This window comes from Sus scrofa, chromosome 13, assembly GCF_000003025.6.
Source record: "Sus scrofa isolate TJ Tabasco breed Duroc chromosome 13, Sscrofa11.1, whole genome shotgun sequence".
NCBI classification, from domain to species: domain Eukaryota; kingdom Metazoa; phylum Chordata; class Mammalia; order Artiodactyla; family Suidae; genus Sus; species Sus scrofa.
Window position 1 is genome coordinate 159,687,905 of NC_010455.5, and position 144,179 is coordinate 159,832,083.

A 144,179-nucleotide genomic window follows, 5' to 3' on the forward strand; every position below is an offset into this window, starting at 1 on the left:
AGGAAGGGCTAAGGGGATTATTTAATTACTTTTTGGAACAGATTTGCTTTATTTCAGTTCCATTACATAAACAGTTCACAGATTGTAATTTTGTCTTCAATTTCTTTGGTCTGTTAATTAGAAGAAATTCTGCCCAGTTTGTGACTGCATTGCCAGGAGCATTTTCCTTTTTTGGTGTCTGCATACTCAATTCTCATAGGGTCTTGGAAGTGGTTATATTAGGGCTTATAGGCTAGATACCATTTTTAATCAGAAATTATGATAGATACATGAAAACGTTTGTATGTCTCAAAGTAGAATTGTAAAAAGTTCACCAATATTTCTGACAATGTACTTATAGTTAAAGGTCTTTTTAAAATACAGAAAATATAAAAATAATATACAAAAAGAATTATACTCACTAAATTATTTACTAACTTCTGCCATATTTATTTAATCAAATTTTTGAAGTTAGTAAAACAAGATGACGATGAAGCTGCTTTTGTTCCTTATACACATTTCCACTCCGCTCCTATCTCACCATATGCAACATCTTTAAATGTAGAATGTCATAATACATTTTAAAAATATTTTGTACATCTATAAACATATTTATAAGAATATGTAATATTATTTTATATAAACTTTTATTAACATGATTTATTACAGGCTTTGTATTCTACCAGTTGTATTTTTGTCTGCAAATTTATTATTTGAGATCAAGCTATGTTGATATATTGATATCTGTTTAATTTCTTTTTATGTTTATATATAAATAGTCATATATTAAAATATAATATCAAGAAGAAATTCCTTGTTTTTTAATTTAATTTTTATTTTACATTGGCATAAAATTGATTTTCCATGTTGTGCTAGTTTCAGGTATACAGCAAAGTGATTCAATTATATTTATACATACATATGTCCTTCTTTTTCAGATTCTTTTCCCCAATAGATTATTGTAGAATGTCGAGTAGAATTCCCTGTGCTATACAGTAGGACTTTGTTGATTATCTATTTTATATATATTAGTGCATATTTTTTAATCCCAAACTACTAATTTATCACTCTCACTCACTCTTCCCCTTGGTAAAAAAAAAATTTGTTTTCTATGTCTGTGAATCTCTGTTTTGTAAATAAGTTCACAGCATCATTTTTTAAATTCCCATATAAATGATATCATATGATATTTTTCTTTATCTTACTTCACTCAATATGATAATCTCTAGGTCCATCCATTTTGCTGCCAATGGCATTATTTCCTTATTTTTATGGTTGAGTAATATTCCATTGTATATATGTACCACATATTTTTTATCCATTCCCCTGTCCGTGGACATTTAGGTTGCTTCCATGTTTGGCTATTGTTAATAGTGCTGCAATGAACAGTGGGGTACATGTGTCTTTTAGAACTATGGTTTTCTCCAGATATATGCCCAAGAGTGGGATAGCTGGATCATGCGGTAGTTCTAAATTTAGTTTTTAAAGGAATCTCCGTACTGTTCTCCATAGTGGTTGCACCAGGTTACAATTCCCTCCAACAGTATAGGAAAGTTTCCTTTTCTCCAGGCACTCTCCAATATTTGTAGATTTTTTGATGATGCCCAGTGTGAGGTGGTACCTCACTGTAGTTTTGATTTGCATTTCTCTAATAACTAGTGATGGTGAGCATCTTTTCATGTGCTTCTTTTGGTTATCTGTCTGTCTGTGGACAAATGTCTATTTAGATCTTCTGCCCATTTTTTCGATTGTATTTATTATTTTTTAATAGTGAGCTGCATGAGCTGTTTGAATATTTTGGAGATTAATGCCTTATTATTGGGTTTGTTTGTGAATATTTTCTCCCATTCTATGGTTTACCTTTCTGTTTGTTGTTGTTCTTTTGTTGTTATTTTTGTTTTTAATGGTTTCCTTTGCTGTACAAAGCTTTTAAGTTTAATTAGGTCTCATTTGTTTAATTTAGTTTTTAATTTCATCACTCCAGGAGGTGGATCCAAAATTATAATTGCTATGATTTATGTCAAAAATGTTCTGCCTATGGTTTCCTGTAATAGTTTTATAGTATCTGGGTTTACATTTAAGTTTTAGTCCATTTTGAGGTTATTTTAGTATAAAGTGTTAAGAATTTTTTTTTTTTTTTTTTGGTCTTTTTGCCTTTTCTAGAGTCATTCACGTGGCATGTGGAGGTTCCAAGGCTAGGGGTCTAATCGGAGCTGCAGCCACCAGCCTACACCAGAGGCACAACAACACAGGATTCGAGCTGTGTCTGTGGCCTACACCACAGCTCATGGCAATGCCAGGTCCCCAACCCACTGAGTAAGGCCAGGGATCGAACCCGCAACCTCACGGTTCCTAGTCGGATTCGTTAACCACTGCGCCAGGATGAGAACTCCAAGAATGTTTTAATTTTTTTTTTTTTTACATGTAGCTCTCCAGTTTTCTCAGCACAAATTATTGAAGAGACTGACTTTTTGCCACTGTATATTGTTGTTTCCTTTGTCAAAGGTTAATTGAGCATAGGGATATGGGCTTGTTTTTAGGCTTTCTATCCTGCTCCATTGATCTATGTGTCCATTTTTGTGCCAGTACTGTAGTGTTTTGATTATTGTAAATTTGTAGGATAAGGTCAAGCCCTGATTCCTACAGCTTGCATTTTCTTTCTCAGGATTATTTTGGCTATTTGGGGGTCTTTAGTGTTTCCATACAAATATTTGTTCTAGTTCTATGAAAAATGCCATTGATAATTTGCTAGGAATTGCAATAAATTTGTAGATTCCCTTGGGTAGTATAGTCATTTTGACAGTATTGATTCTTCCAATCCAAGAACATGGTATATTTTTTCATCTGTCTGTGTCATCTTCGATTCCTTACAGTTTTTGCATTCAGGTCTTTTCTCCTGAGGCAGGTTTAGTCTCTGGCATTTTATTATTTTTGATGCAATGATAAATTGGATTGTTTCCTTAATTCTTCTATATTTTCTTTTTTTCCCAAGCTCCCAGTCCGTCCCAATCTCTCCCCCCTCCCACTTGGCAACCACTAGTCTATTCTTCAAGTCCATGATTTTCTTTTCTGTAGAAAGGTTCATTTGTGCCATATATAAGATTCCAGATACAAGTGTTTGTATTTCCAGATACAATGATTTCCAGATACAATACATTTGGTGTTTGTCTTTCTTTTTCTGACTTACTTCACTCAGTATGAGAGTCTCTAGTTCCATCTGTGTTTCTGCAAATGGCATTATTTTGTTCTTTATTATGGCTGAGTAGTATTCCATGGTGTATATATACCACATTTTCCTAATCCAATCATCTGTCAATGGGCATTTAGGTTGTTTCCATGTCTTGGCTATTGTGAATAATGCTGCAATGAACATGCGGGTGCATGTGTCTTTTTCAAGGAAAGTTTTGTCTGGATATATGCTGAAGAGTAGGATTGCTGGGTCATGTGGTAGTTCTATGTATACTTTTCTAAGGTACCTCCATACTGTTTTCCATAGTGGTTGTACCAGCTTATATTCCCACCAACAGTACAGGAGGGTTTCCTTTTCTCCACACCCCCTCCATCATTTATTTGGACTTCTTAATGATGGCCATTCTGACTGGTGTGAGGTGGTATGTCATGGTAGTTTTGATTTTCATTTCTCTAATAATCAGTGATGTTGAGCATTTTTTTCATGTGCTTGTTGGTCACCTGTACATCTTCCTTGGAGAAATGTCTGTTCAGGTCTTGTGCCCATTGTTCCATTGGGTTGTTGGTTTTTTTGCTATTGAATTGTACAAGTTGTTGTATATTTTAGAGATTGAGCCCTTGTCAGTTGCATTGTTTGAAACTATTTTCTCCCATTCTGTAAGTGGTATTTTTGTTTTCTTTTTGTTTTCTTTTGCTGTGCAAACATTTGTCAGGGAGTTCCCGTCTTGGCACAGTGGTTAACGAATCCGACCAGGAACCATGAGGTTGCGGGTTCGGTCCCTGCCCTTGCTCAGTGGGTTAACAATCTGGTGTTGCCGTGAGCTGTGGTGTAGGTTGCAGACTCGGCTCGGATCCCGTGTTGCTGTGGCTCTGGCGTAGGCCAGTGGCTACAGCTCCAATTTGACCCCTAGCCTGGGAATCTCCATATGCCATAGGAGCGGCCCAAGAAATAGCAAAAAGACAAAAAAAAAAAATTTGTCAGTTTGATGAGGTCACATTGGTTTATTTTTGCTTTTATTTCTGTTGCCTTGGGAGACTGATCTGAGAAAACATTTAGATGGTTGATGTCAGAGAATGTTTTGCTTATGTTCTCTGCTATGAGTTTCATGGTGTCTTGTCTTATATTTAAGTCTTTAAGCCATTTGAGTTTACTTTTGTGCATGGTGTGAGGGTGTGTTCTAGTTTCATTGATTGGCATACATCTGTACAGGTTTCCCAGCAATACTTGCTGAAAAGACTGTCCTTTTCCCATTTTATGTTCCTACCTCCTTTGTCAAAGATTAATTGCCCGTAGTTGTCTGGGTTTATTTCAGGATTCTCTATTCTGTTCTATTGGTCTGTCTGTATGTTTTGGTACCAGTACCACACTGTCTTGATGACTGTGGATTTGTAATATTGCCTGAAGTCTGGGAGAGTTATACCCCTGCATGGTTTTCATACTTCAGGATTGCTTTGACAATTCTGGGTCTTTTGTTGTTCCATATAAATTTTTGGATTGCTTGTTCTAGTTCTGTGAAAAAAGTCATGGGTAATTGGAAAGAGATTGCATTGAGTCTGTAGATTGCTTTGGGTAGTATGGCCCTTCTTACAATATAATTTTTTCCAACCCAGGAGCATGAAATATATTTCCATTTCTTTACATCTTCTTTAATTTCCTTGATACTCTGGTTTTTCTTTGGATCGTATAAATCATTCCCCTTTAATTCCTCTTTCTAATATTTCATTGTCAGTGTATAGGAATACAAGCTATTTCTGTGTATTAGTTTTATATCTGCAATTTTACTGAATTCATTGATGAGGTCTGATAGTTTTCTTATAGCAACTTTAGGATTTTCTAGGTATATGTAGAATAATGTCATCTGCAAACAATGACAGTTTTACTTTATTATTCCAATTAAAATTCCCTTAATTTCTTTTTCTTCTCTGATTGCCACGTCTAGGACTTCCAAAATTATGTTGAATAAAATTGTCAAGAGTGGAATTCTTGTCTTGTTCTTGATCCTAGTGGAAATTCTTTCAGTTTTTCACTTTTGATAATGAAGTTAGTTATGGGTTTGTCATATATGGCTTTTATTATGTTGAAGAAGTTTCCCTCTATGCTGACTTTCTGGAGAGTTTTTATCATATATTGGTGTTGAATTGTGTCAAAACTTTTTCTGCATTTATTGAAAAGGTAATATGGTTTTTATTTCACAAACTTTTGATGTGGTATATCACACTATTGATTTGGAGATATTGAAGGATCCTGGCATCCCAAGGATAAATCTCAGTTGATCATGGTGTATAATCCTTTCAGTGTATTTTTGGATTTGAATTGCTGGTATTCTTTTGAGTATTTTTGCATCTATGTTCATCAGTGATATTGCCCTGTGATTTTCTTTTCTTTTTTTTTTTTTTTTTTTTTGGTGGTATCTTTGTCTGATTTTTGTACCAGGGTGATGGTGGCCTCATAGAATGAGTTTGAGAGCATTTTTTTCTCTGCAGATTTTTTGAAGAGTATCAGAAGGATAGGTATTACTCCTCTAAATAGTTGGCTGATTTAGCCTGTGAAGCCCTCTGATCCAGAACTTTTGTTTGTTGAAAGATTTTATATCACGGTTTGATTTTCAGTACCTGTAATTTGTCCGTTAATATTTTCTATTTCTTCCTAATTCAGTCTTGGAAGCTTGTATATTTGCAGAGAATTTGTGCATTTCTTCTAGTTGTCCATTTTATTGGCATATATTTGCTTGTAGTAATCTCTTATGATCCTTTGTCTTTCTGTGGTGTCAGTTGTAACTTCTCTTTTATTTATAATTTTATTAATTTGAGGCTTCTCCCTTATTTTTGACAAGTCTAAATAAAGATTTATCAATTCTGATGATCTTTTCAAACTTCCAACTTTTAGTTTCACTTATCTTTTCTATTATTTTCTTTATCTCTATTTCATTTATTTCTCCTCTTGTCTTCATGATTTCTTTCCTTCTACTAGCTTTGGGTTTTCTTTGTTCTTCTTTCTCTAGCTGCCTTAGGTGTAAAGTTAGGTTGTTTATTCAAGATTTTTCTTTTACTGAGGTAAGATTGTATTGTTATAAACTTCCTTCTTAAAACTGCTTTTTCTGTGTTTCAGGTTTTGGATCATTGGGTTTTCATTTTCACTTCTCTCTAGATATTTTTTGATTTCCCCTTTGATTTCTTCAGTGATCCCTTTGTTATTTAGTAATATATTGTTTAGCCTCCATGTGTTTGTGTTTTTTGCATTTTTTTGTATGTGATTTCTTATTTCATGGCCTTGTGATTGGAGAAAAATACTTGATATGATTTTAATTTTCTCAAATTTGTTGAAATTGGCTTTATGTCCTAGCATGTGATCTATCCTGGGAAATGTTCCAAGTGCATTTGAGAAGAAAGTCAGTCCTGCTGCCTTGGGATGGAGTATTCTAAAAATATCAATTAAGTCAATATAGTCTAATGTGTAATTTAAGACCTGTGTTTCCTTTGATTTTCTGACTGGGTTATCTGTCCATTGTTATAAATGGGGAGATAAAGTTCCCCACTATTATTGTGCTATTCTTGATTTATCCTTTTATGCCTATTAGCAGCTGCCTTATATATTGAGGTGCTTCTATGTTGGGTGCATATATGTTTACAATTGTTATATCTTCTTCTTTGATTGATTCCTTGATCATTATGTAGTGTTCTACTTTGTCTCTTATAGCAGTCTTTTTTTTAATCTATTTTGTCTGATATGAGTTTTACTATTCCAGCTCTCTTTTGATTTTCATTTTGGGATATCTTCTTCCATCCACTCACTTTCAGTATCTATGTGTTCCTAGATCTGAAGTGGGTCTCTTATAGACAGCATATATATGGGTCTTATTTTTGTATCCATTCAGCCAGTCTGTGTATTTTGATTGAAGCATTTAATCCCTTGACATCTAGGATAATTATTGATATATATGTTTTTCTGGCCATTTTCTTAATTGTTTTGGATTTGGTTGTGTAGGACTTTTGTCTTCTCTTACTTTTTGCTGTCTTCTCTTGTGATTTGATGGCTGTCTTCAGTGTCGTGTCTGGATTGCTTTTAATTTTTTTGTGTGTGATCTATTGTCTATTTTTGGTTCATGGTTACCATGAGATTTTGATAAATACACACATACACATGCACACAATTATTTTAAGTTCTGCTCACATGATTTCAATTCTATTTCCTGTATCCTGCATTTGTACTCTCCTTAAAATGGCTGGTTTTGATATCATATTTATGTTTGGATGATTTCCTACCTTTACTGTATTACAATTTGTAATTTTCTTGTTTCTAGTTGTGGTCTTTTCTTTTCCACCTAGATAAATTCCTTTAGCATTTGTTGTAAATATGGTTTTGTGGTACTGAATGCTTTTAGCTATTACTTGTCTGTAAAGCTTTTGATTTCTCCATTAAATCTGAATGAGAGCCTGACTGGGTAGTTTTGTTGTAAGTTTTCCCCTTTCATCACTCTAAATATGTCATGCCACTCCCTTCTGACCTGTAGAACTTCTGCTTAAAATCAGCTAATAACTTTATGAGGATTCATTTTTTTTTTAGTTATTTGTTACTTTCCCCTTGTTGCTTTTAGTGTTTTCTCTTTGTCTTAATTTTTGTCAGTTTGACTAATATGTGTCTCAGTAAGTTCCTCCTTGGGTTTATATTTTATGGAACTCTCTGCACTTCCTGGACTTGAGTGTTTCCTTTCCCATATTAGGGTTTTTTTGGCTATTATCTCTTCAAATATTTTCTCAGATCCTTTCTCTCTTCTCCTTCTGGGACCTATATAATATGAAAATTGGTGAGGTTAATGTTATCCTATAGGTCTCTTAGATTGTCCTCATTTCTTTTCATTCTTTTCATTTTATTTTTTTCCGCAGTAGTGAGTTCCACCAATCTGTCTTTCAGCTTATTTACTGGTTCTTCTCCCTCTTTTATTCTCCTATTAATTCACTTAATATAGCTTTCATTTCACTTATTGTTTTGTTCATCTCTCTCTCTCTTTTAATCTTCTAGCTCTTTACTAAAAATTTCTTGTATCTTCTTGGCCTATGCCTCAATTCTTTTTTTTTGAGATCTTTGATCATCCTTAGTATCATTACTCTGAGTTATTTTTCAGGTAGATTGCCCATCTCTTCTTCAATTATTCATTCTTCAGGGGTTATATCTCATTTTTTCATCTAAAATTGCTGAGACCAGCTCAGCAGGATGGGACTGAAGAACAGGTGCTGTGAAACTTAAGGAAAAAAGTTAACATAAAACAAGACACAGAGACATTTATCTTAAGTAAAGGTAGGAACCAGAGGACTCAAGGTCTCAGGGACCAAGAGCACCACCTCAAGAAACCACACTGCTTTTATTGTGCTCTTTAGGATGACATCAAGAGAGGAGGGGCTATGGGTGGAGGATATAGGATTTGTTTACTATTTTATAAGTTCTTTTAATATTTTAAAATCCACTTAGCTGGTAAAAGGTTAAGCTTTTACTCTGACCTTAGGCACATAACAATCATTAGCATTTGAGTTAGATATCTATGCATAGCATTCCAGAGACTCCTCACTGTGCTTCCGCAAATGGCATGCCTATTTTCATGCCTATTTGTGGCAACCTGGCGTGCCTAGGTTTGCACCTTGGTTCTCTTTGCTAATGCATATTCTGCTAACGACTGCTCATAAACCACTTGGCCATGAGGTTCCTCTTTCTCTTATTCTGTAGAGGACATATCATGCTTGTGCAAATGGCATGCCAATCTGCACAGGTCCAGCATGTCTAGACCAATGCATTATATCCTCATTCAGCTGACCACATGAATAACTTATGCCTTCAGGTCTTTGTTGTTAAGCTTAAGTCATTTGCCAGCACTGCCACTGTTTCTCAAGCAGGAATATGGGGTAAAGTAAAGCAGGAAAGGATGGAGTTTTCAGCATAGAAAATAGAAGCAAAGAGGCTAAGAAAATATTGTAGAAACATGTCTCCTGACACACATGCACACCTCAAATGCAAGCCTGACTATAGAATCCCTTAGGGCTAGATGTCTATAAAAGAAGAGGAAACTACATCCCCTGAAGAGTTCCTGGTATTTTTACTGCAAATCCCCCACACCGTTTGGATGTGATAGTGACCTGGTAGTTATCTTCTCTATCAGTTAAAAACCACACAGTTTAACCCAAAATTCAATAAAAAGCCAATTTCCCACTCATACGGTATGTAAACCCACTAGCAATAGGGAATCTGAAATAGGGAGAGAAGCTCTGCTCTCTCCTTTGATCTCAGGAAAGTGAAGTACACTTGATGAGCTTATTGGATCTTAGAGGGTAGCAAACTGCATGATGAAAGGAAGATAGCTCCCCTGTCTCTACCCTACATCTTCTGATATTTCCCATCACTTTATAAGTTAGAATTGTAAAATTAAAATGCTTGATATGGCTTAGTATCTTCCTAGCCATTACTATAGCTATTTGAAATACAATGTATTTTTTTATTCATTTGAATTTTTAAAAAATAAATATTGCTAAAAACAATAGCACACATGTAACTAGAATTGAAATAACCTGTGCTAATTGCACAATATTATACTTCACTATTGTTCCAGAAATCATATTCTTTAAAGCCTCTTGACATCTATGAAAAAACAGCAGCCATAAAGAGATGCTATAACTTTCCTTAAGGTCACCCAGCTATGTCTTAATTACTGGACTTCAACCAGTTCATTTGAGTTTCAGACCAATGTTCTCTTTTTAAAAAGGTGATGAGATTTTGGGTGGGATTGAAATAAATACCAATAATTTAATATGTTAGAAGACTATTAAAATAATTTAGGGCCATAAATTAGAAATGATACACTTTCTGTTCAGAGAGGTATGTGGATAAATATAGTTGATTGAGGTTAGAAATGCTATTGGTGTGTAGCCAAAGGAAAAGTACTATAAAATGTAGACTAGTGTAAGTTGAACAAGTGATATCTAGATATTAAGATATCTAGATCTTGAAATGGCTCAGTGCCAGCTATCATTTTAAAAATCATTTTTATTAACCCATTAATTGTTGAGTAACAGAGAGAGATATGGCCAAGATTAAAAATAGATGAAAGTAATATTCTCATAAAGAGATTAATTTTTTCCCCCAGGGATTAATTATTCTTTCAAACACACACACACACACACACACACACACACACACACACACACACACACACAAACTCTTCTCATGTTCCTCCCTACACTAGGGTTTTAAAATCCTAGACTACTATACAGATAATTGTAATTTAGGATTGTGAGTTTTTATTTCCTTGCCTTACACACTTAGAGAATTTTATCCTAAATTTACCAGCCAAGTCAGATAGTAATGTGTTGTCTTAGCAATAGGTCTTATAGCCAAGAGCTGATTCTGTTCCTAACAGCTGGATTCACCACATGAAAAGTGACCAAAGGAAATAGTTCATGTCTAAAAAATGTATACAAAAATATTAAATTTATTAATTTCTTTTAGAAATATGTGTAAACTAGACATCAGTTAAAATCATCAATGAGATTTTCTTTTTATGCTGGGCCAGTCTGAGGAAAAATTAATGACCAGCAGTCTTTTGTCTGCCTTCTTGTACTCTTCCACATCTCAAACACCTCAGACCACCGTAGGATTTCTAGAAACCTTAATTATGAAAACTTACCAGAGCTTAATTTGCTACACTGATCCTTATCAAGACATCTACATCTCACATCAAAATATACTTCCCTATATCTCACTTGCTCAAAGCTCTGATAGTACAATAAAAATTGTAAATTAATGTATTATTTTTTCATGTAACTCATATATAAGTTCACATTTAACCAAAGTTTCATGGAGGTACAATCCCTTTATCCAAAGCAGTATTATCATTGCCAGTGATTTCTTATAGGCTGGAGGGGATGAGATATATTTGGAATGTCTTAAATTGCTCTTAATTCTTTATACATGGGAAAATCCCTACCTGAGGGATGTATTAATCAGGGTTATCCAGAGAAACAGAACCAATAGAATAAATATTTATAACAAAATTTATTAGAAGAAATTGTCTTACATGATTATGGAGGCTGAGAAGACCCCAGATCTGCAGATAGTAAGTTGGAGACCCTGAAGCGGTATAGTTCCAATCCAAAGCCTGCAGCCTCAAGACCCAAGAAGAGATGATTTTTCACTTTGAATGTGAAGGCAAAAAACCCCCAATGTTCCAGCTCAAGTAGTCAGACAGGAAGAATACCCTCTTACTCAGACTTTCTGTTCAATTCCATTTTCAGCTGATTGAATTAGGCCCATCCATATTAGGGAAGTGAATAGGCTTTACTCAGTCTATTGAGTCAAATATTAATCTCATAGAAACAGCCTCACAGATTATTGAGAAATCAAGATGGCAGAGGAGTGAGACATGGTATTCACCTTCTCCCACAACACACACACAAGAAAAAACTACATGTAGAATAATTAACACAGAACATCTACTGAATGCTTGCATAAGACCTTAAACCTCCAAAAAGGGCAATAAACCCTCCATATAACTGGGTAGAACAAAAAAAAAAAAAAAAAAAAAAAAAGAGAGAGAGAGAGAGAGAGAGGGAGGGAGAAAAGGAATCAGGACGGGACTAGCACTTCTGAGAGGGGGCTGTTAAAGAAGAAAGGAACCCACACCCTGGGAAGCCACCTAACCAACGAGGTGATCAGCTGAGATGGAGGGACCTCAAAGTCTCCAAGAAAAGCACAGCAACCAGACTGAGGAGGATAAAGCAGAGTGAGAGCCACACACCATCTGCACCACTGTCCTGGACACCACATCCTGAGATTCTTGGACTGGATGCAGAGACTCAGGCTCTGGAGGTCAATTCTGGGGAGAGGACTGGGGTTGGCTGTGTGGAGACAGCCTGAGGGGCTAGGGAGTGGTGTGCCACTGGCTGGGAAACTGAATGCCACAGGCCAGGAAGTGGAATGACACAGCAGAGGGAACCCAGGAGGAGGTCTGTACCTGTGGGAGAAGCAAGGTGCCATTGTTGAGGAGGGCAAGTGCAGGAGGGGCAGACTGCAATAGGAATCTCTTCCATATGCACGTGTGGACTCTCAGAGGGAGGGGCACCTCTGTCGTAGGCTATAGAGGCTGAAGCACCACTGCTCAGGCTACAGGAGATTGGGCGCCTTTTGTGTTGGCTACACATGGCTGGGGACCTCTTGTGTGGGATAAGGGCAATGAGGGGCTAAGTACCACATGATGCTTCTTGCATGATCCAGAGGCAGAAGAGACAAACCACAGAAGTCATCTCAGAAACCAGAGGGGGGCATGGCCCACCACCACTAGAAGTCCGTGAACAGATTCCACCTGTGATCTCAGTCACATCAGAGGTCAGCAAAGAAGAGGGCACTACAACCAAGCACCACCCATTGTTGCTCTCACTCCCCTGGGAACACACCCACCCTGCTGCTGCCACCGTCAAACATTCGAGGAACTGACTACACATGCCTGATCACTGTCACTTCCCAGGACCCTGAAACTAGGAGCAGACTGCAGCAGCAACTCCTGAGTGAGCTAAGCAGGACAGGGTGCTTCTTAGTGGTCTACAGGTGGCAGGGCAAAACACTGAAGTTATCTCTGATTCCAGAGGGGGCATGGCCCACCACCACTAGGGGTCCATGAATAGGCACCACTTATGATCCCAATCACCTCAGAGGGCACCACAGAGGAGAGCACCATACCCATTGTAGCTCTCACTCCCCTGGGAACTCACACATCCAGCCACTACCACTGCCAAATGCTCAAGGCAATGTCTAAATCTGCCTGAGGCTCATTACCACTTCCCAGGGCCTTGCAACTAGGAGTAGCCTAAACCACCTCCTAGTTTGTCCTTGCTACTATCAAGAGCCCAGCAGCTATGCACTGACTACTAGTCCTGCCCATAACCTCCTTCTCCCTGGAAACACACACAGCACCCTGTCAAAGGGATAAAAGCTTGCTCATACTGAGGAAAGAGACAGCAAATATCCAAACTCCCATGCCCAAAATAAATAGTAACCCCATACAAAATATAAAGGGGCACTCTTGCATAGACAAAGCCTCCAAGACTACAGTAATTGGTTTCCCTAAACTCATAGAATAAGAAAAATGTAAGCAAAATTAAGAAACTCAGTTAAAAGAATAGGAGAATTCACCTGAAACAGCAATGAAACAGACCTCTTCAGTCTAATAGAAATTGAGTTCAAAAAGGAGATAGAGAAAATACTGAAGGAATTAAGAGTGAATATGAAGGGATTAAGAGTGGATATAAACAGTAATGTGGATTACTTTAGAAAGGAACTAGAAAGTATAAAAGGAGCCAAGAAAAATTAGAAAATTCATTTGCAGAGATGCAAACTGGAAAGGCAATAAAGAGCAAAATGAATAATGCAGAGGAACACATTAGTGACTCAGAAGACAGAATAATGGAAATCACCCAATCAGGACAGCAGAAAGGAAACCAAATGAAAAAAGATGAAATCAATATAAGAGATCTATGGGACAATATAAAGCATGCCAATCTATGCACAATAGGGGTTCCAGAAGGAAAAGAAAAAGAAAAGGGGATTGAAAATATACTTGAAGAAATTATGTCTGAAAACTTTCCAAATCTAAAGGAAACAGATTTCAAGATATGGGACAAACAGAGGTCCCCAAACAAGTTGAACCCAAACAGGCCCACATGAAGACATCTTATAATAAAAAATGGCAAAAGTTAAAGAGATGACTCTTAAGGTAGCAAGAGAAACAAAACTCAAAGAATTAATTGTAAGGGAACCTCCATTAGGCTATTAGCTGATTTCTCTACAGAAACACCAAAGGCCAGAAGAGAGTGGCAAGACGTATTGAAAGCTCTAAAAAGGAAAAAATTGCAGCCTAGAATATTCTACTCAGCAAGAATATCATTTAAAATAGAAGGAGAAATAAAGAATGTCTTCAACAAAAATTAAAAGAGTACAGCAATACTAAAACCATTCCAAAAGAAATACTGAAAGGGCTTCCCTAAACAAAAAAAGAAGTAAGAAGAAATAGGATGGAGGAAACCATGATTGGAAAACAATCACTTAAATAAGCCAGTATACGGATTTATAAGGCAACCCCCCCCAAAAAAAAACAAACCAACAAAAAACTATTGTAAAAGTAGTAATAAACACAAGGAACAGCAAAAGGACAAACATGAAGATGTTAAAAAAGACTTCAAAATCATAAAATGTAGGGAAGGAAAGTAAGTAAATCCAGACCATTTTTTAAAATAATGTCCTTAAGCCTACATAACCATCAGGCTAAAGCAAGTAGATGTAGGAAGGGCTTGACATACTTGAAAAACAGGGCAACCACAAACCAAATCCAAACATTACATTCACAACAAATAAAAAGAAAAGGACACAAGCATAAAATAAAGGGAAATCATCCAACCAAAAAAGAAAGTAACAATGGAGAAACACAGAATTAACTGGAAAACAAGGTTTAATGGCAATAAATACATATTTATCAATAATTACTTTAAGTGTCAATGGACTAAATGCTCCAATCAAAAGACATAGAGTGGCAGATTGGATAAAAAAGCAAGAGCCTACAATACAATCTCTACAAGAGACTCACCTTAGGGCAAGGAAACATATAAACTGAAAGTAAGGGGATGAAAAATGATATTTCATGGAAATAGAAAAGACAGAAAGCAGAAGTTGCAATACTCACATCAGACAACATAGACTTTAAAATGAAGGCTATGAAGAAAGGACACTATTGAATGGTAAAAGGATCCATTCAAGAAGATATTAATTTTCAATATATATGCCCCTAGTATAGGAGCACCCAGATACATAAAACAAATACTAACAGACATAAAAGGAGAAATTGATAGGAATACAATAATGTTAGGAGACTTTAACACCCCACTCACATCAATGGACAGATCCTCTAGACAAAAAAATCAATAAGGCAACAGAGATCCTAAATGACACAATAGAAACGTTAGACCTCCTTGATATTTTCAGGACATTACATCCAAAAAATAAGAATATACATTCTTTTCAAGTGCACATGGAAATTGTGCACTTGAAAATGATTGACCACATACTGGGGCACAAAACTACCTCAACAATTTGAAGAGTATAGAAAGTATTTCAAATATCTTCTCTGACCACAATGGTATGAAACTAGAGATCAACCACAGGGAAAAAAAAATGATTAAAAAAAAGTGACTACTTTGAGACTAAACAACATGCTACTAAAAAAAAAAATGTGCTAATGAGGAAATAAAAAAGGAAATTAAAAAATACCTTGAGACAGATTATAATGAAGACACAACCATTCAAAAATCTATGGGATGCCACAAAAGCACTGCTTAGAAGGAAGTTCATAGTGATATAGGCCTTCCTCATAAAAGAAGGAAAAGCTCAAATAAACAACTTAACCTACCACCTAAGTGAATTAGAAAAACAAACAAGACCTAAATTCAGTAGATGGATGGAAATTATAAAGATCAGAGAGGAAATCAATAAAATAGAGATTCAAAAAACATTAGAAAAAAAATCACTAAAACCAAGAGCAGGTTCTTTGAAAAGGTAAACCATATTTACAAACCTCTGGCAAGACTCTCTGAGAACAGGAGAGACAAAAACTAAATAAGCAAAATAAGAAATGAAAAAGAAGAAATCTCAACAGATACTGCAGAAATACAAAGAACCATAAGAGAATACTATGAACAATTATAGGCCAACAAATATGACATCCTAGAAGAAATGGACAACTTTCTAGAGATTTACAGGCCACCTTCTTGAATCAAGAAGTAGATAAATTGACCAGACCAATCACTAGAAACAAATTGTATATATAATAAAAATGCTCCCTACAAACAAAAATCCAAGACCAGATGGCTTCACAGGCAAATTCTACCAAACATATAAAGAAGAAATTAAACCCATCCTTCTTAAAATTTTCCAAAAGGTTGAAGAAGAAGGAGCACTCCCAAAGACATTCATTCTACGAAGCCACCAAACCAAAGATACTACTGAAAAATAAAATTATAGACCAATATCTTTGATGAATATAGACACAAACATTCTCAATAAAATTTTAGCCAACTGAATCCAACAACATATAAAAAAATCATACACCATGACCAAGTGAGATTCATCTCAGGATCACAAGGATGGTTCAGCATATACAAATCAATCACATCATACACCACATTAACAAAAGAAAAGTCAGAAACCATGTGATCATCTCAATAGAGTCTGAAAAAGTATTGAACAAAGTCCAACATCCGTTCATGATAAAAACTCTTACCAAAGTGGGTACAGATGGAACATATCTTAACATAATCAAAGCCATTTATGAGAAACCCATAGCAAATATAACACTCAATGGAGAAAAGCTGAAAGCCTTCCCAATAAAATCTGGAACAAGACAAGAATGCCCACTCTCACCACTGTTATTCAACATAGAATTGGAAGTCTCAGCCACAGCAATCAGACAAACAAAAGAAATAAAAAATATCCAAATTGGAAGAGATGAGGTAAAATTGTGACTGTATGCAAATGACATGATACTGTGTATAGAAAACCCTAAGGACTCAACCCAAAAGCGCTCAAACTGATCAACAAATTCAGCAAAGTAGCAGGATCCAAGATTAATATTCAGAAATCAGTTGCATTTCTGTATACTGACAATGAAATATTAGAAAATGAATATAAAAATACAATACCTTTTAAAATCACACCCCCCCCAAAATTAAATACCTACGAATAAATTTGACCAAGGAGTTGAAAGACATATTCTGAGAACTATAAAATATTAATCAAGGAAATTGAAAAGGATTCAAAGAAATGGAAAAATATTCCATTCTCTTTGGTTGGAAGACTTAATATTGTAAAAATGGCCACACTACCCAAAGCAATCTACAGATTCAATGCAATCCCTATCACATTACTCATGACATTTTTTTTTTTTTTTTTTTTTTTTTTTTGTCTTTTGTTGTTGTTGTTGTTGCTATCTCTTGGGCCGCTCCCGCGGCATATGGAAGTTCCCAGGCTAGGGGTTGAATCGGAGCTGTAGCCACCGGCCTACGCCAGAGCCACAGCAACGCGGGATCCGAGCCGCGTCTGCAACCTACACCACAGCTCACGGCAACGCCGGATCATTAACCCACTGAGCAAGGGCAGGGACCGAACCCACGACCTCATGGTTCCTAGTGGGATTCGTTAACCACTGCGCCACGACGGGAACTCCACTCATGACATTTTTCACGGAACTAGAACAAACAATCCAAAAATTTATATGGAACCCCAAAGGACCCAGAATTGACAAAGCAATCCTGAGGAACAAAAACCAAGCAGGAACCAAAACTCTCCCAGACTTCACACAGTATTACAAAGCTACAGTAATCAAGACAATGCAGTACTGGTATCAATCAGAAATATGGACCAGTGGATTAGAATAGAGAACCCAGAAATAAATCCAGACACCTAAGGTCAATTAATCTTTGACAAAGGAGGCAAGAATATGAAATGGGAAAAAAGGCAGTCTTTTCAGCAAGTGGTGTGGGAAAATTGGACAGCTGCATGTAAATCAATGAAACGGGATTATGTCCTCACACCATGCACAAAAATAAACTCAAAATGGCTGAAAGACTTAACTATAAGACAAGACACCATCAAACTCATAGCAAAGAACATAAACAAAATATTCTGTACAAATGTTTCCTCAGGTCAGTCTTCCAAGACAACAGAAATAAAAACAAAAATAGACCAATTGGACCTAATCAAATTTACAAGCTTTTGAACATCAAAAGAAACCATAAAAAACAAACAAACAAAAAAACAAAACAAAAAGGTAACCTACAGAATGGGAGAAAATAGTTTCAAACAATGCAACTGACAAGGGCTTAATCTCTAAAATATATAAACAATTTATACAACTCAACAGTAAGAAAACCAATAACTCAATTGAAAAATGGGCAGAAGACCTGAATAGACATTTCTCCAAGGAAGATTATAGATGGCCAACAAACACATGAAAAAATGCTCAACATCACTGACTATTAGAGAAATGAAAGTCAAACCTACTATGAGGTACCACCACACATGCGTCAGAATGGCCATCATTAACAAATAACAAATGTTGGAGAGGGTGTTGATAAAAGGGAACCCTCATTCACTGTTAGCGGGAATGTAAATTGGTACAACCACTATGGAAAACAGTATGCAGGTACCTTAGAAAACTAAATATAGAACTACCATATGGCCCAGCTGCTCACACTCAGACTTGGGGCTGAAACCACAGCTGAACCCCAGGAGCTGTGAGACTAAGGAAGAAGAGATGAAGTCATTCCCTGTGGCTGCATAAACTGCAGATTTATATCTCTACTGCTCACTTTGTAAATTCAGCACCTGCTGAAAAATCTGAAGGGACAATGAGTTCTCTTGTAGCTGAGAGTAGTCTGGTCTTACAGCTTTGGCCTTTGTGGGTTTTACATGTAGGGACTGGGCCAGGCAGGAATGTGAGTTACCTCCTTAGTTCCCACAGTGGATCCCTGTGCATGACAACTGCAGTCTTGGGACCTGACTTCAGGGGTTTTGTGTGAGTAGCCTTGGGAAAAAAATGCCTGAGAGATACCAGGGATGACTGTTGGCATTCCTATGGTTAACGTGAGGCTGAGGGACAGTGCCATCATCAGTGTGCTCTGTTAGCTCACACAGCAGGTACAAAGTAGTACAACAATGCCACAGAACAGAATAAAGAAAGAAGTGAACAAAGTTTAAGAGACATCTTGGACAATGTTAAATGCACCAACTTTCACATTATAGAGGTCCCAGAAGTAGAAGAGAGAGAGAGAGAAAATGGGCCTGATAAAATATTTCAAGAGATAATAGGTGAAAATTTCATTAACATGGGAAAAGAAATATTCACCCTGGTCTAGGAAGTTCAGAGTCCATATAGGCTTAAACCAAAGAGAGTTAAAGTGGGCATAGAGGGAATCTATTTCAACATAATAAAGGTCATATATGACAAACCCTCAGCTTACCTCATTCTCAACATTGAAAAACTGTAAAGCATTTCCTCCAAGATAAGGAACAAGCCTAGGATGTCCACTCTCACTGCTTTTATTCAGCGTGATTTTGGAAGTCCTAGCCACAGCAATCAGAGAAGATAAAGAAATAAAAGGAATGCAAATTGGAAAAGTAGAAGAAAAACTGTCACTCTTTACAGATGATATCATAATGTACATGGAAAACTCTTAAGACACTACTGGAAAACTACTGCAGCTCATCAAAGAATTTGGTAAGCTTGCAGGATATAAAATTAATACACAGAAATCTCTTGTATTTTTATACACTAACAATGAAAGATCAGAAAAAATATTAAGGAAACAATCTCACTTACCATCACATCCAAAATAATAAAATACCAAGGAATAAACCTATCTATGGAGGCAAAAGACCTATACTCACAGCAAATATAAGATGCTGATGAAAGAAAACAGAGATGACATAGATACCATGCTCTTGGATTAGAAGAATCAATATTGTCAAAATGAATATGCTACCCAAGTCAATCTACTCAATGAAATCTTGATCATAATACAAATGGCAGTTATCATAGAATGAGAAAAAAAATTTTTTAATTTGTGTGGAAACATAAAATACCCCAAAAAGCTGAAGCAATTCTGAGAAAGAAAAATAGAGGTGGAGAAATCAGGGAATCTACATATAAAAGTGAAATTAGAACATCTTAACACCATACAAACCCCCCCCTCAAAATGGATTAAAACCTAAATGTAAACCTGGATACTATAAACTCTTAGAGGAAAGCATAGGTAGAACACTCTCTGATATAAATCGCAGCAATTATCTTTTTGGATCCACCTCCTAGAGTAATAAATATAAAAACAAAGCTCAGTTTGATGGCATCTTGTCTTAGTAGGTAACTAACAAGGACCTCCTTTATAGCCATGGAACTCTGCTAAATATTCTGTAATAACCTAGAGGGTAAAGAATCTGAAAAATAGTGTGTGTGTGTGTGTGTGTGTGTGTGTGTGTGTAATAAATATAAATATAAATATAAATATAAATATATATATATATAGCTATTTCACATTGCTCTGTGCCTGAAACTAACATAATATTTTGAATAAACCATACTCATAAAATTTTTAAAAATTAACCACACATGAACAAAAGATTAATTTTAACCTCTTAGATTCTAGAGAATAGAACTGTGAACAATGGGCAAAATTCATGGGGGGCCCATTTGATTTCATTATAGGAAGATGTTTATAACAGTTGCAATCCTAAGAAAAAGATTAGAATGTTTTGTAAGAGAATAGGCTTCTAGATCTTCCAGCCAAAGCTGATCTGTTATAAATGTTTAGAAGAAATTCCTGCTTTAAGTGAAGTTTAGATTACATGCTCCCCTGAGATGTTTCTACTCCAGAGAACTGAGATATGTTCAATATTTAGGAGGCCAGTCTTAATTCTACTTGATCTCAGCCAGTCCTGTGGTCTCCATATCACAGCCAAAGGAATCTCTTTAAAATGATTATCTGATTGTTGTAGGTGATTTGTTAAGAAATTTCTTCCAGGAGAAGTTGACTAGGGAATAGGGAGAAGAGGAGTCAAGTCAAAGTCCAATCTCAGCCTATCTCCAGGGCAGGCTAAAACAAAATTATATCCCAGTGCTAATCGTATAACCTATGGGCTACTCTGATGCCCAGTATCTCCCAGGCACCCCAGCTCTCTGAATCTAGGGCAGAGCAGCTCCACTTACCCAAAAACAGTCCCTTGATGCAACATGCAAGAGTAAGCCTTTGGGAATACAATACAGAGTTGCTGAGGAATGGATGTAGAAGAAGAAAACATAATTAGATTCATAGGTAATCTAAACAGATAACTGACAATTTTTTTTTCTCCAAATAATCTGATAGTTGAAAACACTTGGGAGGTGGGGAAATGGATTCCATTCAGTTCTATGTTTTTCTGGAACAAAGCAATAAGAGTAAGTTTAACATCTTGCTGAATGTTTAACTGCTAGCATTGCCACTGGCTATCTTGAGGCAACAAGCAACCTTGTTGGCACCCTTGTGCTTGGTGAGAAAACCAAGAGATGATGAATAGCCAGTCCCCAAAATCAAACACGGTGCACAGCAGCGGCTGGCACAAGATGAAGTGCTTGCTAAGGAAATAAAATGGCAGGTTGAAGCTCCCAGATCATTGATCAAATTTGTTTGTAGCCAACAATCAGTATTTGGCTTTTGGCTGCTAGAAACTCACTACCCTTTCTGGTTCAAAAAGAAGCCAAGGACCCTTCATCTGTTTATACAGACCATGTGTAACTACAAACAGAGCTGTACAAAGTCATTCCTTTGGAACCCAGGCATTCATGCATTTCCCCCGTCTATAAGCCATGAAATGAATGTGTTCACTGTTTTTTTTTTTTTTTTTTTTATTGCCTTGTGGGATCTTGCTTCAGATTTACTAGTGGTATGACTTAACCTACATTTCCAACCTGCAGGTGGAAGAAAGTTTAAAACCAGTAGTTCCTGTTATTGTTAATAGAAACTGGGACTTTTCTTGCCCCAGTCATGAATGTAGAACTACCTCTCCATAGACTCATCAATTTTACTTTACAGACTTAACTGAACAGTTGATTAAGTCATAGAGTGAGTAGTCACACATTTTAAGGTATGCCTTAGTAGATGAGAAAACTCAGCATTCACAGTTCTTAAAGAGAAAAAGGCTACTCTCAGTAAAGGAGAATTATGCCTCTATTGTTAACTCCTATGAAAGTCTCTAGATAAAAACTATTTATTCAGAAGAGTTTGAATCCACCTATTAGTATGATATATATTACATCATTTTTACAATGCCATAATGGCCCTTCTAGATGATTGATCAATTCTTCTGTGCCAAATCTGCACATCTACATACTTCTTGTATTGCAGTTATTATACTGTTTTATTATTACCATTATTCATTGAACTGTCTTTCTTTTTTCTTTTTTTTGTTTTTAGACCCTTGAAGGCAATGACTTTTGTCTTCTAGCTTACTTAGCTGTAACTGCTAGCATAGCACACACATAATAAACGATCAGTAACCATGTACTAGATGAGTGAATTAATGAATGAGAAAAACAAGGCAAAAGGCTGAAATTAATCAGCAAACTCTTTTACTGCCTGAGAGAGACAGAATTCTAAGACGACCCCCGTTTAATCTCTTTCTCTTGAGTGTGGATGGGACCTATGAATATGGTGAGGTATAAGTCCTGTGATTATGTTGTGTTATATAACAAAAGATATTTCTGAAGACTAATTAAGATTAGTAATTTTAATTACAGATGTAAATACTGCAGATCTTGATTTTAATTACTGAAAATTTTACGGATGTAAAGTTACTGAGCATCCGACTCTGATTTAATCAAAACAGAGGCTATATTAATCCTATAAATGTAAATGGAGAGGTCAAAAACAGAAGTCAGAAAATTATGTGTAAGCAAAAATGAATACAAAAGTGACATAAACCCATTAAACCCCTTGTATTCATTTTTGGTTATACACTGTTTATTCTATCTTTTGTACATGTCTTAAGATATGATCTCATCCAAGAGATCTGTGCTTCAGAAGCAGCAGAGACATTCTTTTGCTGGCCTTGAATGAGCAACTGCCCTGCATAGAGAGGACCATAAATCAGGGCATTGTGAACATCCTCCAGAAGCTGAAATTGGCCTTCCTTGACAACAATCAAGAACATGAGGACTTTAGTTTTACAATATCAAGAATCTGAATTCTGTTTGAGAGCTGGCAATGCACATGTTTTGTACTGGTCATAAAACATTTGGAAGTGGAGTTAGCACTGAGTTAGTACTGAAGACAGTGGAGTTAGGAATGCTCCTGTCTGGGTGCTTTTTCATCTGTGAAAACACTCCAGCATAACAGTTTCTCTGTATTCTTTTTGCATACCAGGGCAACATACTGTTGACTCATATTGCGTTTGTAGTCAAGAAAATCCTCTACATTTTGTTCATAGAATTGTCATTAAGCCAACTGTCTCTAATCCTGTGAGATGATCTTGGAGCCCAATAATATCTTGTTGGGTTTATCCCAGTATTTCAACCTGTCATAATATTTTAAAAACTTGATTTAGTCATCCGTCATATTAACTGTCTTCCCAACTTTGTGTTGGCTGTAGATGAAGCAGGCCCTCTTGACTTTATTGAAATTATTAGTAAAAGTGGTGATTGAACACAAAAGGAACCTAAATATAAAACCTTGCAACATGCCACCAGAACACTGTTTTTTCCAAATTATGTTCAACCAGATTCTAGTTCTATGAGATGATAAGAGAGAAAGAGGAAAAAATTTTCATGATCAGATAAATTCGAGAAACAACGTATACGATATGCCCATTCTTGGGATGTCCTAGTGCATATTACAGACTGTAAAGTGCAATAATGAAAAGTCCTGTTTAACTTTAATTAACCCAACATTTCCCAAGCTTATTTGTGTGAGGAAACCTGGTTGGTAGTTGTTGTTTTGGTTGGTCGTTTGAACATCCTGTCATATTCCTGGATGGTTCATGGAAAATTCTTTAAAATACACTCTTACAACCCCAGTAACATGCTTTATAATTTTGCTATGGAGGACACAAATTATTAGGTATGTAATTTCAAAAATTTATTTTACCCTATGTGAGCTTTAGGATGAGGCTTTTTCTCCTCTGTTCTAGTCAAGATGATTCTTTAAAGATTGTATGATCGCAAATTGTTTTAATACCTCAGGCTACCTAGATTGCCCTATTAATGTATTAGTCTATCTTGTGCTTCGTATTTATTATTCATGTTTCTTATTTTTACAGCTTGAAAATAATTAATCTTGGTATAAAAGTTGGAAGCAAAACAATAACCAACAGATTAATCTTTTACTAACATTACTCTGTCTCACTCACATGGATTTGACTCTCTGTATCCTTCTCAATCTGGGAAGAGCAAATTGTAATTTTGTAAAAAGTCATTTAAGCTCTATATTCTATTTTTTATATCCCACAGCCAAATTTGGACTTCAACGCACAGTTTTAATGGGTTTATGGCTCACTTGTATTCATTTTTGATTATACACTGTTTATTCTATCTTTTGTACATGTCTTCTTAAGATATTATCTCATCCCAGACAGTACCTAAACCATTTTTTGTTTAAAAAATATAATCAATGACTGTATTATCACAATGTCATTATTATTCTTCCATCTCTCTGAAGCAATCTTCCTTTAAGATCCTTTGGCCATGGGGTCATACCTAATTTGTCTTATACTTTTTGAGATGTGCTTTCTTGAAGTCCTGGGTAGATGTCTGGCTGCCTCCCAGCATTCCTTTCCACAGTGTTATTATTAATTCCAAGAACATTGTTCACATTCTCCAAAGTTATTATCACTCCCATTGACTCAGTCAGCCTGTCCTTATGGCGAAGAATTAAGTTCAAAATAGTATTCCTCTTGTTTATTTCTGGATTGATTGAGAGCTGAAATTATTGTAAAAGCGATATCAAGTAAGACAGATTTCCTTATTAAATATATAATTGCCTACTACGTGCTATACAAAGTTCTTGCTGGAGGGAATATGGCAGAGAACAGGACAGAGGGGGGAGGCATGAGACCTAGCAAACAAAAATTTATCAAAATAAGTTCACCTAATCATTGGTTATATAAATAAAATATCATAGCACAATACAAAGTTATGGGTCAGGAGTGTACCAGTTTAAGTTAGATGTACATGAAAAGCCTCACTGACTGCCGAAAGGAGTCCAGACATAAAATATTTCTGATAGAATATTCCACACAGAAATAGCAAGTGCACTATTCCTAAAGTATGGATATTGTAGGAAGAGGAAGAAGGCCAAAGGACTGAGCATCAGGAATAAGGCATGGAGTGGTATGAAACAAGGTGCAAGAAGTCAGCAGGAGATGGAGAGGCAAGTAAAAGTCAAATCACATCCTCTTGAGGACAAGGTAAATCATATAAGAAAGACCATGTGAAGTTTCGACCATGGTGGCAACATGATCTAGTTTACATTTAAATAATAACTGAGTCCAGGAAGAGGAGCAGATTTGGGTATGACTGAGTACGATGGAAGTAAAGAGCCCACAGGGGAACAAATGGAGACTTCAAGAACAGGAAACCGAGGTTCCCTTCATAGCTGTAACTCAACCGTCATTTTGAGATCTTAAATATAAATATGATAAATGTCCCCCCCCCGAGTGACTGAATAATGTTCCCCAAACTAGATTAATTTTTTTCACAGCTCTCATATTTTTTCTCCTTAATATTCTTTTCTTCATGTCTCTCTCATCTGAGTCAAGACTTTGCACATGCTATCCTGACCTCTGTTACTATCCCATTATTCTTCTCTCAGAATTATTATTTTTTCCTTGAACAAGACTAATAGTCTGAATGCTCCATTTGTGTTAAGAAAATTTTATAAATGATACCCTTGGAGTTATGCCATTCAGAGGCCCTGAACATTGGCTAAAACATACTTCAACCATGAGTCATGTACTATGTCCTACTCATATTTTATACTTTGAAGGATTTCTCTTGAGTTTCTCAAAATTATGAAGATGTTTCCATTTTAATAATTGTGTTTTGGATATGAAGAAGGAAAGAAGCTAACTGTTATTTAGAGAAGTCTTGGGAAGAAATAACTTATCTGGGTTCCTTATTCAAACTAGCTAACCAATTTGGTATGGCAAAATACTTCAAATGAATCATACAACTTCAATAAAGGAAACTCTGGTCACTAGGCAATAAACACTTGTTTCAAGTCAGATACTGCTTTGAACTAGCCAAAGCTAATCAGATTTTCTATGAACACATTACTTAAGCACAAGATTTCCAGGCTAATGCTCTCTTGAAGCATTGACTCACTGTCCATAGGATAATACTGAACCTGAACAAGAGCCACAGACTGCTTATGCATATTTGACTCCAGAAGACAGCTCAAGCAAAATTGGGGTTAAATTCATTTGCTTTTTTCTCCTATGTCTGGCTCCAGGATCATAGTATCAGTGAGTCTTGCCTGCTAAACATTTGCATTAATTTCTCACCAGAAATTACTGTTTTTATTGCTAGGTGAGTATAACAGTAATCCTCCAAACTGCCTGGGATGGTATTACTGAATGGAATTTCACTGCTGTAATGGGAAAGAGAAGAAAGTGTTTTCTGCTTTTGCCAATAACATGTCTGTAAAATAAGCAATCCTAAGACATCCCCACGGTGTATCAATAAAAGAATTAATAGCATTACACCACAACATACATCTTTTTATGTACAAAACAGAGAGATTATGAACTCTTAGGATACAAGCCAAAAGTTTTCTCTGAGTCACATCATTCCACTAACATTATAACTCAAGAAATAAGAATGTTGATTTACTGTGAAATTTTCTGGATGTTTGATCCTGATTCAACTATAATACAAAAATAGCAGCATTGAGACTTGGGTTCCACTTCAAGTTCTGTCACCAGAAACTGTGAAGACTTGCACAGGTAACATTATCTCTTTAGGCTTCACTTTTCTCATTTAGAAGGAAATCTTGCCATTTGTGACAGCATGGGCCTTGATATCATTATGCTAAGTGAAATGTCAGGAAAAGACAAATGTGGTGTAATCTCACTTATATGTGGTTACAAGGAGATGGGGGAAACGAGATGTGGTCAGAGGGTATAATCTGTCAGTTATAAGATGAACAAGTTCTGGAGATCTGATGTACAGCAGGGTGACTGTGTAGTTAACAATACTATATTGTATACTTGAAAGTTGCAAAGAGAGTAGATCTTAAGTGTTCTTATCTACACACACCCAGAATGATAACCACGTGAGATGATGAATTGTTAACTACCTTATTGTGATAGTCCTTTCACAAATCTTATTGTAAACCTTAAACTTATACATTATCTGTCAATCATATTTCAATAAAGCTGAACAATATTAAAAGTAAATAAGAGGTGTTCCATCAGAAAATAAACTCATTCAATCCACTCCCTCTGGGGAGTTTATGGTTTTTGGATGCATACTGTTACATTTGGGCTGGATAGTAATGGGGCCCTACTGTTCAGCGCAGGGAACTCTGTGTGGTGGGGTCACTTTTTTATACAACAGAAACTGAAGAAACATTATAAATTAAGTATCCTTTAATAAAAGAAAGAAAGAAAATAAGCCCCAATATCATTTCCATTCTAAAGTTACATTTTTGTTTATCAAGATTTTTCACTAAGACAAAATATAATACATTGTTTTGCATATATTTTCTCCTTTTTGCCTGGTACAATGGAGATTCAACAGTGTGAAATGAAAACCTTGGATTGCACCAAGCTTATTTCTTTAAAATTAGAATTTTGTCCCTTTTTCCATGGTTAGCTGTATTTCCTTGTTTGACCAAAAAGTACACTTCTCCTCCAGAATTCTAGCATGTCATACATCAAACGATTTGGGAGGTGTGTGGGGGAGAGAGTGGGAGATCAGGAACATCTGGAAGAGGGAGCGAAGAACAGATAATTACTCACAGCTCATACAGGAAAAGTTAGATTTAGATATGCCTCTGTGTCCAAACTTCAGGTATTGTGAGCAACTCTAAACTAGAAAAAGAAAGAATGTTACTTTTGAGTCTAGACTTAAGGAATGAAGTAAATGTTAACACTTGGGGCTGTGGATTTTCCATCATGCAAGTCATCACATGTTTAGAAGAAATCATCTGAGAATGGACCAATGAAGTTTATCAGTGAGAAGAAAAGAGCAAATGAGTGGTAGATAAAAGCTGTGTTCACACCTGAGTTTGGGGATTTAATCAGTCTATTTGCAGTATCCAGTAGTAATCCACCAGTCATCTTTGCATTGTATTTGTCTAATCATATACATTTTAAGTGTGCATAGCTGTCATAAAATTCATATTATATGTAGAAAAATCATGATTTCCTCTCACTTAGCTGGAAAGCAATGCCTTATTTAAAAGATGAAATGTGGATAAAATAATTTGTGAGTGATATGGACAGTTGGAAAACAGATTATTTGGGTGTGAAATTAGAAGTTCTGTCCATAAAATGGCACATAAAATAGTTTTTCACATATTTAAATTAATTTTATTCTTCAGTAAGACAAATAAAAGCCAGGCTGATGCTTCAAGGATTATGTGGGTGATTTTCTATACTATCAAAATATATACTTTACGGTTTTATATGTAAATGTGTGTGTGTGTGTATACACATATATATCTGAAAGTTAGGCAAAATCATTGAGATATTAGGTATTGAGATATTGAGATACAATTGATCTCATTATTCATGATAGCCACATATTCTATACCCACAAACCCTGAATTTGTGATTGCTGAACCACTGTTCCTAGAAGAAATATCAGATGAGTTTCCTGTGATCCTCTGGTCACAGTTTTGCTAACTGATCAATCCATAAACTTATCTAACATGTATTTCTGTTAAAAGACATCTTATTTAACATGTATTGTCATTTCATTAACGTTGAGTTCATGCCAACAGCACTAGGATTCATGCCTGAGCAGAGCTTATCTAACACACCTATTTTCTCTACAGTGCACATCACAGCCTTCTTGCCCTTGGGGACGCTAAGGAACACTTCAACTTGATGCTCAAGGGTCATTTCTAAACAGCAAAATCACCAACCAAAAGCACAAAATAATGAAAAATGTGACAATAAATAGACCATGAAAGGGGTAACTCCTTTACAGTAGGAAAATTGAAACAAGAAGGAAGCAATGCTTTATTCAGTCTCGCCTGGGAATGTATATGCTGAGTGACTCAAATTTTTAATCAGTATGTGTGCCCATTAATGGCAAAGTGATTTGAGTGTTGGCTTAAGGTTGACAAACAAATTTTAGTGAGCAGGCAAGTTTGCAAATGAAGAATCCATGAATAACAATGTTAGGCTGTGTAGGTAGGCATACACACACACACACACACACACACACACACACACACACACACACACACAAATTTGAATATAAGAAGCATAGAGGACGCAGACCCCAACTGGTGGTATTCACTCCTTCAACCTTAGTCAAGCAATACTGATGCCCTTTTGAATGTATGCCTATTCCATTATCTATTGATGCCTAACAAATCATCCAAAACCTAATAGCTCAAATAACATTAATAGATTATTTTGCAAACAAATGTAGAATTTTGTGGGGTTTGTTGGGGACAACTCATCTTCACTCCACAAGCATCTGTTGAGCCTGAAAACTCCACCATTAAAATGACTCACTCTTATGACTGGAAAGTCGTTCTTACTTTCAGCTTGGAACCCCATAAGAGTGTAAGCCAGAGCCTTTGGTTTATCTCCCTTTGGGTTCCTGTGAACGGATTGGGCTTCCTCACTGCATGGTGGCTGGGTGCCAAGAATGAGTGTTCTAAGAAACAAAAACTGGAAGTTACCATTTTTTTTTCTGTGGCCTGGGCCTAGAAAATTGTACTGTGTGACTTTTGACATATTTTATTTTTTAAGTAGTCACAGAGACCCTTTGATGAGAGAATGTCAAAAGAATTTGGGGACCATGTTTTAAAGCTACCATAATTTCATTGATAACACCATTTAGCCTAAGCAACAAGCCATACTACTTCACTGACTATGATAATATTTATTCCTGATGACCATCTCTGAGTATTACCTTTCCCTTAAATATTTTCCTAGGTCTGCTTGTTATAATTTACATAACATACACCCAAATATCAGGAAGACTGGAAGTGAGCCTTAAAGCAAACCACCTCATCTCTCAAAAGTTGTAGCTCCACCTTGGCTAGAGACAGGAACATTGGATTCTAATTCAAGGCAGATATGCTACTTTTTCTATAGGAATGTTGAAAGGGAAGTACCCATATTCTACAATCTCACTTCAGGTGTGCATTTAATAAAGGTTTTTGACATGTTAAATTTCCAGATGTTACATAATCAAAACCTATCCATTTAAAAAATTTAATCTTTGCTATAAAGTTCCAGTTTACTCTAGAGGTTGATAGAGACTCCAGTTAGGAGAGACCTTGAAGTTTGAGAAAAGTTAACTCAGAATAAGCAAATCAATAATATAGGTTACTAGTGAAGAAATAAATTATAGAAGGAAAGAGAATCAGGGAAACATCAAGAGCCTCTGAGAATTTAGAATATACTAGAAAGAGAAGAAGAAAAGAAAAACACAGAACTTTCTCTAAACCGTGTCTGTTTTAAATATATTATGTAATCATTGATATCTCATTATGTATTACTACATTTTTATGGCAGAGTCCACTAAAGCGAAGTTAAATAATTTACTGAAGACTGTGTAGATTAAATTGGTGAGTGTTAGAATCTCATGAGAATGTGCAGATAAGAAAGAGCTTGGTCTTTGGAAGGAAAATTTTTCTTCAGTTTTATTTAGTAAGGAAATAGTACACACAGGTATCAAATAGGAGAGATCTATTTTGGAATAGCTTGTTGATTTTTCCTTTTATCATGGCAAACTCCTGATGAGAGGAATGTTTTGTTGGCTTAATTAGAAAACATGAAAGTCAATTTGACATAAAAAAGGATTCTTAAATAAGCTAGAGCTTCATCATAAATATGGACACGATAGAGTGTCATTTATTATACTATTCTTTCCATTCCTCACATGTAAAACTTTCTGTATGCATGGTAAATGCTTCCTCAAGACATTCTGTGACCAATGAGAGGAAAAGAGAGTGAGATGCAAAGTAGAAATCATTCTCGTTACTCTCTTGTTAGATGAGCAAGGGGTCAAGTTTCTGATGTCTATCACAGTAATTTCGATGAAAGTGTTCAAAATTTACAAAGGCAAATTGGTGGGAGAAGGAAAACTTTAAGGAGAGTTCTGGAGATACAGTAATAGGCTGAGAAAGACTGGAATTTAAAGAGAGGAGGAATCCTTTAAGGCAAGCTTGAGGGGAAACATGAAGACTTACACTTGGGTTCAAGCCCTACCAGACTGTTACCTAACTCTACCTACTTCAGTTGATTAACTGACTCTCAGTTTCTTCTGCTGTAAAAGTTGACATTTTTGTATACCTCACAGGACTTAAGGGGAGGATTAAGTGACATAATATTTGTAAAGCACCTGGCGCATAAGCCCTGATCTGATTTTATCTTATTTTGAAAGCACATCTAAGCTGATTGGCAGTTATTTTGAATAACAAATATCCTGCTTCTGAGGCTTCCCCTCCATGGCTAGACGAGTTTCAATGAGAAACATTGATCTTCCTCTGAAATTTACAACTTCCATGTGTTCTAGTCATTATTGAGTGTGTGTGCATTGAATATACCATTTATACTTTTTTTCTTGAGGTTTTCTTTAGGCTAGTTGGAATGCCACAGAATTAAAAAACAGATGTTGTATACTTGAAAAATGTAGCAACAGTCTCATTCTTCTCTTATGTCTTATGTCGACTATCTTCACTTTTATTTACATAAGGAAATGCGTTAGCAAGTTTTAAAAGGGAATGTTTTGGAATTAGATTTTGCACAATGAATCTTTGCTTACATGGACAGCTGTGATGTAAAATGTCCTGGCTTTGTGTCAGAAAAAACATTATTCTTTAAAGTTGTCATTTGGAATGCAACTTAATTTTTTTTTCCCCCAGCAGCTACAGAGTTATATACAGATTCTGAACAGAGAAATATAAAATAGATGTGTGATACTCATCTTTTTCACACATTTATAATTATTTAATAGTTAAATCTAGAAGTAAAGTGTTGTCTGTTTCTTGATTTGTTTCATGTTTTTTCCCTTTTGAACATAATTTCTGTCTCTGACTCATAGTCTGTTTATTATTTTTATTCTAAATTTCCTTCTACAAAGCTCTCATTTTTAAATTATGAAAGCTGGTGTTCAATATTTTCCTTAAATGAAGAATTCTTACCTTTAATCATTTGTTTAACAGGTAATTACTGAGGGCCAATTATGAGGGCCTGCCACCTGGGCATCAAGTTCTTTGAATACAATGATGAGCTCAAGGTATTGGTCATTCTCTTTTCATTTTTGTAACAGTAATTTTGAAGAGCAGACCTTTTTACTTTTGATGATGTTCAGTGTGTCATTTTTTTCTTAATGCTCCATATTTTCTGTGTACTAAGAAAAGAAATTGCCTAAGTTCACAAACATTTTCTTATTCAAGTTCTTAAAATTTTGACAACTTTACCTATTTTATTTAGATCCATTTTATGTAAATTCTTGTTTTTGTTGTGATTAGTGTAAAGATTTTTTTTAATGTAGATATCCCACTGATCCAGAACCATTTCTTTTTAATTTTTAATTTTAATTTTAATTTTTTGCTTTTAGGGCTGCACTCATGTCATATGGAGGTTCCCAGGCTAGGGGTCAAATCGGAGCTGTCGAATCGGAGCTGTAGTTGCCAGCCTACACCACAGCCACAGCAACGTCAGATCAGAGCTGAGTTTGTGACCTACGCCACAGCTCACGACAATGCTGGATCATTAACCCAGTGAGCAAGGCTAGGGATCTGATCTGTGTCCTCATGGATGCTATTCAGATTTGTTTCCGCCAAGCCAGGACAAAGACTCCCCATTTCTTTTAAGAGAGTGTCCTTTCACCATTGAGTTACATTGGAATCTTTGTCAAAAAATAAATGAATGGGAATTCCTATCTTGGCGCAGCGGAAAGGAATCCGACTAGGAACCATGAGGTTTCAGGTTTGATTCCTGGACTCACTCAGTGGGTTAAGGATCCGGCATTGCCATGAGCTGTGGCATAGGTCACAGATACGGCTCGGATCTGGCTTTGCTGTGGCTGTGGTGTAGGCCAGCAGCTACGGCTTGGATTAGACTCCTAGCCTGGGAACCTCCATATGCCATGGGTGAGGTCCTAAAATGACAAAAGACCAAAAAAATATATAAATAAATAAAAATAAATGAATGTATGCACGCATCAATTTCTGGACTCTGTATTCTATTCCATTGATCTTATTATGCCAGCACCACTTGTTTTAATTGGGAAAATTAAAACAGATCATTGAAGCCAGATAATTTTTTCAAAATTATTTTGGCCCTTGTAAGTCCTTTGCATTTAGGCATATTTTTGAGAATTTGCTTCTCTGTTTCTAAAAAACATGCTTTTGGCTGGGATTGCATTTTAATCTATAAATTAATTGGGAAAGCGAAATATTAAACAATTCAAATATTCAGATGCATGGTCACAGAATACCTCCCCATTTGTTTAGATATCCTTTAACTTCTCCTCAGTAATATTTTCCAAGTTTTGTTCTATAGGTTTTACACTAGTTTGACAATGATATGCCTAGGTTGTTTTCCTTTGTATTTATCATAATCGAGTGTCTATGAGCTTGATGCATTTGTGGTCTGTTGTTTTTGTTACTTTCGGAATATTCTGAGCCATTATATATTCAAATATTTTTTCTTCTCTGTCCTTGCTGTCTCTTTTTCTGAGATTGTGTTAGAAAATTTCATATTTGCCCTACTGCTTTTTTATATTTTACTCTGCTTTGTCACGCTTTCATTTTTGCCATTCACTTTAGGTAATTTCTATATATCTGTCTTCAAATTCATTGATCTAATGTATTGTCTACTGATTAATTCATCAAAAATTATTTACAGTTTGCATTGTGCTTTTCATTTCTACTATTTCCATTCATCCTTTTTGTTAATTTTTATCTCTCTTCTGGTATTCTCCACCTGTTTAGACATATTATCCACCTTTTCCACAATATCCTTTAACATACTAAATAATTATTTTTTATTTTCATTATAGTTGATTTATAATTTTCTGCCAATTTCACTATATAGCAAAGTAACCCAGTTATACTTTTATATACATTCTTTCTTTTTTCACATTATCCTCCATCATGTTCTATCATAAGTGGTTAGATATAGTTCTGTGTTATACAGCAGGATCTCCTGGCTTATCCATTTCAAATGCAATAGTTTGCATCTACTAACCCCAAACTACTAGTCCATCCCCTCCTCTCCCCCTCCCCTTGGCAACCACAAGACTATTCTCCAAGTCCGTGAGTTTGTTTCTTTTCTGTAGATAGGTTCGTTGGTGCCATATATTAGATTCCAGATATTAATGATATCATATGGTATGTGTCTTTCTCTGACTTACTTCACTTAGCATGAGTGTCTCTAGTTCCATCTATGTTTCTGCAAAGGGCATTATTTTGTTCGTTTTAATGGCTGAGTAGTATTCCACTGTATATGTGTCCCATGTCTTCTTAATCCATTCATCTGTCAATGAACATTTAGGTTTCCATGTCTTGGCTATTGAGAATAGTGCTGCAATGAACATAGGAGTGAATGTATCTTTTTGAATGAAAATTTTGTCTGGCTATATGCCCAGGAGTAGGATTGCTGGATCATATGGTATTTCCATATTTAGTTTTCTGTGGTGCCACCATACTGTTTTCCATTGTGGTTTTATAAAGAAATTTTTTAAAAGTCCTTGTCTACAAGTTCCAACATCCAAACCATCTCTGTGTCTGCTTCTGCTCACCATTTTTTTTGCTTAAAAACAGAACTAATTTTCATGCTGTTTATGTATCTCATGATTTTCTTTTTTGTCTTTTTTTTTTTAGGGATGCACCTGTGGCTTATGGAAGTTCCTAAGCTAGGGGGTCAAATCAGAGCTGTAGCTGCTGTCCTACACCACAGTCACAGCAATGCCAGATCCAAGCTGTGACCTATACCACAGCTCATGGAGATGCCAGATCCTTAACCGACTGAGTAAGGCCAGAGATCAAACCTGTGTCCTTATGGATACTAGTTGGGTTCATTACCACTGAGCCACAATAGGAACTCCCTGTACGTCATGATTTTTAATTGAATACTGAGCATTGTTAAAATAAAGAAAAAAAATTAGAAGTAGAAGTAGAGATAAATAGTATTTACACCAGGAAGTAGGAAAATATACTCTCTTTCAGGCCATAGGTTTGGGATTGAATAATGCTAAAACGTAATTCAGTTAGGTCTGGGTTTTATAATTGTTATAGTCACCTTTAGTGCACCACAGCTTTCAAATTCCTCTCGTAGTCAACCTCTCTCTTGTGTTCAGTATGGAGCTGGAGTACTGAAGGATCTTTCCCAGGGTTCCTCTTCCAACCTCAGCTTTCAGTAAGCCTTACAGTCTGTGCAATAGAGGGTCACTCTCCATGCTTTTATTGCTTCTGACTTGGTGCTAAGTTCATGGTGTGTTTTCCTGATTTTCCTGCTCTAGTTTTAGTCTTAGGCAGGAGCCTTATGCCTGGGCTCCAAAGGTTATATTCATCAGTCTTTCTATTTATTTCTCACTGTCACATAGCCTCTGCCTCTTGCTCTTTGTAGGAGCTAGAGCACAGGCAATATTATCTATCCTCAGATTGGCATTCAAACCATGCCTTTTTTTCATGAGGGATCTTGGATGCAAATGGATTTCCTGCTTTTTCCTGGATAGCAGACCTGTGTTTTATATCAGTGAAGGATTCTGGGCAGAACTGGATATCTTCTCCTCTACCAAAAGAGGATCTGTTTTGTTTATTAACAATGCAGGGTGTTGTGGGCAAATTTTTGACCCTTACCCCAGCGGCAGTTGACATTTCCTGGGATAGGGTAAATGGGGAGGGTTATTTGCCCTCCATGGAGGCCAACAGCTTTTCTATCATTTTAAAGTGAAATATAGTTGGGGGATTAACTGAGGGTTTTGCTCATACCCATTTTGCAAAGAACTTTTGCTGTTAGAAGTGAAAGGTCTAGGGCATTCTTTGAGTTGTGTGCCTGTCTCCTTGTGGAAGCTCATTACAACTTTGTACAGGGCCTGGAAAGTAGACAGTTTTCTCCAAGGGCTCCTGCCATATCCTCAAATTTTAACAAATTTATGAATGCCTACGCCTTGAAGTGCAGCTCTATTAAATTTCTTAACCTGCTTTAAACTTTGTTTTTCCCTGAGCTGTACAATATATCTTTGTTTTTTGTGTAGTTTATGCATAGTAGTTTGTTTCTCTTTCCCCTATATTGTCCCTTCCCCTTTTGCTCTCCCTATGGTAACAATTTTTTCCCATATATGTGAGTCCATTTCATTTTGCTCTATACATTCATTTTTAAAAAATCTTTTAGATTCCACATATAAGTGATATCATACAGTATTTGTCTTCTTTCACAAAGCATAATGTTCTCTAGGTCCATCCACATTGCTACAAATGGCAGAATTCATTCTTTTTTATGGCTGGATAATCTTCTATTTTATATGTACCGCATTTTCTTTATATGTTAATTTATTGATGGAAACATGGGTTACTTTCGTATCTTGGCTATTGTAAATAGTACTGCTATGAATATTGTGGTGCATGTACTTTTTCAAATTAGTTTTTTCATTTTTTCCAGATATACACCCAGGAAAGGGATTGCTGGATCATATGGTAGTTTCATTTTTAGTTTTAGGGTTTCTTTGCTTTTTTTTTAGGGCCACACCTATAACATATGAAGATTCCCAGGCTAGGGGTAGAATCGGAGCTACAGCTGCTAGCCTACTCCACAGCCATGAGAGGTCTGAGCCAAACCTGTAACCTACACCATGGCTCACGGCAATGCTGGATCGTTAACTCACTGAGCAAGGCCAGGGACTGAACCTGCATCCTCATAAATACTAGTCAGGTTTGTTACCACTAAGCCACAGTGGCAACTCCTATTTTTAGTTTTTTTAGAAAAACCTCCTTTCTGTTTTCCATAGCAAATTACATTTTCACCAAAAACCTATAAGGGTTTCCTTTTCTTCACATCCTTGCTAAGATTTGTTATTTGTAGACTTTTTTCTGTCTTTTTAGGGCCATACCTACAGCATATGGAGGTTCCCGGGGCAGGGGGTGGGGGGAAAACTGGAACTGCATTGCAGGCCTATACCACAGCCACAGTAAGACCAGATCCAAGCTGTGCCTGTGACTTACACCACAGCTCATGGCAATGCCAGGTCCTTAACTCCCTGAGCGAGACCAGGGATCAAGCCTGTGTCCTCACATCAGATTTGTTTCCACTGAGCCACGACAGGAACTCCGTTATTTATAGACTTTTTAATGTTAGCAACTCTGATGGGTGTGAGGAGATTTCATATTGTGGATTTGATTTGCATTTCTCTGATAATTAGCAATGTTGTGCATCTTTTCCTGTGCCTATTAGCCATCTACATGTCTTCTTTCTTATTTATTTTATGGCTGCAGCATATGGAAATTCCTGGGCCAGGGACTGAATCACTGCAGCTACAGAAATGCCAGATCCTTGAACCCTCTGCCCTGGGCTTTGGATTGAACCTGTGCCTCCACAGCAACCCAAGCTGCTGTAGTTGGACTTCTAACCAAATATACAACAGCGGGAACTCCTATATGTCTTCTTTAGAAAAATGTTTATTTAGGTCTTCTGCCAATTTTTAATTTTTTTTTTTTTTTGGTCTTTTTGCTATTTCTTTGGGCCGCTCCCGCGGCATATGGAGGTTCCCAGGCTAGGGGTCGAATCGGAGCTGTAGCCCCCGGCCTATGCCAGAGCCACAGCAATGCAGGATCAGAGCCGCTTCTGCAACCTACACCACAGCTCAAGGCAACGCCGGATTGTGAACCCACTGAGCAAGGGCAGGGACCAAACCCGCAACCTCATGGTTCCTAGTCGGATTCCTTAACCACTGAGCCACGATGGGAACTCCTTTTTTTTTTTTTAATATCTGGTTGTATGAGCTGTTTATATAGTTTGGATGTTAATCCCTCATTGGTTATATCATTTGCAAATATTTTCTCATATTTTTAGGTGGTTTTTTCCCATTTCATTAATTATTTCATTTGCTGTGCAGAAGCTTTTAAGTTTAACTATGTACGATTTTTTTTCTTTTGTTTCTTTTGCATTAGGAGACAGATCTAAAAAAAATATTGCTATTATTTATGTCAAAGGGTGTTCTGCCTGTGTTCTAGTTTTATAGTTTCTGGTCTTACATTAAGATCTTCAGTCCATTTTGAGTTTATTTTTGTCTTTTCACCACTGTATATTCTTTCCTCCTTTGTTGTAGATTTATTCACCTTAGGGGTGTGGGTTTATCTCTGGGCTCTTTTTTCTGTTCCATTGATCTCTGTGTCTGTTTTTGTGCCAGTACCATAATAATTTGATTACTCGAACTTTGCAGTATAGTCTGAAGTCTGGGAGGGTTTTACCTCTAGCTCTCTTCTTTTTTTCTTAAGATTACTTTAGCAATTCAGGGTCTTTCGTGGTTATATATTATTTTAGAATTATTTGTTCTAGTTCTGTGAAAAAATCATAGGTATTTTGATAAGGATTACATCAAATCTGTAGATTGCTTTGGGTAGTATTGTCATTTTAATGTTAGTTCTTACAATCCAAAAGCATAGGATAGCTTTCCATTTCTTTCTATCAATTTCCTTCATCAGTGTTTTCTATTTTTCAGGGTATGTCTTTTACCTCCTTGGTTACATTTATGCCTAGGGTTTTTATTCTTTTTGACATGATTTTAAATGGGGCTTTTTGTTTTCTTTTTATTATAGTTAAGAACTATAATAAAAAATAAAGTATTAGTGTATAGAAACACAGCAGATTTCTGTACATTAATCTTGAGTCCTACGGTTTCCTGAATTCATGTACTAGATCTAAGTTTTTTGGTGGTGACTTATGGGTTTTCTAAATAAAGTATCTTGTCATCTGCAAATAATGACAGTTTTACTTCTTCCTTTCCAATTGGATGCCTTTTTTTTTTTTTTCTTTTTCTTGCCTGATTGCTGTGGTTAGGGATTCCAATACTATATTAAATAAAAGTGGCGATAGTGGACCTCCTTGTCTTCTTCCGGCATCTAGAGAAGAGGTTTTCAGCTTCTCACTATTGAATATTGTATTGAGTGTGGGTTTGTTATAAATGGGCTTTTGTATGTATGTCGAGATATGTTCCCTCTTTATCTACTTTCTGGAGAGTTTTTATCATGAACGGATGTTGAATTTTGTCAAATGCTTTTTCTGCATCCATTAAGATGACCATGTGATGTTTCTCTCTCCTTTTATTAATGTGGCTTATCACATTTACTGATTTGTGAATGCTGAACCATCCTTGTGTCCCTGGAATAAATTCAACTTTACTATGGTGTATAACTCCTTTTATATATCATTAAATTCATTTCACTAATATTTTATTAAAGATGTTTTCATCTATATCAACATACTGGCTTGAATTTTTTTAATTTTGCAGTATCTTCATTATAGTAACAGAGTAATGGTAGCATCTTAGAATTAGTTAATGTTCCATCCTTTTTGATTTTTTTGGAGTAGTTTGATAAGGATGGTTATTAGCTCTTTATATAGTGGGTTGAATTGTCCTATGAAGCTGTCCAGTCCTAACTTTTTTTCCTTGGATTTTTAAAATTATAGATTCAATTTCACTGCTAGTAATCTCTCTGTTCAAATAGTTTATTCTTGATTCAGTCTTGTCAGATTTTATGTTTCCAGAAAATTGTCCATTCCTCTAAGTTGTCCAATTTGTTGGCATATAACTCTTTGTAATGTGTTTTTTTTTCTTTCTCTTTAGCATCAGTTGTCATTTCTCCATTTCATTTCTTATTTTTATAATTTGTGTCCTTTCTCTTTTTTTCCCTTTGCGCCTTGTGAAAAGTTTATCACCTTTGTTTGACATTTCTAAAATTCATCTCTTCGTTTCATTGATCTTTTCTATTGTTTTTTTTTATCTGAATTTTATTTATTTCCTCTCTGATCTTTTTATTTCCTCCCTAGTACTGATTTGGGCATTGATTTTTCTTCTTTTTCTAATTCTTTTAGGTTGTAGGTTGGATAGTTCATTAAAGATTTTTTTCTGTTCCTTGAAGAAGGCTTATATCACTGTAAGGTTCTCTCTTAGCACTGCTTTCACTTCATCTCAAAATTTTGGAGTGTTGTATTCCCATTTACATTTATCTGAGGTACATTCTGATTCCTTCTCTGATTTCTTCATTGACCCATTGCTTTCTCAATAACATGTTATACGGTATCCACATGTTTGTCCATTTTCATTTTACTCTCTGTTAATTGATTTTCAGTTTCACACTGTTATGGTTAAAAAAAATTCAATATAATTTCTCTCACTTAAATTTGTTGAGTCTTATTTTGTGGCCCAGCATGTGGTCAATCCTGGAGAACATTGCATGTGCACTTGAAAGCATGTGTATTCTGCTTTTTGGGGATGTAAATAATATCAATTAAATCCAATGGTCTATTGTATCATTTAAGACCATGGTTGCCCTATTGATTTTCTGTCTGGATGATTTGCCCTTTGATGTCATTGGGGTGTTAAAATCCTCTACCATTATTTTATTTGTCAGTTTCTTCTTTTAGTCTGTTAGTGTTTGCTTTAATATTTACAAGCTCCTGTATTAGGTACATATATGTTAATGAGTATAATTTCTTCTTGTATTAATCCTTTTATCATTATGTAATGTCCTTCTTTTGTTATAGCCTCTGTCTTAATGTATATTTTGTCTGACATGATATTGCCGTACCTTTATTCTTTTTGTTTCTGTTTGCAATGACATTTAATTTTCCATCCTCTCACTTTCAGTCTTTGTGTGTTTTGAGCTCTAAAGTGTGTCTCTTGTAGGCAGCACACCAAAGACTCTTGTTTTTTTTTAATCCAATCAGCCACCATATGTCTTTTGACTGGATCAGTTAGCTCCTTTTTATTTAAAGTAATTGTTGCTTGGTGTGTGCTTATTACCATTTTATTACTTGTTTTCCAATTATTTTTATAGTTCTATATTCAGTTCTCATTTTTGTTTCTTCTCTTGCTGTTTGCTCCATTTTTAAAGTTATTTTTTACACAGAATGTTAAGTTGTAGTTATTTTCCTACAGTACTTTAAACGTCTCTTTTATCAGCTTCTGACTTCTTTTGTTTCTGTAAAGAAGTCTTCTACCACAAAAAACTGAAAAATAAAAACCATATAATCATCTCAATAGATGCAGAAAAAGCTTTTGACAAAATTAAACAATGATTTTTGATAAAAACTCTCCAGAAAGTGGGAATAAATGGAAACTACCTCAACATAATAAAAGCCATATATGGTAAACCCACAGCTAACATCATTCTCATTGGTGAAAAACTGAAAGCATTTCTGCTAAGATCAGGAATAAGACAAGGATGTCCACTTTCACCACTGTCATTCAACACAGTTTTGGAAATCCTAGACATGGCAATCAGAGAAGATAAAGAAATAAAAACAACCCAAATTGGAAAAGAGGAAGTAAAACTATCACTGTTTGCAGATGACATGATAGTACACCTAGAAAATCCTAAAGACACCACCAGAAAACTGTTAGTCATCATCAATGATTTTGGTAAATTTGCAGGATACAAAATTAATACACAGAAATTGATTGCATTTCTTTTTTATTTATTTATTTATTTGTCTTTTTGTCTTTTGTTGTTGTTGTTGCTATTTCTTGGGCCGCTCCCGCGGCATATGGAGGTTCCCAGGCTAGGGGTCGAATCGGAGCTGTAGCCACCGGCCTACGCCAGAGCCACAGCAACGCGGGATCTGAGCCACGTCTGCAACCTACACCACAGCTCACGGCAACGCCAGATCGTGAACCCACTGAGCAAGGGCAGGGACCGAACCCGCAACCTCATGGTTCCTAGTCGGATTCGTTAACCACTGCGCCACGATGGGAACTCCTGATTGCATTTCTATTTAGTAACAAAGAAAGATCAGAAAGTGAAATTTGGGAAACCATCCCATTTATCATAACATCAAAAAAAAAAAAAATACGTAGGAATAAACCTACCTATGGAGGCAAAAGACCTGTACTCTGGAAACTGTAGACACTGATGAAAGATTAAAAGATGGCACAAACAGATGGAAAGATATAACATGCTCTTGAATTGGAAGTATCAATATTGTAAAAATGACTAAACTACCCAAGGCAGTCTACAGATTGAATGCAATCCCTATCAAATTACCAATGCCATTCTTCACAGAACTAGAACAAAAAATGTTTTAAAATTTGTATGGAAACACAAAAGACTTCAAATAAAGTAATGTTGAGAAAGAAAAATGGAACTGGAGGAATCAGGCCTCCTGACTTCAGACTATACTACAAAGCTACAGTAATCAAAATGGTATTGTGCCGCCACAAAAACAGAAATATAGATCAATGGAACAGGATAGAAAGTCCAGAAATAAACCCAAGAACCTATGGTCAACTAATCTATGACAAAGTAGGCAAGAACACACAGTGGAAGAAAGATAGTCTCTTTAATAAGTGGTGCTTGGAAAACTGGACAGCTACCTGTAAAAGACAGAAATTAGAACATTCTCTAACACAGTACACAAAAATAAACTCAAAACAGATTAAAGACCTAAATGTAAGGCCACAGAGTGTAAAATGCCTAGAGGAAAACATAGGTAAAATGTTCTTTGACATAAATCACAGCAACATCTTGTTTGATCCACCTCCTAGAACAATGAAAATAAAAACAAAAATAAACCAATGGGATGTAATTAAACTTAAAAGCTTTTGCACAGTGAAGGAAACCATTAAAAAAAAACAAAACAAAAAGATAACCCACAGAATGGGACAAAATCTTTGTAAACAATGCAACTGACAAGGGCCCAAACTCCAAAATATATAAACCTTTCATACAGCCCAACAACAACACTGACAACAGCAACAAAGAAGACCCGATCAAAAACTGGGCAGAAGATCTAGACATTTCTCCAAAGAAGACATATGGATAGCCAATAGGCACATGAAAATATGCTCAAGATCACTATTAGAGAAACGCAAATCAAAACTACAATGAGGACATTCTTACACTGCTAAGAATGGCCGTCATTAACAAGTCTACAAATAACAAAAGCTAGAGAGGATGTGGAAAAAAGGGAACCCTCCTTCACTATTGGTGGGAATATAAATTGGTACAACCACTGTGGAGGACAATATGGAGTTGCCTTAAAAAACTTAATATAGAAGTACCATACAATCCAGGAGTACCCACTCTTGGCCATATATCTGGAAAAAACTTTCATTGAAAAAGATACATGTACACCTATGTTCATTGCAGTACTATTCACAATAGCCAAGACATAGAAACAATCTAAATGTCCATCAACAGATAAATGGATTAAGGGGATGCAGTACATATATACAATGGGATACTACTCAGCCATAAAAAATATAAAATAATGCCATTTGTAGCAATATGGATGAATCTAGAGAGTCTCATACCAAGTGAAGTAAGTCAGAAAGAGAAAGACAAATACCATGTGATATCACTTATTTGTGGAATCTATGGCACAAATGAACCTATTTACAGAGCCCAAACAGACAGACAATGAATTTGCCAAAATCTCTGGTTTGCTTTTCAAAGGTGTTTTTTGCTTTAGTGTCTTTGCCTCCAACTCCACGAAGCTGCAGAAATTAATAAATGTCTTCAGGGAAAAACTGTCTAAGTGCAAGATATTTAACATTGTCATTATAGTGTGTAAGACTCTAAAAGCCATGCAAGTTTCTCTTTTCTAACAGCATATATTTACCAGGGCAAAGCTCAAATTCTTTATCTCTTACATGCAGATTGACATAAACTTTCCTGAAAAATGGCTGCTAAGACTGTTGATTCATCTCTATAGTTCTCTCCTCTTTCAAATTTTCATAACTCTTGTCTTCAATGATTCAGCAGTTCTCAAAGCTTTAAAATAGTTACTTTTTTCATCCAACTTTTCTTTTTGTCCTCAGTGGAAACACATAAATTTTGAGATGCTCCATTATACTCTATATATTATAATTAAATTAATGCTAGATTATTCTTAAATATTCCACATTTTAAATAGCATTTAAGAAACCAAACTTGAGTGGATATTTAACTATGCAGGATACTACCAATACAAAATACTTAAAATTATCTAATGAAGTATTACATTCTACACATGCTAAATTCACATAAGCATGAGTAATGACAATTCATTAAAGTCTATTTTTATAAATATTATCAACCAAATTTCTTTCAAAATCTATCATACATAAATAACATACTTATTAAGACTTATTTTAATAGAATATTATTTCTAATAACAGAAAATATGTAATATTAAAATGTATGTTTTATTTCTCAATAGAGAAAATATGCTTTTATTGGGATGAAGATACATCATTTTCTGTTCTTGTTTTACTATTTTTGAAATGTCAATAAATCACAATGTTCTCTTATAAAATAACATTTGAGTAGGGTTTGTTCTTTATGGAATTCTGTCTGGCTTGATTCCCTTCCCCTCTACAACTCATCCCTAAACCTTTTACTTTCAGTTTATATTATCTCTCTATTTTTACAGATAATTCTTCAAATGTCCTAAAATGAATTAGAATATGATCCAGCATTTACTCAGACCCTACTCCACATTCTTTTTTTTTTTTTTTTGTCTTTTTGTCTTTTGTTGTTGCTATTTCTTGGGCCGCTCCCGCGGCATATGGAGGTTCCCAGGCTAGGGGTCGAATCGGAGCTGTAGCCACCGGCCTAGCCAGAGCCACAGCAACGCGGGATCCGAGCCACGTCTGCAACCTACACCACAGCTCACGGCAACGCCGGATCGTGAACCCACTGAGCAAGGGCAGGGACCGAACCCGCAACCTCATGGTTCCTAGTCGGATTCGTTAACCACTGCGCCACGACAGGAACTCCCTACTCCACATTCTTATTTGTGATAACATAATTACTACATATCTTTTATTTAAGCCAGGGATGACAAATGAATTTCATCTTATATGGCAATTCTAATCAAATGGAAGAAATTTCTTAAGCTGTCTGTAAAGACTGTCAAGGCATATCCAAGCCCAATCTAAAAATATAACAATGTAATTTAATAAGGTTTGTTATGCATTGGAAGGAGGAATAGTATAGACAATTTCACTGGATCTTGAGTACTTAAAATCGGTTACAAAGCTAAAAATTTTTTAAAGATTCATTGATTGACTAGTTGAACTTTACTGAAAACTCATGAATGCAATTACTGAAACAATGATTTCTAGTTTTATTAATGACTATTCTATTTTAGAAGGGATTGTTTCCTCAAATAAGTAGAGTATTTCATTTGACCCCTCTCTTGACCTCCTGTCTTATGTTTCTTGATATCCCACTGTAGGACTTCCTAATGTGTCTTTTGGGAAATACTAAATAATTTTTACTGAATTTAATTGATTTTATTTTAAACTATAAATAACCTATATCTGAAATGCTTGTTATTAACATTTCACAACAACCTTATATTTGACAAAGAATATAAGTAATGACTTAGCTACAGAGAAAAACTTTTCATTGATGAAAATATAGATGAAAGTGGTTAAGTGCAAGTAGATGTAGAACACCTATTGTTTAAACTATTTTTGAATGATTATTAAGTTCTTCCCAACCTATTGGGGAAAATAAATTGCTAATTGAAATTCTTAAAAAAGGGCTTTGAAATATAAAGAAGCTACGAGTGGCACTCTTAGATGATCCTCTATTAAGAATTATCTTTTTTTTTTTCAGAGAACTAGAACAAACAATCCAAAAATTTATATGGAACCATAAAAGACACAGAATTGCCAAAGAAATCCTGAGGAACAGAAACCAAGCAGGAAGCATAAATCTCCCAGACTTCACACTATATTACAAAGCTTCAGTAATCAAGACAGTGTGCTACTGGTACAAAAACAGACATAGGGAACATGGAACAGAATAGAAAACCCAGAAATAAACGCAGACACCTATGGTCAATTAATCTTCAACAAAGGAGGCAAGACCTGTGAAATCAGATTATTATGATCATTATACAACTACAGATGTGATAAATTCATTTGAGTAATAAAAAAAATAAAAAAATTTAAAAAACAAAAAAATAAATTAATTAAAAAAAAACAAAGGAGGCAAGAATATAAAATCATAAAAAGACAGTCTTTTCAGCAAGTGGTTGCTGCGAAAACTAGATAGCCACGTGTAAATCAAGGAAACTGGAACACACCCTCACACCATGCACAAAAATAAACTCAAAATGGCTGAAAGACAAATATAAAACAAGACACCATCAAAGTCCTAGGAGAGAACATAGGCACAACATTCTCTGACATCAACTGTACAAATGTTTTCTTAGGTCAGTCACACAAAGCAACAGAAATGAAAACCAATAATAGACCAATGGGGCCTAATGAAACTTACAAGCTTTTGCACAGCAAAGGAAACCATAAAAAAACAAACAAAAATAACATATAAATTGGGAGAAAATAATTTCAAACAATGCAACTGACAAGGGCTTAATCTCTAAAATATACAAGCAGCTCATACAACTTAGCTGCCAAAAAACCAACAACCCAATAGAAAAATGGGCAAAAGACCTGAATAGACATTTCTCTAAAGAAGATATATAGATGGCCAACAGGCACATGAAAAAATGTGCAACATCACTAATTATTGGAGAAATGAAAATCAAAACTATATAAGTACCACCTCGCATTGGTCAGAATGGCCATCATTAACAAGTCAATAAATTACAAATGCTGGAGAGGGTGTGGAGAAGAGAGTACCCCCCTGCACTGTTGGTGGGAATGTAAATTGGTACACCCACTATGGAAAGCAGTATGGAGGTACTTCAGAAAACTAAATATAGAACTACCATATGACCCAATAATCCCACTCTTGGGCATATATCCGGACAAAACTTTTCTTGAAAAAGACACATGCACCTGCATGTTCATTGCAGCACTATTCACAATAGCCAGGACATGTAAACACCCTGAATGTCCACTGACATATGAATGAATTATGAAGATGTGGTATATATACATAATGGAATACTACTCAGCCATAAAAATTAAAAATAATCCCATTTGCAGCAACATGGATGGAACTAGAGACTCTCATACTAAGTGAAGTAAGTCAGAAAGAGAAAGAAAAATGTCATATGATATCACTTATTTCTGAAATCTAATGTACAGCACATAATACAGGTACCTTATAATAAAGTTTGCTCAGTTCCTCCTTCTCATCTTTCATTATATTGCTGTCATTCATTTCACTTGTCCATGTTCTATAATCACCCAATACATTGTGACTATTATTATTTTAAAGTTACCTTTTAGATCATTATGAATAAAAAAATAGATTTATTTTGCTTCATTTTTTCTCTAATGTTCTTCCTTCCTTTATACAGATCTGCCTTATTATTTTCCTTTTCCCTGAAGAATTTCTTTTTTATTTTTTTATATATAATGATTTTTATTTTTTTCCATTATAGCTGGTTTACAGTGTTCTGTCAATTTTCTACTGTACAATATGCTTTTTCTTTTTAACATTTCTTACAGATTTCATATAATGGTGGTGAATTCTATAGTTTTTTTTTTCTAATCTGAGGAATTCTATTTCTCTTTCATTTTTGAAAGATAATTTCACCAGATATATTATCCAAGGTTGATTTTTTTCCTTAAGCCCCTTAAATATTTCTATGACTTGAGAGCATGTATCCTGAATCTTAGTAAATGCTATTAACCAATATTTCCAAGAAAAGAAACTCTAATTGGAGCTGTTGCTGCTTGCCTATGCCACAGACACAGAAATGCCAGATTCGAGCCACATCTGCAACCTACACCACACCTCACAGCAACGCTGGATCCTTAACTCACTGAGTGAGGCCAGGGATCAAACCTGCGTCCTCATGGTTCCTAGTTGGATTTGTTTCCACTGTGCCACGATGGGAACTCCTGTTTTCTGCAGTTTATATATGATATGACAAAGTCTAATTGTTTTATCTTTTTTCCTTGGGTATCCTGTTCTATTTTTGTCATTATCTTTTCTCTTTGCATTTTAGTTTGGGAAGTTGCTATTCACCTGTATTTAAACTCACTCTTTCCTAGACTGTATTCAGCCTATTGATGAGCCCAAAGACATTCTTCAGTTCTTTTGACTCTTCTGATTCTTTCTTAGATTTTTCCATCTCTCTTCTTACATTACTTACCTATTGTTGCTCATTGTCTACTTTTCTCATTAGAGTCCTATTCTAACATTTGTGTCATATATGAGTCTAGTTCTGATCCTTGCTTTGTCTCTGGAGAATGTGGTTTTCCCTCATAGAATGACTTATCAATTTTTTGGAAAGCTGAATACTAGGGGAACTGAGGCAAAGAAACCTTTAGTGTGAACTTTATACTGATGTGGCTAGGAGTTGGGCTCTATGCAATATTTGCTGTAGGTATGTGTGCCAGAGGCTTCAGGTTCCTCTGATGTCCTTTTCTCCCCTCTTTCTATTTGAACTTCCTTAACTACTCTTCCTCAGAGAGAGTCTGTGACTTGGAGTTCTGTTATCTGTAATTCTGTGACTATAATGAGCCTTATTGTCAGGGTAATCATGTGTGGGAGTGGAAGTATGCTTTAATCTTATGATTAAATCTCAGATTTTTAGTGACTCTTTGTCCTTCACTGTGGTGACTCTGACCTTCATGATGTTCTTAACTTTCTCTCTGCTTAAGTGAGATGGTAAAACTAGCAGGGGCTAGAGTGGGAGCAGTGCTCTTACTTCAGATGGGACAAAGTTCTAGTAAAATATTTTCCCCTGAAAATAGACCTTTGTATGGAAACCCTCTGAATGTATTACACAACGATCACTCTTTCAGTACTTCTGCCAAAGCTATGATATTTTTCTTGGCTCTTCGTTGAAAGAACATTGCGGGATTTCTGGAGGTAAAGCCCCCCAAACTGTGTCTCTATACTCACCTGAGACTGCAGCCCCCAGGAGTTTCTCACTCTTGTGCTAATCCATGCTCAGCCTCTAGCAACTCATCAAAGCCACCATAGAAATGTACCTACCAGTTTACAGCTTCAGTGGCTTTTACTCCAGATAAGCAGGTCTTGGCTGTGACTCTATTCATTTATCTTTTTAGATGTTAGGGTGGAGGTTTACTTTGTGGCACAGTTGTATGATGGGTCCAAGAAAAGCCATTATTTTCAGATTCATTTTTTTTTCTTGTTTTAAGGACAGGCGTGACAACATCCAAGCTCTTTTCATCTTTTCATGTAGGAGCCAAAACCAAAAGTCTTGGGAAAATTTTTTTCTTTAACATAAGCATTCCTGAAAAATAAGGTAAGTGAAGTTCTTCTTGGCCTGGAGATAATAGGAATAGAAATAAAAGTGAATTTAGAATGATTTTCATTTTTTCATTCTGTGTATATATGATTGCAATATGCATTATGACTTAAAATATTAATATGTATCATATGCTATCTCAAGCAGATGTGAAATTGACTGGTACAAGAAAACTTACCTGCCTTTTTTGGTATTATTAGGAAAAGAAAAAAAATAAACCAAGAAAATAGCTCTTTTTTCATAAACTCAAACTCTAGATGTAAGTTCAAAGAAAGATTCTTACACTTATATGTACTTGGCTTATAAAACAGGATTTTGCTTTAAGTGTGAGTAGCATAGAGTGCGACTTTCCAAAAGACATACATCCCGGAGTTCCCATTGTGGTGCAGTGGAAATGAGCCCAACTAGTATCCATGAGGATGCGGGTTCGATCCCTGACCTAACTCAGTGGGTTAAGGATCTGACATTGGCATGAACTGTGGTGTAGGTCACAGATGCAGCTTGAATTCCACCTTGCTGTGGCTGTGGCATAGGCCGGCAGCTGCAGCTCCTATTTGAACCCTAGCCTGGGAATTAACACATGCTGTACTTGTGGCCTTAAAAAAAAAAAAAAAAAAAAAGGGCAAAAAGACATGCACCCAATGTCATGTTAGGCTATTTTATATACAAAGACTTAGCTGTCATCTATATCCACTTTTAACATGATCTTTAAACACAAACACCAAAACCCACTGTGTTCTTTTAGCAGTTATCTCTATCTAGATTAACAGAGTTATACCTAGCACACAGTAGGTACTCAATATATGTCTGATGAATTGATTATTTTGATATTATATGAGTGTTCCAATGTTAGATTCAACTGTCTTCCTAAAAAAGTGAGGAACCAGTCCACATTTTACCTGAAAAATGTAGGTCTCTTCTGACCCCAAGTACTTAATAGCCGATCATGTAATAGCTGATGTCCTCTGCTTGTCCTCTTCTGAATGTATATTTTCCTCACAGTCTGATTTTATAAAGAACAGACTTTTGGTGAAGGAAAGGACTTGCTTCCTTTATTCAGAATGGTGGGTTGAAAATTATTCAACAGGAATTGATCTAGTTATGATTGTTAAGCTGATCAGATTTATCTTGGGCAACATTTCAGAAATCTTTCTCTATTATTTCCTATGGGCTGTATCTCTTCTTTCTAACATCTAAAGACCACAGACCTTTATTTGGCCCAATAATTTAGGTTGATCTGAAATTATTAGTCATATCTTCTTTTTCTCTCCAGCAAATAAATTTATTTTGTTTTGTTTATCCATGTGACTCATCTCAATTAGGTGTTGGGTGGAAAGGAAACAGCTCTAATTGACACAGACATAGAAAGGACTGACAGTTTTCCAAGGTTCATTTATTTGCTATAGAGAAGTAGGTGGTTATAACAAAATGGATCTGTGATTGAGTTTTAAGGGGCCATTTGTCTAGTGAAAATGGGATCATTAAAATTCCATCCAAAGCTGAGGCCAGAGATGGGATAGGGATCACAACTGGGATTGGAATTAGGATTAGTCTCAGTTCTGGTCTCTGCTCTGCCCTAGAATGGGAGAGCACTGACGTGGATAGATAAAGATAGTTCATGCTGAGAGGGTGTTATAACCAGGAATAGAGTAGATGAGGTTATAGGTCAGACAAATTTTGGGACAGAGAGCGGCAATGTCTAGAAAGCCAGGTATACTACCAGTACCAGGTGCTGAATATAGGTTAACACTTCAGCAGAAGCTCTTGAAGAAACAAATATTCTTTTAAGTGATTCAGATGCCAAATTCCTGTCTTAGATTTGGCAAAAGAGAAATAAAATCAATACTGATTGATAATTATCTTATTTTATGATGATTTGATGAAGCTCTACCAACTATATGGGTGTAAATCTGCTAGTAGTTGAAGAATTCTTGGTAAAGATAGTCATGATTTCAAAATCATAGTCTCCGACTCCAGTGCAATAGCAGAACATGCCTTTAGTAAAACCCATATATTACATGTCCTATTGGATTCAAAACATAAGAATTCTTCGTGTCAATGCCATGAAACAACCATTCAAGAAAAATTTGTATTATGGAACAGAAGAAAGCAATGCCTGTGTGTTTTTTTTAAAAAATAAATAATTTCATTAAGAAGGAAAACAAAAACAAAAACAAAAAGTAGAAATAATCTTAAGATTGTTGGAAACATATTTTTAAGAAAATCCTAAAACTCCTTTGTCCTTTCATGACTCTGTGGTGGGTCCATATTTATTTCCCCATGCATTTTGAGAACCAAATTCACTATATTCCTTCATTAGGAAAAAAAAAAAATGGTTTTGCAAGAAAAATGGTTTTGCAAGAAAAAGACAAACTTCCAGTAAAAACCTGTTAATATTAACTAACTAAGCAAAGAAATTGACCTAACCATAAAAATATGGAACCAAGAAATTATAGCTTTGAGTTACTGGGATTGGGAGGAAATTGAGAAGATTTTTGAAATTTCGGTACCGGTCATCACTTCAAATCAGAGTTAGCAAAGATTAACTGCTAAAGGAAAGCTGAATCTAATATTTTCTAAGGTTCAAAATAGAGAAACCAAAAAGAAACAATAGTATATTATTTACATTGTATAATAAAATTTTCCCTTAAAAAACTTTCTTTATATAATGCACATTCTGGTTGAGAATGAATTTGTTCTTTTTGAATAAAGGAAGTTCTCTGCTATATTTATTGAAAACCAAAAAAAAGTTTTACTTAGCTAACACTTTAGCAAATTGATTAAGCTACAAAATCATAGTATTTCAAAGCCCATCAGAGAGTTGAGAATGCAAATATAAAATGGGTGTATATAACTGTATGTGTGTGTATAAATGTTATTTCATATTTACTCTCATTAAATTATTCTTTTTTTTTTTCTTTGTCTTTTATGCATCTGTGGTATACGGAAGTTCCCATATGTGGCCTATACTGCAACCACAGCAACACGGGATCCAAAAACTGCGTTGGCAACTTAAATCACAGCTCATGGCAACACCAGATCCTTAACCCACTGAGCAAAACCAGGGATTGAACCAGAATTCTCTTGGGTACTAGTCAGGTTCATTATCACTGAGTCATGATAGGAACTCCCTCACTAACTTATTCTTCAGTGCTTTTTATTGCTTCTCATAAATTTGGGCTTCCTATGGTACTATTTTCTTTAACCTGAATTATTTATTCTGTAGTGCAGAACTGTTGGAGAAACATTTTTTAGCTTTTTAACTTTGATGTCTCTAAAATTTCTTTAATTTGCCTTTGTTTATGAAGCATATTTGCATTGAAGATAGAATTCTAGTTTAACAGGTTTTTTTTGTTGTTGTTGTTTTCTTTCAGTACTTTCAGAACACATATTTTTCCTGCAATAAGCCATCAATCTTCTTGTTTCCCTGGGTGTAAATGAATTGTCAGTCTTTTTTTCTGACTGCTTTTATGAATTTCACTTAATCCTTAGTGTTCAGAATTTTAACTAAGATCTTCTTAAGTATGACTTACTTTGTGTTTATCCTATGTGGTTTGCTGAGGTTCTAGAATGTATATATATAGGTTACTATCTTTTATCAATTTTGGAAAAATCTAGGTATAATCTCTCCAAATATTTCTTCTACGCCATTTACTTTCCTTCTTCTGGGATCAGTTACATGTTGTTAAACTGCTCAGTTTTATTGCCACAGATTTTAAATGTTCTTTTCCATTTCTCTTTTTTTTCCTCTTTGTATTTTTATTTGAATAATTTATATTTTTATTTACTTTGATAATAAAATATAATGTTTATTCTTGAAATATGTAAAAGAAGAACCAAATAAATGAAAACTTTATAGCATGTTTATGGCAATGAATCAATAATATTTAAAAAGTCAATTAACCCAAAATTAATCTATAAATTCAGTGCAATTCTTAAAAAAATAAAAATTTCTCATGAGTTTACAAATTGATAGCTAAAATTCAAATCAAAACACAAGTAGCCAACAAAAGTAAAAGAGAGTTTTGAGAAAGATATAGTGGAAGAAAACATCCTATGTGATATCAAGATATATAAAAAAGCTATAACAATATAATAATAAAATTGGTGTGATATTGATGCCTGAATTGGAAATCAATCCATGGTACAGAAAATAAGGGGCAGAAGTAGATACAAATATTTAGATCTGGTAGATGATAAGGTTTCTTTTTCAAACTTCTGGATGAAGTTGGGTAGTTGAATAAATATTACTTGGATAATTGTCTGTAATAAAAAATAAAATTTGGTTCTTAGTTTACACTACACCCTTGAAAAAAATCCATGTGAATTAAAGATGTAATATAAAATATAAAACTGAATTTTCTAGAAGAAAATATTGAAATATATTTCATTGTCTCAGCAGAGTTTTATAAAAGATAAAAATGCATAAACCACAAAAGAAAATCATGTTAAATTTGATAACAGTAAAGTGAAAACTTCTATATGACAAAAACAAATCTAAAAGGCAAGCTACAAACCAAGAACACTTAGTGCAGTATTTAGCTGGCAAAGTGTTTATATCTGGAATCCACAAATGAATCCTACAAATCAGTAAGGAAGGGATGATTCCATAGAAAGTAAGTAAAGTAACTATATGAATATAACTTTCACAGAGAAGGAAATTCAAATGAATAAATATATATTTTGGAACTTACTAAAATGCAGAGTGATTGAAAGACTAGGCCATGGTGATGAGAAAGATCTTATGTAAAGTGAAAGATTGGTGATTCAAGGGAAAGTAGAGGAAGTAAATGTTCCAGAGTAATCAGGAGCACATAGGTGCCCAGAGTCCAGATTGAAGAAGCACTTCATGCTGCATGGCCCCTCCTCCTATGATAGCATACATGGAAGGAAAAGATGCAAGAGATACAGGGGAGTTTGTATGTTAGATTATCAGAATTTAGTTGATTCTTTTAGGGTGGATTTTTCTCTCCCTCTGTGAAGTAAATGGTAATATCATTAGTTAAATTAAGTAGATAAGATTTGAGGTTGAGAGAGAAGTAGATATTTGATGGTAGAAAAGAAAGTTTGAAATAATTTTTGGAGAAAGTAGAAAAGCAAGTTGATCAGAGAAAACGACAAGGTTTATTATTCCAATTTTTTAGTGAGACCTATCATCCAAAGCAGATGGTTGAGTTTATATAGATCAGTTTTTCTGAGAAAAGCAAAGCAAAAAAAAAAAAAAAAAAATCAATGGTTTTTATCAGAATAATTACTGATATTCTGGAGGATGCAATATGACCTGTAAAGGGAGATAAAATGTCATTAAGAAGATAAAAATGGAAGAGTGAATGAACTTGTGAACCCAAAAAAGGGTAGTATAATGTTCACATATGAGTAAACTAAAAAGATTAGGGATTGTGAAGGAAGTGAGTAATTTGTGTGGCGGCATGTTCTAGAATGTAACAGATGGAGAAAGTTATTGTTAAAGATATCAGGGTGTAGTAACTTGTCCACATGAATAGTCAATGAGCTGGAGAAGAAAACCATGAGCCTGAGGTCAAATTCTTAAGGCATGTGGGGAAATGACTGGAAATAGAATGCAGTGACAAGAAAGTGGAGAGGGCCATACAACATCTGGAATACTCTCTCCTGAAACAGAGAATTGTGATATAAACACAAAGCAGTTACTTCTGTGGGTCTTCAGGAATACATATATGATTGCAAATTGTGTTCTGATACATCATCATATGAATAGAAGCAATAAAACAAGCAGAAACTTTAAATCAAAATATAAAAATTCCACATAGGGATGTCTTATAAGAATGTGGCCTCAGCACTATAGAGAATGAAAGCAAAAAATCTAATATGTTCTTCTTTTGGTTATTAAAGTTACTTGACAGGTCCAATATCCGGCTGGAGTCTTCTACTGGCTTGAAGCAAGCAAGAGTTCTGAGTGTTTTTGTCCAGAAAAACTTGGCTTGAGATAACTTTTGGCAGTGCTCAAAGTTGAGTAACTAGGACATAAAAGCAGGGCTGCTCAAAAGACAGCCAATGAGCCCAGCCTCCTGCCTTGGGCAATGTATGTCCTAGTCAGAGTCCTTCTCAAGAATTCATGTCATCAGAAGTAAGTGGTTTTTTCTTATTGAAGAAGACATTGCTTGCAAACATATGCCAAATAGTGTCCGAAGAAATGAATCAAGGTATAAAATCTGGGCGGTCTTTTGAGTTGATTTTGTACATAGGACAAAAGAAGCATTTGTGAGGTGGCTGACCATCTGTGAAGGGAATTCTTTTTTCAGTCCGGGGGCCATTCTGGAATAGGCAAGGAGATCACTCAGCAATACTGGGATTTGAATAACCATATTTTATTTTTTTTCCAGGAAAGACTTATCCCATAGTCTAACACTGTCTGTTTCTAAATTAGGACAGGCAGTTACTATAACTCTATGGCATTAATAGGTTTCTTTTGGGAAATCGTGTCCTAGAGATGTACTGTTTGATAGCTTACCACTGAGCATGTTCCCTAAGGAGATTATATGAATGAAAAACTAAGCTTGCTTCTGTGAGGGCCACAAATGAGAGGGCTCCAAGTTCAATCCCATCTCAATGGTTTATCCCTCCTTGGGTTTAATAGCTACTCTCTTCTATCCCAGCTCTGGAGCCATCTTTTAACCCCAAAAGACTGGCAGGGAGTGGTTTTAAGTCAAATCAAACATTATGAAGTGTCTATACTTCTGTGTGTGTGTTCAAGTTCTGTAGACATGATCACCAATTTCAAGAAGATGTACTTTGTCAAACCACCCACATGTTAATATCCGAAATATCTTATTGTACATAAAAGTCATTGGATACTATCCTGTGGTTACATCAGACCTAGAATGTTTTGATTCTATGTCCTCACTTTATGTGGATAACCAAAATCTGATTGTGTTTAGTATTTGCTTAGCCATAGAGCTAGATAGTGATAGAGCCGACTAACACTCAAGTCTCTTGATTTTCAGTCTAGTGTATTTTAGCAGTATCAACTAATCTTGACTTGTGTTTTCCTCTTCTTAGTCTTTGCGTCTTCCATGGGATGCCTTCGACAGTGCCATTAGACCAAAACCTACAAATTCTTACTGTGAAACACTTTAAAGCATAAACAACTCCAGAGACTATTTTAAGGAAAACACATACACCTACCTAGGTTTAACATATAAACATTATGCTTTTGCTTGTCTTTCTCTTCCCCTCAATTCTCAGAGATAACCATTGTGCCAAATTTTGAGTTTATTATGCCAATTCAAGTTATCTTCTCTATCATCTATCAATTTATTAATCTATCATCCTTCTATTTATCCATATACATCCACACATATACTCACACATATATAATTCTGTATCTTTATGTTGTTCAATATAATGTCTTTAATATTGTCTTAGCCTTATCCAGTATTCCATTGTATGGATGCACCAATAGTATTTCTTCATTCTCCTATTAATAAGTACAATTTTAAAAATCCTTCATAATATACGTAATGTTCCAATGAATGTATTTTTGAATATCTCTTTGAGCTCATTTGCAGCAGTCTTCTTAATCCTCTGAGGTAAAATTGCTTGTTCAAGACCTGTGGTTGCCAAGGGGCAGGGGGAGGGAGGGGGATTGTCTGGGAATCTGGGGTTAATAGATGCAAACTCCTGCCTTTGGAATGAATAAGCAGTGAGATTATGCTCTATAGCACTGGGGAACTATATCTATTCAGTTATGATGGAGCATGATGGAGAATAATGTGAGAAAAAGAATGTATATATGTATGTGTGACTGGGTCACATACAGTAGAAATTTGACAGAACACAGTAAACAAACTATAATGGAAAAAATAAAAATTTAAAATTAAAAAAAAAAAAAGCTTGTTCAAGGAGTACATGTACATGTGATGGGTAGGATAATGGCTACCCTAAAGATACCCTCGGAACCCAGGAATACGTTACCTTACACAGCAAAAGGGACTTCACAAGTGTGATTAAGGTTGAGGATCTTCAGAAGGGGAGATTGTCTTGGCTTACTCAGGAGGGCCTAATCTAATCACATGAATCCTTGAAATCAGAAGAGGAGGCAAAAGAGAGTGTCGAAGGCTACCACCTGAAAAGAATTCAACCAGCCATTGCTGGTTTTGAAGAAGGGGGAAGGGAGCCATGAGCTGAGGTATGGATGCCTCCAGAAGCTGGAAAATGAATTCTCTCCTAAAGCCTCTGGAGAGAAAGGCAGGCCAGCAGAGAGATACCTTGACTTTAGCCCTGTGAGACCCAGTACAGACTTCTGACCTCCAGAACTGTAAGCTAACAAATTTACATTGTTTTAAGCTGCGAAGTTTAGTAATTTGTTACAGAGCAATAGAAAAAATAATACAGCATATTAAACTTTGCTAAATCTTGCTAAATTTCCCTCCAAAATAGCCATGCGAATTTCTGTGCTCACTGTCAATGTATGAGAATCCCTGCGACGCCTTAACTTTTATAAGCCTAAAGTATCGCCAGACTAAAATTTTTGTCTGCTGAGTTTAAAAAGTTAGGTAGCTGTAATTTGAACATGGTTTTAACTTTCATTTCTCTAATTATTTGTGGTTTGGGGCATTTTTAACCTGTGTTATTGACCATTTGAATATTCCTTTACTTGAATATCTTGCTCATGTATATTGCTCTTTGTTCATATTGGGTTATTTTTTATCTTATTTATTTGTAAATATTTATATATTCTAAATATAAAATCTTTATTGGTAAAATCCTATGCAAATATAAATTCCTACTCTGGCTTCCTTTAACTCTGTTTGTGGTATTTCATTAAATAGAAAGTTTTCATTGTAATGTAGACAAATATATCATAATTTTTACTTAATAAATTTTGCATTTTCAGTCTTATATCTCCTTCAACCTCAAGATCAGAAACATATTCTGTATTTTCTTTTAAAAGTTTTAAAGTTTTGCTTTTCATAATTTAGGGCATTCAAATATTTAGAATTGATTGTTTTTTATTTGGATACCCAGTTCTAAAACTGTTTTAGAAAAATTCACTCTTTTCTCTGATTTATAATATCACTTCTCTCATACATCAATGTATATGAATCTGTTTCTGGCCTCTCTTTTCTAGCACTTTGTTATTTTGGTTCTTGCTCTACACTATTTTAATTACTCCAGCATTAAAACATCATGATATTCTCTTTTTTTCTTATTTTTCTTCTAAATTTCTTACTTGGTCTTGAATTTTTACTCATTTATAAGAATTTCAGAATAAGCTTGGCAAGTTCCATTAAACATGCACATAAATTCTTTCCAGGATTATAGTTGAAATTGGATTAAAAAATTTAGGGTGAATTAGAGTTACTAGCATCTTTTGGATATTAGGTCTTTCATCTATTATCATAGCATAATTTTCTGTTTATTTAGTGCTATAAAATATTCAAATTGATTGTTTTCTCCATCAAAAGCTTACTATGCAATTTTGCTAGGTTTATTAGAAGGTGCTTTAATGTTTTTTAATTATTCAGAGTTTTATTCCCATTGTTTTACTCATTAGTGATTGTTCATATGTAGGGATACTATTGATTTTTTTATACGTTGATCCATATTTAGTAATTTTGCTGAGATTCTCATTAGTCCCAATTTTAAATGTTCTTGAAATTTATAATACCAGTATTTTCTCAAAAAAGATAATTTTACTGGTTTTTGTACTTGTTATACCTCTTACTTTTTAAAAACTTATTGTTTGCCTTGTATTTCCAGTGCAATGCTGGTTAGAGGGAGTCTTGGGCATCCTTATTTTGTCCCTGAGTTTAATTGGAACACTTCTGAAATTTCACATATAAGTGTGGTTTACTGTAGATAAATGGTCAGGAATAACTCCTGAAATTTACTGAATTTTTTTTATTATTCCCTCTGCTTTGGGTATAAAGATGTATTTGCATCATAAAACTGGCTGGGTAGCTTCCCTTCATTAGCTATTCTCTGGAACATTTAATATAGTTTGCATTATTTGTTTCTAGAAGCTTTAGTATTTTTTAGATAAGTTTGTATAACATTAAATTTACTTGATGATTATTATATCTTCCTCAGGCAATATTGTTAACTTATCTTTGGAAAGTTGTAAATTTCATCAAAATCTACAAATTTACTGGCATAAATGTCTTCATAATGTTTTTATGATAGTGAAAAAAAAACTCCCTTGAAATATAATTGTTTCCCTTTTTACCATTCCCATTCCCTTTTTCCATTATTATTTTTGATGTTCTTTCTCTCACATTGATCACGTCAGTCTACTTTCTTTTGTTAAAATAAATAGTCTTTGTTTTGTCGATTTTATTTATTTTTCTATTACTATCTTTACCTTTTTAATATATTAATTAAATATCACTTTTTCTAACAAAGATGATTATTTTAGCTTCCTATCCAATATATGGACCTTAAATCACTTTAAGTATCGATGAAAAATTCCACTATATTTTAATTTTTGCAAAGCCTTTGTGTTATCCTTTTAAAACTGAAGAAGGTAATTCAATATTTTAAAAATAATTATATTAATCAATACATTTAGTAGAATCTAAGGTAAACCTTTGATTTTGCTACTTCTTTCCTTCCTTGTAAGTTTATTGTTTTCCTTGCTGAAGAAGCTTTTTAAGCATTGTCTTTTGAATTATGGATTTGTTTGTGGTAAACTTTGAAAACTCTTGAATATTTCAATATGCGTTTGTTTTGTTCTCACTATTGAAAAAAACGTCAAGCTGATCATTTAGTTTTGAAGTAAGCTATTATCTCTCAGCATTTTGAAGATGTTTCTTTGAATTGTACTGGCCTCTACTGTTTCTGCTGAGAAATATGAAGTCAGTCTAATGATTACTCCAGTTGTAGACAATCTTTTCTCCATGGTCACTTTTAAGATTTTCTCTTTATCCTTGAAGTTTTGAAGTTTTATTAAAATATATCCAGGTATGTCTAGGTCTGTGATTTTAAAAAATCCTGCTTTCTATTCAGACACACTTTGATTTGGTGACCCATGTCTTTCTTCAATTTGGAAACTTCTGGAGAAAGTTTAATAAAATGAAAGAAACCTGAAGTCAGAAGACAAAAGTAAAGGGCTATACGATTCTAGAAGCTCCAGGCTATGTGATTCTGGAAAAGCTCCTACTCTCTCTGAAGCTCAGAGTTCTCCTCTCATTCCCAGAGTGGAGGTAATAGTCAAATGAAGAAATAAATGACAATTAATAATGGTCAATATTAGCCAAGAGTTTTCAGCAAGCCAGGCATTGTGGTAATCTATGAACACACATGGACATGCCTACACATGCACATCTCTTCACTTAAGCAAGACAACAATACTATTAATGACAAAACTGAAGTGAAGCAAAATTAAATATTTCCCCCAAGGAAATGTGAAAATATAATTTAAAGTAGAAAGTTTTGAACAAAAAGTTATTGATATTTTATCTTTCCTACTCCATTGACAGCTATATGAGAAAAAAGTCTTTGATTTTATGTAACAGAAACTGAGCAAATGTTCCCATGAATGACTGACCTAACGTGTCTGCAAATGATTATATAATAAACAGGAAAACATAACTTAAGGTTTTTAGGTTTTTAGGGATCATTTTTTTCCTAACAATGAATTTATATTCTTCTCCTCACTGCTAAATACTCAAAAAGAGATCTCGTTTGGTTTTGTATCTTTAGTTTTTGTATCATTTGTTTTTGTATCTTTTATCTTTTATGTCTTATGCAGTGCAAAATGTGATGTAATTTTGGTGAAAGTACTTCATATATAATTTAAAAAATACATATCTAAATTGTACATAAAAACTTAGGTTTCACTCCCAATCATGCTACGATTCATAATGATTAACATATTTTGATTTTTTGTCATTTTTCTTAATTGTGCTATGAAACACATAGCACAAAACTTGCCACTTGCCACCTTAAGCATTTTTAAGTGTACAGTTCAGTAGTATTGAGTATATTCATGCTGTTGTGCAATGGAACTTCCAGAACTTTTTCATCTTACAAAGCTGAAACCCTATTTATACCCATTAAATAAAAATTCCTCATTTCCCACTCCCTTCTGTCTCTGGAAAATACCATTTTGTGTTCTTTTTTTAATGAATTTGAGTACTTTCAATGCCTCATTCTCATTTTAAGTGCTCAACATATATTAAATGTTTCAGGTAATGTCAGGGGAAAAGTACATCAGAGGACATGTGCTTTATGATGAAAACATTCAAATCTCACTTCACCCCACCCTGTGTGTGCCCTCCTACCTCCATATATGAGAAAGAGAGAGAGCGATAATAATTTCTGGTAGAAATCTGCCACCTAATTTCAAACCAAGAGGAACCCCTCCTTGAATAACAATTAAAAAGTAGAGGCCTTCTCTTTGAAATAGGAATTACTGCCTAAAGGACCATGTGAGAGGATGTCTATATTTTCTCCCTACTTTTAAATTTCTATTTGGAGGGAGTTGAAAACAGAAAGTATTATTGAAATTCTAAGTCTTTCTCTCTTGGGGATCTTTTTAAAACCACTTCTGGAAAGCTTCAAAATTTTCTCCAATAGCTGAGCGAAGGCCAAATTAAATGTAAATTAATTAGTTTTATTCTCTTTTTGGATTGTTCCATTTGAAGTTTTTGAGGTCAAAATATCTTTCCTTAGTCATAAACAAGGTCTACTTTGTAAACCTTAATTTAAATCTCTAAGTGCTCTAAAAAGCCTCACACTATGGATTAAGAAAATACCCAGGTGTCCCAGAGGGGCCATAAAAGTATTTAAGAGTCACAATAACTTTTGGGAGTCCCTACATGGCACCTAGGAAGGAAAAAAAAAAAAAGCCTTCTGGTTTGGCTCAATCCCTCCAGAGAATCTTAGGCCTTCTAGAAATCTTCATGTATTATCTTGGGATGCAGCTTCAGACAGGAATGTAATAATGTAGCTATAAAGGCTCTGCGGGGCCTTCTGCCACTGGGTCCATATTTGAAAGCAAACGCTTGCTCAAGTTTTCCTTTATTTCGAATTTTTGGCATAACAGATTTCTACTGTGATCAACACCTCTATGACATAGTATTCCAGACACTGAGAAAACGCATAACATCCCTGCCTTCATGAAGCTTCAGTGAGCTTATTATTTGATCATCATTTGATATAGAGACTCAAAAATATGAGGCTGAATGAGATTCCCAGAGGCCACCTAGGTCATCCCCTTACCTCAAGAAAGGATTTAATGAAATATTTTCTGACAGATTTGGTATTTGTCATGCCTGGTAATCTTTAGAGAGGGGATTTCTCCATACTTGAAACAAGAGTCAACGTTCTTGTATGTAGTAAAATATGTATGTAGTATGTTATTCACACAAGCCATGGTAGAGAGGCAGCTTGTGGTGGTAGCTTGCTAGACAAAATACTGGATGCCCAGTTCATTTTAAATTTTAATATAAGTATGACCCAGATATTGCATGGGACATGCTTATTCTAAAAAACATATTTGCTGTTTATTTGAAATTCAAATTGAACTGGGCATCCTTTAACTTTATTTGCTCAATCTGGTAACTCTATGTGGTAGAGAAAGACAGAAGGTCAGACAAAAACTATTTAAGGTATTTAGTTAATTATATAACAAAATAATTCAGTAGCAGTCAAACACTGATGACTTAGATTATGCCACCAACAGCAATGTACTACTCTTTTTGGAGCTCTTTCCTGGCCAATTCTCTTTGTACAGACATTGGGATAAGCTATGCATTATTGGTCCTTCCAGTTTTGTAAAATGATACAAATAATTCAGACTATTTACTTGTAGAAGAGCCATATGTTTTAACAGGGACCCCGTTGGGGACTCCTGCATCTCCATGTATCTCCACTAAACCACCCCTGTGAGACCAGGTGACAGCACAATGGAGTCCACATGTTGTACTACTGGACTTGAATTTTTATTAAGACATTTCATAAGCTTACTTTGGAGCATGTAGAAACTTTCCTAATATCTCTGTGGTTTATGTTCTGTGTCTTTGAGTTCTACCAAAAAGTAAGGTAGTGGATGTGCAGAGAATAGAAATGACTGTACCGTAAGCTCTGTGGCAGCGGGGACCATGCCTGTTGTGCTCATTACCATCAACTAAGCTCCCAACAAAATATGCTCTAAGCATCGTTGCATATATTGAAAGAATTATATCTCCCAAATACCTTATATCCTTTACTTCAATGAAAAAAGTACAAATTCTATGACTTGCATAAAGGGCCTCCATTTATTTTTATAGATAAGTCTGGCAAAAAGTAAGTCTGGCAAAAATATTTATAATATGCTTTGCTCATTTGAGCTCTTTTATTATTCAAAGCAAGAAAGTCAGTAATTATTCTGTATTAATTTCCCACAAGAAATGCAAATCAAAAATTAAATTTGTAATATCTCTAGTTCATATCATTGTAGTATTTGCTTACAATACTTTTCAAGACAACACAGAATCCAAATTGGCCTTGAATATTGTTAAAAGATAAACTGATGTATGCAAAAAATTTCAAGAGTTTATTTGAACAAAAACCGGTTCCAATAAGGAAGTACCAAACCAGAGGTTGTTAGAAGTGCTTTGCTGACAGGAGCCAGGGGAAAGACCTATAGAGAATGTACAGAAGCAAAGAAAGATGATTGGATTGGCTATAGCTTAAAGTCTAGTTTATAGTTTGTGATTGCTTGTCCTTAGGTTATGATTTTGTAACCTTTAAGCATTTACAGGCTTAGTTTTTTTGGCTTACATAGGCCACCATGGCATTAGAACCACCTCAGTCTAGTCTCCTTGTTTAATAAATTTAACAATATCTTGCTTCTCCATTAAAAAAAAAAAAGCTTATTATTCACTACCAGATCTAGTATATAAAAAGGATAACTCTCAGCTATTAATCCTAAATAGAATCAATGAGTATCCTAAATAGAAGTTCTTCTAGATCAAACATTGTTACTTTTTTAAATGAAGGAATGGGCACCCAGAGATTAAGTAGCTAGTCCCAGATGACATAGGTAGAATTCAAACTTGACCTCTTTATCTTCATTGTGAGTCCTTTCTTCACCACATCTTCAAGTTTTATTTGGAATCCAAGACGTTTTTGTCTAAAATATTAAAATAGGTAAATATGTTAAGAAATGACAGCAAAGGTGAAAATTCTGACATTCTTTGTTTTTATTTTTTTCATTTTTTAAAGTTTTGTTGAAGTACAGTTGGTTTACAATGTTGCATAATTTCTACTGTACAACAAAGTGATTGTTATATGTGTACATATATCCATTCTCTTTCAGATTCAGATTCACATGGATTATCACTGAATATTGGGTAGAGTTCTCTGTGCCCTATTTTTTATATTATTTATTTTTTAATATAAAAAATATCTTTTTTTTTTTTTTTGTCTTTTTGTTTTTTAGGGCCACACCCACGGCATGTAGAGGTTCCCGGGCTAGGGATCTAATTGGAGCTATAGCCGCTGGCCTACACCACAGCCACAGCAATGCCAGATCCATGCTGAGTTTGTGACCTACACCACAGCTCATGGCAATGCTGGATCCTTAACTATCTGAGCGAGGCCGGAGATAGAACCCGCAACCTCATGGTTCCTAGTCGGATTCGTTTCCGCTGCACCATGATGGGAACTCCATATATTAGCATTTAAATAAGAAGTTAAAAGTTTGTATTAAAGTTCTCTTTTTTCTTTTTAACAACTTAAAAGTAATGGACTTTCGGGGAGTATTTACTTTCTTACAAAGTGGAGATAGTTCCTTATTCCTTTGAATTGTCTTGGACTTTGACTAAATGTCTGTTATGAGGTGAGAGCAATGTAGGTTCTCGAGTTGATATGCTGGTTGTGTTACCAAGTAAGTTTCCTCTGGAAAGTCTGAGAATAAAATGTCTAGACTGATTTTCAAACAAGAAGCTCAAACTTCAAGAAATTTGGGGCAGTCACAGCAGCCTCAGGAGATGGAATGAAACCAGCTGGGACATTCATAGCCACGCTGTGTCCATCATATTACACAGCAATGCCAGCCTTTTCTCTATCCTGCCAGAATAAGGATCAACTCATTTTTCCCATGCCACCTTCCCACCAAAACCTCTTTCAATTTCTTTCTCATCCTGTCTTGGTTCTATTTTCAAGCAAATTTCTTCCCTTTTCCTTTGTTGCTGAATTTTTCATTCGATTTTGTAATATAATTTTTCTTTACAATTTTAGTTTATATTTAACTCTAAATGGGCAAATCAGACTAGATACTTATTTTTGATTATTTCATGCCATAGACAAGTACGAAGCACTTGTTGAACATAATACATCAAAACAAATATAAGATGAAGGTCATGCTGTTGCACAACCTCAGCCAGCATCATAGAGTGGTCCTGAGAGAAGTCAGAGGTAAGAATGTAGGCAACTATTTTGTTCAAATTGATCTTCCTTCTCTCCAAGTTCTAAATCAAAGAGCCCTGATATCATTAAATAGAGAATGAATAAGAAACACTGGTAGTTAGGTGAACAAAGCTGAGCCTTTACATTTTATTTTATTTTATTTTTAATTTTTTATTGCCATTTTCCCTATAAAATTTTTTCTACTGTACAGCATGGTGAACCAGTTACACATATATGTATACATTCTTTTTTCTCACATTGTCATACTCCGTCATAAGTGACTAGACATAGTTCTCAGTGCTACACAGCAGGATCTCATTGCTAATCCATTCCAAAAGCAATAGTTTGCATCTATTAACCACAAGCTCCCAATCCATCCCACTCCCTTGCCTTTCCCCAGGGAACCACAGTCTATTCTCCAAGTCCATGATTTTCTTTTATGTGGAAAGGTTCATTTGTGCTATATATTACATTCCAGATATAAGTAATATAATATGGTATTTGTCTTTATCTTTCTGACTTCACTTAGTACGAGAGTCTCTAGTTCCATCCACGTTGCTGCAAATGACATTATTTTGTTCTGTTTTTTATGGCTGATTAGTATTCCATTGTGTATATATACCATATCATACCATACCAGAAAGTTTTGTCTGGATATATGCTGAAGAGTGGGATTGCTGGGTCATATGGTAGTTCTATGTATACTTTTCTAAGGTATCTCCATACTGTTCTCCATAGTGGTTGTACCAGCTTACATTCCCACCAGCGGTGCAGGGGGCTTCCCTTTTCTCCATACCCCCTCCAGCATTTGCTATTTGTGGACTTATTGATGATAGCCATTCTGACTGGTGTGAAGTGGTATCTTTGATTTGCAGTGGTGTCTTTGATTTGAAGTGGTATCTTTGATTTGAAGAGGTAGTTTTGATTTGCATTTCTCTAATAATCAGGAATGTTGAGCATTTTTTTTCATGTGCTTTTTGGCCATTTGTATATCTTCCTTGGAGAACAGTCTATTCAGGTCTTTTGCCCATTTTTCCATTGTGTTTTTTTGTTTGTTTGTTTGTTTGTTTGTTTGTTTTGCTGTTGAGTTGTATAAGATTCTTATATATTTTAGAGATTAAGCCCTTGTCAGTTGAATCATGGCTTTCCATTTTATAACAGCTTCCATGTCTAAGGACCAGACTGGCATGGAAGAAGATAACTACTGTTGGCATTAGAGCTATACTCATCATGCTCATGGTGGCAGTTTGTAGGCTGTTCCTAGAAAGCAGTAGCTCAGGCTAACTTAATAATAAAGCAAGTAGCCCATATCAGGGACCATGAAGCATAAACCGCAGTGAAAGACAGATATATCACGTGAAGGTAGGATCCACCTTGAGGCTGAGAGTTCCTCTCGTGGAAAATGGGAAACTAAGAAGAATCTCCTGGGAGACATGCAAAGATTATACAAAGTGAAGGATAACTGAGGATACCTAAAAGTTTGTGGGAAATTCTTAAATTTCTTGATTTTTCCTATTTCCATTTTTTATTAACTCTGTAAGAGGCCCATCCACCATGATCCCTGAACTATACATAGAATCCTATTTGGTTCCTCTTTTCCACCTCTGGTCTTTTCTCCATCTTGTAGCTAAAGTGATATTTAAAAAAACCAACACACAGGTTTGATCATGTAACATGTACTACTCACCCTCCTTCAATATTTTCCCATTTTAAGGTAAAGCAAAATTCCAAAGAGGTCTTTCATGGTGGAACTTTGAACATTACATTTTCAGTCTCAATTCCCACTTTCCATGGTCTCTCTAGTCTTGCCACCAAATTGACTACTTTATAGTCCTACTATTTACTGAACTTCCTTCTGAAGATTTAAATAAATGATTACTAGAATGAATCTTCCTCCCATCTTGACTAGTCAACTCCTACTCAGCTATGAGTTTCAGCTCAAGTTCATCTTCCTTGGGGAAGCTTTTCACAACCCCCTGGCTAGTTCAAATTCCCTAGACAAGGTTTCATGCTCAGCTCTTTGATAACATTTACCATTATCGTAATTTTACTTCTGTGTAATCATTTGATAAATGTCTGTCACCACTGCTAGACTGCAATGTCCATGAGGACAAGAATGATCTTTTGGGGAACGTCCACACAGAGCCTGGTGGTTAATATATATCTGTTGAATAAATGTGACTCTAAGAAATGAGAATGGCCCATTTCTAATTGCCTCTTTTAATAAACTTTTGTGGTGCTCTTAGTACTTGGTGTGCAGAAGCTCTTAGGTCTCTGTATTTCTGGGTAAGGGAACAAGAAAGATAAAGTTGGAATTCTGTGAAGGAGTGGGCTCTCCTATGAGGTGATTATGACACCAAAATGAAGACAGGAGTAGCCCACAGACTTCAGGTTTGAAAAGATTTCTGTTTGCCACCAAACTCACCACATGTATTAAGTAATAATTCATCTGTTTGCTTTTTTTCCCAAAGACCCCTGAAACAGTCAGTTGGAGCTGTTAGTATAAAATTACAGTGTCTCTGTACTATGCTGAGTTTCTTGCAAACCAAAACAATGATGTGAATATATCTGATTCATCTGAGATTTCAAATTTTATTAGTAATAACTCTGGGTTTTATTTTTGTGTTTTAAGGACGTCTCGAAATCTAGGGCCCAGAGGTTGGGAACCACTGCATGAAATCCCATAAAGATGGGACAATAGAACTGGAGTAGAGGGAGTTGCCAATGTTACTGGGTTGGTTAAGAACTCAAAATAGTGGCCCTGGGGATGCAGGTTTGACCTCTGGCCTCACACAGTGGGTTAAGGATTCAGTGTTGCCACAAGCTTCAGTGTATATCACAGATGCAGCTTGGATCTGGCATTGCTGTGGCTGTGGCAAAGGCCAGCAGCTGCAGCTCTGATTTGACCCCTAACCCAGGAACTTCATACCACAGGTGTGACCCTAGAAAAGAATAAAAGAAGAATTGGAGTGGGGAGACCCTTCCTCTCTGTTCTGCTGTCGCTGTGTCCCTCATAAAAGATTGTGACCTGAACTATTTGCGATTTTTTAAATCTAAAATGTGTTTATTGAGATCGTTTCCCATTCATCTTGATGCAGGATGCTTTTAGTGCTGTTTCTGTTTGAAGGAGCATCCTTCTGTAAGCCTTGCTTTTTCTCCTGTAGGCTGGCAGAGGAGAGCAGAGCAGCTAACACACAAAACTACTCTGTGCATGGCTAAGGACAGTGATGATTTTATAGCATTCTGGGCATTTCATATCCATGAAAAAGGAACTGGGGCCCTTCACCAGGCACTTCTTGTGTTTCCTCTTCTCTTCTGGAGAGGGATGAAGGAGATCCTTTGAGAGAGGCATGTTCTTGTGGGGAGGTCTTTATTGCTAGAAAGTGGAATACTTGTTAATAAAGACTACAATTAGCCAAAACATTAATGTAAGGCTATAGACTGACATGCTATTTAAGGCAGAAGCACCCAGCAGAGGATGAAGCAGACAGTGGTCCATGCCTTCACTAAGAAACCATTTTTCAAAACCTCAGCATGGCCAAGCTTAGCCTTTTCTTAGTTATAAACTGGTATTGCAATCTGAGGGTTACATTCAATAATTCCAGACATGCATGGCTTATTTCTTAAAGCCAAATAAGTATTTAGATAATAGAAGGAACAAAAGGTCAGACACAGGCCTGCCAAAGCTTGATGGCAATGCATGTTTTCAGGAAAAGAAACAGTGATTTCCTTTCTTCTGCTTTGAGACAATATCTTCGAAGTCTTCACTTAGTATAAAATAATAGCATATCATCTGCATGGAACATGAGGAAATAATTAAAACTTAACTTATTTTACAGTAGTTGGGTAAAGACAAATGAAATTTTATATATGAAGTGCTTTGAGCTTCCAGGAGGAAGGTTCTGCTACAAAACCTAAAGAATGCTCACTCTAGGTGTTTCTATAAGTAAAAATGACATTTAAATCACATATACTTCCTTTTATGAAATGTGAAGAAAATTCTAGTTGAAAATTGAACATATTCAAAGCAATCACGGAAACACTGGGCTTGCTATAGGTACTCTTTAAAACACTGGTATGATAGGTAGACATAAAAATCTTGTGCTGACTACAGTGAAAACTGAGACTGAAGCTAAGAGGTTCATTTAAGGTGAGTCAACAGTAGAATTCCTCTGCTCAGATCCTTTTCGAATTAAGTGAAAAATAGCACTGTTATACTCGTCTCCAAAACGACCTTTAATACTATCCTCCTGCTCCATTCAAGCTACACCCACCACTAAATTGCTCTCTAAAACCACTAAACTGTGGTCCTGTCTAAAGGTTAATGATGCAAACCCATAACGTAACATTCATAAACAAATAGTTTCAGAAAAAGATGGATAAGTCTTAAGCAGCAAGCTTAAGACTTAAATAATATTTATGATATTATTGTAAGTGCCTGGAGTGCAAGTAATAAAAGATACCCTTTCATTTTATAGTAAGACCAATTGAGGAAGAGCTGTGTTATGGCTCAAAACTGACTTTCCTTTAATATGATATTTAGACATTGGAGATAGTGTCAACAATTTTTTTTAACTTTTATTTGCATTTATTGCTGTGAAATTTATTCCCGGGCTGTAAGTTTTTGTTTCTTCAGTTTCTTCTGAGATATCTTTTTCTTCTGTGCACCCTCTTCTGACTTAGAAACAGTCTGCTCTTTTTCAGTAAGGATCATTTCAACGTGGCAGGAAGAACACTGAGTGACAATATTTATAATGAAGTTTGCTGATAGCTTTAGATAGAGTGTTTAGAAATAGCCCTTCCCTGGTCTTTGGGAAATAAAAATGAGAGGGGGTGGGAGGACACTCCCCCACTTAGATCCTGTCAAACCTGGACTTCTAGCACAGGATCCAATACAGGATCTACTTATGGCCATGGATTAATGAGCTGGTAGTGAAATGAGAAGCCCAAGGGAGACTGCAGCTTCTGGGATCTGTGCCAACTCACTCCAACAACAGTGTTTCCAAGGCTTAAGGGGCACTTGGGCACCATGTCTCTGGAATGCAAAATGAAGAGTTACCAGCCTAGTTGCAGATGTTGGGAAATATCTTTGGTTGGACTTTCTGAATATCAATGACAGAAAATAATCAGCCAGAAGCCCCTTTTTAAGACCTGCGCCACTTTCCGAACATTGTGGGGCTTTAATGGCCAAAATAAAAGATATTTTTCTTCTCGGTCCCTACCAATCCCCTAGAAAGAGGGACACTGAGGTTCATGGGCAAGAGGTTATGTGAATCCCTTTTTTTTTCTAATTTGTGTAGAAGCCCTTTATACAATAGGTATGACGACAGAAGGGGACCTCCTTGACAGTTTTTCGTGGGAAGTCAAAATGTATACAAATGCAAATGCCCAGATAAGAAAGGAAAAACTGGGACTATGTTTATGACCGGCTGGAATATATTTCCCAGAGCTTAAGCAGGGGGCCTGACTACATACAACCTTTCAGGGTGTGGACAGAAGCAGGGGTTACTTTAGGAAGGAAACAGAAGCTTACCTGTTCCCCAATGATTTACATGAATGAATAACCCAAAACAAACTAGCAATTCAAAAAAAAGCCAAAAGCCACATTCACATTTGTCTGGGAATTCATGTTGGAGAATGGCCTTTTGGAATTGTAACAATGAAAGGATAACATTTTGATCATTTTAATCATCATTCATAAATCTTGAACAGTTTTGCCAAAGTAAATATATTTGCTTCAGGTTAAAATGTACCAATTTTGTACTTTGAAATACTGTTTTCCTTTTTGTCCAAAAAGCCAGATAATCAACACAGAGGAATTTGAACACAACAAAGAGTACCCTGGGCTTCGGGTCTGAAACTATTTGATATTTAAAAGAACAGATTTTATTTTGCCTCCCAGATTTAACAAAAGTTAACATATTGCCATCTTTTTTTCTTTATTAATAGAAAGAAAATGTGTAGCTGAGGCTGATGTCTCCCTCCCATGTCATTCCATTCCCTCTTTTCCTAAAGAAAACCATAAGGCCACAGAATCTGGCACACTGCTGAGGGATGTAAGTTGTGCATTGTAGAACTCATCTGTGCAACAGGACAACCAGATAGCCACTCTACAGAGTGCCTGCCTTTGCTTTTGACAATTCACTATCTTTACACAATATTTAATATGCGTTCAGAGCTTTAAAAATGTTTCAAAAGACAAAAAACTGTGCATCTCTTTCTACATCTTGCTTTTTTTTTGGCCTTTTGTCTTTTTTTTAGGGCTGCACTCATGGCATATGGAGGTTTCCAGGCTAGGGGTCAAATCAGAGCTGTAGCTGCAGGCCTACGCCACAGCCACAACAGCGTGGAATCTGAGCCACATCTGTGACCTACACCACAGCTCACCACAAGGCCTGATTCTTAACCCACTGAGTGATGCGAGAGATTGAACCCGAGTCCTCATGGTTGCTAGTAGGGTTCATTAACTACTGAGCCATGACAGGAACTCCTACATCTTACATTTTAAAAAGTCATTTTTGAGGTGGTGATTGACTACCCATTAACTATCTCCTCTCGATTCCTTGCTAACAGAGCCCCAGTTTTGTTGAGGTTCCATTCCTTGGGAAAACAGAACCAATCTCCATGTAGATACCAATTAGTATAAGCAGTCATGATGAATTTATCCTTCCTAGTGAGTAGACTCTGCAGGCCAATGTGACATAATTCTCGTGAATGAAGCAAGCAGAACACAGACAGCTAGGATATGCCTAGGCAAGATTTTCTGTTCTTGAAAGCACAGAAATAAATGGCTTCATCTTGTCCTGAATACTACCATACCTGAGTAAGACATGCTGTCCTGGGCAGCCATCTGGCTACTTTTAGGAAGCTAGTCTGAAGATATGCCCATATAATGATGATGGCAGAGCAGAAACAAGGGTAAAACAGATGCTATATTAAGCAGTGCTCAGGCTATTTTTTAAAACATGAGCTTCTTTTTATATGAGCACATACATTTCATTTTTATAAGCCATATTGATTACATTTTTATTACTTTAGGAAAAGACATCTGCTTTTCTCTACATTGGGAAATACAGATTTTCTTTCATCTTTTAAATCATTGAATAGTTTCACTGTATAAATATTTATCCACTCCCCTATTAATTTTTGCAATTACTAACAATGTTGCAGCAAACATCCTAGCTCAGGTCTCTTTATGAGTTTGTGTAAGTGGAATTGTTGAGCCATGTATATGGACTATGTACATCTTTACCTGTGTTATATATTTCCAAATTGTTCTGCAAAGAACTTGAAACAATTCATACCTCTTCAGCAGTGTATAGGAGCATCTCTTGCCCAACATCATTGTCCTTTCAGACTCTAAAGTTTGGACATTTTCAGATTTTCAGACTTTGTTTTCATGATGCAGTGATGTCTTCCTGCTGCTTTTATTTGCATTTCCATGTTTACAGATGAGGTTGAGGAACTTTCAATACATTTGTTAGCCATTGAGTCTTCTCCTTTTAAGATTTATTTATTTAAGTTATTTATGTGTTTTTCCATTGGACTGTTTTGTTTTATGTTGGTTTTTACAATTTTTAATAGTCTGGACTTCAATGCTTTATTAGTTAGATGATCTATAAATATCTTCTCCCAAAGTGTTGCTTGCCTTTTATTTCTGGTGGTTCTTTACAGCACAGGCATTTTGCGCTTGAATGTAGTCAGATTTATCAGTTTTTTTTAATATGGCTTGTAATTTTTCTGTTGTCTTTAGCAATTCTTTCCTAACTGAGGTCATGATGTTATAATCCTAAATGTTTTTAAAAATTGTAAGTTTTTGCTTTTTGCCTTGGATTTGTAATATATCTAGCCATCTTTGTTTTTTGTTTTTTGGGGTATTTTTGTCTTTAATGAGATGGAGGCTTTTAAAGTCTGGTCTAAATGAATTGTATCACTCAAGTTACAATCAGAAAAAAGACACCATGTTAGATATTTCAAGAAAAGGAATTTAATATAGAGAATTGGTTACACAAGTGTTGAAGGAGTGAAACAAAATAATTTTTTTAACCCAGAGATAAAGAAGCAGATGCTACCCTTAGTTCTGACAGAACACAAGGGAAGTGTTGGGACAACCAGGTCCTAGAAACTCAGAGGAATCCCCAGAATGTGGGCACTCAGACTTTTTCAAAAGATATCTGAGCTGTTTCCTACTGAGACCTTTGATGGATATAATGCTGCTGGCTCTGGGAGTGCTAAAAGAACTAGAAAGAGTGAATTACCCCTGCCAGGCTGAAGTGCTGCTGCCTGGGTGAATTGCTACTGCTAGGGCAGTGTTAATAGAAAACAAACAAACAAAAAGATCAAATTTCTCTCCTCTTCCCGCATTCCACTCTGCCTCTATTATCTCCCTGTGGCAGAACCTAAGGGGAAGCCAGGTAGCAAAGAAATCTGGAAAATGCAGCTTATTTTTTCTTAGTTACAGCTTTATTTAACAGAATATAGTAGAGTGGATTTGAATCCAAGAGACAACATAAGTAAATAAATAGCCTGTTAGTGGTGTCCACAGTGGCTCTAGGCACCCAAGGGAACATTCAATTCGAGGCATTGGAGTGGGGGAGGAAGAGAAATTTAATTTTGCTGATACTTAACAAGACTATTTAATTTAGAGTTTTCACACTGACGTCCCCACTCAACCTACAGAAACATTGTAGAATTCAAAGATAAGCTAAAACACTTTTACTGAAAGACCTGTACCCCAAAGTTAACCTTTGATAACAAGTAATTGTGGTAATATGCTACCTAGTGATATTTTCTTAAAAATAAATAACATTAATTTAACCTTTCAAAATAAAGGCGACATTTTAGCAACAAATGAGAAATAGTTTTTCAAAAGAAGCCTCTTATATAAAGAAAATTTGGGGGGAGATGTTCATATTATTATGGTACTTTGTTGGCAAAATTGATGTCTATCAAAAGTGTCATCTACACAAATAATAATGTTGAAATTAGAATACTTTAGTCAAAACATTTTCCAAAGGAAAGATTATAGTGTATTTTGATTCAAATTTCTAAAAATATAAAAATAGGCTAAGTTCTTATTATATTTTAGGAACAGTGGGTTATAAAACTTTAGTAGCTGAAGTTTGTCAAAAACCATTCATAATTGAAGGATGAAACTGAAAAATGAATCTCAAGACAAATACAACCAATGAAACAATTTTTCCATTTGGACCTATGGGTTATTCTTAGCAATCTTTTCAAAACTAAAGCAGATATCAGCACCAAATGTAAAATAAGCTGAACCTAAAACCAGATATTTGAATCAATATAGCCTAACATATTAAATCAAAATTTTAAAATAAGAATATTTGCATTCAGCAAAAAATTAAGTGAAAGCAAACATTTATTATTTTTAGTAAATAAAATATTATAAAGTACTAATTTCACTTTTGTTTTATTTTTATCTTACTAATAATTTAAATTTAAACTTAATATATAGATATAATTAATGAACAAATAAATACACAATAGTGGGTTTGTACGAGTAAATCTGGTTAGTTTCAGTATAATGAGGATGTAGTGGGATGTCAACCAAAACTGGAGAAAATTGTTAAAAGATAATCAGGCATATTAGACACATTGAGTTAATTCGTGTAAAAAATGATTGGAATCAGGCAGCATCCAGTCTAGAAGACAGAAAGGAGCTCTGAGGAGCTGTACGAAATGGAAGAATTTTATAGCCAAAAGGGAATGGGAACAAGAAGTTAAAATTAGGCAAAAAAGCAAGTTGGTTTTGCTGCAAGGTAACTTCCTTTAGGGGATAATAGAGGTCTCTCAGGCAAATGACCTCGCTAGTGCAGATCAGACAATTCCTGATTAACTAATTTAAGATTTCATTTCTGAAAGAGCCAAAACTGTAAGTCTCAGTTTGGTAACATAGGACTAAGAATAAGCAACTCCATTTTGGATCTGTTATCTTGTTTTTAACACTACTTATCTAAGCAGTTGTGATATTATACTTCTTTTAACTCCTAAATCTAAATTACATAATATCCTAAAGGATACTCCAAAGTATGTATACTGAGAGTTTGAGAACTTTTATTTCCTAGAAATTTGCAGCATGTAAAATCTGTTTCAATTATTTTAGGACTAAATACTCTAGAAGTTTTTTCTTTCTTTCTTTCTCTTTCTTTCTTTCTTTGGCCATACCTGCAGCACATGAAAGTGCCCAGGCTAGGGGTCAGATCAGAGCTATAGCTGCTGGCCTACACCACAGCCATGGCCACAACAATGTGGAATCCGAATCTGTAACCTATACCACAGCTTGAGGCAATGCTGGATCCTTAACCCACTGAGTGAGGCCAGGGATTGAACTTTCATTCTTACAGACACTAGGTTGGGTTCTTAACCTGCTAAGCCACAATGGAAACTCCTAGAAGTTTCTTATATCATGAAGTGCTTTGATGAATGAGATGAGTGACTAATGTCCAACCACTAGCTGATCATCCTTTATAAAATCTGTCATAGTCTAAATGGGTTTCTGGATTTCTCATATGTTATATATATAACATGAAACGTATATATATATAGACATGTCTCATATATATGTCATATACATGTCTATATATATATATATATATATATAATTTAGTTCACAGAGATCATGTAACTTTCTAAAAGCCAAACTCCAATCTATTAGCAGAATGTGTATTTAACTTCATATTATTTTTATGTTTCCCATTGAATTTCATATTTGCTCTTAAGTAGCTATCCAGGTGTGAGCCACTTACTCTACCTATTTAGGCTTCAGTCTCCTTATTTGTGCAACAAAAGATTTGGCAGAGATATCAAAGGACCCTTTCAAACTTCAAATTTGTGATACTGTATAGACCACTAGTATAGAGCTTTTGGAACTATTTCATTAAATTTCAGAATTCCAGTGAGCTACCTCTCAGTGTTTTAGTGCCTGGCAGTGTTCCCACAGGCTGCAATAGATGCACAGATATTCCCCTGGTCCAGGAGAAAAGACACTCCAAAGTAAGACTCTACCACTGTTGTATGATTCTGGGGGCCAGGACATGACTTTTAAGGATTGATCTCTGAGTCTCGAGGAATTGTTTCACAGTGCCCTAAGGTGCCATCTGGGGCAGGCAGCATGAAGACCTACTTGGTGGGTTGAAATCTGTGCTTGCTTCCATCTGCTTCATCTTCAGATACTTTGTTAGTCAGCTAGCCTCTTTCTTCCACCATCCTGGCATTGTCTCTGGCTTTAAGGCTTGTACACTTGAAGGGTATAGATCTAGTCTTCCTTCCTGAATTTCTCCTCAGACTTACAATACCCCTAAGAGTTCTTTGAAAGAAAAATAACATAACCTTTGGGATATGTTTGTTTTGTGTCTGCTCCACTAGCAGCCGGCATTGCCCCAATCCTGCAATGAGACTTTGGAGTCTAAGGCATGAAAAACAGCCCATAAGAATTTCAGAGACTCATAAAGTTTGTAAACTAATGATCTAGGCCTTTCATTTTCTTTGGAAAGGTGGCAACCCAAAGTTGCATGGAGCCAAAAGGAATTTTTAAGACACACAAAAATGCCTTTATTTAGGCTTCATTCCTTGAAATGTTAGACAACTTGTCACTCTCCAGTAAAACAATAAAAAATCAAAAATATCTCTGGATATGGGATGAAATGGCCTTTACAGGAGTAAAAATAAAACATTCTGATCCAGAGTGAGGAAGAATGACATGGCTAGAAAGCAATGGTAGACAACAACTCGCCAACTGTTGTGAGGGGAGACAGAATTGAATGGAGAAAGGGCCAAAAAGACAAAAGAGAAACAACTCACTGGGGAGTTGGAAGTCTTTTCCTTTCCTGTGGAATACAGTGGAAAATCCCAGAAGCACCAAGAGCTCAGAAGACAGATTTAGGTCGAGAAATCTATAAAAGATATGAAGAAGAGCCAAGAAGAACCAAGCTCTGGGACAGTGTAGGTGATAAACCATGGTCTGCTCCCAAATATGTCACCCCATTGCTTTGGAACTTGAAATGTCTGCTGTGAGTCACTCATTTGGATGTTGGCATTATCTCTAAATTGCAAACATTAGAAATTGCATTAATTAAAAAGGAAAAAAAGATAGGAATTCTTAAGCAGAAAAAAGAAATGGATTACTCTTTCAAGTTATTTGCTACTTTGGAGATCTAAGAGTGAAGTCCTGAGAGAAGCTAGTACAGGAAGGTGTATTTTAATGGAGCCATCTGGTCACCTACTAAAATATGACATTATTTAATTCTCTTAGTGTCACTTACCACTCTCCAATAGTTTTCCTTTTTTCCCTTTGTATTCTTTTCCTTTATTCTTGACTTCTCCCATTAGTGTCCACAAACACAGAAGCATGTCTTGTTACCCACTTTATACCCCATGCCTGGCACATTGCTAAGCACACCTTAAGCTCTGAAGAAGTATCTGTGAAATGAATGATGAGTGCATAAACAAAAGAAGGAATGATGCAAGGAAAGAGTAATGTAGGAAAAGGTCTAGAGATGTGTGTTTGTGTATGTTTAAAAAGTTAAGAAGAGGAATTAAGGTGCTGGGGACATAGGCAAGAGAAAAGTGAGGAGTTTGAATCAATGGGAACCTAAAGTCACAAGAGAAAGAGGTTAGCAAAAATAAACCTCTCATTTTCCCCAGTATCCACCCCAGAAATAAATTTACTTACTGTGCTCTAATCTAGGGGTGGAGGGACTATTACTTTATTTCAGAACGATTGGAAAACCCTTTGAAAGAGACATGAGCAGAGCTGCTTCTGTATTTGGCCTGGGCCTCTACCAAAAACATCCTGGTTGCTTCGTAAGAAATGTTACAGAACTGGGTGCTCTGAAGTGCCTGTTTTTAATTTACAGAAATAACAAGCATTGTGCTTAACTCCATGGTGGTCCTTATTAAGCAAGTGCAAACGTTAAACTCCAGTGAAGCGCTGTCTACAAGCTGTGGCAGTGCTATTCATGACTAACTCCAAAGTTCCTGTAAAGAAAATAGGCAAAAAGAGAATTTTGAGAATTTAAAACTTCAGTAAGCATTTAATCATGTACTTCTTTCTGTCAAATAAGGAAGCAGAAAGAAACTGGTTTGGGAACAGTTTGATTTACCTATCTTATCTCTTTGGAGTTTGAGTCTGATGAAGGGGTACAGATAATGTAAATGGCTCAAAATGTTCGCAGTCTTCTACACCTATAAATTTGTTTGCTTAGTTGCTATATTTTCTTTCTCTCTTCCCCCCTTTTGTTGTTGATGTTGTTTTGTTTGTATATTAGAAGGAAGAAATCTACGATTACTCCAAAGCAAGATGAAAACCCAACACATACCCTTCATTTTACTTTTAAGGAAAATTATTTGTTTCTCCTTATACTTTTTCCTCTTCAGAATTTAATTTTTTCTCTTTTTGTGTTTCGAGGCTAATCAGTCTCCACCTAACTTTAAATGGCATTATCATCTAGGAATATTACCTAATGTTTTGTGGAGAAAAAGTTAAGAAAGGAGGAAATATTGTTCATAGGGTGGGGACCTACTTAAGGGCAAAGTCTTTTTCATGTGTGTATTGTCATCACATTTTCCAGGGTTATCAGAAGAGTATTGAGATTACCACAGTTTGGAAAAGTGAAGGGTCTCCAACTATGTATATTGCTCACTATTGAGATAGATGTTTGTTCTTGGAAGACAGAAGGTCTTTCTTCTTCAAAGGCTCATGACTGGTTCTAGTATTTCAAAAGGCACTTCACCAGAAAGACTTCACTGGAATGGGCCAAGTTCTAGAAAGTAAAATAGGAAGAACTATGTTTATTTTTATTCATACTTCTGACTATGTATTTATATATAACTAGAAGGAATATAAATTTTAGAGTATAACTGTCAAGTGAGTAATTTTCTGGAATGGATTTAATTCTATTCAAAATGTTTTGTTCATTCCATGGCAGTACCATGAGACACTGTATCTAGTAATGTCTCTGTTGCTCAGTCTAATGGGACTGGGTCCATCCATACCATATTTGGCCTAGTTAATAACCTCTGTTGACACAGTTATTTATTGCCTAAGTCCTGATACCTCCGTTTCCTGAGCTTCAGAGCCACCATTTTTACCATTTTTTATTCTTCCTCACTTTATTTTGCTGGCTCCTTCTTTGCTGGAGATGAGTCTCCTTTGCTTGGTCTTCCCCATCTCAATGGCCACTAGGACATGAATAGCTCGGGGCTCAGTCTTGAAACATGCTTTCTTCACTCTCTTTTCACCTAAGTGTTGTCTATAGTCTCATGGTTTGGAATACAACATTGTCTCCTAAATTTTTATCTACCTTCCTGATCTCTCCTCTGAGTTCCAGATTCTAATATCCAGCTGACCCTTTGAAAGATCCCCTCAAATGTCTAATATGCATCTCAAACGTACCGTGTCTAAAATGGAACTTGTGTTTTTCCATAATACACTTCCCCAAATCTGTCACTTCCCCCATCTTCCTTACCTCAATAATAAACTATTCCATCCTTCCTCTGATGTAAGGCAAAAACCTTTGAGTCCTCTCAGCTCTCCTCTTAATCTCATGCCCCATGTTGAATCCATCAGCATGTTCTGTCAGTGCACCCTTTTGAGTCCTCTCACCCTGATTTAAGACTTTGTCATGGCTAACTTGTATTCTGCTAGTAGCATTCATATGGGGTCCCTTCTCCCATATTTATTTCAATACTGGATTTGACAGAGTGCCTGAATGATACTTTTTAAAAACTAAGTCGGATTGTATTTTCCTCTTTTCAGACTTTATTAATGGCTTCTACTTTATACATGAAATCCTAATCCCTGGTCATGGCCATGACCATGAAAGCACAGCATGATCTGGCTCTCTACTATCTCTCCTGCCCTCCTTCAATGATATCTTCTTTCCATCTTTCCCTCCCTCCAAGCTTCCAAGCTCCTCTCTCCTGTGTTTCTTTGCTGCTTTTGAAATATATCAAGATAGTTCCATATTAACACCTTTGTGCGTGGAGCTCCCTGGAATGCTCTTCTACCAGATATCCACATGGTTCATTCTATCATTGCCTTCAATTTTTTTCCCTTGTTGTCTTATCAGAAAGGTGATCCTTCCTACCGTGTTTGAAAGTAGCATAAATCTCCTTGCCATCTCTTTTATTATCTATCCCCCTTAGTTTGCTTTATTTTTTGATTAAATTTATCATCACCTGTGTGCTGATTTTTAAAAATTTATTTATTTCATGTCTCCCCTCACTAAGAGACAAAAATAAACTGTGTAACATCATGATATCAGAAACTGAATTTTGTTTGGCCCATCACTGTAACCCCAATGTTAAAACCTAAACCTGGTACATCCCTGGCTCTCCAAAAAAAACATTTGATCAGTTGAATTGTAATGGACCATATATTAAATGTATATTTACCTGGGAGTTCCCGTTGTGGCTCAGCAGTAATGAATCCAACTAGTATTCATGAACGTACGGGTTAAATCCTTAGCCTCACTCAATGGGTTAAGTATCTGGCATTGTTGTGAGCTGTAGTGTAGGTTGCAGATGTAGCTGGATCCTGCTTTGCTGTGGCTGTGCTGTAGGCTGGCAACTATAGCTCTGATTTGAACCCTAGTCTGGGAACTTCAAATGCGGTACAGCCCTAAAAAAAAAAAAAGAGTACATTTACTTACGAAATTTCAATTTATGAAAAGATAAAATTTTGAGTTCCTATTGTGGCTCATTGGGTTAAAAACCCAATATAGTGTGGGTGAGGATGTGGGTTAGACCCCTGGCCTTGCTCAGTGGGTTAAGGATTGAAGCGAAGTTTGCAGACACAGCTAAAATCCTGTTTTGCTCTGGCTGTGGCATAGGCTGGCAACTGCAGCTCCAATTTGACCTCTGGCCTAGTAGCTTCCATATGCCGCAGGTATGCCCCCCCCCAAATTTTTTTTAAATTCTAAATGAGCTTATAATTAAACTCTGCTAATAATTCATCTATTGAATTATCTATAACTAGAGAAAAAATACTGATATCAATTTTAAGCATGGAAAAAACAGGGTTCTTTTTTTTTTTTTTGGTCTTTTTGCTTTTTCTTGAGCTGTTCCCGTGGCATATGGAGGTTCTCAGGCTAGGGGTCTAATTGGAACTGTAGCTGCCTGCCTACACCAGAGCCACAGCAATGCGGGATCCAAGCCACATCTGTGACCCATACCACAGCTCACGGCAATGCCAGATCCTTAACCCACTGAGCAAGGGCAGGGATCAAACCTGCAACCTCATGGTTCCTAGTTGGATTCGTTAACCACTGCACCACAACGGGAACTCCCAGGGTTCAATTTTGATTCTACCTCTTACCAGCACTTTGGCAAGTTAATTATTTTCTTAGAGCCTCAGTTTTCTAATGTGTTAAAACATAAGAACATTGATCTTGGTTGTGACGCTTATTCATTTTTATTTAAAGCTGGCATAGAATAGATGGTATTAGCAAGCAGCAGTAGTAGTGATAGTAAGAGTTTCTCCCTGGTCACAGAGTAAGCAAGTGCCTCTCCTCTAGAAATTAAGCATTGCAAGAGTTTCAGTCAGACATTTAAATGGGATGGGCTGAATCCCTCCCTAGACTGAACCCTAAAATAGAGATGATGAGAGTGGCATGGTGTGGAGACCACTGGGGCCCCTGCAATCCTGGAACCCTCTGCATCCATGAGCCTAATTCCAGAGTAACATAGTATCCCACTTTAGACCACTCATTCCTATTCAGAGACCACTCAGGAGATGAGTTCATTCTCACACTATGCCAGATTTGACTGAGATGAATTTGGAAATCTACCACAGAGAGGATTTAAATCTTAGGGAAGAACAAGACCTGACCCAGTCCTCAGAGCCTCTCTGGATTATACTCAGTGAACAATAACTGACTGATCAAGTAAATTAAATATAGCACCTACACATGTGAAATAGTGCCTCTGCCATACATACCCAGAGTGGTCAGGAAATGCTCCTTTCCAATAACTATATAAAAACAAAATATGCACAATTCTTCTTAACATTATTGTTTACTATTCCTTTATTTCATTTATCATTATTGCCTCTGTCTTGGCCCCTATTCCTCTTCCTTTACATTCCCACTCCACCAATAAAGAGCAGAAGGCCATGCACCAATACATCACCAATGTACACCTTTTAGAATGTCTTTCTCTTTTGTTAAACAGGTAGACATACTGGAAAGTAACATGAAGTGGTGAAAAATAGAGATCTTTGGCTTATAGTCAAAAAAGAAAATACTCCTCACTTCTTTTGACCTTTTCTTCCCCCTGGAACAAAGTCCTGGCTTTAGACAATAGTGCTGATCTGTTCTAAGGGAAAGGCCAGATGAGTTCCAAGATAACCATATAAAACCCAACTGTTCAGGGAAAGAGGGCAGAGACATAGGTGTTGTGGTTTGATTTGATTTTAGATGAGGCTTGGGTGTATTGGTGGGGAATCATTCATTTAGCAGAGCTCAAGGAACCATTTCATCGAGTATAAATAACCCTGGCAATGGTCATAAAAACTCCCTGGAAGGGCTAACCACTGCTGCAACCACTGCCGCCTGCCACCCCAAAGCCAAATACTTTTAAACACACACACACATACACACACAACTGTGATTATAGAATTATAACTTACACAGCAATGCTTCATCCAGTCATTTTACCTTCCTGAGCCAGTCATGGAGGGCCAAAATGTTCCGACTCCAAGGCGATGTGTAATTCTGCTTTAGCTTCTCAGGACTGCCCAGGATCACCCTTGTCCAGGAGCCAGACCAAACTTCACCTGGCCAGAATCTCACAAGAATTAATGGTTTTTAAGAGAAGGTCACTGGCAGGACCTTAAGAAATGAGATCCCAAGACATGGAACGAATTGTCCAACAGAAGAGATTTCACATAGGGAAAGAGGTACTTCCTTGTCTGGCTAGTAGGATATGTGGAGGGAACAGAGCCCAGGAATGCTCAAATGTTTTTGAAAGTCCTTTATGTGGTTTGAGTTAGGTGAAAGAGTTTTTTGTCTCTGATCGTTTAGGATTAAATAAATTTCTACATAAATTTCATTTTTTTTTCTTCAAAGAGGTTTTGTATGTTTACTGGAACTTTGTACCAAGAGAAAATAAAAGAAGCACATATGGAAAATTCACTGCAATTTTTTTTGGTTAAAAAGGGTAGCAGGAGCCTCTTTTACTAATGAATAGCATAAGTATTTATTTGCTTGGTCGTACCATATTGTATTTGGTTCCTAAATGATAAATAGAAAGATGTTTTTTCATTTACGATATCAAAGTTACTAATTAGATGACAAACTCCTTGAAAATAGGACACTCTTCTTGTTTTCTATAATTCTTCTGTTGCCCATTACAATACATGAATGTACTAGATACCCAGTGTATTGCTATGAAGTAGATTGACTAGTAGGTACATTATATCACTGAATACAACATCTTAAGTTCTGTTGACATGCTGATACACAAATGAAGAAAGAAAAGTCTTCTTGTTTTTTTTTTTTTCTCCAACAAAGATGTCTGGAGTACCCACTCCATGCCAGGCATCGAGGTTGGAGTAGAGGCTGGGTTATAAGCAAGGATGACACATTTTTTTGCCTTGAAGCGTGCAGTCAGATGTGGGGGGAAGAGGGTATAGTGAAGTGGAAAAGTAATATATATTCACCTAAAATTAGAATTCAATAATAAGGACTAGCTTAGCAATATCAAGAAAATGTTGAGGACTTCGTAATGCTTTTGCCTGAATAAAACAGGAAAGTATTTATAAAGAGGTTACTTGAGCTCTTGAAAGAGTATTGAAAGTGTGTACAAGATTATGAATATTATTATTGAGTATTTTCAATACTTAAACTAACCTTTTAATGCAAAAATACTACGTAATATAATTGCAATACTCATAAGAAAATTGTAAAAGTTACTATAAATATTTATTCATAGTATGATACAGAAAGTGAGGACCAATACTGAGCACAAGTTCAACATTTAATGATGAGTGTATTTATAATTTCATTTGAAGTTCACCTAAAAGTTTAAATTTCAGATATCTTTATGAATATCAGTTATCCTATCCATTATTGTGATAATCCCAAGATTCACAGAAGAGACTTAATGTACAGTTTGAAGAAAATTGCTTTAAGGCAGGGATTCAAGTATAAATATAATGCCAAAAAATTCCAATAGAAAAGTGAAATTTACAAAGCTTTGGGGATTCAATCTTAACAACAAATGACTTTGGCCAGGAAGATGATATCAAAGCAGAGGAGGCATAGTGAACAGAACATAACTGATTAGCATACAGTATACAAGATTGGTAGCACAACAGATTTTTAACATTAGCAAAAAGAGTTCGAGTACATACAAATAATATGTACAACATCAGCAATTTGTATACACTATCATGCTTGCATAGTCAATTAGTTAAAACAATGGGGAAGGAATAGATAATAAATGGCACAGCATATACTATTCCCAGTAATCCTACAAGACTCCTAATGATTATATTTCTCCAGGAGATAGACTAGACCTCCCCAAACTGTTTACCACAGGGAGTATCATCTACTCTATAAAGAAAAAGATCCCTATCACTGAACTTATTTCTCATTTTAGGTAGAGTCTTTACAAATCCTTGTTATTCTTGAGATAAGACAGGTGGTCTTCCAGAAGCATAGCTAACTTGGAAAAAAATCTCTTTCTGGAGTTCCCATTGTGTCTCAGTGGGTTAAGAATCCAACATAGTATCTGTGAGGATGCAGGTTGGATCCCTGGCCTCACTCAGTTGGTTAAGGATCCAGTGTTGCTGTAAGCTGCAACATAGGTCACAGATGCCACTCAGATCCCATATTGCTGTTCCTGTGATATAGGCCAGCAGCTGTAGCTCCAGTTTGACCCCTAGCATTGGAACTTCCATATGCTGTAGGTGTGGCCATAAAGAGAAAAAAGGATCTCTTTCTAACTTACTGCTTGTCAGTTCATAAGTCTTTTGCAATAAGAAAATATATTAGTTTTTATTTCTGTGTAAAAAAGTATCCCAAACCTTAGTGGTTTGAAATAATACATATTTTCTATATCACAGTTTCTGTGGACCAGGTCTCCAGGCATGATTGAACTGGGTGCCTCTGGGTCAAGGCCTCCAACGAGGCTGCAGTCAAGGTGTCAGCAGTGGCTACCATCATTTCAGGGCTCCACTGGGGAAGGCTCAGCTTCCAGTCTCACTTCATGGCTGTGTTGGAAGGCATCAGGTTCTCCCTGGCTGTTGGCTAAAGACACTGCCACATAGGCCTCTGCCTTGGACAGCTCACAATATGGCAGAGACGTCCTTGAGAGAGGGCTGGCGGCGGGGGGGAGGGGGTGGGGGGTGGAGGGGGTGGTGGCAGTGTGCCCAAGACTGAAGTCACAGTCTTTCACAGTCACCTAATCATTCATCACTTATGCAATATTCTATATCTTAGGCATGGTAGGCAGCCTACCCTCAAGGAGACACACACACATGACCATGTGGCATGACATGACATACAAGTCATGAATACCAGGAGGTAAGGATCATTGGAGGCCTTCTTAGAGGCTGCCTATCTACTACAAAGAGGTAGAAGTAAAATATGAATGATATCTAACCCCTTAGATTAACACATAAACAGTCTTTGTGAATCTCTCAATAATTCTCCATCTGGATGGGCTGTTCCCCCTTCCCTCTGAGTTATGTGAACTGGTGACATACACAGTAATTTGAAAAGGAGGCTGGTCTCTTCATCATGTCTTCTGTGAAAGACAGTGCCTTTCAAATTAAATCCATGTACTCACACACTGACCTAAAGACACATGTGTACAAACAAATTACACTTCTAAAGGCAATTACAAAAAAGTCAAAAAGTGCTAGACTTGTGCTTCTGGTGTTTACACAATTTTCTAAAGACTATTAAATGAACTGCTGAAGAATGAGCCCCATGGTGAAAAGGAAACTTAAACCTCATTTTTCACAGTTCTTGGCCTCCAGTGTGTATGTCTGAAACCTAAACACTGAATAATTTCAAGTTGTTACCTCTGATTTTCTCTTTAATTAACATAGAGAGGTGTAAAACAAAAGAATATGTTTTCTCAGTTTTCACATTTTCTTATTCATGTCCCTTCTCTAACTCCTCCCTGTCTGCCGATCCATTTACCTCAGTAAAGTTCTATTGCTTCACTTGAGGCAGTTTTCTAAAAGTGACCTTACCTTCTCTGCAAGATTGTTTTCAATGGTAACAATGATTTTATTAATAAGTAATAAATTCCTCAGTGATAACTTGACACCTGTGAAGTTTCAACTTTTAAACTCTCACTATAAGCAATTCACGGAAAAGAATTTTAAATCCTTTAACAATAGTAAAAGATACTTTTTCACCTGCATCTAACTCAAACATAGTTTAACACATTTGTATCATTTTTTTCCAAAAGAAATACATTTTTGGATACAATTCAGATATGCACAATTTCTGCCAAAAGGATAGTTTTCCACAATATTTTCCACAAATTAAAATAGGATCTGAATTGTCTTGAACACATTTTAAGTAATCTTACACTCCCATATTTTCTAATTCCAAATTCTAAGTTTTATCTGAACACTAGACATCTCTGATGGATACTTCACAAGTATCTCAAACACAAGATACTTCAAATGAATTCATCCTCCTTCCCTAAAATATCAATTTATAGATCTATATGGATTATGATCAATTACTTCATAATCCCAACTCTCTTTATTTAAAGAAGTTCAAGGAGACCCAGGGAGTTTAAATGATTTGCTCAGTGTATCCAGTATTAGAGACCAGCTATTGTCTTCTACTTCCTGGTCCTTCATTCTTTTAGTTCCTCTGTTTTCACCAGTGGTACCATTAAATACTCCAATTTACCTCAAGACACCAAAGTCAAACTTAATTCCTTCCCTTTGTTATACCCATTCTCTTGACAGGTCTTGCTACTCACATTTGAGTGCTGTTTTTATTCTTCTGTCACCATGTCAGTCAAGTCTTTGTATCTTCTATGTTGCTATTGAAACTGTCTCCTAGTTAGTTACCTTGACCCTCTGTCTTTACCCACTCTAGGCTTCTCCAGATAATGAATAGAGTGAGGTCTTCCTTATACAGAGTTTTGATCATGTCATGGAAGAGTTCTAAAACCTTGAACACATTTTCTACCTCTAGCATTTTAGGCTCTGCATAGTCTAAATCCTAAGAACATTCTCAACCATATCTCCCATAGTTCAGTAGCACACTCTTCTCTGCCACACTGGTGCATTCTATTTACATAAAATAATTTAGGGAGGTCCTGTTGTGGCTCAGCAGTTAGTGAACCCAACTAGCATCCAAGAGGATGTGGGCTCAATCCCTGGCCTCGCTCAGTGGGTTAAGGATCTGGCATTGCTGTGAGCTGTGGTGTAGGTGGCAGATGTGGCTTGGATCCTGCGTTGCTGTGGCTCTGGCATAGGCTGGCGGCTATAGCTGTGGTTGGACCCCCGAGCCTGGGAACCTCCATATGCCACGGGTGTGGCCTTAAAGAGACAAAAAAAAAAAAAAACCACACAAAATAATAATAATAATAATTTATACTTCTTCATTTGTGTTCAAATCATTTCTTCTGCCTTAAGTATGACCTCTTCTTAATGTGGTAAAATCCTGTCCAACAACCCAACTAATGTGAGAATTGCTTTATCTGAAACTTCTGGCATTATTCCTCCTTTACTTGTAGCTCTGTTCTTTTTTCTTTAGAAGTCTAACTATACATCTATTTATTTATTTGTCTATACGGCTAAATGGCTATATGGCCATTATTTTGTAACAACTTTAAATGTAGTATAATCCATAAATTATTGAATCACTATGCTATATGCCTGAAACTAATATAGTATTTTACATCAATTATGCTTCAACAAGTCTCTTAATCTCCCACCCTTATTGCCTCCCTCTTCCCCCTCTCCTCACTGGTAAGCACCAGTCTGTTTCTGTTTTGTTATATTCATTCACTTGTTTTATGTTTCAGATTCCACATATAAGTGACAACAGTATTTATCTTTCTTTGACTGACTTATTTCACTAAGTATAATTCTCTCTAAGTTCATCCATGTTGTTGCAAATAGCAGAATTTTTTATGGCTGATTAATACTTGCATTTTCTTTGCACATTCTTCTGTTGTTGAACACTTAAGTTGCTTCCATATCTTGGCAATTGTAAATAATGCTGCAATGAACATTGAGGTGCACGTATCTTTAAGAATTCGTGTTCTGGAGTTCCTGTCATGGCGCAGTGGTTAACGAATCCAACTAGGAACCATGAGGTTGAGGGTTCGATCCCTGGCCTTGCTCAGTGGGTTAAGGATCCGGCGTTGCCGTGAGCTGTGGTGTAGGTCACAGACGCGGCTTGGATCCTGTGTTGCTGTGGCTCTGGCATAGGCCGGCAGCTCCAGCTCCGATTGGACCCCTAGCCTGGGAACCTCCATATGCCACAGGGCAGCCCAAGAAATGGCAAAAAAAGACAAAAAAAAAAAAAAAAGAATTCATGTTCTAATTTTTTTCCCAGATATAGTCCCAGGAGTAGAATTGATGGATTATATGTTAGTTCTATTTTTAGTTTTTTGAGAAAACTTCATACTGTTTACCATAGTGGCTACATCAGATTACCTCAACGGTGGAAAATCATCTGCATTTCTCCACATCTTTGCCAACATTTGCTCATTGTAGATTTTGATGATAGTCATCTTGACAGATGTGAGGTGATATCTCTTTGTTGTTCTTATTTGCTCTGATTTGCATTTTCTGATATTTGCAGTATTGAGCATCTTTTCATGTAGCCTGTCCATCATCTGTATACCTTCTTTGTAAAAATGTCTATTCAGGGATAATGTCCATTTTGTATTAGGTTTTACTTATTTTAATGTTTAGTTGTGTCAGCTGTTTATATATTCTGGATATGAACCCCTTATATAATTTTAATTATTTTTTCCTATTCAGTAGTTGTCACCTTTATTGTACAAAAGATTTTAAGTTTAACTACATCCCATTTGTTTATTTTTTTTCTTTTGCCTTAGAAGACCACTCCAAAAAATATTTCTGTGATTTATGTCAAAGAATATACTGCCTATATTTTCGTCCAGGAGTTTCATGGTTTAAGGTTTAATCCATTTTGATTTTATTTTTGTATATGGCATGAGAAAATGCTCTAATTTTATCCTTTCACAGGTAGCGCTCCAATTTTCCCAGTACCATTTATTGAAGAGACTGTCTTTTCACCATTGTATATTTTTACCTTCTTTGTAGTAGATTTATTAACTATAGGTTCACAGGTTTATTTCTGGGCTCTCTTTCCTATTCCATTGATCTATGTATCTTTTTTGGTGCATGCACTATGCTATTTTGATTACTGTAGCTTTGTAAGTATAGTTGGAAGTCAGGGAGCATGATATCTCCAGCTTTGTTCTTTTATCTCAAGATTGTTTTGGCAATTCAGGGTCTTTTGTGGTTCCATATAAACTTTAGAATTATTTGTTCTAGTTCTATGAAGAATTTCATGGGTATTTTGATAGGGATTGCATTAAATCCATAGATTGCTTTGGGTACTATGGATATTTTAACAATATTATTTCTTCCAGTCAATGAACACGGCATATCTTTCCATTTCTTTGTATCATCTTCTTCACCATCATCTTCTCTTTATCAATATTTTACAGTTTTCAGAGTAAAGGTCTTCCACCTCCTTCATTAAGTTTATTCCTACATATTTTATTGTCTTTGATATGATTTTAAATAGGATTGTTTTCATGCCTCCTCATCTGATAGTTCATTGTTAATACATATAAAAGCAATGGATTTCTGTGTATTAACTTTGTATCCTACAGCTTTACTGAATTTATTTATTCTAATCATTTATTTCAGGGTTTTCTATGTATTAGTATCATGCCATCTACAAATAAGGCAGTTTTACTTGTGATTTGAATGCTTTTTATTTCTTGTTCTTGTCTATTGCTGTCAGTAGAAATCCCAGTAGTACATGAAATATAAGTGGCAAGAGTGATATCCCTTTTCTTTCTTTTTTTTTTTTTTTTTTTTTTTGTGAGAGTGTGTATCCTTGTCTCATTCCTGAATTTAGAGAGAAGACTTTCAGGTTTTCACTATTGAGAATTATGTTGGCTGTGGATTTGTCATACATGGCCTTATGCTGAGGTACGTTCCTTCTATACCCACTTTGATGAGAGGTTTTATAGTGAATGGATATTGTCTATTGATCAATAGACACAGAAAAGGCATTTGACAAAATTCAATATCCATTCACTATACTGACTTTTCTTTTGTTAATGTGGTGTATCACATTCATTGATGTGTAGGTACTGAACCATATTTGCATCCCTGGAATAAATCCCTCTTGATCATGATGTATTAATTCTTTTTATATATTGTTGGATTTGGTTCGCTGGTGTGTTGTTGAAGATTTTGGCATCTATATTCATCGGAGATATTGGCCTGCAATTTCTTTTCTTTTTTCTTTTTTTTTTTTTTGAGTGTCTTTTTATGGTTTTGGTGTCGGGTAATGGCAGCTTGTAGAACGAATTTTGAAGTGTCTCCTCCTCCTCAATTTTTTGGAATGGTTTGAGGAAGATAGGTAGGTATTAGCACTTCATATGCTTGGTATTCTATATATTTGGTAGAATTTCACTGTGAAATTTCCCTGCAAAGCCATCTAGTCCTGGGCTTTTGTTTGCTGGAAATTTTTTTTTAATTGTAAATTCAGTTTCACTGTTAGTGATTAGAATGTTCAAATTTTTTATTTTGTCCTGATTCAGCCTTCATAGGTTGCATGTTTCTAGAAATTTCTCCATTTCTTCTAGATTGTCTAATTTGTGTGTGTATATCTGTTTGCAGAATTTTTATATGATTTTTTATTTCTATGATGTTGATTATTATTTCTCCTATTTAATTTCTTATTTCGTTTATTCAGGTCCTCTCTTTTTCTTGATAAACTTGACTAAAGGTTTATCAGTTTTATTCATCTTTTCAAAAAAAGCTTAATTTATTTGATCTTTTGTGTTGTTTTTTTAATCTCAATTTTATTTATTTCCTCTCTGATCTTTATTTTTCCTTCCCTCTGCTGACTTTGGAATTTGTTTGTTGTTGTTTTTCCAATTCCTTTAAATGGTATCTTAGGTTGTTTATTTGAGATTTTTCCTGTTTCTTGAGGTAAGCCTGTACCACTATAAATTTCCCTCTTAGAACTGCATCCCATAAATTTTGCAGGGCTGTGTTTCCATTTTCATTTGTTGAGGTATTTTCTGATTTCCTCATTTTTTGAAATTTCTTCATTGACCCATTGGTTTAGTAATATGTTGTTTAGTCTCCACATATTTGTGTTTTTTCCATTTTTCATCCTGTAGTTGATTTCCGGTTTCATGCCATTGTGGTCAGAAAAAATGCTTGATGTAATTTCTGTCCATTTATTTTTGGTATTCTTAACATGTGATCTGCCCTAGAGAACATTCTATGTTCACTCGAAAAGAATGCGTATTTTCAGTTTTTGTATGGAATGTCCTATAAATATCTATTAAGTCAAATTGGTCTAATGTGTCATATAAGACCACTGATGCCTTGTAGATTTTCTGTCTGGATGATCTGTCCATTGATCTCAGTGGGGTGTTAAAGTCCCCCACTATTATTTTCTTATTGTCAGTTTCTCTCTATGTCTGTTAATGTTTGCTTTATATATTTAGGTGCTCTTGGATTAGGTGAGTATATGTTATTGGATATAATATTCTTTTTTGTATTGATCTATTTATCATTATATAATTTTCTTCATTGTCCTTCATTATAGCCTTTGTTTTAAAGTCTATTTTGACTAATATGAGTATTGCTATACCTGCTTTCTTTTCCGTTCTGTTTTCCATCCACTCATTTTAAGTCTGTATGTGTCTTTAGCTCCAAAGTGACTCTCTTGTAAGCAGCATATAGAAGGATTTTGTTTCTTTATCCAATCAGTCACCCTGTGTCTTTTGATTGGAGGATTTAATCTATTGACATTTAAAGAAATTACTGATAGATAGGTACTTCTTGTCATTTTGTTACTTGTTTTCTGGTTATTTTTCTTCTCTGTTCTTTTCCTATTTTAGTTTCTTCCCTGGTGTTTTGATTATTTTCTTTAGTGATATGTTCATCTTTCTAGTTTTAGTGAATCTGTTTTTGTTTTTGATTTGTGGTTACAATGGCATTCCTATAGGTTGACTTATAATATCTACTTATTTTAAATTAGTAGTCACTTAGTTCAAATATATTCTTTAAAAAATCTACATTTTTACTTCTTTCCCCCATATTTTGTATTTTTGATGTCATATTTTACATTTCATGTTTATCCCTTCACTGTTTATTGTAGTTATAGTAGGCTTTACATTTTTTTTTTTTGTCTTTTAATTTTCATACTTGCTTACCTAAGTGGTTGATTCTCAGCCTTTACTATATATTTGCCCTTACTAGGAGGATTTCTCCTTTTCTATAGATATTTACCCCTTGTAAATTTTTCCACTTACTAAAGACTCTAACATTTCTTTTATGGTGGATTTAATATTGAAAAACTCTTAATTTTTGCTTGTCTGATAAATTCTTTTTTAATTTAATTTTTTTTGGTAATTTAATTTTTATTTTTTTCCATTATACCTGGTTTACAGTGTTCTGTCAATTTTCTACTGTACAGCAAGATGACTCAGTCACACATACATATATTCCTTCTTTTTTCTCACATTATCATGCTCCATCATAAGTGACAAGATATAGTTCCCAGTGCTGTACAGCAGGATCTCATTGCCCATCTATCCCAAAGGCAATAGTTTACATCTATTGAACACCAAATTCCATGTCTATCCCACTCCCTTCCCCTACCCCTTGGCAACTACAAGTCTATTCTCCATGTCCATGAATTGATTTTCTTTTCTGTGGAAACCTTCATTTGTACCATATATTAGATTCCAGATATGTGATATCATGTGGCATTTGTTGTTCTGACTTCACTTAGCATGAGAGTCTTAAGTTCCATCCATGTTGCTGCAAATGGCATTATTTTATTCTTTTTTATGGCTGAGTAGAATTCCATGGTGTATTTATACCACACTTCTTAATCCATTCATCTGTTTATGGGCATGTAGGTTGTTTTCATGTCTTGGCAATTGTGAATAGTGTTGCAATCAACATCTAGGTGTCTGTGTCTTTTTCAAGGAAAGTTTTGTCCAGATATAGGCCCAAGAGTGGGATTGCTGTGTCATATGGTAGTTCTATATATAGTTTTCTAAGGTACCTCCATACTGTTTTCCATAGTGGTTGTACCAGTTTACATTCCCACCAACAGTGCAGGAGGGTTTCCTTTTCTCTATGCCCTCTCCAGTATTTTTTATTTGTGGACCTATTAATGATGGCCATTCTGACTGGTTAAGTTCTTTATCTCTTCTTCAAATCTTAATTATAATCTTGCTGGGAACAGTTATCCTGGGTTGCATCTTTTTTCCTTTCTGCACTTTTAATACATCATACCACTCTATCTTGCCTGTGAAGTTTCTGCAGAAAAATTAGTGGATAGCCTTATGTGCTTTCCATTGTGTATGACTCTTTGTTTTTATTTGCTGCATTTAAAGTTCTCTTTAACTTAAACTTTTGTCATTTTAATTATGGTAAGTCTTTGTGTGATGCTTTTTGGGTTCATCTTATTTGGGACCCTTGTGTTTCCTGTACCTGGATATTTCCTGGTTCAGGTTCAGAAAGTTTTCAGCCCTAATTTCATCAAAAGCATTTTAAACCCTTTTCTCTCTCTTCTTGTTCTGGGACCCCTATAATGCAAATGTTGGTATGCTTAGACTGTTCTTATTTTTAAAAATTTGTTTTTCTTTTTTCTCTTCTGATTGGATGATTTCCATTATTCTATCTTCTAGATCATTTATGCATTATTCTATATCACCAAGTCTCCTCTTACTTCATCCTAGTATGTTTTTCATTTCAATTATTGAACTTTTCAGTTCTGACTGGTTCTTTTTAACATTTTCTAGTTCTTGTTAAAATTCTGTGTTTATCTATTCTTTTTACTAATTCAGTTAGAATTTTTATTACTAATGAACAAGGCCAGTGATATTACTGGACTGGAACTCTTACATACTTTCCTCCATTTAATATTGTCATATAAGTCACATCAAGCGTAGCACTGATGATGAAGTACTAAGCAGTTGTTCATGTTCTGTAGGTGTGATGTTTAGTTTCACCATCAGTTGGCTAGTATTGCTTATCTTATATTAACAATCAACCTCTCAGCTTTTAACCAGAGCTTTCAATTGTTGGGTACATATTCAGTCTTAGCCCTACCACCTGATCCACTGTTTGAAAGGACTGTATTTAAAATTTAACTGTCTCTTCTCATCCTCAGTTCAAGTAGAGAGTGCCCAATAACTAACTTTTAAATCTTTTATGTTTTGCTCTTCAATCCATAAATAATCATTTCTTTCATCATCCCTTTATATCTCAAACCTTTCATTAACTTCTGAAGATGAAACAATAGAAACTGTCATATATGCACTTTTTAAGATAAAAAAATATTTTAAATATTCTTGTTGGAGGCCAAGAATTATATCTTGTCAATAGCATTTCATGGGCAGGTCATCCTGCCAAGCCACAAGCAAGTCTTTCCTCATAGGTTTCACCCCATTGCATTTGGATTTATTTGAAGTTGAATAAATGAAGTTGAACTGTCCAAAATGTTATATGAGCCAGTGAGAAGAAAATAAAATGCCTCTCTAATCAGCACAATTATCCAAGTTCAAGCATGGCCTTTACTTCTATTTTAGTGGTGTGTTATATCATTGGTCACCCTAAAATGCTAAATGTATTTTGTTTATCTTGAGCTTTGAAGCTTTACTGGAGACTATCCCACAATTATTAGATGCATTATGAAAATATAACTAAATTCAACTGGGCTTCAACACTGCTCCACAACTCCTTTCATTTTTAAATTACCACTGTATTGAGTTACCTCCATATAACACCTATTCCAAATAATTTACATACACTCAGCGCCCCCAAGTAGTCTTCACCTCATATACTTACAAAAAATTGTCTCACTATTTACTTAACTATGAAGCTCAAAACTCTTTAAATAAATACTATTAGCTATAACTTAATAGGAATCTTCTCAAATGTTCTTTGCATAAATAATGATGTTCACAAACATTCAGTTCCCTCTCCTGCTCACCTGCCAGGAGTGTATTTTCCCACCCTCTTTGAAGTTAGGCATGGGCATGTGAATTGCTTTGGCCAGTGAAATATGAAAGATTCTCTCCCACATGGAAGCTTTAAGAGTGAGTGAATGATGTGACATATTTCCTTTTCCTAAGCTGTAGCTTTTGGCACACCTCCAGATTCTGGCTGTTCTGTTATGCTGGGTTTTGAGGTAGAAATACATGTGGAGTGGAGCTGCAGCCTTTGCACATAGACATAAATCATGAGCAAGAAATAAATCTTTGTGGTTTTGATCTACCAAAATTTGGGAATTGTTTTTTACCTTAACAAAAACCTAGTCTCTGTAATCGTGGAGTATGAACTCTCAAACATGTCCCTCCTCAAAAACAGTAAATAAACTGGCAGCACTGTCAAAATCAACTATATCAGAACTCTGGAAACTAATCAAGGGTTTATGGCAACCAGGTGAATGCTTGATCAAGAGAAAATTATCTGAGTGTTAGTAAGGGAAACTTGTGGCATTTTAACTTTTCTTATCTCCATCTCTCACTCCCCAGGTGACAGGCATCCTTAGAGACAATAAGCTACATTCCTCACACAGGTTCCTGATACCAGGGGGAACAGAATAAAATTTACTCTCAAACAATTTTGGCTATTCATTTGACCTGTCTAGTGGCTTTCAGAAGGCCCAGCTCAAAGGGCTTGCACTTCATTTTGGCAAACTCAGAAAAATCCACAACCTAAGGTAGACACTTGGACATTAATCAAAACAGTTTATAGGAAAATGAATTTACAGCTGCCACCTGGGGCAAAAATTACAGGGCAAATAAGAGACAAACTGAAAAGTTTGACAGAAAAGGCTGGGTAATGAGAAAATTGGTAGAATAAAAAAATGTTTAATTCTAAATAAATGACATGATATCATTTGTTTATGGAGTGGAAGACTTAATGTTGTTAAGGTAGCAATGCCCCCAAAATTGATCTACATATTCTATTCATCCCTGTCAAAATACAAATTCCTCTTTTTACATAAATGGACAAGCTGATTCTAAAATTCATATTGAATTATGAGGGACCCTAAATATCCAAAACAATCTTGAAAAAAGAACAAATTTGGAAGACCCATACTTCCCAATTTCAAAACTTGCTACAGAGCTGGAGTAATCAAGATAGTGTGGTATCAGCAAGGATTGACATATACAACCAATGGAATAGAATCGAGAGTCTAGAAATACTCATACACTTATGCTTAAGTAATCTTTAACAAGGATGCAAAGACCATTCAAGGGGAGAGGAATAGTCTTCAACATATGGTGCTGGAACAACTGCTTAACCACAAGCAAAAGAATGATACTGGACCCTTACCTCACACCATATAGAACACTGAACTGAAAATGTATCAAATACTTAAATGTAAGAGCTAAAACCATAAAACTCTTAGAAGAAAACACTGGGGTAAACCTCAATGAACTTGGAGTTGGCAATGAATTCTTAGATATGATACCAGATGTACAAAGGGAAAAAGAAAAATAGATAAATTAACCTCATTAAAATTAAAAACTTGTATATATCAAAAGACACAATCAATAAAATGAGAAGATGGTCCACTCAATGGGAGAAAATATTTGCAAATAATATATCTAATAAGGGTCTAGTTCCAAAGGGGTGGGAATAGACATTTTTCTGAAGAAGGTATAAATGACTAAACAAAACATGAAGAGATGTTCAACACCATTAGTGATTGGGAAAATGCAAATAAAAAGCACAATGAGAGAAAACTTCATACCCATTAGGAAGATACTACTACTACTACTACTACTACTACTACTACTACTGATAATATAAAATGGAAAATGAGTGTTGGTGAGAATGAGAAAGATTTGGAACTCTCATACTTCTACTGGTGTGTAAACTGATCCCACTACTGTAGAAAACAGTTGGGCAATTCCTTAAAAAGTTAAACATAGACTTATCATATGACCCAACAATTCCACTTGAGTAGAATCCAAAGGATCTGAAAACAAGTGTTCAAACAAAAACTCATACTTGAATTTTCATTGCAGAGTTTTTCATAATAACCAAAATGTGGAAACCATGCCAATATTAATCAACTGGAAAATGGATAAACATGATGGAATATTATTCAGTCATGGAAGGGAATGAAATAGTGATTCATTGCAACAGTATGGATGAACCTTGAATATAATATGCTAAGCAAAATTAGCAAGACACAAAAGGCCACTTATTGTATAATTCCATTTATATGAAATGTCTAGAATAGGCCAATTCATAAAGACAGAAAGCAAATTAATGGTTTCCAGGGGTCAGGGAAAAGGAGACTTGGGGAAGAAACTGCTTAATGGGCATGGGGTTTCTCTTTGAATGATGACAGTGATTTATTATTAGACCATGGTGATGCTTTTACAACATTGTGAATGTAAAAAAAAGCCACTGAATTCTACACTTTAAAATGGTTAAAATAATGAATTATATGTTATGTGAATTTTACCTCAATAAAGAAAAAAGTTAAAAAAAAAACAAAAATGGTCTAGTCAATTCTGACTTATACTTTGCCTATTTCTCTCTTCCTCCTGATTAAAAAAAAAAAAAAATGACGTCTTTCTTTGCAAGGCTACTCCCTATGCCAGTGCCTCTGTGTCATCCCTACCTGTCTCTCCTGTTTGTCCCCTTGTGCTGTCAAGCATCCCTCATTTCTAAATCTTACTTCAGCTGCTTCCCCTAGACCAACAAACATACCTAAATCTTCTTTATCAGAAAAATGGGGAGTTCCCATCATGGTACAGCAGAAACGAATCCAACTAGGAACCATGAGGTTGCGGGTTTGATCCCTGGCCTCGCTCAGTGGGTTAAGGATCTGGTGTTGCCGTGAACTGTGGTGTAGGTCACAGACGCTGCTCGAATCTGGAGTTGCTGTGGCTCTGATGTAGGCCAGCAGCTATAGCTCCTATTAGACCCCTAGCCTGGGAACCTCCACATGCCACAGGTGCGGCCCTAAAAATACAAAAAGACCAGAAAAAGAAAAATAGGAAAACAAAACAAAACAAAAAAAATCCTCTATTTTTCTCCGAAGTTATTCTTCCATTGTTTTCTTTTCCTGCACTACCAAAAATTTAAAGGCCAACTGTATACTCTCTCCTTCTATTTCATTGCCTTTTCCTTAGTTCTCACCACTCTTCTGGGCTCTGACCCTTACATTAATCTAACGAAACTTTTCTAATATGTTGGCAAAAGAATCCTTACTTTTCTGTCTGTATTTCTATAACTGCAGTGTTTGAATCTATATTTCCCTCCTTTAAATTATCTTTTCTTGGCCCATGTGACACACTGTGCTTGTCTGTTTTCTTATCTCTCCAAAATACTCTTCTTAACCTCCTCTGATGACCTCTGTTTCTCATCCTTCTTTTAAATAAAAAATTCAGCCAGCTTGTGTCCTCAGCCAGGATAGAACCCTTTAGCCCCCAGCTCCTTTCTGTCACAGCCATATAATTCTTTAATAATTTAATATAAACTTATCTTCTCTATGAGGTCTTCCCTAATCTCTTAAACTAAGTTTGTACTCCTATCATAATACTTTTCATGATGTGTCCTGTTTTATGGTCATTTATTTAAGTGAATGTTTTTAGAGAGTGGGATTTGGTTCTTAATTATCTCTGTATACCAATTACTATCTAGTATAGCATCTGGAACATAATAGTGTTTGGATAAATTGAATTTTTATTTTTCTCAATTCTCAGAAGCGAACAATTACAATGTTATAGCAATATCAGACTTTAAGTCAGTTAACCATATTAGATATGTGTAAGGTATTTTTTTGTTCTTTTCAGGGCCACACCTGAGACACATGGAGGTTTCCAGGCTAAGGGGTTGAACTGAAGCTACAGCTGCTGGCCTATGCCACAGCCACAGCACCCCAGATCTGAGCCATATCTGTGAGCTACACACAGCTTACAGCAAGGGATCCTTAACCCACTGAGCAAGGCCAGGGATCAAACCTGCATCTTTGCAGACATTATGTGAGGTTCTTAACACCCTTAGCCACAACAGGAACACCTGTAAAGGTAAATTGAAGTAATTTCTAGTCACTTGTCCACCAAAGGCCCCTGTGAACTCCCTGAAAGTGTGATCCACATAGATGCATGTGATTTAGTGTCTGATTGATACTACTTCAGGTGCCCTGTTCTTTGAAGACAGGATTATAGGTGTAATCAAACAAGTCAGAAGCTGTTCACATCTTTCGAATACTTTAAAACCACTAATGCAGAAATCAAGGAAATATTCTTTGAGAAATCTCATTCAGACATCTAAACTTGAACATTATGCTAGCCTTGAAGTCTTCAAAAGTATTCACAATCCATGCCTTCAAGCAATGTTATTGAGTCGCTCCTGAAGGGAGTGGAGAAAATAAATGGACAAATAAGGTAATTTTGGAAAGTGATTATTGTTAGGAACAGTGCAAAGTTGGGTAAAAGAATAGAGAGGGATGGAGCAGAGATGTGTTATCTTGTGTGATCAGGAAAGTTCTATGAATTTGACATTTAAACTGAGCCCTGAAAGCCTAGAAGCAGACAGCCATGCAAAAATGTATCAACACAGTCATCTTAGCCGAGGGAACAACAGCTGTAAAGCCTTAAGGCGAGAAAACTTGGCTAGTCCCATGCCAGATGAGAGAACTTAAAGATGGACCATGGTGGGAGTGTGATGCTGGGTGAGGTGGAACAACTAGGCAAGGACAGGACTGAATCAGGGTTTGGAGATCACACCATGGTGTTTGTTGGACTTCCATTCTCTGAATAAGACGAAGCCACAGAAAGGATTTAAATGGGTGTGTAATATGCTCTGACTCATCCTTTTAAAATATCACCTTGGCTGCTATGTAAATGTGGAATGAATAAGTGTGGGGAAGAAGTTAGAAGATGTGGCAGACCAGGAAAGAGATGGTGGTGGCTTAGACAGTCATAACTGTAAATGTGAGGACTCAGTTATAAAAAAAATCTGAGCCTATTTTCTGATTTCCCTATTACCCACTTCTCCTTTCACTTCTTTCTTGTGCTTGTCTTTTACTAGACTACGAAAACATACATTTTGCTTTTAACAAATGCATTGGGAGTGCTCCTTTAAACACAAGTACCTGAGAAATTTAAAGAAATAAAAGGGAGTGACAGAGAGACATGTATATATTAAATTTCCTTGAGATCTGGTGATCTGATTTCTTTAGGCATTGGACATATGAACTTGAGATATTTTCATGACTGGATTATGGCCTTATAAAATAATGGCACACCTATGTATATAACCACTCTTTCCGTGATTACATCTTGCTTGTAACTTATTAAAAGTTATTCTTTAATTGTGTTAACTATGTATATTTGTCATTTAAAGTAGAAAAGAAATGAAATAACAAAAAGCATCTGATTTATTTCAACAGCTTTGCTGTTTGACACACTTCCAAAATTCACATATGCTAATGTTTGTGTTAATTGTTTAATACCAGAATACTCATCAGAACCAAATACTTTTCTCATTAATTATTTAAAAACAGTAAAGCCTGAGTGGTTTGAAAATTTTCTTGTGATATTCTCATTTTTTATTCAATGCATTTGGAAATAAACTGTTTAAAATAAACACATTTAAATAGCCTACCAATGTGTAAAATGATTACCCACTAAGATGAGGATAATTTATTAGTAAATAAAACACATTTAAGCACTTACTATGTGTCTAAGACATGATAATGTAACTAGGGGGAGACATAAATACACATAAGCTTGTTTGCTCTAAAGTACATGACACATTATTTCCAGTAACAAAGTTTTTTCAATACAACAATTGAGTGCTTGAAATATATCAAAATTAAAATGGGTAAAATTAAAGCTGAGATTCTCATGCTCTCACATGCTTTCTGACCACATTCTCCTTAGGCAATGCAGTAACCACCTCAGATAGAGTAGAACAGAAAGAAATCTCTGCACTCAGCAACAACAGTGGCACTGACCGTTGCAGACATGATTTTCCTGGGCATGACTTCCACTGCTACGCCCCATGACTTAGCTTCTTCTTGAGGTTGTACACATTTCCCTCTCAGCTGCAGTAATGAAACTGAGCCTCTTCCTTTCAGGATCTTCATAAGGAAGTCTGTAAGCCTCTTTAATGATAAGTTGATCACTATTGGTAGTGAAAAGTGGTGTTTCTTAAGGCTTTCTTCTGCCCGTTCTTTCTATGTATGGAGTTCTGCAGCATTCATGAGGCCACTTTAAACTTGGTCATTAAGTATGATGTTAGTAAAGAATCTCTATGTCAGAACAGTGCTGCCTGAACATAGCTTCTATGTGTGCTGGCATTACTGATTGAATGCAGAAAGAAATCACAGCCCTGGCAACCACACAAAGAAAATGAAAATAATTGCTCCATCCTCCAGCAAATGCAGATCAGCAAGCATGATTATGAATTAGTCTTGCCCATACGTTTTCTACCACAGATGATTCTAATTGAACTGCTAGCAGATATGTAGCTTTATTTCATGAATTAACTCACAAATATAAATTTACCCTGAGAAATACATATACATCATAACATATATCTCTGATGAATTGACTGCCTTTTGCCATAAAGTCTAAATGTCTGATGATAACATAGCTACTCAGCTTTCCTGTAATTATTGCCTGATATATCTTTTTTAACATCTTTGCTTTCAGTCTTTCTATGTCCTTGTGTTTTTGTAATTACCATATAGATGGATATTCCTTTATCCAATCTGAAAAATCTCTTTTAAGTGGTGAGTTTAGTTCATTTATATTTGCTGATATTTTTAGACTTATCTCTACTCTTTTCATTTTTAATTCAATTTTCTTCACCTTTTCTGCATTTCTTCCTTTTATACCCTTATTTCTTGCTATTTTAATTGTGACTTGAACAAGAATTTATTGTTTCTCCTAATAAGAACTTTTTGATGCTCTCATGATCTTTCACACCCCACCCACCATTATATTGTTAATGTTATCTAGATTATTAATTGAATTATTATAGAAGTACTTCTTTCTTGGGCATATATCCAGACAAAACTTTGCTTAAAGAAGACACATGCACCTGCATATTCATTGCAGCACTATTCACAACAGCCAAGACAAGGAAAAAACCCAAATGTCCATCAACAGATGATTGGATTAGGAAGATGTGGTATATACACACCATGGAATACTACTCAGCCATAAAAAAGAACAAAATAATGCCATTTGCAGCAACATGGGTGGAACTAGAGACTCTCATACTGAGTGAAGTAAGTCAGAAAGAGAAAGACAAATACTATATGATATCATATATGGAATCTAAAAAGGAATATTATATCTTGAATCTAATATATGGCACAAATGAAACTTTCCACAGAAAAGAAAATTATGGACTTGGAGAATAGACTTGTGGTTGCCAAGGGTGAGGGAGAGGGAGTGGGATGGATTGGGAACTTGTGGTTAATAGATGCAAACTATTGCTTTCGGAATGGATTAGCAATGAGTTCCTGTTCTGTAGCACTGAGAACTGTATCTAGTCACTTATGATAGAGCATGATAATGGGAGAAAAAAGAGTGTACACATGTATGTATAACTGGGTCACCATGCTGTATAGTAGAAAAAACATTGTATTAGGGAAATAACAATAAAAAAAATACTTCTTTTTCTGCTCTCAACATTAAAAAAATTACAAAATCTTCTAAGACTTCTGACTACATTATATCATATCTCATCTAATATAAAGATATATCTTCCTATATGAGAACTTTTTTCCAAAACATTTTCAGTGTGAGTCATTCTGTAACAAATTTTTGAGGCGCTGTGTGTCATAATGTTTATTTTAGACATTTAAATTTGAATAACAATGTTTATAAATATTTAAATATTAGTCTGCTGTCCTCTTGTACTCAGTGTTGTACAGAAGTCTTGATGCTTATTTCTTTGTACATGACCTCTTCTTACTCTAAAGGTGTTCAGAATTATTTTCCTTCTTTTCCTTTGTCTGCTCTCCCTCATCCTCTTCCTTTAAATCCCTCCTCTTCTCCTCTTCTTCGCATTCTGAGATTTCATTAAGATTTGCCTAAGTGTGTTGGTTTTTCCTTCTCTCTCTTCTTTAGCACTTATGAAACCTTTTAACTTGTTTGTTCATCTTTTTAATTTTTAAATATATTTGCACTGCTCCATTTTTATTTCTCTCATTCTGATATCCTACTATCTAGATGTTAGTACTTCTACTTTTATCCACCACATCTTTTATATTTCAGTTAATGGTTTCTTCATTGCTCCCTGCTTTAACCTCAGAGTCTTCCCTAAACTGATCTTCCAACTCATATATTTTTGGTTGTGCATTACACCATTATTTATGTCAATTATTGTGTTGTTTTCGACAATTAGATATTTTATATCTGATATTCTCACTTGGTTCTTTGTGGGGGTTTTTTTGTTCTTGTTTTATATTTTTAATATTTCTCCTTACCTTTACTATTTTTATCTTGGAATTTTCAGTACATATGTTCTTATACTTTTGCCTCTTTTGGTCTATTTGTTTGAGTTTGGAGTTTTCATTTGAGGTAATTTTTCTCTTCAGATGTCCTATTATTTTGGTCTGTGAGCTCATATTGCTCTGAGGGTATCTGCTCCTCTATCCGATAATGTGTTTGGGGAAGAGTAGACTGTCATACCCCTGAGTATGTTAGACCTGTAAATACAAGAAAAGGGAAGAGAAGAGCCTTTAGGCTCTTCTTAAGGTGGAGCATTCCATAACTTAATTAGTAAAATTTGTGACCATCTCATCAAACAACTGTTTAGGTCAGAGCTTCATTTTTAAACCTGGAAGGAGAGATACTGTGGGGAAGAGGAAATGTCATTAGATGAAAATTGATCTGCACTCTGGAAATGGAGGAGTCAATGCCAAATGTTAATTGGTGCCCACCAGTTTAACCAACATTTACCTCACCAAGGCTTCTGAGCTGCTCTTTAGATATTGCACCAATCTTGACTATTGCCTTGGACTTTAGCAGAAAGAGGACAAACACCTATCACAAAGCAACAGCAAGGAAAAGGCAAAAGACTGTAGGCCACTTTTCAATAACACAGACTCTTGCACTTACAGCAACTGCCTTTTACCTCATACTATAGCAGTCTCCCTGCATCCTTTAAAACAGCCGTCATTCTCTCCAAACCTTTTCAAACAAATTAAGTTTCCCTGAATGGTTTCTTCATTTATAAGCCCATGATAATTACTCTATTGATAAGAAAAGGAAGTTCCTCAAAATAAGGGGGGATGAAAATATTACAAATATCCACAAATAGGGCAATGGTTAAATTAACTGTGATATTTATATTATGTAATATTCTGCATCTGTGGAAAAAACAGGTAGATTAAATGTATTGATAGAGGAAGAGGACCATAATGTTATAAAAGAAATGAATATATATATATATGATGAAATGTATGTCATTTTTAATACCTTTATGAATTATCTGTTTGTTTATAAACATTGGAGAAGTCTGAATGGATATACACTTAGTGAAAATTATCAGAATTGGGTTAAAAATTGGAAGGGATTTCTAGTTTTTGCTTTATATATATTTAAATTGTTTGATTGCTAATTATTTATTTTGTTGCTGTTGATGAATCCACACGAAAATGGAGAGGATAGATTCTCATAGTCAGCCTTGCAGAAGACTTAAAGTTTCCTTACAGGGTGCTTCTTTATTCTTCCTACATGTTCTACATATTGTACATATCTCTTTTCTGTCTCTTTTCCACAAAAGCAAAAAAAAAAAAAGAAAATTGCCTTGTACTCTATCCTGGAAAATTGCCAGTCATTGATCATTTCTATTGAGCAAATAATATATAAAGAAATAATAGTTTATTAAATGAATGAATGCATGAAATAACAGTGGAGAAGCTATATTAAATACAATCATGGTTTCCTTCTTTGATTGGTTGTTTATATAGTTATCCCAAATTAAATGTCAGTCTAAGTCACAATGTTTACCCCCCAAATAAAGTAAAAACAGCATGCTCATCTTTATTTATGCACTAACATAGAGAAATCCCTCTAGATATAACCAGTTCCTCTTGCCTTCTAACTTCCTCAGAGCAAAACTGAAAATCCATAAAATTATGCTGTCTCATTTCATCTAGGTATATCACTTTTGTAAAAGTGTAGTTCTCTGAATTCCAGAAAGTCTGTATTCACATTTATTCATAGAAAATGAATTGCTTGCAGAAATAAAAGCAGAATGCTTTCTCTTTTTTCAAAAACATAAATTCAGAAATTTAATAACCAGTTGTTCAAGTATCTATTGAAAGTAAGCCTGTTATTTCTCCAGCAGTTTTATTGTAGGTGGTATCATTTGAAGCTAATAAAATTGTTGGAACTGGTATGCTTATTATTGGTTGGTAATTTGTTCATTATCATAAACTAGTGACGACCAATCAAATTTATGAGATCTGAAAGTTCTTTTATACCAGAAGGTTGTTTTAATGATCCATAAAAAAATGTTGTATTGCTTATTCATCTAAAGGGAATGTTTGTTAAAATCCACAACCTATTGAATTTGGAAGACTTGGCAAGACGCTGTCTTACCCTGGCATCCCAAATAGAGGGGCATCTTGTCAACATAGTTCCGGATGCAGTGTTACCCAAAGCACAAATTACTGATCATTTTAGTTCATTTACCATTATATTTGACGATTAAAAATCATTTGTACTTTTAAATATGTACCATTCACAATGTAGTCAGGAAAAAGAAGTTTAAGTGAAAATGTATTGTTAGGAATGCTAAGGCAAGAATTCAGACTTGGATAGAACTGAGTGGAATTCAGTGGAATTCAGACTTGGATAGAACTGAGTTCATATCCTAGTTCAGCCACTAAGTGAAGTGAAATTTACTTAACTTCTCTGAGTATAGGCCTCTCATGTGTAAACTAGAGATAACAAGGCTTGCTCCCTAGCGTGGTAGAAGAATAAATGAAACTGTGTTTATAAATGCTTGGCACATACTAGGCACTCCAAGCATGGTAGTAATTATTATTCCGTCTCTCGCCAACTTTGCCTTTCTTTATGCCCTGCCAACATGTACAAAGGCTTTGCCAGCTTTTTCCATAACACCCTCTTTCTTAAACCAACCCTCACTCTCCTAAGAGAGACACAGGATGCAAAGTGAGTAACATCAACAACTTGTTTGACATTTATTGGGATTTGACACCTGCATCTGCTTGTGGCAACAGTCCTGAAGTTCAAAGAATACTGACTCCTGGACTGAGAAGGAGCCACATCCAGCATGGCAAAAAGGGAAGGAAAGTGAATTTCAGAGGAGGCTGTCCTACTTTTCCAGCTGGCTCATCACCAGCAATTCTTACTTGCTGAAGTGTTAAATAGGGGAAAAGGTAAAATCTTTAAGGTCAGTAGGGCTCAATTCCAAAGAAAAACAGAAAAGCTAGTTTCCTATTTATTTATTTATTCAAGAAGGAAACATTTTAAAAAGTCTTTGTTTCTGCTTTACTGAATGCGGGCTAATATACTGCCTGGCTCTGGCTCTGTGATGTTATGTTCTGTTCATAGCAGCCCTGAGGGAAAACAGAACTCATGCCTCTCCATGGGTCCACCATCTTACTGAAGGCAAAAACAACTAATAATTGTGAAATACCTTAACAGCAAGATGAATATAGGAAGCCAAACTCTTTCTATTCTTAAAATCCGGTTGCTGTTTTTTTGAACGTGTATATGTGTATGTGTGTTTATCCACATTGTTTCAAATAAGTTCAAAAAAGAAAACGCAAATTTTCCATATTAATTCTTCTTGGTATTTTCTACAGAAAGACCCAATTAACTGTTGTGTTTCATGGAGAAGTGTACCATGGAAGGCTTATTATTAAGAGCTCTTTCTGCCAAAACAGAGAATTTTTTTTTTTACCAAATACATAAGTAGAAAATAATGCTTGCAATAAAATGCATATCCTGACTTATCAAGACTTGCTTTCTGCAAAAGGATGTGCTATAGACAAAATTATGAATACTTAATAAACAGAAATCTATTCCTAAAATTGACTTGGCCCTAAGTCCTGGTCTGCTTCACTCAGAAACCTCAGGATGGCCCTACTAACCTCTGGGACAATGCAATGAAGAAAAAAAAGTGAAGATGTAATCTACCACATTTAAATTCTAAGAGAAGAAAATCAGCAGCCTCAGGAAAAATAATTAAAATTTAATTTCCATTTATGATAAAAAAAATTATTAACAAACTATGTCCAGAAGAAAACATTCTCAACTGACAAAGAATATCAGCCAAAAGCCTCCTGCCAATTTCACAATATCCTTGAGTATCAGTGATAAGCCAAGAATACCTACTGTCTCACTCTCCTCAGCATGATACCAGGGGTACTAACCAGTACAGCAAAACTAGAGAAAGAAATAAAATATGTAAGGATCTGAAAGGAAGAAACACCATATTACTTATTTGCAGATGTTGTGGTTGAATTCATAGAAAGTACAAAAAATCCATAAATAAATTTTTTGAATTAATGACAGTTTTTCAAAATACTAGATAAAATGTAAATGTACAGAAGTCAAGCATATTTCTACATACCAACAACCAAAAAGCTGAACAATATAAATTTATAATTTTATGAGGATATTAATAATATTAGACACATATTAGTTCTTTTATGTCAAGAATTGTTCTAAAAGGGATGTCTTATCATAGATTCCAAATTAGAACAGATAAGTAATGGGTCCTACTGTGTAGCACAGGGAACTGTGTCCAGTCTCTTGGTTAGAACATGATGGAAGATTGTATGAAAAAAAAAATGTTTGTATGTATGGCTAGATCACTTTGTTGTAGAGTAGAAATTGAAGGAATATTGTAAATCAACTATGCTTTAATAAATAATTAAAAACAAACAAAAAAGAATAATAAAAATAAAATATTTTGGGAATTCCTTTTGTGACACAGTGGAAACGAATCTGACTATATCCATGAGGACACAGGTTCAATCCCTAGCCTCAAGGGGTTGGGTATCTGGCATTTCCATGAGCTGTCATGTAGGTTGCAGACATGGCTTATTCCTTGGATCTAGCGTTGCTGTGACTATAGCATAGTTTGTCAGCTGTAGCTCCAATTCAACCCCTAGTCTGGGACCTTCCATATATCATGGTGTGGCCCTAAAAAGAAAAAAAAATTTGCTTTACCTTTAAAAATGTGTAAGTTCATAAGCACTCCTCCCTTGGTATCTGCCTTCCCTTAAAAGTGGGCTGGTCTGAGTAGAATGGGGCAGAAGTGATGCTATGTGATTCTAGACTAAGTCATTAAAAAGATAGCTTCTGCCAAGCTTTTCCTCTCTATCATTTGCTCTGGGGAAATCTAGCCACTGTATCAAAAGGACACTTCACACATCTCTGAGAGAGGCCCACAGGAAGAGGAACCGAGGCCTCCTGTCCATAGGCAGCACCAATTTGCCAGTTAGTGAGCAAGGCAGTGTAGCCCCAATATCTTGACTGCCACATAATCAGAGACCTTGAGTCAGGTCTCTCAGTCAAGCCTCTCCCATTTTCTTGACCCACAGAAGCTAGGAGAGGTAATAAATGCTCATTTCTAGTGATCAGACTATTCAATTGATCTATTTCTTCCTAATGGTGCTACATATTTTGTGTTCCCTTGCAAACTTATATTCCTCTTTTGTTTTCATGTGTATCCCATCTTTTTCCTCTTCTGTTTGTATTCTGGAAAACTTTCTCAACTTTATTTATCAATTCTTTGGCTAAAAGTTTTAACATTTGTAATGACTAATTGAATGTATTAACTTGTCTAGGCCCCATACCCAGATATTTGGTCAAACCCAGTCTAGGTGTGGCTGTGAAGGTATTGTTTTAGATGAGATTAACATTTAAACCAGTAGACTTGAGTAAAATAGATTGCCCTCCAAACTGTCATCCAATCAATTGTTTTCATTCAAACAGCTGGAAGTCTTAAGGAAAGGAAAAAAAAAAAAAAAAGTCTGAAGTCCCTCGCATAAGGAAGAGGCAATTCTTTCTGTCTCCAGTCTGTCTTTGAACTTGAGCTATCACATCAACTCCAACAAAGACTCTGGGTCTTTAGCCTGCTGACATAGGCTGAATATTTTGGATGAGTCAGCCTCCTCCGTAATCACTAATTACATGTGTCCATTTCTTAAATCTTCTCTCCCAAGCCCATCCTTTTTTGTTGTTTTCACTGTTTTTCTCTTTTATGCTGCCTTCTTCTAATGTGACTGGTTCTTAGTTGCCCATTTGCATTTACGAAGGAAAAATGAAATACATTGGTGGGTTTCTAATGTATATAATATTTCTTTTTTAATTCCCCAGGGGGGCTTAACTCAAGGGTTTGGACAGTGGCTCCATCTCAGAAGCATACAGGTATTTAACACTTCATTTCCCCTCCATTGTTCCCTCTTCTCCCACTGGGCAACCCAGTATAGTTCCCTGGAGTGAGGAGGGAAAGGGGCCCTCAGACTCACTATGTAGCCTCAAAGTCTTTTGCCCTATTATGTACATTGACTTTTACAATTAAAAAGCTTAGAGTATGAATTTTAAATTATGTAATTGTACTGTAACAACATTTTTTTTGAGGCAGTGAATATCTCATGGCCTATTTTGCATGTTAAGAGCCACAGGGTCATAAATAAAGCCTTACTGGGAGCTTGGGAGCAATGACAACAAAACCCCACAGGGTTATTAGATCAAAATATCATCTCAACCACAACATTTACACACCAGAATAAATACAGATGGTCCAGTCTTCTCCACCTCATCTTTCTGGCATCTAGTTTTTCCAATGCTTCTTACAAGATGTCTATTTGCAAAATTTGCCATTGTAATGCTATTGTTGGTCATTTTCTAGCTGGACTTATGGTGACAGTAAACTGTAATTCAAACTTGATTTTGCCTTACTGAAAATGTAAGAGCATCATCCAGTGGCAAAAACATATCCGCAAAATTTTCAATTTATATAGACTGGATACTATTTCAACATAGAGGAAAATGTTTATTTTCCTGTTTTATTTTCCCAGTGAAACTTCCAGGCAAATAAGCAGGGAATTTAGATTACTGTTTATTTCTCAGCTTCCTTTGAAATTTCCAGGCTCAGTGCTTCCAAAGTGTCCTAGACCTGACTCCTGAAGACTCAGGCCTTCAAGACTTCAGAGGATAAGAATGAGTTGGTATTTCTTAACTCATGTTGGTCATAACTAAATTCTGAGAACCACAGCTGTAAAGAGAATTAGTCCATGAAGACATTAATTCCCCTAAAGAATTGTTACTCTTTTTCTTAAGAACAGCTACTTAGCATGTTCCTCAGGATACTCTGCATCAAGCACAAAGCCATTTTTAAGCAATATGATTTCAAAGTTAATAGTTCCTAGCCCCTAGAGTGGTTGTGACTATGTCTCCTGTTAAAGAGTTTAGTTATGAAGATGTGTGTATGTGTGCGTGTGCGCATGTGTGTGCATGCACACATTTAAAAATTCTCTATTATTATTTGTTAGGATAATTACTGGTACTTTAAAGATTCATCTTGGTATGTGTAGTATAATAATAAGTAATTTTTATAAAGTGTTACACAGTGGATTCTGCTGGAAAACACCACTGAACTCAAAAATCACCAAGCCTCAAAAAAATATGCAATTCCTCCAAAAATTGTCAGTAACCTCACTATAATCTAAGAGTAGTTTCACCTAAACTCCCTAAATTAAAAAGAAAAAAAATGCACTGAATCATTTGAAACTCATACAGTTGTCTAAGTCTCACCATCAAATTCCAATATGCTAGGAATGTTTATAGTCACTGTGTACTGGGTCACCACTTTGGTAGGATTAAGGGCTAAGGGCAAGATATTTTTGGCAAAGACAGTCTGTTTCTCTGAGACTTGTCCTCTGGTTTTCTTTAGTAACTCGGTGTAGCATGAAAGAAATTTTAGAACTGCTGGGATTGCAGTGTAGGGTCGGAAGCATGGGAAATTGTACAAATGTCTATTCTAGCCATTTAATTATCATAAATATTTTTAAAAAGAAAAGTATTCTATTTGTAATTTCATGTTTTAAAACTTAATGTAGTTATTTAGAGGACTCTGGTACAATTGATTTTTGAGAACATTCGGAATAAGTTTGACCTCTTTGAACTATACTCTGACATTAGGCCAAGAATTAACCATGCTCATGATTCAGTGAAAGCTTGTTTAAAAACAGGCCTGTGGGAGAAGGATCAAGATGATGGAATAGTAAGACATCTTGCTCATCTATTCTCACAAACACATCAAAAAAACATATCTACATATGAAATGATTTGAACAGAACATCTACTGAACACTGGCAGAAGAACTTAAACCTCCAAAAAGGACAAGAAACTCTTGAAATAACTGGGTAGAACAAAAGAAGAAAAGAGAAAGAGAATTTATCAGATAGGACTAGCATTCTTGAGAGGGAACTGTGAAAGAGAAAAGGAACCCACATCCTGGGACGCCATCTAACCAACAGGGAGATTGGCCAAGACAGAGGGACCTCAAAGTCACTGAGGAAAGTATAGCAGCAGGACAGAGGAGGACAAAGTAGAGTGAGAGCCACACAGATCATCTGCACCACTTCCCCAGACACCATACCCTGAGATACTCAGGCAGGGGCTGGACACTGAGACTCAGGCTCCAGAGGTCAGCCTCAGGGAGAGGACAAGGGTTGGCTGTGTGGGGACAGCCTGAGGCACTAAGGAATGGTGTGCCATGGGCAGGGGAGCAATGCACTCTGGGCTGGGGAGTGGAACTCCATGGCAGATGGAACATGGGAGGAGGTCTGGTCCCACAGGAGAAGCAAGGCACCATTGTTGGGGAGGGCCAGAGGAGGTGGAGTGGACCACCACAGGAATCTCCCTGCACACATGCGGGCTCTCAGAAGGCAGGGCATCTCTGGTGTAGGATATGGGTGGGGAGAAGCCACTGACTTGGGCTACAGAAGACCAGGCACATCTTGTGTGGGCTAAGGGCAGCAGGGCACTAAGTTTGATGTGGTGCCTCTTGTATGATCTATAGGCAGCAGGGATGGATTGCAGCAGTCATCTCGGAGGCCAGAGGGAAGTGTGGCCTGCCACCACTAGGGGCCTGTGAATTGGCTCCTCCTGTGGCCCCAGTTGCCTCAGGGGTTGGAAAAAAACAAAAAGAAAAACAAGGCACTGCAACCAACACCACCCATTGTTGCTCTCACTCCCCTGGAAATACTCCCTGCTGCTGCCACTGCCAAATGCTCTGGGCAGCTCCCAGATGCTTGATAACTGTCCCTTACCAAGACCCTGCAACTAAGAAGAGCTGCTTCAGAACCTCCTGAGTGAGCTAACATGGATGGGGTGCTTCTTGCATGGTCTACAGGTGGCAGGGGCAAAACACCACAATTATCTCTGACTCCAGAGGTGGGCGGGGCGCACCACCACTAGGGGATGGAGAAGAGGCATAACTTGCAGCCCCAGTCACCTAAAAGGGAACTGCAGAGGAAGGCATTGTAACAGTACACCACCTGTTGTTGCTCTCACTCCAATGGTAGCACACCCACCCTGCTGCTGCCACTGCCAAATGCTCTGGGCACCTCATAAATCAGCATAAGGCTCACAACCACTTCCCCGTGCCATGAAAAAAGGAGTAGACTGTGCCACGAAACAAGGAGTAGACTGTGCCACCTTCCTGCAAGTCCTTGCTGCTGTTAAGAGCCCAACAAACAGGCACTGACTACTAGACCTACCTATTGCCTCCTTCTCCCTGGAAACACACTCAGCACCCTGGGGATAATAGCCTGCTCACACTGAAGAAGGAGACAGCAAATATACAAACACCAAAGCCAAAAATAAATAGTAACCCTCCACCAAACACAAAGGGGTGCACTTGAATTGAAGTAGCCCTCCAATACCACAGTTTGGCTTCCCTAAACTCTCAAAAAAAGAAAAACATAAGCAATATGAAGAGGCTCAGGAACCATTCCCAATTAAAAGAACAGGAGAATTCACCTAAAGCAGCAATGAAACAGATCTCTGCAGTCTGACAGACATTGAGTTCAAAAGGGAGATAATGAAAACAATGAAGGAATTAAGGCTGAATATCAAGGAATCAAGAGCAGATATGAACAATAATGCAGATTATTTTAGAAAGGAACTTGAAAATATAAGAAGGAATGTGTAAAAATTAGAAAATTCATTTGCAGAGACAAAAACTGAGGTAAAAGCACTACAGAGCATCATGAATAATGCAGAGGAATGAATTAGTGACTTGGAAGATAGAATAATGGAAATCACCCAATCAGGACATCAGACAGAAAACCAAATGAAAAGACACACGAAAGCAATGTAAGAGATATATGGGATAATATAAAGTGGGCCAATCTGTGCATAATAGGAATTCCAGAAGAAGAAGAAAAAGAAAAGGGGATTGAAAATATATTTGAAGAAATTATGTCTGAAAACTTCCCAAGTCTAAAGGAAACTGATATTAAGATATACGAAGCATAGAGGGCACCAAACAAGTTGAACCCAAACAGGCCCACACCAAGATATATTATAATAAAAATGGCAAAAATTAAAGAGAGGATTCTAAAGGCAGCAAGAGAAACACACAGTGTTGACTATAAGGGAAACCCCATAAGGCTATCAGCTGATTTCTCTACAGAAACACTACAGGCCAGAAGGGAGTGGCAAGATATATTTAAAGTTCTAAAAGGAAAAAATTTGCAGCCTAGAATATTCTATCCAACGAGAATATCTTTTAAAATAAAAGTGGAAATATAGAATTTCTCCAGTGAACAAAAGCTAAAAGAGTACAGCAATGCTAAACACATTCTAAAAGAAATACCAAAAGGGCTTCTCTAAACAAAAAAAGAAGTAAGAAGAAATAGGATGGAAGAAACCCCAATGGAAAGTAATCACTTAAATGAGCCAGCATACAGATCTAATAGTAGGAAAAAAAAAAAAACCTACTGCAATAGCAATGATAAGCCCAAGGAACAGCAAAAGGACAAACATGAAAATGTTAAAAAAGGACTTCCAAATCATAGAATGTGGGGAAGGAAAGTAAAAAAATATAGACACTTTTTTTTAAAATAATGTGTTTGAGCCTGTATGACTATCAGCCTAAAGCAAACAGATACAGGAAAGGGTTAACATACTAAAAAACAGGGCAACCACAAATCAAAACCAAAGATTCAAAAAACTAAAAAGAAAAGTACACATGCATAAAATAAACGGAAATCATATAACCAAAAAAAAAAAAAAAAGAAAGCAAGAAAGGAGAAACATAGAATCATCTAGAAAAAAAGGTTTAAAATGGAAATAAATACATTTATATATCAATAATTACCTTAAATGTCAATGGACTGATTGTTCCAATCAAAAGACACAGAGTGGCAGATTTCATAAAGAGGCAAAAACCTACAATCTGCTATCTACAAGAGACTCAGCTTAGGGTAAAGGACACATATAGACTGAAAGTGAGAGGATAGGAAAATATATTTCATGCCAATGGACAAGACAGAAAAGTAGGAGTTGCAATACTCATATCAGACAAATTAGACTTTAAAATGAAGGCCATAAAGAAAGACAAAGAAGAATAATATTGAATGGTAAAAGGATCTATTCAAGAAGAGGATGTTACAAATGTCAATCTATACACCCCTTATATAGGAGCAACCAGACATACATTGAACACTAACAGACATGAAAGGAGAAATTTATAGGAATACAATAATGGTAGGAGACTTTAACACCCCCCTCACATCAAAGGACAGAAACTCTAGGCAGAAAATCAATAAGGCAACAGAGATCCTAAATGACACAATAGACAAGAGAGACTTAATTAACATTTTCAGGACATTACATCCAAAAAAAAAAAAAAACCAGAATATACATTCTTCTCAAGGGCACATGGAACATTCTCAAGGATTGATCACATACTGGGGCGCAAAGCTAACCTCAACAAATTTAAGAGTATGGAAATTATTTTGAGTATCTTCTCTGACCACAATGGCATGAAACTAGAAATCAACCACAGGAAAAGAAATGAGAAAAAACACACTAAATGGATACTAAACAACCTGCTACTAAAAAACCAATGGGTCAATGAGGAAATCAAGAAGGAAATTAAAAAATACCTTGAGAGATAAATGATAATGAAGACACAACCACGTAAAGTCTGTGGGTTTCTGCAAAAGCAGTGCTTAGAGGGAAATTCATAGTAATACAGACCTTCCTCAAAAAAGAAGAAAAATCTCAAATTGACAACTTATCCCACCATCTAAATGAATTAGAAAAAGAAGAACAAAGAAAAACTAATGTCAGCAGAATGAAGGTAATTATAAAGATCAGAGAGGAAATCAATAAAATAGACATTCAAAAAACAATAGAAAAAATCAATAAAACCAAGAGCTTGTTCTTGGAAAGGTAAACAAAATTGACAAACCTCTGGCTAGGCTCATCAAGAAGAGGAGAGAAAAAGCCCAAATAAACAAAATAAGAAATGAAATAGGAGAAATCACAATGCATACAGCAGAAATAAAAACAAAAGTTAGAGAATACTATGAACAATTCTATGCCAACAAATTTAATGACCCAGAAGAAATGGACAACTTTCTAGAAACTTACAGCTTGCCAAAACTGAATCAAGAAGAAATAGATCAACCAAGCAGATTGATCACTAGAAATGAAATTGAATATGTCATAAAAACATTCCCTACAAATAAAAGCCCAGGACCAGATGGCTTTACAGGTGAATTGCACCAAACTTACAAAGAGGAACTGATACCCATCCCTCTTAAACTTTTTTAAAGGGTTGAACAAGAAGGAACACTCCCAAAGACATTCTATGACGCCACCATAACCCTAATTCCAAAACCAGACAAAGATACCACCAAAAAAGAAAACTATCGGCCAATATCTTTGATGGACATAGATGCAAAAATTCTCGACAAAATTTTAGCCAACCAAATCCAACAATATATAAAAAGGATCATATACCACGACCAAGTGGGGTTCATCCCAGGTTCACAAGGATGGTTAAATATAAGGAAATCAACCAATGTCAAACACCACATTAACAAAAGAACAGTCAGAAACCACATGATCATCTCAATAGATGCAGAAAAAGCTTTTGACAAAGTCCAACATCCATTTATGATAAAAACTCTTACCACAGTGAGTATAGAGGGAACATACCTTAACATAATCAAAGCCATTTATGACAAACCCACAGCAAATATAATACTCAATGGAGAAAAGCTGAAAACCTTCCCATTAAAATCTGGAACAAGACAAGGATGCCCACTCTCCCCACTTTTCTTCAACATAGTATTGGAAGTCCCAGCCACAGCAATTAGACAAAAAAAGAAATAAAACTTATACAAATTGGAAGAGAAGAGGTAAAACTGTCACTGTATGCAGATGAAATGACACTATATGTAGAAAATCCTAATGACTCAACCCCAAAAAAGCTACTGGAACTGATCAACAAATTCAGCAAAGTAGCAGGATACAAGATTAACATTCAGAAAGCAGTCACATTTATGTATATAACAATGAAATATTAGAAAAGGAATACAAAAATATAGTACCTTTTAAAATTGCACCCACCAAAAATCAAATACCTGGGAATAAACCTGACTAAGGAGATGGAAGACATATATGCTGAGAACTATAAAGCATTAATCAAGGAAATTAAAGGGAATTCAAAGAAATGGAAAGATATTCCATGCTTCTGAGTTGGAAAAATTAATGTCATAAGAATGGCCATAACCCCCAAAGCAATCTACAGATTCAATGCAGTCCCTAGCAAATTACCCATGACATTTTTCACAGAACTAGAACAAATCATCCACAAATTTACATGGAACCACAATGACCCAGAATTGCCAAATCAATCCTAAGGAACAAAAGTCAAGCAGGAGGCATAACTCTCCCAGAGTTAAGGCAATATTCAAACCACAGTATCAAGACAGTTGGTACTGGTACCAAAACTGATATACTGACCAATGGGACATAATAGAAAACCCAGATAAACCCAGACAGGTATGTTCAATTAATCTTTGACAAAGGATGCAAGAACATAAAATGGGAAAAGGATGGTCTTTTCAACAAGTAGTGCTGGGAAAATTGGTCAGCCACATGTAAATCAACAAAATTGGAACACACCCTCACACCCTGCACAAAAATAAAATTCAAAATGGGTTAAGGACTAAAATGTAAGACCAGACACCATCAAACACCTAGAAGAGAACATAGGCAAAACATTCTATGACATCAACCTTAAAAATATTTTCTCAGGTCAGTCTCCCAAAGCAACAGAAATAAAAGCAAAAATAAACCAATGGAACCTAATCAAACTGACAAGATTTTGCACAGCAAAGGAAACCATAAAAACAACAAAAAGACAACTTACAGAATGGGAGAAAATAATTTCAAATGATACAATTGACAAAGGCTTAATCTCTATAATATACAAACAACATCTACAACTTAACAGCGAAAAAGCCAACAACTCAATTGAAAAAGGGGCAAAAGACCTGAATAGACATTTCTCCAAAGAAGATGTACAGACGACCAACAAGCACATGAAAAGTGCTCAACATCACTGATTATTAGAGAAATGTAAATCAAAACTACTATGAGGTACCACCTCACACCAGTCAGAACGGCCATCATTAATAAGTCCACAAATAGCAGTTTCTGGAGAGGGTGTGGAGAAAGGGGAGCCCTCCTACACTGTTGGTGGGAATGTAAATTGGTACAACCACTATGGAAAACAGTATGGAGGTACCTTAGAAAACTATACATAGAACTACCATATGATCCAACAATCCCACTCTTGGGCATATATCCAGACAAAACATTCCTTCAGAAAGACACATGCACTCGCATGTTCATTGCAGCTCTATTCACAATAGCCAAGATATGGAAACAACTTAAATGTCCATCAACAGATGGTCGGATTAAGAAGATGTGGTATAGGAGTTCCCGTCATGGCGCAGTGGTTAACGAATCTGACTAGGAACCATGAGGTTGCAGGTTCGATCCCTGGCCTTGCTCAGTGGGTTAAAGATCTGGCGTTGCCCTGAGCTGTGGTGTAGGTTGCAGACGCAGCTTGGATCCCGCATATCTGTGGCTCTGGTGTAGACCTGTGGCTACAGCTCCAATTAGTCCCCTAGCCTGGGAACTCCATATGCCATGGGAGCGGCCCTAGAAAATGTAAAAAGACACACACACAAAAAATATGTGGTATATATACACAATGGAATACTACTCAGCCATAAAAAATAATAAAATAATGCCATTTGTAGCAACACGAATGGAACTAGAGACTCATACTAAGTGAAGTAATTCAGAAAGAGAAAGAAAAATCCATAGGATATCACCTATATCGGTAATCTAATATACGGCACAAATGAACCTTTCGACAGGAAAAACAACTCATGGACTGGAGAACAGACTTGTGGTTGCCAAGGGGGAGTGGGAGGGAGTGGATTGGACTGGGAATTGGGGGTTAATAGATGCAAACTATTGCCTTTGGAATGGATAAGCATTGAGATCCTGCTGTATAGCACTATGAACTATATATATCTGTTCACTTATGATGGAACATGATAATGTAAGAAAGAGGTATGTATATGTATATGCGTGACTTGGTAACCTTGTACAGTAGAAAATTGATTCAACCCTGTAAACCAGCTATAACTGAAAGAAAATCATTAAACACAAATAAATAAAACCATAGAAAAGTTAAAAAAAAAAACAAACAGGCCTGTGAACTTTGCACTCTCCCTTTTATACATGCTCATGATACTGGGAAAGACCTGGATAAACGAATTCATGAGCAACTATGAATGCCATCAGCTTTATCTGAATTTTATGTAATTCTTTTTTTAGTTATAATTATTTTTTTCTTTTTATATTATTTTCTTTTGTCAGGGTTAGTTTTTTTTGTTGTTGTTTTGTTGTTGTTGTTGTTGTTGTTGTTTTTGTCTTTTTGCCTTTTCTAGGGCCGCTCCCACAGCATATGGAGGTTCCCAGGATAGGGGTCTAATCAGAGCTATTGCTGCTGGCTTATGCCAGAGCCACAGCAACACAGGATCCGAGCAGCGTCTGTGACCTACACCACAGTTCATGGCAACACTGGATCCTTAACCCACTGAGCAAGGCCAAGGATCAAATCCACAACCTCATGGTTCCTAGTTGGATTTGTTAACCACTGAGCCACGATGGGAACTCCAGTAATTCTTGTCTTTATATACCTTTTAATTTTCATTCTTTGGGAAAATACTTGAGACTTTTATTTACACACAAAATATGATATATCAGCTATGAAGTTGGTGTTCACATTTGTGACAACCAATCTTCCATATTATTCCTATTACTAATAAAACCCTCCTATCTCCTAAAGTTACTAGCATGTCATGTTTTCTATTGGAGACTCTCAGAGGTTCAGGCCAGAATGCATAATAGAGTGTATTGCGGGGAGAACAATGCATCCTCTCCTCTATAGTTTCCAAGTACTTCTGACCTTCATTCAGTTAATTACAAAATCTTGGGAAATAGAGTAGGATTAATATAACCTCTATGTTCTCCCCCATGCTGCAATGTCAAACTGGCACTGTGGGATGAAGTTATGGGTTCACTGAATTTCACCTGACTTCTCCACATCACCGTCTTCAGCCTCCCTTCCCTAAGGGGTGTTACTTTTTTAGTTAGCCTGATATTTTCCCATTTTCATGGAGAATCTCCTGATTCAATCCTATTATTACTTCCTCCTTTGTAAATCCTCCTGAGAGGGTAAATATTTATCTACCATATTGTGAACCTTTCCCTGGGCTCTTTTCTAGAAAATTTTGTTCTTCACTTACTCATCAAAAATGGGACTCTGCTGAAGTAGTGGACTATTTGTGTGCAGTAAGGAACAGCTAGCATATTACTAAGTCTCTTATAATCCCACTATAAAGATTCATATGTGATTTCTTTCATAAAACAATTGTAACACATAGTATTTAATATTTTGATTTGTTTGTTCACCATTATGTAAATTATTTTAGTAGCATTTATATACTAGAATCAGGAACCTGTAGAGATTAATTTAGGAAATGACTCTCTTTGGAAGAAAGTAAAAAAAACTGTGTTAAGATGACAGTGTTTTATATCCTCATATCTTTTCCTCATGTATTTGAGAGTTTATTCATATTGGTTATATCATTTGTTTCCATAGACTTCTTAGTTATCAATTATTTACTGAGTAGCTACTATGTGATATGCATTGTCTTAAGTACTCTGTAAAATGTAAAGCAAGTATTTTTTCTCTAAATCACAGAGTAATTAGTTAATAAATTGAAAATTGTAGAATCAATCCTATAAAAAAAGATGCACAGAAGTAGTTCTATACAAGATGAGTGATATATAAATACATTCTGGATGGATAAAATGCTGTATGGGGAATGCCAAAATAGCTGATTGATGGAATTTACTGGGGTGACTTTTTACACTGAAAACATTTTAAGGATATTGGAATGAAAGAAAAAAAAATTCCAAAATTTTTCCAACCCTGAAATTACTGTGGTCACCTAAGAAAAATCAGAATTCTCCATCCCCATTTCTTAGAAATCTGATGAAGCATAGGCTTTGATGAAATAACATTGGCAATGTGAATGACATAGGCAATTTTTCAAGTTGAACTGGAGATGAGTCAGATTAAAAGTAAATATAGCATGTGTGCCAGATACCCAAGCCAAAACTACCCATTTCCATTTGCAAACAATAGGATAGGCACAGTGAATTTCATTTTTTAAATTGTCAATTGAACTGACATTATTGAAGACGTCAGTAGCTATGTCCTATTATTAAGAAAATATCTGAGGGCACCAAAAATTTTGACAGTCGAGCAAGTGGAAAATGCCTAAATAAATGCCCACATGCTTCTTTTATACTACCATACTCAAATTTAGGGATGTAAATATAAATGCTTGTAATTGGATGAGCCCTAATTTTAGTGAATGTTAGTTAATTTTTCACAGTGTTTGGCCAAATATGCCAGCCATCTGCAATAGAACTTGAACCAAAAATTAGAGACAGTGAGTGCCTACACAATAGATTGCTAAGTCAGGGGTTTTATTAATTCTTCTCATTTTATGTTATGTATTTTTTTCGGTTATTTCCCTGATAACATACATTACATTTTCCTACACATTCACTGGAAGAAATAAAATTTAAAGTGAAACCTGACAAATGAATGAAAGATGGAAAATAGCCAAGCAAAAGAGAAAATGATATCTAGACAAAAAGAATGGCACATGCAAAAAAAAGATCAGATAGAACATATTATATAAAGGAATTGAGATTAGTTAAATATTGCTGGACTGTGGAGTTTGAAAATAAGAGAAAATGATTCTGTGTCCAGCTAAGCATGAAGGGTGAAAATGTCAAGAGTTAAGACAAGTTAAGGAATTGGGAATTTATCTTTTTAACCATTGCTTTTCTTTGAAGTGACATGAGCAGATGTATATTTTTAAAAGATCATCTCAGATGATGCATGGAAAATGGACCAATGGTGAAAATGTTAGATGTAAGACTGGTAATTAAGAACATGATGGTGGTAGTTCCTTGAACTGGGGTAAAGGCAGCTATAATGTCTTCTCTATTTTTTGTTCTCTCCAATGGGTGAAAAACTGGAGCCTAGAACAACCCATCCTTGACCACAAAGACCCCAGTAATGCATTATAGAATGGTGAAGCAATTGCAACACATAGCATTTAATATTTGGAAAAAACCTGTGTGCTTGTAGCAAGCCTTCACATCACCCTAAATTATTTACCTTGAACTGTTACATGGCATTGAAAAAAAAACTTGTCCTTCAAGTGATTGGACTTTGTAGACTTTCTTTATTAGATTAATTTTCACCATTATAAATACTTGAGCGGAAATAATTGCTCAATGAGAGTGTGTGGAAAGAAATTAGAGCACTCAGAAACATCAACATTCAAGAAGTGATTAGAGGAAAAAGAACATAAAAGGACATTGAAATGTTAGTAAGGGAAGAAAGGAAATTAGAAGCTAAAGGAAGAGTATGTTTCAAGAATAGTGTCAGATGGTAAGGCAAAATAGAAACAAAAATATCCACTGAATCTGGACATTAAAAAGATAATTGATGGCCCTGTTGATGATGGAATGGAAGAAATGTGACAGGTGATTTTGTTGTATTATCAAAACAGGGGTAATGAGAGACCACAGACTAAAAAGAATGAAAAGGTCATATGACACACAGATAGCATAATCATACAGAAAAAGATGCATCATCAAATGGCATAGAGAAGCTCTAAGAGTTATTGATTGATTTAACCAAAAGAAAGGAAACTTAAGATGAGGGTGGCTATGAATTTTATTTTCAGCAGTTAAATTTTAGATTAAGAGAAGTTCTAACAATGTGTCTGTTATTATATAAAATAATCAATTATGATATATTTAAAGTATATTTGGAATTGTCTGCTCCTAGTCATGATTTGGTTTCAGACTTACACTTCAATAAGCAATATCAAACTGGATGAAGCAATATTTCAATTGTTTCTGGTGTGGACAACAGGCAGTATAACTGTAGTCCTTGAGAAAAAGGGAATATATTTGAACTTTACATCTGCCCACCTTTCTTACTAGGGAAAATTTCATGACTATAACAGAAATTCATAAGATGTCCAAGTGAAGACAGCACTCAATGAGCTGAGGAAGAATACATATGAGTTTAACTCTGTTAATGTGGCAGAAATGTGTGGGATTAGGGTGCCAAACAGGTAAAGACTCTGCAGGGAGGAGACTGTAGTGTATATGGGCCTTCCCTTAGATCATTGGCCTAAGGACTGGACTCTACATGAGCAGAAAATACTCTTAGATGTTTAGTATAGAGAAGCTGCTATTGAGATGAAATATGAATAAAAACCATGTTATATACTTTTTATGGACAAAAAGATTTATAATGAAAGTATTAAATTTGATTGGGAAACAATGTTTGCCCCTAATAGAGGAGAAAGAAAAATAGTCTTAAGATTTAAGTATATCTATAACATTTTTTCTCAAATTAGATGACCTGAACCATTATAGCAATATTGTTTTTAACCTTGTTAAAAAAGATATATTTTCCTATAATTTTTTTCCTATATATTTTCCTTACTGGAAATATGCCCTAATTCCCCAAATTTAAAAATGTAAAAAATCTGTTCTGTATTTCTTTTATGGGTCATGACAGAGTGACAAATGTTGGATTTAGGTTCATGCCATAATTATTAGAAACTGACAAAATATATGAAGCAATTCCTTTCAAACTTTAGGCAATAGGAAGCACAGAATGTGATGACTGAGAAAAGAAAAACAAAGTGTGCCCTGCAATTGCTCCAATTTTCTACCTACAGCAATTTCCCAACCACAGATACAGGGAAGGGGAATATAACACAGTGGCCTCACTGAACTGAGTAAACGAAAGTCACAGTTAGGAAGACTAGGATGATTGGAAATTATAGAGCACAATTTCATAAATGAGAGAGATAGGCATAAAAGAGCTCAAGGAATGTTCCTTGTAGTTTCCTTGAGTCTTTTCTGAGTACTAAGCTGGATGTGATTTTAGTGAAACTCCACAAAGCCAGGCGATGAAAAACTATGAATGATAAGCTAAACAATTTCCAGAGTTTATACAAGAAGAAATTGAGCTCTGACATCAGTATTCCTTTAAATAAATAAATATTTATTTAAATTAATAATAATATTTTTAAAATATATTTACTTATTTAAAGGAACACAATTTTAATTTAGGAATGTAATTTTCTTCCCAATGAAATTCATTTGTATCTTTAATATGACAAGCATTTTTCAAGATATACAAGAGCAAATAAAGTATTATTAACTCTTTACCTAAGATATATTACTGTGCTACTAAAATGAGAAGGTGAGTACTAATTTTCAGATTACATGTTCTATATTATCTGTGTTGTTCTATAAGAAATTCTCAAGGTTCTCTTGAATCAAATAGAGATCATATTGAGCAGAAAATCAAGATCCTAAGAACAAGGCTGGCTCTCTCAAGCCTGATAAACTCTAGCCCAAGGTTGGATATATGATTCTTCAAATCCTTACTTCTCTGTCTAAAGAAATTCTTCTTTATGAGTTTTTTAAATTTTTTTTAACATTCTCAGTACTAAATGTATAATATTAATTTGGATTAAAAGCACATTCTTTTACCTTCATGAAACTCACTGACTTGTAGATAACTCTGGTTCTGAAAACAATAAGTGCTGATATTTTAATAACAATTGGAATGAAATGATTCTCAGTAATTGAAATATACAGTAAAGTTTTGAAATGTAATTAGAACTGGTAGCCATACAAGTCAGTCTAGACAATGTGGTGTTCAACAGGCACAAACAGGTAGATATAAAAACAACTGCACACCTAGAAAACAATGTTCAAAAACTTTTCAGCTGGAATGACTACTTAGGATACTACTCTAGTGACCAAGACGAGGTCAAGATATAAGAAAATGTTTTACGACTGGTATAGGCTTGATAATTTTTTTATAATTACTTTAGATCAAAAGCAATGCTTTTATTATCTGTAGCTTTGAATCATTTAAATCAATCTCTAAACATCTAAAATAATCTGTAGCATTTTAGACATCATTGGCATTCTGGAGGCAAATTATTTAACTGAGTAAATGGAACCCTCTCCTGTCTTTCAGTAGAAGTCAGTAGTACCAGTCTTTATAGTAAAAGTTAGTGTTAATAGGAGTTCCCATTGTGGCACAGTGGTTAACGAATCTGACTAGGAACCATGAGGTTTGCGGGTTCGGTCCCTAGACTTGCTTAGTGGGTTTAGGATCCGGTGTTGCCGTGAGTTGTGGTATAGGTTGCAGACGCGGCTCGGATCCCATGTCGCTGTGGTTCTGGCATAGACTGGCAGCTACATCTCTGATTAGACCCCCTAGCCTGGGAACCTCCATATGCTGCAGGAGCGGCCCTAGAAAAGGCAAAAAAAAAGTTAGTGTTAATAACTGCTGTAAGCTTGCTTTTTTTCATAGGTTAATAGTTTCCTCTTATTTTTATAACAAATTAGAATTTCACCTATTTGTAACTCAGATATGTGGAAACCTTAGGTATTTCAAAAGAAATAAATTAAAATGATCAATCACCTTGCTACCCACCCTCAGAGGAGACTCTATCAAAAGAAAGCCAAAATTATTTCTTTTTTTACTTAAAAAGTTTAAGTAGAGAAAAGTCAAGATATCACTAAAACAAATAGTGACGATTTCTGGAGCCAGAATTGTCACAATGATCAGATTTTGCCCTTCAGATATTGTTACTATTATGAAAAATAAAACTTGACTGATGAAATTTAAATTTCCTTTATTTCCTTGCCAGTTTCATTCCCTTTCTCTCTGCTCAGGAGCAACAACTGTCATGACTTGGTGGCTAGTCTCCCAGCCTCTATGGTTTTGCTACTTTTATAATAAGAATTTTTTAAAATTTTATTAGTTCATTAATTTTGGTGCTGAAAAGTGTTGTAAATTTACGCATTTATTGAGATAAAATGGCATCTTTATTAAATCTTCCAATTCATAAACCCCACTCTATTTATGTCCGTCAATGAATATTTTTCTCTTTAACATTTTGTAAATCTTTTGTTTAATTTATTTATGATAGCTATATGTTTTTTTGCTATTAAATATAGGATTATGTTGTTGCTATACTTTCTGTATATTTTTAAAACAATATGTATGAACAGTGGTGATTTTTATCTGTTGATCTTATATCAACAGTTCTGCAAAACTCTTTTCCTAATTTTTAGATTCTCTAAAAGTATCATCTAAAAATAATGACAGGAGTTCCCATAGTGGCTCAGTGGTTAACGAATCTGACTAGGAACCATGAGGTTGCGGGTTCAGTCCCTGGCCTTGCTCAGTAGGTTAAGGATCCATCGTTGCCGTGAGCTGTGGGTCATAGATGCAACGTGGGTCTGGCATTGCTGTGGCTGTGGTGTAGGCCGGCAGCTACAGTTCTGATTAGACCCCTAGCCTGGGAACCTCCATATGCTGTGGGTGCAGCCCCAGTAAAGACTAAATAAATAAATAAATAAAATGACGATTTTTCTTTATTCTTTGCAGTTCTTAAAACACCTTTTTTTTTTTTTTTGGTCTTTTTCATTCATAGGCTCAGATACTGTGTTGAATAGTAGTGAGTTTAGTAGGGTTTTGTTGGCTTATTTGATGACATTTCTGATAAAGATTATCATTAACTATGAGGTTTGATATAGGTTTTTGATAGATATCCTTTATGAATTTGAGAAATTGCCCTTTAATTCCTAGTCTACTAAGATATTTTTAAATTACAAATTTTATTGTTTTCTTAATTTTACTGTATCTATTGAAATGATCATATGACTTTTCTTCAGTCTATTGTATAATATCACAGAGAAAATTTTGATGTTTTTCTATTTCTGAATTCCTGACATAAGCTCAGATTAATCAAAATGTGTGGTGTTTAAGCATAAGATTTTTTTATGTGGAATCATTTTAACATCAGCTATTCTTTGATATTTTCCTAATTTATAATTTTAAATTCTCTACTTTTTATTTGATATTTTTTTCTTCCAATTTATTGAGATGTAACTGACACGCAGCAGTGCATGAGTGTGGCATACAGCATAATGATTTGTCTTACATACATCATGAAATGATTATCACAATAAATTTAGTGAACATTCATCATCTTATATAGATACCAAATTAAAGAAACAAAAGAAGTTTTGTGTATGTAATGAGAACTCTTAGGATATACTGTCTTAAGAACTTTCAAATATAACATACAGCAGTGTTAATTACATTTATCATATTGTACATTACATCATTAGTGCTTATTTATCTTGTAACTGGAAGTTTGTTGTACATTTTGACTGCCTTCATTGAATTCCCCTGTCCCACCTGTCCCCTCTGGTAACTACAAATCTGATAACTTTATCTATGAGTTTGTTTGTATGTTTGTTCTTGAAGTATAATTGACCTACAACCCTATGTTGTTTCACGTTACACAAAACAGTGATTTTTCCTACATTTCAAAATGATCACGTCTAGTTATATCACATATGAAAATATCACTTAAAATTGACTGTATTCCTCACACTGCACATTTCAAATTCATGCTTCATTTATTCTGAAAATAGAAGTTTGTACCTCATAATCTCTGTCACCTATTTTTTTCTCCCCCAACCCTCTCTTCTCTGGTAACCACCTGTTTGTTCTCTGTGTCTATAACTCTGCTCCTGTTTCATTATGTTTGTTTGCTTTGTATATTAGATTCCAGATATAAATGAAATCATACAGTGTTTGTCTTTCTGTCTTTTTCCATTGTGCATTATACTCTTCAAATCTATCCATGTTAGAAATGGCAAAAATTCATTTTTTTTATTTGTCTTTTCAAAAAAATTTTAAAGTTCCTTGTGTCTAAGTGGGTATCCATGGGGACTAGTATCCATGAGGATGTGGATTTGATCTTTGGCCCTGCTTGGTGGGTTAAGAATCTGGCATTGCCATGAACTGTGGTGTAGGTTGCAGATAAGGCTCAGATCCAGCATTGCTATGGCTGTGGCATATGCTGGCAGCTGCTGCTCTGATTTGACCCCTGGCCTGGAATCTTCCATATACCACAGGTGTGGCCCTAAAAAGCAAAGTAAATAAATAAATAAATAAATAAAATTTTTTGAAGTATAGTTGATTTTCAATGTTGTAATTAATAAAATTGCATTATTTTATGGCTGAATAATATTTCATTGTGTATATATATCACATCTTCTTTATCCATTCATCTGTTGATGGGCATTTGGGTTGCTTCCATATCTTGGCTTTGTAAATAATGCTGCAATGAACATAGGAATGCATATATCTTTTCTAATTAGTGTTTTTGTTTTTGTCTGATACATATCCAGGAGTAGAGTTACTGGGTCATGTGGTAGTTCTACTTTTTCTTTTTCTTTTTTTTCTTTTTTTTTTTTTTTTTTTTTTGTCTTTTTGCCATTTCTTGGGCCACTCCCGGGGCATATGGAGGTTCCCAGGCTAGGGGGTCTAATCAGAGCTGTAGTTGCCAGCCTACACCACAGCCATAGCAACGTGGGATCTGAGCTGCGTTTGCAACCTATGCCACAGCTCACAGCAACACCAGATCCTTAACCCACTGAGCAAGGCTAGGGATCGAACCCACAACCTCATGGTTCCTAGTCGGATTCGTTAACCACCGAGCTATGACGGGAACTCCTACTTTTAGCTTTTTGGGAAACATCCATACTGTTTTCCACAATGGCTGCAGCAATTTACTTTCCTACCAACATTGTAGGAAAGTACCTTTTTCTCCACATTCTTACCAATATTTGTTATTTGTATTCTTTTTGGCTACAGCCATTCTGACAGGTGTGTGGTGATTCTCATTTTGGTTTTTATTTGCATTTCTCTAATGATTAGTGGTGCTGAGTATATTTTCATGTCCCTGTTGACTATTTGTAAGACTTCTTTGGAAAAAGTCTATTCCTATGCCCATTTTTTAATAGGGTTGTTTATTTTTTTGATGTTGTGTTGTATGAGTTCTTTGTATATTTTGGATATTAACGCCTACCAAATGTATCATTTGCAAATATCTCTTCCCATTTAGTAAATGGAATTTATGTTTTATTGATAGTTTCCTTCACTGTGCAGTTCGATTACTTTATCTTTGCTTTTGTTTCCCTTGCCTGAAGAGAAAATCCAAAATAATTTACTGTTTCACTCTTAGAGGTTTTATGGTTTCAATTCTTATGTTTAAGTCTAATCCATTTTGAATTTATTTTTGTGCATGGCATGAGAAAGTATCCCAGTTTAATTGTTTTGCATGTAGCTATCCCATTTTCCCAATACCATTTATTGAAGAAACTATTTTTTCCCATTGTATATTCTTTCCTCCTTTGTTATAGACTAATTAGCCCTATGAGTGTGGATTCCTTTCTGGGCTCTCTATTCTGTGCCTATGTGTCTATTTTTGTGCCAGTACTATACTGTTTTGATGACTAAAACTTTCTAGTATAGTTTTAAATCAGGGAGTGTGATACCTCTCTCTCTCTGTCCTTCTTTCTCAGACTATGCAGGGTCTTTTGTGTTTCTATACAAATTTTAGAATTATTTGTTTTAGTTCTGTGAAAAATGACTTTGGAAATTTGATATGAGTAACGGTGAATCTGTAGATTGCTCTTCCATTCCATGAGCATGCTTAGTTCTTCTGTCTTTTAACCTTTCCACTAGTTTTATCATGGTTGGTTTACTACCTTTACTGTATATTTGCCTTTACAGTGACTTTTTCCCTTTTTTAATTTTTAGGTTTTCTAGTTCCAGGCTTTTTACCCTTAGAGAAGTTTGTTTAACATTTCTTGTAAAGCTGGTTTTGTGGTCTTAAACTCTTTTAGCTTTTGCTTGTCTGTAAAATTTTAATCTCTTCATCAGTTCTGAAATAAAGCCTTGCCAAATAAGTATTCTTGGTTGTGGGTTTCTTTCTTCATCATTTGAGTATATCAGGCCACTCCCTTCTGGTCTTCAGAGTTTTTGCTGAAAGGTCAGCTGATAGCTTTATGGGAGTTCCCTTGTAATTTGTGGCTTTTTCCTTGCTGATTTTAATATCCTCTCTTTATTTTTAATTTTCACAATTTTAATTACATTGTGTCTTGGTGTGGCCCTCTTTGTGTTAATTATATTTGGGACTCTGTGCTTCCTGGTCCTGGATGTCTGTTTCTTTTTCCAGGGTAAGGACAGTTTTAGCTTTTTGTCTTCAAATACGTGCTCTGTACCTTTATCTCTCTTTTCCTTCTGGACAAATATATTGAGAATGTTGCTACACTTAGTACCAGAGAGTTCTCTGAAATGATCCTCTTTTCTTTTTACCCTTTCTTCTATTTTTTTCTGTTCAGCTTCAGTGATTTCCACTACTCTGTCTTTTGGCATGTTGATCCAGACCTCTGTATCATCTAATCTACACTATATTCCTTCTAGTATATTTTTTATTTCAGTTATTGTATTATTAATCTCTGATTGTTCTTTATTTTTTTTATTTTATTTCCCCACTGTACAGCAAGGGGATCAAGTTATCCTTACATGTATACATTACAATTACATTTTTTCCCCACCCTTTGTTCTGTTGCAACATGAGTATCTAGACATAGTTCTCAATACTACTCAATAGGATCTCCTTGTAAATCTATTCTAAGTTGTGTCTGATAAGCCCAAGCTCTGGATCCCTCCCACTCCCTCCCCTTCCCATCAGGCAGCCACAAGTCTTTTCTCCAAGTCCATGATTTTCTTTTCTGAGGAGATGTTCATTTGTGCTGGATATTAGATTCCAGTGATAAGTGATATCATATGGTATTTTTCTTTGTCTTTCTGCCTCATTTCTTTATATTTTTTAATTCTTGGTTAAACTCTGTATAGCCATTCTCCTCTTAAGTTCTTTGAGCATCTTTATAATCATTACCTTGAAGTCTTTATCAGGTAGGTACATTGCCTAATCTCCACTTCACTTAGTTCTGCTGTTTTATCTTTTTCCTTCATTTGGAATATATTCCACCTCATTTTGCCTAATTTGCTATTTTTGTTTTTATGTATTTTTTATATTGATTTCATTTCTTACCCTTGGACAAATGGCTTTTCCTAGGGAACATTGTATGTGTCCCAGCAGCCTGCTCCCCTCTGGGGAGCTGTATGCTCTAGGAATGCTCCTATTTGAGCTGTTTGGATCCTTCTGTTGTGGTGAGTTGACTACTGTGGGCAGTCTGGTAGGCTCAGCTGGCCTCCAGTCTGCTTGGTTGCCATGTCCTTTCCTTGCATGGCTGCCCACCACTGGTTGGTAGGAATGGGTCATGAGGCTGTTGATAGTGAGGCAGTGGAATGTCCCAAGGCTAATGCTGGCCCACTGGTGTGTGGAGCAAGATTCTGGTGTTGGTTGTTGTGGGACTAGGGGGTCCCAGAGGTCTCAGATATAGTGTCGACCTGCTCAGTATGTCCAAAAGCTGGTATTGGCCCAGTAGTGACTCGAGCTGGATTCTGGGGTGGCAGACTGAAAGGTCCAAGGTGTCTTAAAGCTGGTCTTTACCTGCTGGTTGGTGCAGCCAGGGCCCAGGATATCCCAAGGCTAGTGCCAGCTCACTGATGGTTGTTGCCAGGTTAATGGATCTCTGACTACAGGGCTCTATGGGTCCCAGAGCTGGTGTCTGCCCCCACTTGTGTGTGGGTCTGGATCATGCATTGGCTGGCTGAAAGGCTGCAGTGGTCCACAGCATACTACTGTGTCAGGGTTATGTTCATGGGCCCTCTTTTGACAGGGCTGGATGATGGGGCATTTATAAATTCAGAGGATCTTAGGACTACAGCCTAGCTGGTTAATGTTGCTGTGTCTCTGCCCAGCTAGTTGCTTGGCCTGAGACATCCCAGTACTGGTGCAGACTAGTGGGGGCCAGGGCCCAGAACTAAGAAGATGGAGAATTCCAAAATAGCACTTGATAGCACCAGTACCCACATGGTAGAACAAGCTCCCCTAAAAGGCTGTTACCAGTGTCCATGTCACAGGGGTGAGCCCTAGTTGCTTTCTGTCTTTCTGGGAATGTCCCTAGAGCAGAAGGTATTTCTGACCTAGACTCCTTTCAAATTACTGCTTCTGTCCTGGGTCCCAGAGTATGTTAGATTTTGTTTCTTCCATTTAAGAGTTGGGTCTTTATTTCCTACAGACCTATGGGTCTCCTGAATGTAAGCACCTGTTGGCCTTCAAAGCCAAGTGTTCTGGGGGCTCATCTTCCCCATGCAAGGCCTCTGGGCCAGGGAACCTGATGTAGAGTTCAGACTCTTTGCTCCTTTGGGAGAACCTCTGCAATTATATCTTCCTATTTGTAGGTCACCCACCTGGGTGTATGGGTCTTGGCTATATACATTGCTGCTCCTCCACTTATCTCATTGTGGTTCCTTTTTTTATATCTTTAATTGTAGAGACTCTCTTCTGCTAGTCTTCCAGTTTTTCTCATCAATAAATTTCTCTGTAAATTGCTATAATTTTGGAGTATCCATGGGATGAGGTGAACTCAGAATCTTTCTACTCTACATCTTGGCCACTCAGTCCTGTCTCTACTTTTAATCTTCACGTTTCTTTTACATTTACATATCTCTTTCATAAATAACATAATGAATACAATTTTATCTCTTGTAAATAACATAGTGAATATTACAGTTTTATCCAGTCTTATTATCTATATTCTACTGAGTGCACCGAATCATTGAAAATTTGTTGTCATTATTGATATGTTTGAATTTATTTGTCATTTTATCCTATTTTTTAAATAAACTTTTTTTTTAATCTCTATCCTTTTCTGAGTTCTTGTTGTATCTACTTTCTTTTTTTCTTCTGCTAACTTAGATGTTACAGCTTTTATTTCTATGCTAAACCTAACTCTAACCTTAAAGTTTTGAAACATTCGTAACTTCGTATTTTTCTGAAGAAGCAAAAAAAGGTTAATATTTTTATTTTCCTTCTAAACAATATAAGAGCCATAATTTGCTTTTTAAGTACTTCCTAAAACTCTATCTGAAACTGTTGTTCCACATTCCTAAATGTATTTTTCGGTTAATAATATTTTCAAGTATTTTTTTTTTTGGTCTTTTTTTGCCATTTCTTGGGCCGCTGCCGCGGCATATGGGGGTTCCCAGACTAGGGGTCTAATAGGAGCTGTAGCCACCAGCCTATGCCAGAGCCACAGCAATGCGGGATCCGAGCCGCGTCTGCAACCTACACCACAGCTCACGGAAACGCCGGATCGTTAACCCACTGAGCAAGGGCAGGGACCAAACCTGCAACCTCATGGTTCCTAGTCGGATTCGCTAACCAGTGCACCACAATGGGAGCTCCTATTTTCAAGTATTTTTGCTTGACTTTTCTTCTTGGAACTCATTCTTTACTCTGGGTTAACATTTTTTTTTTCTTTCTGAAAGAATTTTTTTAGAAATTCTTTAAGAAAGAGACTATGCATGTAAAGACTTCTTAACAATGGATATATATTTTTTAAAATTTTTTATTACTCAAATGAATTTATCACATCTGTAGTTTATAATGATCATAACAATCTGATTTCACAGGATTTCCATCCCACAGCAACAAGTGGATATATTTTTAATGGATATATTGCTACATATTAAATGTACAGTTAGATGAGTTTTAGAACTCCACAAACAAGAACATTACCAACAACACCCTATAAAGTTCCCTGTCACAACTTTGCAACTAATTCTTCATATTCTCTTATGAAGACAATCAATATAATTTCTGTCCCCATAAATTAGTTTGGCCTATTTATCAGTATTTTTGCCTAATATTCAATGCCTATTCAAGATATAAATAGAATCACACTATTTGTTTGTTTGTACCTGGCTTCTTTCACCAATAATAATATCTTAGATATTCATCCACGTTTTATTATAGGGGAATGGGTATGGTCAATTTTTAAATCTTTTCTCCTGTTGATGAATATTGGATTGCTTTCAAGTTTTTGCTATTATTAATAGAAATTTTTGTGGATACATTTTTGTTTCTTTGGGATAAATATCTCAGAGTTGAATTGCTATTTTGTAAAATGTGTGTATGTTTATAAGAAATTGCTAAAAGTTTTCCCAAAATGGTTACCATTTTACATCATTACCAGCAGGATTTGAGAGTTTTTTCATATACTCGTAAATATTTGGTGTTACTAGTCTTTTTGATTTACCATTCTAGTAGATATTATTATTACTGTGGTTTTAATTTTCATTTTCTGAATATCAAAACATTTTCATGGGCTTATTTGCCACTTATAAAACTTCTTTTTTTATTATTTTATTTTATTTTATTTTATTTTTTTCCCACTGTACAGCATGGGGATAAAGTTACTCTTACATGTATACATTTTTCCCCCACCCTTTGTTCTGTTGCAATATGGGTATCTAGACATAGTTCTCAATGCCACTCAGCAGGATCTCCTTGTAAATCTATTCTAAGTTGCATCTGATAACCCCAAGCTCCCGATCCCTCCCACTCCTTCCCTCTCCCATCAGGCAGCCACAAGTCTATTCTCCAAGTCTTTTATAAAGTATCTGTCAAAGTCTGCTGCACATATTTTTAATTGGATTTTTTTTAATTATTGAATTTTAGGAATTCTTTATATGTTCTGGAGTCAAGTCTTTTGTTGGTTAACATGTTGAGAATATTTTATTTTACTTTTTAGCTTCTTTCTTCAATCATGCTTTTTAAAGAACATTTTTTTTTTTTTGCATTCTATTTAAGAAATCTTTGTCTATCCTATATTGGTTTCCTGTGGTTGCTGTGTCAAATGTCCATAAACTCACAGTTCTAGATATCAGAATTTGGAAATTAAGATACTGAGAGAGCTATACCCTCTTTGAAGACTCTAGGAAGCACTATTTCATGCACCTTCCAGATTCTGATTGTTCCTTGGTTTGTAGTTTCATTGCTTTTGTCTCTGTGGCCACATACTTCCACCTTTTCTGTCTCAAAATTCTCTACTTCTCTCCTTTAAGGACAGATGTATTTGCAAGTACTGCCCCCTGTGTAATTCAGAATAAGCTCCTCCCATTGAGATCCTTAACTTAATCAAATCATTAACCATACAAGGTCATATTCATCAGATCAAGGGATTAGGATGTTGACATATTTTTTTGAGGACCACCATTTAGCACACTACCCATTGCAAGATCACAAAGATATGCTTATTTTTTCTTCTAGAAATTTTAGGTTTAGCATTGACATTTATGTCTGCAAACCTTATTTTTTTATGTTTTAATAGTAGTGCCATGGTCCATTTTTTTTTCCATATTGATATACAATCAATCCTGAATATTTGTTGAAAATACTTTACTTTTCACATTGAACTGCATTGGTATTTTTGCAACAAATCATTTGACCAGAATAGGTGGACCTATTTCTGGACTTGATTATTTCCATTCGTCTATGTATCCTTACATCAGTTCTACACTGTATTAATTTCCGTACCTTTATGGACATCTTAAAGTCAAGAGCATGAAGCTTCTAGCTTTGCTCTTCCTTTTCAAGATACTTTAGCTCTTTTAGGTCCTTTATATTTCCATCTAAATTTTACTACGAGATTGTCAATTTTTGCCAAAAATATCAAAGCCTAATGAAATTTGGACTGAACTTGAATCTGTAGTTTAGATCAATTTAGGAAGAATTGATATCTCTAAATTATTGTCTTTCATTTAATCAACATGGTATATTTCTCCATTTGTGTCAATATTTTAAAATATCTCTTAGCAACCTATTTATTGTTTTCAAATGTAATGATCTTTGATTTCTTTTTAAAAATTTATTCTTGGAAGTTCCCACGCTGATGAGGTGGGTTAAAAATCTGACTGCAGTGGCTCTAAGTCACTGCAGAGGTGTAGGTTTAATCCCACCCTGGCACAATGGGTTAAGTGATCCAGCCCTTTGCACTTATGTTATAGGTTTAGCTACAGCTTGGGTTCAAACCCTGACCTGGGAACTTCCATATGTTTTGGGTGTGGCCGAAAAATTTATAAAAATTTCTTGAGTATCTCTCTCTTTTTTTTTTTTTTTCTTTTTTGCTTTTTAGGGCCACACCCATGGCATATGGCAGTTACCAAGCTAGGGGTCCAATCAGAGTTACAGCTGCCGGCCTATACCACAGCTACAGCAACTCAGGATCTGAGCCACAGCTGCAACCTACACCACAGCTCATGGCAATGCCAGCTCCTTAACCCACTGAGCGAGGCCAGGGATCAAACCCGCAACCTCATGGTTCATAGTCAGATTTGTTTCCACTGTACCATGATGGGAACTTCATATTTTTTATTTCATTAAAAATGGCACCAATTTTTAATTTTTATTTTCTAATTCTTTGTTACTCATATATAAAAATACAATTAATTTTTATATATTAATGTTGAGACACTGCTAAATTTACTTATTTGCTCCAACAGAATTTTTTATAGAATCCTTTAGATTTTCTATATAGATAATCAAGTTTTCTGAAAATAAAGTTTTACCTCTTCTTTCCCTTGACCGTTTTCATTTTATGGCTAATTACATTGTCTCAGACTTCAATAAAATGTTGACTAGAAGTGGTAAGAACAAACTTAATTTAATATTTTATTTTAATTTAATTTTATTTATTTTTATTTTATTTTTTATTTTTTTGTCTTTTTGCCTTTTCTAGGGCTGCTCCCACGGCATGTGGAGGTTCTCAGGCTAGGGGTCTAATTGGAGCTCTAGCCACTGGCCTACACCAGAGCCTCAGCAACGTGGGATCTGAGCGGGGTCTGTAACCTACCACAGCTCATGGCAATGCCAGATACTTAACCCACTGAGCAAGGCCAGGGATCAAACCCACAACCTCATGGTTCCTAGTCAGATTCGTTAACCACTGAGCCATGACGGGATCTCCTATTTTATTTTATTTTTTGTATTATTTATTTTTAATACTTAATGAATTTTATTACATTTATAAGTGTACAACAATCATCACAATCAAATTTTGTAGTATATCCATCCCAAACCCTCAGTACTTCCCCCACCCCCCAAACCTGTCTCTTTTGGAAACCACCAGTTTTTCAAATCTGTGAGTCAATATCTCTCCTGCAAAGAAATTCAGTCAGTCCTATTTTCAGATTGCACATGTAAGTGATAGCATTTGATGTTGGTGTCTCATTGACTGACTGGCTTCACTTACCATGGAATTTCTAGGTCCATCCATGTTGCTAAAAATGCCATTTTTTTACCTCTTGCTGGCTGAGTAATATTCCATTGTGTATATATACCACTTTTTCTTTATCCACTCCTCTGTTGATGGACATTTAGGTTGTTTCCATGTCTTGGCTATTGCAAATAGTGTTGCAATGAACATTGGAGGACATGTGTCTTTGCAAGTCATGGTTTTCTCTGGATAGATGCCCAGGAGTGGGATTGCTGGATCCAATGGGAGTTCTGTTTTTAGTTTCCTGAGGAATCTCCATACTGTTTTCCGCAGTGGTTGCACCAATTTACAATTCCACCAACAGTGTAATAGGGTTCGTTTTTCTCCACACCCTCTCTAGCACTTATTGCTTGTAGACGTTTTGATGATGGCCATTCTGGCTGGTGTGAGGTGGTACCTCATAGTGCTTTTGATTTGCATTTCTCTAATAAAGGGTGACGTTGAACATCTTTTCGTATGTTTTTTGGCCATCCATATGTCTTCTTTGGAGAATTCTCTATTTAGATCTTCTGCCCATTTTTTGATGGGGTTGTGTCTTCTTTTGGTATTGAGCTGTGGGAGGTATTTATAAATTTTGGAGATGAATCCCTTGTCAGTTGATTCAATTGCAAAGATGTTCTCCCTTTCTGTGGGCTGTCTTTTCATTTTGTTTAGCATTTCCTTTGCTGTGCAGAAACTTTTAAGTTTAATTAGGTCCCATTTGTTTATGTTTGTTTTTCCTGTCATTACTCTAAGAGGTGGATCTGAGAAGATGTTGCTGTCGTTTATGTTGGAGAGTGTTTGGCCTATGTTTTCGTCTAAGAGTTTTATTGTGTCTGGTCTTATGTCTAGGTCTTTAACCCATTTTGAGTTTATTTTTGTGTCTGGTGTTAGGGAGTGTTCTAATTTCATTCTTTTCCATGTGGCCATTCAGTTTTCCCAGCACCACTTATTGAACAAGCTGTCCTTTCTCCATTGTATATTCTTGTCTGCTTTGTCATAGATTAGTTGACTGTAAGTGCATGGGTTTAATTCTGGCCTTTCTGTCCTGTTCCACTGATCTTTATTTCTGTCTTTGTGCCGGTACCATACAGTTTTGATGACTGATGCTTTGTAGTATAGTCCGAAGTCTGGTAGCCTGATTCCTCCAGCTCCATTTTTCTTTTTCAGGGTGTCTTTGGCTATTCTGGGTCTTTTGTGCTTCCAAACAAACTTTAAAATATTTTGTTTGAGTTCTGCGAAACATGTCCTTGGTAGTTTGATAGGGATTGCATTGAATCTGTAGATTGCCTTGGGTAGTATAGTCCTTTTGATAATATTAACTCTTCCAATCCAAGAACATGGTATGTCTTTCCATCTATTTGTGTCATCTTTGATTTCTTTCATCAGTGTCTTATAGTTTTGAGAGTACAGTTCTTTTGTCTCTTTAGGTAGGTTTACTCCTAGGTATTTTATTCTTTTGGATGCAATGGTAAATCGAATTGTTTCCCTAATTTCTCTTTCTGATCTTTCATTGTTAGTGTATAGAAATACAGGCAATTTTGGTGTATTAATTTTGTATCCTGCAAGTTTGCCAACTTCATTGATAAGCTCTAACAGTTTTCTGGTAGAGTCTTTAGGATTCTCTAGGTATCATATCATGTCATCTACAAACAGTTATACTTTTACTTCTTCCTTTCCAATTTGGATTCCTTTTATCTCTTACTTCTCTGATTTCTGTGGCTAGGACTTCTAAAACTATGTTGAATAGTAGTGGGGAGAGCAGACATCCTTATCTTGTTCCTGATCTCAGCAGGAATTCTTTCAGCTTTTCAACATTGAGTGGGTTTGTCATATATGGGCTTTATTATGTTGAGGTATGTTCCCGTTATGCCCACATTCTAAAGTTTTTTTTTTTTTTATCAGAAATTGGTATAGGATTTTGTCAAAGGCTTTTTCTGCATCTATTGAGAGGATTATATGGTTTTTATTCTTCAGTTTGTTAATGTGGTGTATCACACTGATTGATTTGTGGATATTGAAGAATTCTTGCCTCCCTGAGATAAATCCCACTTGATCATGATTTACAATCCTTTTAATGTATTGTAGGATTTGGTTTGCTCATATTTTGTTGAGGATTTTTGCATCTATGTTCATCAGTGAAATTGGCCTGTAATTTTCTTTTTCTGTGGTATCTTTGTCTGGTTTTGGTATCAGAGTGATTGTGGCCTCATGGAATGAGTTTGGGAGTATCCCTCCTCTGCAATTTTTTGGAATAGTTTTAGAAGGATAGGTGTTAGCTCTTCTCTGAATGTTTGATGGAATTCACCTGTGAAGCCATCTGGTCCAGGACTTTTGTTTGTTGGAAGTTTTTTAATCGCAGTTTCAATTTCAGTACTTTTGATTGGTCTGTTCATCTTTTCTATTTCATCTTGGTTTAGTCTTTGAAGGTAGTACTTTTCTCAGAATTTGTCCATTTCTTCTAGGTTTTCCATTCTATTGGCATATAGTTTCATATAGTAGTCTCTTATGATCCTTTGTATTTCTGTGATGTCCATTGTTACTTCTCCTTCTTCATCATTTAATATTTTAACAGTAAGTTAAATTTGGTGTAGATTTTTCTCAGATGCCTTTATCAAATTGAAGAATATTTTCTAGTTTGTCTAGAAAATCTTTTCTAGTTTGTTTTTTTAATCATAGTTGTGTATTAAACATTGTCATATGATTTTTGTACCTATTTTTATATATTTTCTCTACCTCTTCTTACCTGAACCTGTGATTTTTAAAAACTCTGTTAATGTGGTGAATTGCATTGACTAATTTTTCAATGTTAAACCAAACATGCATTCTTAGGATAATCCTTGGTTAGTCACTTCATATTATCCTACTTATTCATTGCTGAATTAAATTTGCTAATATTTGGTTAAGAAATTTTGTGCCTGTGTTTGTGTGAGGTGTTAGTTTATAGTTGTTTTCATTTTGTGATGGCTTTGTCATCATTTAATATCAAAGTTATGCTGGTATGCTGGTCCCATAAAATGAGTTGGAAAATGTCTCCTCTTTTATTTCCTGAAAGAGTTTGAGCAAGATTGGTAGTAAGATTTTGCAGGGCAGTGGAGAGATTGCTTCAAAAATAAATTTTTTATCAGTTTTTATAGTTTAGTAAGTTGTGTTTTTAAGGAATTTGTCCATTTCATCTATGTCATTAAGTTTATAGGCTTAATTATTTTGATAATATTTCCTTACCATGTTTCTAATCACTGTAGGATTTAGGGTTATATTGCCTTTTTAAATAGATATTTGTATTTTTGTGCTTTTATTTTCCCTAGGTCAGTGTTGTTAGAGTATATCAATTTTAATAATCTCTTCAAGAACCAACCTAACTTGAAGAATTTTCTCTTTATTTTTATAAAATTAATTTCTTTAGGAGTTCTCATTGTAGCTGAGTGGTTAACACATCTGACTAGGAACCATGAGGTTGTGGGATTGATCCCAGGCCTTGCTCAGTGGGTTAAGGATCCGGCATTGCCATGAGCTGTGGTGTATGTTGAAGACGCAGCTCAGATCCTGCTTTGCTGTGGCCCTGGTGTAGGCTGGTGGCTACAGCTCAGTTTAGACCCCTGTCCTGGGAACCTCCATATGCCATGGGAGCAGCCCAAGAAATGGCAAAAAGACAATAAATAAATAAATAAATAAATAAATAAATAAATAAATAAATAAAATTTCTTTAGGAAGTCCCATCATGGCACAGTGGAAACAAATCTGACTAGGAACCATGAAGTTGCAGGTTTGATCCCTGCAGGTTTGATCCCTGCCCTTGCTCAGTGGGTTAAGGATCTGGCCTCACTCTGAGCTGTGGTGAAGTTCACAAACGTGGCTCAGATCCTGCATTGCTATGGTTGTGGCATAGGCTGGCAGATGCAACTCTGATTCAACCCCTCTCCTGGAAACTCCATGTGCTGCAGGTGTGGCCCTAAAAAGCCAAAAAAAAAAAAAAAAATTATTTCTTTATTATTTTCTTTCTTCTACTGATATCGTGTTTACATTGCTTAGGTCATTGATTTTAAAACTTTTTGTTTCCATATGTTTTACTATGTAAGTTAGATATCACACAATACATAGCTGTTGATTTTGGTTTATGTAGAGTCTTCTTTCAAAGAAGCTGGGAAAAATTGAAAAGTAAAAGATATATCTTTCTAACCATTTCCGTACTCTCCCTATAGATTCAGGTTTCCAACTGGTGTTATTTCTCTCCAGTCTGAAGAACTTCCTTTAGTATTTCTTATGGTAGAGTTATACTGGTGGCAAGTTAGTCTATGTTTTTGCCTGAATGCCTTTATTTCACCTTCGTTTTTTAAGAATTGTTTTTGCTGCATATAGAATTCTAGATTAGTTTTTTTTTTCCCCTCAACAATTTAAAAATATCACTCCATTGTGTTTTGGATCACACTGTTTCTGTGGAAAAGTGGGTCATCAAACTTATTGTGGCTACCCTGTTGTCATATATCATTTTGCACTTGGCTTGTTTTTAGCATATTCTCTATATTTTTGGTTTTTACATTTTAACTGTGATATGCCTAAGTTTGATTTTCTGTTAATTTATCCTTTTTGAGAGTTGCTGAGTTTCTTGGATTTTGAAATTTATACTAATTATAATTTTTTTTTTTAATTTGGCTATTATTTCTTCACATACTACTGGGTTCCTTTCTCTCCTTCTTGTACTTTTGGGATTTTGAATATACATAATGTTAAAGTTCTTAGTATTGTCCCATAAGTCAATAATGTTCTCTTCAGTTTTGTAATTTTCTTTTCTTTTGCCTTAATTTTAGATAATTTGTATTAAAATATTTTCAATTTAATTCATCCTTTTTATGAAGTGTTAATTCTGATAATAGTCACATTTAATGTATTTTATTTTGTATATCATGTTTTTTAGTCTTTTCTATAGTTTCCATGTCCTTGCCAAGATTTTCCATTTATTCATCTATTTTTTTCCTGTAAAACTTTGAACATATTTATAATGCTATTCTAAAGTCCTTGAATACTACTTGCATGATTTATGCCATTTGTGGCTCATCTTCTGTTGTGTTTATTTTGTTTTTTTGGTTGTGGACTCCACTTTATTGATTCTTTGAAATTTCATAATATTCTTTTTGACATTTCCATTCTTTATTTTTTTAATTTTTATTTTTATTAATTTTATTTATTTATTTTTTTGTTGTTGTTGTTGTTGTTGTTGTTGCTATTTCTTGGGCCACTCCCGCGGCATATGGAGGTTCCCAGGCTAGGGGTCGAATCGGAGCTGTAGCCACTGGCCTATGCCAGAGCCACAGCAACGCAGGATCCGAGCCGCGTCTGCAACCTACACCACAGCTCACGGCAACGCCGGATCGTGAACCCACTGAGCAAGGGCAGGGACCGAACCCGCGACCTCATGGTTCCTAGTCGGATTCGTTAACCACTGCGCCACGACGGGATCTCCTTTTTTTTTTTTTTTTTTTTTTTTTTTAATTTTATTTTTGTTTTCCCACTGTACAGCAAGGGGATCAAGTTATCCTTACATGTATACATTACAATTACATTTTTTTTCCCCACCGTTTGTTCTGTTGCAACATGAGTATCTAGACAAATTTATCATTGCTACTCAGCAGGATCTCCTTGTAAATCTATTCTAAGTTGTGTCTGATAAGCCCAAGCTCCCGATCCCTCCCACTCCCTCCCCCTCCCATCAGGCAGCCACAAGTCTCTTCTCCAAGTCCATGATTTTCGTTTCTGAGGAGATGTTCATTCATGCTGGATATTAGATTCCAGTTATAAGTGATATCATATGGTATTTGCCTTTGTCTTTCTGGCTCATTTCACTCAGTATGAGATTCTCTAGCTCCATCCATGTTGCTGCAAATGGCATTATGTCATTGTTTTTTATGGCTGAGTAGTATTCCATTCTGTATATGTACCACACCTTCCGAATCCAATCATCTGTCGATGGACATTTGGGTTGTTTCCATGTCCTGGCTATTGTGAATAGGGCTGCAATGAACATGCGGGTGCATGTGTCTCTTTTAAGTAGAGTTTTGTCCGGATATATGCCCAAGGGTGGGATTGCAGGGTCATATGGACGTTGAATGTATAGATTTCTAAGGTATCTCCATACTGTTCTCCATAGTGGCTGTACCAGTTTACATTCCCACCAGCAGTGCAGGAGGGTTCCCTTTTCTCCACAGCCCCTCCAGCACTTGTTATTTGTGGATTTATTAATGATGGCCATTCTGACTGGTGTGAGGTGGTAGCTCATGGTAGTTTTGACTTGCATTTCTCTTATAATCAGCAATGTTGAGCATTTTTTCATGTGTTTGGTGGCCATCTGTATATCTTCTTCGGAGAAATGTCTATTCAGGTCTTTTGTCCATTTTTCCATTGCTTGATT

The 144,179-nt window shown here is 35.7% G+C and overlaps 1 pseudogene; it reads right to left on the bottom strand.

Moving 5' to 3' along the window:
- Positions 68,681-69,047, bottom strand: LOC100525958 (annotated as a pseudogene).